The 126,318-nt window shown below is 39.6% G+C and overlaps 19 protein-coding genes across 19 annotated transcripts; 5 read left to right on the forward strand and 14 right to left on the reverse strand.

Annotated features, from left to right (window-relative positions):
* Positions 1-30,539: 30,539 nt before the first annotated feature.
* K441DRAFT_18656 (uncharacterized protein) lies at positions 30,540-31,719 on the reverse strand. Its single transcript, XM_067640405.1, has 3 exons — positions 31,538-31,719; positions 30,812-31,481; positions 30,540-30,757 (listed from the first exon to the last, which is right to left on the reverse strand). Exons 1-3 carry the CDS (start codon positions 31,541-31,543, stop codon positions 30,651-30,653), a joined length of 783 nt encoding a protein of 260 aa, XP_067506846.1. The 5' UTR covers positions 31,544-31,719; the 3' UTR covers positions 30,540-30,650.
* A 3,270-nt stretch (positions 31,720-34,989) lies between these two features.
* K441DRAFT_548331 (uncharacterized protein) lies at positions 34,990-36,471 on the forward strand (the record flags this gene model as incomplete). Its single annotated transcript, XM_067642956.1, has 2 exons — positions 34,990-35,421; positions 35,518-36,471. 2 exons carry the CDS (start codon positions 34,990-34,992, stop codon positions 36,469-36,471), a joined length of 1,386 nt encoding a protein of 461 aa, XP_067506847.1.
* A 2,119-nt stretch (positions 36,472-38,590) lies between these two features.
* On the reverse strand, positions 38,591-39,250 carry K441DRAFT_656117 (ribosome biogenesis protein Nop10). Its single transcript, XM_067647959.1, has 4 exons — positions 39,201-39,250; positions 39,028-39,153; positions 38,911-38,960; positions 38,591-38,858 (listed from the first exon to the last, which is right to left on the reverse strand). The coding sequence occupies exons 2-4, from the start codon at positions 39,150-39,152 to the stop codon at positions 38,833-38,835; spliced, it is 201 nt and encodes a 66-aa protein (XP_067506848.1). The 5' UTR covers position 39,153; positions 39,201-39,250; the 3' UTR covers positions 38,591-38,832.
* Positions 39,251-39,369: 119 nt separating this feature from the next.
* K441DRAFT_656118 (uncharacterized protein) lies at positions 39,370-40,162 on the forward strand. Its single transcript, XM_067647960.1, has 2 exons — positions 39,370-39,640; positions 39,779-40,162. Exons 1-2 carry the CDS (start codon positions 39,469-39,471, stop codon positions 39,967-39,969), a joined length of 363 nt encoding a protein of 120 aa, XP_067506849.1. The 5' UTR covers positions 39,370-39,468; the 3' UTR covers positions 39,970-40,162.
* K441DRAFT_656119 (uncharacterized protein) lies at positions 40,155-42,780 on the reverse strand. Its single transcript, XM_067647961.1, has one exon. The coding sequence runs from the start codon at positions 42,747-42,749 to the stop codon at positions 40,323-40,325; it is 2,427 nt and encodes an 808-aa protein (XP_067506850.1). The 5' UTR covers positions 42,750-42,780; the 3' UTR covers positions 40,155-40,322.
* A 279-nt stretch (positions 42,781-43,059) lies between these two features.
* Positions 43,060-44,395, reverse strand: K441DRAFT_18750 (GroES-like protein). The gene has a single exon (XM_067640411.1). The coding sequence runs from the start codon at positions 44,298-44,300 to the stop codon at positions 43,125-43,127; it is 1,176 nt and encodes a 391-aa protein (XP_067506851.1). The 5' UTR covers positions 44,301-44,395; the 3' UTR covers positions 43,060-43,124.
* Positions 44,396-46,185, reverse strand: K441DRAFT_18749 (glycosyltransferase family 69 protein). Its single transcript, XM_067640410.1, has 2 exons — positions 45,766-46,185; positions 44,396-45,708 (listed from the first exon to the last, which is right to left on the reverse strand). Exons 1-2 carry the CDS (start codon positions 45,941-45,943, stop codon positions 44,492-44,494), a joined length of 1,395 nt encoding a protein of 464 aa, XP_067506852.1. The 5' UTR covers positions 45,944-46,185; the 3' UTR covers positions 44,396-44,491.
* Positions 46,186-46,226: 41 nt separating this feature from the next.
* On the reverse strand, positions 46,227-47,723 carry K441DRAFT_18773 (uncharacterized protein). The gene is made up of 2 exons (XM_067640414.1): positions 47,152-47,723; positions 46,227-47,089 (listed from the first exon to the last, which is right to left on the reverse strand). Exons 1-2 carry the CDS (start codon positions 47,433-47,435, stop codon positions 46,510-46,512), a joined length of 864 nt encoding a protein of 287 aa, XP_067506853.1. The 5' UTR covers positions 47,436-47,723; the 3' UTR covers positions 46,227-46,509.
* Positions 47,724-47,763: 40 nt separating this feature from the next.
* K441DRAFT_656122 (uncharacterized protein) lies at positions 47,764-48,979 on the reverse strand. Its single transcript, XM_067647962.1, has 2 exons — positions 48,719-48,979; positions 47,764-48,635 (listed from the first exon to the last, which is right to left on the reverse strand). The coding sequence occupies exons 1-2, from the start codon at positions 48,729-48,731 to the stop codon at positions 48,013-48,015; spliced, it is 636 nt and encodes a 211-aa protein (XP_067506854.1). The 5' UTR covers positions 48,732-48,979; the 3' UTR covers positions 47,764-48,012.
* A 901-nt stretch (positions 48,980-49,880) lies between these two features.
* Positions 49,881-51,784, forward strand: K441DRAFT_685581 (cellobiose dehydrogenase; the record flags this gene model as incomplete). The annotated part of the gene is made up of 4 exons (XM_067651899.1): positions 49,881-50,831; positions 50,892-51,123; positions 51,180-51,412; positions 51,500-51,784. 4 exons carry the CDS (start codon positions 49,881-49,883, stop codon positions 51,782-51,784), a joined length of 1,701 nt encoding a protein of 566 aa, XP_067506855.1.
* Positions 51,785-52,147: 363 nt separating this feature from the next.
* On the reverse strand, positions 52,148-52,540 carry K441DRAFT_656124 (uncharacterized protein). The gene has a single exon (XM_067647963.1). The coding sequence runs from the start codon at positions 52,447-52,449 to the stop codon at positions 52,252-52,254; it is 198 nt and encodes a 65-aa protein (XP_067506856.1). The 5' UTR covers positions 52,450-52,540; the 3' UTR covers positions 52,148-52,251.
* Positions 52,541-52,606: 66 nt separating this feature from the next.
* On the reverse strand, positions 52,607-53,488 carry K441DRAFT_548051 (uncharacterized protein; the record flags this gene model as incomplete). Its single annotated transcript, XM_067642942.1, has 2 exons — positions 52,607-52,972; positions 53,312-53,488. The coding sequence occupies 2 exons, from the start codon at positions 53,486-53,488 to the stop codon at positions 52,607-52,609; spliced, it is 543 nt and encodes a 180-aa protein (XP_067506857.1).
* Positions 53,489-53,772: 284 nt separating this feature from the next.
* Positions 53,773-56,644, reverse strand: K441DRAFT_675386 (periodic tryptophan protein-like protein 2; the record flags this gene model as incomplete). The annotated part of the gene is made up of 5 exons (XM_067650849.1): positions 53,773-55,549; positions 55,599-55,852; positions 55,909-56,401; positions 56,463-56,575; positions 56,627-56,644. 5 exons carry the CDS (start codon positions 56,642-56,644, stop codon positions 53,773-53,775), a joined length of 2,655 nt encoding a protein of 884 aa, XP_067506858.1.
* A 266-nt stretch (positions 56,645-56,910) lies between these two features.
* Positions 56,911-58,826, forward strand: K441DRAFT_656127 (Septin). Its single transcript, XM_067647964.1, has 7 exons — positions 56,911-56,949; positions 57,002-57,089; positions 57,145-57,158; positions 57,212-57,254; positions 57,316-57,478; positions 57,538-57,848; positions 57,895-58,826. Exons 2-7 carry the CDS (start codon positions 57,054-57,056, stop codon positions 58,474-58,476), a joined length of 1,149 nt encoding a protein of 382 aa, XP_067506859.1. The 5' UTR covers positions 56,911-56,949; positions 57,002-57,053; the 3' UTR covers positions 58,477-58,826.
* Positions 58,827-59,011: 185 nt separating this feature from the next.
* K441DRAFT_547879 (WD40 repeat-like protein) lies at positions 59,012-60,589 on the forward strand (the record flags this gene model as incomplete). Its single annotated transcript, XM_067642932.1, has 6 exons — positions 59,012-59,063; positions 59,123-59,166; positions 59,229-59,554; positions 59,680-59,870; positions 60,035-60,159; positions 60,230-60,589. The coding sequence occupies 6 exons, from the start codon at positions 59,012-59,014 to the stop codon at positions 60,587-60,589; spliced, it is 1,098 nt and encodes a 365-aa protein (XP_067506860.1).
* A 1,206-nt stretch (positions 60,590-61,795) lies between these two features.
* On the reverse strand, positions 61,796-63,797 carry K441DRAFT_18875 (uncharacterized protein). The gene is made up of 3 exons (XM_067640422.1): positions 63,537-63,797; positions 62,968-63,344; positions 61,796-62,894 (listed from the first exon to the last, which is right to left on the reverse strand). Exons 1-3 carry the CDS (start codon positions 63,582-63,584, stop codon positions 62,108-62,110), a joined length of 1,212 nt encoding a protein of 403 aa, XP_067506861.1. The 5' UTR covers positions 63,585-63,797; the 3' UTR covers positions 61,796-62,107.
* Positions 63,798-64,873, reverse strand: K441DRAFT_18874 (uncharacterized protein). Its single transcript, XM_067640421.1, has one exon. The coding sequence runs from the start codon at positions 64,710-64,712 to the stop codon at positions 64,011-64,013; it is 702 nt and encodes a 233-aa protein (XP_067506862.1). The 5' UTR covers positions 64,713-64,873; the 3' UTR covers positions 63,798-64,010.
* Positions 64,874-68,063: 3,190 nt separating this feature from the next.
* On the reverse strand, positions 68,064-70,374 carry K441DRAFT_548767 (uncharacterized protein; the record flags this gene model as incomplete). The annotated part of the gene is made up of 2 exons (XM_067642974.1): positions 68,064-68,333; positions 68,461-70,374. The coding sequence occupies 2 exons, from the start codon at positions 70,372-70,374 to the stop codon at positions 68,064-68,066; spliced, it is 2,184 nt and encodes a 727-aa protein (XP_067506863.1).
* An 802-nt stretch (positions 70,375-71,176) lies between these two features.
* Positions 71,177-73,827, reverse strand: K441DRAFT_656132 (putative AP-1 adaptor complex subunit MU). Its single transcript, XM_067647965.1, has 6 exons — positions 73,529-73,827; positions 73,346-73,474; positions 73,020-73,249; positions 72,457-72,946; positions 72,029-72,400; positions 71,177-71,688 (listed from the first exon to the last, which is right to left on the reverse strand). Exons 1-6 carry the CDS (start codon positions 73,565-73,567, stop codon positions 71,608-71,610), a joined length of 1,341 nt encoding a protein of 446 aa, XP_067506864.1. The 5' UTR covers positions 73,568-73,827; the 3' UTR covers positions 71,177-71,607.
* Between the last annotated feature and the right edge of the window lie 52,491 nt (positions 73,828-126,318).

Below are 126,318 nucleotides of genomic sequence, written 5' to 3' on the forward strand. Positions count from 1 at the left end.
CAAAGATATAAGAAAAAGAGAGAAATGATGAATATCATCATAATCACTGAGTAATTGAATGCTCCGTACCCGATAGTGCAGCGATTTACCTGCGCGTTCGGACATATTAACCTAATAGATATTGGCTCTTATAGTTCGATCCCTTTTCCTTTCCTCTTCTTCTCGTCGCGGCAAATGCGATTACCCGCTATTCTGAAGCGCAGGGTGCATTGGCGTTATACGCCGATATATCGTTTGAACGGCTACGCTTCAATGACGCGATTCCTCCGACATATGTCATGGATGCCGGTAGGATCGATATTCGGATAATTCTCGGCATAATGGCAGAAATTCTCCGATAGCTGAGGAATAATATATAAAAGAAAAATTGATCCATTCGGAATATGATCTTAGATATCAGAGAGATGATATAATTCATCTCATGATCAATTATCCAAATCCCTAGAATATATCAATCAATTGATAATGACTAATCAGCGCAAGTCAATCTATATGAGAGACTACCCGCCTTTGTGAGACGGTTTCGAATAGGCCGACGAAAGCGCGCGTTCTGGGCCCTTTATGCTATCCTCTCATTTGCACTATTCAATTATCGATCAAGTTTCAAGAAGAATTTACGGACCACGGGCTATAGTTGCGGGAGAATATCCGCTGGGTGATGCCCTACTCACATCACCCAATATCATTACTGGAAACAGTATTATATCCCTGATGATATTAGCTTACTAGGCGGAGACCTAATACTATACTAGTAGAGCGCTATAATAGTAATAGAGGATAAAAGGTTACTAATATAGATAGAAATCTACTACACTAATTATAAAATAGGCAGATCTTAAATAGAAGCGATAATAGAAGAAGGTAGTAAAAATATAAGACGCAGCTATAAAGAACACCCTATAGTTAATACTAATAAAGGTAAAATCTATAATCGCCTTTCTACTATAGATAGAGGGTTTAGGCCTAAATATATAACTAATAAACATCTATATTTTGAATACCTTACCTTAATATATATATGGGTGGCCTATTTAGTTAGTACGCTATATATTACTATTCTATAGTTACCGCTTAGTAAGGGACTAGCTACTTACTAGTATAGGTATAAACAATATTACCTAAATACTCTTTAAGTAGAGGCCTATAGGTAGTAATAAGATAGCTTATAGGCTAAGAAGTTCTTTAATAGTTCTAAATAGTATATAAGATTTAATAGAAGGATACTAAAGGGTATGCCCTTTTCTAGCCCCTTAAAGACTAAATACCCCTACCTAGCCGTAGGTAGTACGCTAGCGAATTACTAGATACTTCTACTACCCCCCCTAAATCTTCTAATATACCTAAAAAATATAGTATATAAGGTAGATATAAAGATATAAAGATATATTAGTTTTATATATTCTACCTTTACTAAACTAATATATCTTTATATCTTTAGGTCTACCTTATATACTATACTTTTTAGGTATATTAGAAGATCTAAAGGGGGCAGTAAGAGTATCTGGTAATTTATTAGCGTACTACCTATAGCTAGGCAGCGGTATTTAGTCTCTAAGGGGCTAAAAGGGGTATATCCTTTAGTGTCCTCCTATTAAATCTTATATACTATTTAGAACTACTAAAAAACTCCTTAGCCTATAAGCTATTTTAATACTACTTATAAGCCCCTACTTATAGAGAGTATAAGTAATATTATTTATACCTATACTAGTAAATAGCTAGTACCTTAGTAAGTAGTAGCTATAGAAAAGTAGTATATAGTATACTAACTAAATAGGCTATCTATAAGTGTATTAAGGTATAATATTTAGAATATAGATACTTACTAGCTATATATTTAGGCTTAAAATCTTTATCTATAGTAGGAAAGCGGCTATAGATTTTACCTTTATTAGTCCTTTATATAGGAGGAGTATTAGTATTAACTATAGGGTATTCTATATAGCTACGTCTTATATTTTCACTACCTCCTTCTATTTAAGGTCTACCTATTTTATAATAAGTATAGTAGATCTCTATCTATACTAATAGCCTCTTATCCTCTATTACTATAGTAGTACTCTATTAATACGGCGCTAGGTCTCCGCCTAGTAAGCTAATAGTTTCTATATTTTCTTTTCTCTCTTTACTACTTATAGGTAAAGGGCTTCCTAGCTAGTATACTTAGGCGTATTACCTCTTTAAGGGGCCCTTAATCTTTATATACGTCTTATTCCTTATATACGTTTTAGTATTTAGCGTATATTTTCTTTTACTAGGTAGCCTTATACTATAACTATTCTTTATATAGTAGTTATATTAATATATAAGTCTACTAGTAGAACTACTACTTTATNTTCTAGTATNGCGCGTAGTNTTNTCTTATAAACCCCTATAGTTCTATATAGGTACTAGTTTTATAGCTTAGCTAATAGCGCTAAGGANCTTTTTATTAATACCTTACTACCTAGTCCTNGGCCCTAGATCTAGGAGCCGTATAGTATTATTAGCCTTACTATAAATAAATAAATAAATAAATATCTATATAATTTCCTATATAATTATTTCTATAAATTCTATAATTAATTACTAGTATAAAAATATATATCTATACGCCTATATATTTATATAAAGCTCTATATAAAGCTCTATATAAGGCTCTATATAAAGCTTTATATAAGGCTCTATATAAGGCTCTATATAAAGGTCTATTATGATAGATTCATACGCTCTATCGCTCAAATTACCGCTCTGACTGCTCAAGAGCTCTTTTCTCCTCCTTAAAGCTCTCTACGCGCATAAGGCTCTGCTTGGCTCGCAACCCAGAGCTTCTGCACGAAGCTCTGCACGAAGGCTCTGCACGAAGGCTCTTCGACCACAGCTCTGCACGAAGCTCTGCTCGAAGTTCTGCTCGAAGCTCTGCAGTCGAAGCTCTCGCGGAGCTCTGGTCGGAGGCTCTGCACGAAGCTTGCGCTACGGCAAGGCTCTGCACGAAGCTTTCTCGGACGGCTCTGCACGAGAACGGCTCAAGCTCTGGACATCCGTATGTGTCGGAGGCTGCTCGACGAGCTTCTGCGTACGGGATGCTCTGCGGCACGCGAGCTCTGCGTACGGAGCTCTGCTAGAAGCTCTGCGTGCTGAGCTCTGCTACGAAGTCTGCTCGGCTCGCACGAAGCTCTGAGCGGAAGGCTCTGCCCAATAAAGCTCTGGCACGATGCGGTTGTACGAGGGCAGCTCTGGGCTAGGGAGCGCGCGCTCGAGTGCTGTCTGCAGGAAGCTCTGGGCAACGAAGCTCTGCTCGTACGGAGGCTCTGCATATCCCAAGCTCTGCACAAAGCTCTGCACGAAGCTCTGCAGAGACGAAGGGCTCCTGCACGTAAGCTCTACTGCGGAGCTCTGCGTAGGGCTCTGCGATAAAGCCAATCTACTAAAAGCCACATAAGGCCTATAATATCTCCTGAGCGAGTCTCATACCTAAAAAGCTTAGCCCCTTTCTATAAGGGCATAATTTGTATACACCGAAGCTACTAGTAGTCCTCAGTTAGTTATTTTTAAGGCTGGCTCGTCGGTTCCTCTTTTGGTGTTGAGTTTAGGCTCTGGCTACAGTAGGAAGAGGGCGGCGGGGTGTGGCTCCACGGCAAAGGAAGTCTGGTGGGCTCTAGAGTCGTGGGCTGCTACGACTCGGGGGCGTCGGCGCGACGCACGAGATAACAAATTAGGAATTCGGGCAAATCGGGCAACGTAGTCTTCTTCGCCAGGGTTTGCTTTGGTATTTAGCCATCAGGAATAGCTTTTAGGGAGCTATAAGCCAGTTAAGACAAATTTGGCTTAAAGTAGGTGTTATATAGGGCCGTAACATCTCCTCGCGGCGCTAGGACTAACAAAAATCCGAACCGTGTCACCAGACCTTCTAACGACGCCGTCTTGCCAAAAGCGGCTAGCGGCTTGGCAAAGGTAAGCCTTGCAAGAAGGTTCTGGGAACGAGACAAGGCTTTTATGGTTATGTCGTTACTTGCCATCACATCAGCTAAGTTCTATTACTTTCTTGGGCGCGTTGTTGCAAACGAAAACTCGCGGTCTGCGAAACCTGCGTAAGTCGCAATTTTGGCAATTTGCGCGATTTGCAGCAATTTGGTACGCTAATACACACATTAGGCTACCTATGCACGCGCCTGCCCTATCTATGTGTTTGTAGCAAATTGCTGCAAATTGCCGCAAAATTACCAAAATTGCGACTTACGGCAGGTTTTGCAGACCCCAATTTTCGCTTGCAACAGCGTGCCTAAAAAATTTTCCTGATGCAGAGGCTCTGCACGAGGCTCTACACGAAGCTCTGTACGAAGCTCTGCACGAAGCTCTACACAAAGCTCTACACGAAGCTCTACACGAGGCTCTACACAAAGCTCTGCATATAGAGGCTCTGCACGAGGCTCTGCACGAAGCTCTACACGAAGCTCTACACAAGGCTCTGCCACGAGCTCTACACGAAGCTCTACGTACAGAGGCTCTGCACGAAGCTCTACACGAAGCTCTGCACAAAGCTCTATATGAAGCTCTACACGAAGCTCTGCATAAAGCTCTACGAAGCTCTACACGAAGCTCTACATATAGAGGCTCTGCACGAGGCTCTGCGCGAAGCTCTACACGAGGCTCTGCGCGAAGCTCTGCATACGGAGGCTCTACACGAACTCTACACAAAGCCTTTGTGTGTGCGCGCGACACACTACTATCGGGTCCCCGCTATATTCCGATAGCCTCTACACGTGCCTCTGCCAAGTATACCCCTATATACACCTAGGTAGCCACCTCATTTTTTTACCCTTCCTTACATCCTCCCTACCTAGGAAGACACCAGAACGACAGCCAGCAGACGACCGTCGCCGGAGCCAGATGACCGTCGCCAGAGCTAGACGACCGTCAGAGCCAGACGACGGTCGTCAGAGCCAGACGACTGTCGCCGGAGCCAGATGACCGTCGCCAGAGCTGGACGACCGTCGTCAGAGCTAGACGACCGTCGCCAGAGCTAGACGACCGTCAGAGCAGACGACCGTCGTCAGAGCTAGACGACCGTCGCCGGAGCCAGATGACCGTCGCCAGAGCTGGACGACCGTCGTCAGAGCCAGACGACCGTCGCCGGAGCCAGATGACCGTCGCCAGAGCTAGACGACCGTCGTCATCGCCACACGACCGTCACCAGAGCCACACGACAACCGTTCGAACGACCAGCCAGCGAACACGATAAACGATTCGATTGATCGATCGAATCAAGGTAACATAGACAGGTAGGCACAGACAGGTAGGTATAGACAGACAGACAGACAGGTAGGTAGGTAGGCAAGCAGGCAGGTAGGCAGGCAGGCAGGTAGGCAGGCAGGCAGGCAGGTAAGTAGGCAGATGATTTAGAGCCTCCGCGAGAGGCTTCCCCCTTAACGCCTAAAGTAGATAGCTCTACATTTTATATAGTTATAATATAAATATATTTAAAAGTATACTACAGAAATCTATGGAAATATGTGATAATTTGGTTATTATGTAATATAATTATAATTTATATAGTTACAATTTATATAGTTACAATTTGTACAATTCGTACAATTCATACAGTTTTTACAATTCGTACAATTCGTACAGTTCGTACAGTTTGCGGCAATTTGCCGCAAACCGCAACAACGACCCCAAAAAAAATTTTCCTGATGCACTGATTTCAAGGACGGAAGAAGACAATATATCCTTGCAACAACTTCACTCTGGAATGCTATAACCTTCCTATAAATCTCATGACTAGTAAACTATGACGCCCAGGTCTCATGACGAGGACCACGAACTACTTAAAGAAAACAATACTATCTCGGAATTCTGCCGAGTGGCTTTCGAGGTAAACGTGGAGAATCTTGGTAATAATAGGAACGAACTGAACATCATATACGATATATTGGGATCATGAATTGTATGAAAAATCTCCTGAGATCAAGTAACTTGTACTGTGAGATAGAATATTTTGTATATTCGAAGCAAGGAGATCTAAAATTCTAAACATGGAGGGTAAGTGCGAGAAATTTTGGGACAATCAGGAGATTGCTGTAATGAAAATTAGCGGGTTGGGGCTGGCGTTTAATCTATATCTATTGATCTGACCGCTAGACGTTTTGGCGGTGTGCCAATCTGGTCTCATGAAAGGAATATGGAAATCGCCTCGTGACCGTATGACGGAGCAGTGAGGCCGTGGAGCTCCGAGAGCTCTAAATTTAACATAATAAGGAAACATTTAGTCTCAATGGGGGGGAGGATGCGTGCGTACATCACGTATGATAAGATAAGAACCTTCATTCTCCGTGCTTGTTATTAAGCTTGTTGTTCTTTGCTTAACTATTCTACACTGTTGATTAGGTAATTATACGTTCTAGTTGGACTAGCCTCTTACAAAAATTCCGTATATACTAGGCGCGGGCGTAAGCGTAATACCCGCTGAGGCAGTTTACACGCATTAAGTAAAGGTAGTAGCACCTAAATTAGCTCGTATTGTAACGGAACCTTGTAGCAAGAACTACGATGGGCTCGTTAATGGGCTAGGTGTGTAGGAAATGCAAAGACAGTAGTTAACAATGTAATAATAACTGGTGGAGTAGTTGCCTAATAGATTAACTCTAATTATATTCTAAGAATTACTANAAGGAAGNAACNATCTANGTAGGNANTAANNGTCCTTAAATACANAACCGTACTCCTATAAAATCCTTCTTATACGTAATGTACGTCTTATATATAAGGTACGTAAGTTCCTCTTATTTCTCTTGTTTAATACGTAGTATATTATATAACCTTAGTTACTATTCCTTATTATATAGTTCTACCGGTTTTATTTTAGACCGTACCTAAATTAACTAACTAGCTTCTTCTAACTTCTCTCTTAGTAGTTATAATATTATACTTAAAGCATCCGTAATACTATCTCCCTCCTCTTTATCTTCGTCCTTAAAGATTTAAAATATCTCTAAGTTATTTACTAGAGGTGTAATATCTATCTAATTAATTTAGTTAATATTATTACTTATTATACCTAAAGCAATTTCTTCTTTATACGCCCAACGTTATACCCGCACTATTACTGCGATATTATCTTTTAGTAAGATTATACCATCTCCGTATTCTTATTATGCGAAAGAGGGGTTAGTTTATATTATATTGGCGAGTCCTTTTTTATAATAACCGTCCTCTTACTTAGAGTGCACTAAAGCGAATATTTATTTATCCTATAATATTCGCTTTACCTCTAATACTAAATATACGCGACCTATTACTCTTAATAGTTGTCTAGTTCCCTAATTAATTTATCTTAGGGTCTTATATTTAATCTGCTGCTACGCGGCTAGATAGTAAACTATCTTAAGCCCTTGCTAAGTTAAAATATTCTTATAATATGGAATAGAAGGCCCTAAATGCTCGTATCGCGGCGTCTGCTTAATTACTTTGCCTTAAGAAGGTTTGTAAGAAGGTTTATTCTAAGGAGTAGAAACTTATAGAATAAGGTCTTTAGGAACTAGGTAATAAGAGAACTAACTCTCCTTCTATAGTAAAGGGAATAACTCTAAGTAGTTCGGCAGTCGCTCTTCCTAGGTCCCCCTTAGGTAACTTATTCTTTAATACTCCTTCCTTATTAATGTTACCTAACCTATTTTTTTCTAATACTCCTATACCTTTTCTATAGCATTCTTTAAATTCTCTAATAGCTTCTAGGTAGTCTTAGTATAGCCTATCTACTTAACCTTATACTATATTTTATTATTAATATCCTTATAACTAATAATCCTTAAAACTTGCTATTTGTCTTCTTCCCGTCCTTTATACATGTCTATTTTATAAACTAGCGGCTTAATATTCCTATATACTAGCTCTAGCATTATAATATACTATATAGGGTAGATCTTTATTTTAGCTAGTTATAACAGAGCCTTATAGTGGGAACTACGGTAGACTTATTAATAGGCTAGGTATGTAGGTATTGTAAGTAAGTTAACAACGTAATAACAACTGGTGGAGTGGTTGCCCAATAGATTAACTTTAATTATATTCTAAGAATTACTATAAGGAAGGAACTATCTAGGTAGGGACTAAGGGTCCTTAAATACACAACCATACTCCTAAGAAAGTCGTTGCTCTATTACTCTGTCTGCTCTATTCACTCTATTATAGATTTTGTAGATTATACAGATTACACAGATCACATTATATGACTTTACTTACCATTCCTCGTTATATAGTTCCACGGGTTCTATCCTAAACCGTGCTTATATTAACCAACTAGCTTCCTCTAACTCTTCTCTAAGTAGTTATAATATTATACTTAAAGCGTTCATAATACCATCTCCCTCCTTTTTATCTTTGTCCTTAAAGATACCTAGTATCTCTAAGTCATTTACTAGAGGTGTAATGCCCGTCTAATTAACTTAGTTGACTTTGTTACTTATAATGCCTAAAGTGCCTTCTTCTTCCTTAACTCTTTGTTATACGCGTACAGTCTCTTCTATACTATTGCTTGGTGAAGTAATACCATCTATGTTCTTATTGTGCGAAAGAGGGGTTAGTCTATATTGCGTTGGCGAGTCCCTTATCTTAATAACCCTCTTTTTATACGGAGTGTACTAAAGCAAACGTTTAGTTATCTTGCGATATTCGCTTAATTCCTAACACTAAGTATGCGCGTCCTATGACTTTTAATAGTCTTTAAGTTCCCTAAGTAATTTGTTATAGGGTCTTATATTTAATCTACTACTACGAAGCTTAATAGTGAGCTGTCCGTCGCCTTAGCGGAACTTCGTTATTCGCGTAACGCTAAGAAGGAGGCTACCGATGCTTAACAACGGGCCCTTAATTCTTGTCTTGCTGCGTCTACTCGCTTAATTCGTCTTAAAAAATTTCGTAAGAAGGTTTGTTTAAAGGAGTGGAAACTTATAGAATAAGGCCTATAGGAACTTAATAATAAAAGAACGGATTCTCTTCTAATAGAGAAGGAAATAACTCTAAGTAGTTCGGCAGTCGCTTTTCCTAGGTCCCCCTTAGGTAACTTATTCTTTGGTAATTCCTCTTTATTAATATTGCCTAATCTTTTCTTTCCTAATACTCCTATACCTTTCCTATAGCGTTCTTTAGGTTTTCTAGTAGCTCCTAGGTAGTCTCGTTGTAGCCTATCCACTTTACTTTATACTATATTTTATCGTCTACGTCCTTATAACTAACGATCTTTAAAACTTACTATTTGTCTTCTTCTTATCCTTTATATGTGTCTGCTTTATAAACCGGTAGCTTAATATTCCTATATACTAGCTCTAGTATTGCGATATGCTATATAGGGTAGATCTTTATCCTAGCTGGTAGGTTTAACTTAAATATAACCGGTGAAATTCTCTATATAATTTTAAAGGGTCCTAGTCTAACGTGGTCCAACTTCTTACTTAGTCGTTAACTCTTGAAATTTTTATATAGTAGCCACACTTTATCTCCCTCCTTAAGATCTGGTCCCTTAGATCTCTTAGCATTATAATACTTTTTCATTCTTTGCTATATTACCTTGGCTGTTTCCATAAGGTTTATATAAAGATTTATTAAACTCTTTATCCTTTACTTAGCTGTGCTATTTATCTTTTTTACTTAATATAGCGATAATAAGGTCCTTAGCTTATATCCATAATTCGCCTTAAATAGTAACGTGCCTATTCTTTTCTATGGTGTTGCATTATATGTAAACTATATAACTAATAATAGCGATACCTAATTGTTCTATACGTGATTGACATAGTACCTTAGATACTATTCTAGTGTCTAATTTAATCTTTCTATTTAACCGTCTGTCTGTAGATAATATATAGTAGAAGTTACTACTTAAACTCTTTACTCCGCTAAGAATACTTCCTAAAATGCTGTTATGAATCTTAGATCTCTGTCCGATATAATCTTGCTTAATACTCTATATCTTATAAACACTTCCTTAATATAAATTCTAGCGACATCTTCCGCTGATATTTCTTCTGTATATGCTATAAAGTATCCCCACTTTATAAGCTTGTCTATTATTACTAAGATCGCGTTATAATCTTATCTGGTAATAGGATCTCTTAACTTTAGTAACTTAATAATAAAGTCCTATAATATAACTTCCTATAGTCTTTCTGGTATTTTAATAGGTTATAGCCCTCTATATAGCTTATGCCTTATTAGTTTATTCCTTTAGCAATTTAGATATTCTTTTATAACTTGCCTAGCTAGTCCCTAGATTCCATTAATAATATACTCCTCTTAGAGTCTTAACACTAAGCCTATAGCTCCGTTATGTCCTTAAGTTAGTCCCTTATAAAATAACTTAATAAACTCTTTTATAATAGATCTTGGTACGTATATTACTTCTTAATTTTTATACTGCTCTAAGTCTAGATCCTCTACCTATGCATTTTAGATCTTTTATATCTAATTACTCTCTAGTAAATCATGGATCTGTTCTTCTTATATTACTATAATTTTTAGATAGTTATACCTAATTAATCTATCTATATCTTTTTATAATAAAGCCCCTAATGGCTTTTCGTTGCTTTGTAGTTTAGCTTTTCTACTTAAAGCATCTGCTTGTGCGTTTTCTGTACCCTTAGTATACTAAATCTTAAAATGGTATTCTGCAAGCATCTCCGCCCATTTAACTTGTCTGCAATTAAGTTCTTTTATTATTAGGAACCCTGTTAGGTTCTTATAATCCGTCTTAACTATAAATGGTTTTTCTATACCTTATAAGAATAATCTCTATTCCCTTAATACTATAACTATACCTAATAACTCCTTATTGTAGATATTATAGTTTAGTTCTAGTAGTGTTATCTTTTAACTGTAATATACTACTAGGTGCTATCTATCTTAATATTTCTATAGGAAGCACGCTCCTAGTGCATAGTCTAATATATCCGTTTCAACCACTGTCTCTAGCTATAGTTAATAGATCTTAAGAACTAGCTCCTAGGTAAACAACTGCTTAATTTTCTTAAATAGTTCCTTTTATTCCTCTCCCTATGCCTATAGTTCTTCTTTCTTTATTATTCTTATAAGTAGCTTAATATCCTTTAACTATTAAGCTATAAACCTTCTGCAGTAATTGTAGAACCCTAAAAATAACCTTAACTGCGTTATATTTTCTAGTTCTTACTAATTTACTATGGCCTTAATCTTCTTTAAATCTATACTAAGTTAGCTTAGTTTAATGATAAATCTAACGAAATCGGTCTTCTTAGTGAAGAACTCGCATTTCTTAATTACTACTGGTATTTGTTCTTCCTATAGTCTCTTTAAGACTTATTTAACGTGTTCTCTATATTCTTCCTCGCTTATTAAGTAGATAATAATATTATTAAGATATACCATAATAAATTCATTTAAGTACTCTCTTAATACATTGTTAATTTACTTCTAAAACATTACTAGTGCGTTTATAAGCCTAAATTATATAACTAGTGGTTTGTATAGTCCTTCCTTTAACCTAAAGGCTGCCTTTTATTTGTCGCCTTCCTTAATCCTAATCTAATAGTACGCCTATCTTAAATCTATCTTTATAAAGATTTGCGTATTACCAATCCTATTTTAGATTTCGCTAATTAAGGGTAAAGGATATCTATCCTTCCTGGTGATGCTGTTTAACTATCTATAGTTAATACATAGCCTAAGTTTTCTATTCTTCTTTAGTACGAATAGTACTAGATATCCCGCTAATAATTGCGATAGTCTAATGTATCCCTTTTGAAGATTTTCCTGGATAAACTCTTTTAACGCTCTTCCTTCTTCTTCGGTAAGCTTATAGATTGGAAAAAACCTTAGACTTATTCCTAGTTCTAATTCTATCTTATAGTCCCATACTATATACTCTAACAGTTTTTTACTTTCTAGTGACTATAATTTCTTGCTATACTTATGGTATCTCTTTAGTATATAACTTAATCCCTAATTGGTCTCCTTATATGTTGCTCCAACTTGGTACTATACCAACTTGGTTTATTGTTATATTTTACGGCGTTAAGTATCTCTAATATCGACCTAACTGGTAATCCAATTAATCCTTAGATTATATTCCTGTAACTAAGGTATTCCTAGTATCGCCTCATTATTCCCTAATGGTAATATATTAAAAGACATCTTAATTTATCTCCCTTTAATGGTTAACTAAATGGGTCCTATTTTAAGATTAATAATACCTCCTCTATAGGCTATTAGATTTCCTAAAATTGTAACTAGTGGATATAGGTGCTTCTTCTCTTTATATAGTAGTCCTATTTTTTTTAACTACTGCTAGTAATATATGGTTCCTTATTGCTCCACTATCTACTAATGCTTTAAACTGCTAATCTTACCATTTAATTTTTAAATTTAGATGTTATCCTTAAATTCCTTTAAGGGTCTAAGGCTCTACCACTAGCTCCCTCTGGTCCCGTAGGCCTCTACTTTTCCTAACTATTAGCTGTTTAATCCTATTACACTTAGATTACTCTTTAGCCAATACCTAGTTCGCTTTTTATCTTTAATATGCTATAGACAGGTGTTCTCTAGATATTTCTACTATTGTCGTCCTTCTAAACATTCTTCCATAAGGAACCTTCCTAGTTAAAGTGTTAAACTTCCTTCCTCTTAGGCTTCTGCTGGATGCCAGCCGTGTATATACTTGGCATTTTATACTGTTATTTATCTATTATCTAGTACATTCTTATAGGGTATTTCTAATTCTTTTCCTTTGGATTCTTATATATCTTATATATATTATCTACACATATAATCTATAATAGCGTATAGTATACTAGGTGCTTTAGGTTAACTCTTAGCTCGTCTTTGTCCTTAAGTTTAAACCTTTATCGTGCTAATCTGAATGTTATAACTTTATTCGCAGGTACTAAGATGCGTCTCTCGCTTTTCTAGTCCTCTAATTATTCCTTTAGATCCTTTAATGTCATAATTAAGGCTCCCTTAATATAATTTATTGCCTTTTCCGTAATTAGGTGGTCTTAGATAACTTTTTTGTCTAACTATATGTAGAAATCTTCCTACTTATTACTGTGTTGTTGCTTATACCACTTTTGGTACAGCTACTAGAGTGTATACGGCCTGTTCGTAAGGAAGTATCTTTTTATTACTGCGTCATAATAGCCTTTTATGTGTCGTTCTTTAAACCTAGTAGAAATCCCTAGATCCTCTCCGTTTTCTAGTTTAGTAAGCCACTTAGCTCTTAGTGTACCTATCTTAGGTCTATTAGTAATTCTTTATACGGGTGCTCTATCCCTTCTATGTCCTAATATGCTAGATCTCTTGTCTAGTTTCTGTTCTTGCCATAAGGTAATTCTTGCCCTAAATTTCTCCATGGTTTGTTTCTTTTTGCGCCTTATAAGTAGATCCTTAAAGTTCTCTTGCTTCTTAATCGCTGTATTAACTTTTCAATCTTTAGGTTAAATACTATATTTATCTAGTAAGTCTTCTGGGTCTATATATCTGTCTCCTAGTTTAATTGCTATTTATATTGTAGATTCTCTAATCTGTAGCGAAGCCACTTACTTCCTACTTATAGGTGTCCTTATTTATACTCCAAACTCTTAACCCCTTAAATTCTTTAATCCTGAGCTTGCTTCTAACTTAAGCTTAGCTCTAGCCTTAGTCTAACTAGGCTTTACTAGTATCCTTATCTCGTCTTAAGAGTCCTAGATCTTACTTATCTCGTCTTAAGAGTCTTATGCCGTTGGGAACACTTATCCTAAGCTTATTTGTATATTATTAAACTAAGCTACTNCTCTACTCCATTGGTTTACCTCTGTTATGGGTCCTTAAGCATACCTTATCTCTNCTTAAGAATCTTAGTTGTCTCTTATCTCGTCTTAAGAATCTTAAGCCTTTAGCTTTTTGCCTTTATTAAGTGGTAAGCTAGCACTAGCAGTTGTCTGCTTACTTAATCGTCTCTAAATATTACTCCTTCCGTCTTATAAAGCGATAGATGCCGTATCTAATGGTGTTATAATACCCGTTACTAAACCTTACTCTATAGCGGTCTTAGTCTCTACTTCTATTACATTATTAAGGTTTGGATACCCCTAGTTGGTTCCTTTACTATCCTTATCGCTATTAATTAATAAATACTCCGACTCCATTATTATTATTATTAATTATTATCCGCACGTTGCTATAATATCTTAATCTAGCTTATAGAGTCGATCTTGTTCCTTATCTAACTCTTTAGTTCCTTTAAGTCCTCTTAACTTTAGCTCTTATGGCCAATAGCTTATACCGTACTTAGCGTCTTTATAAATTTAGTATGCGTTATTATAACAAAACGCAAAACTTCTAATTAAACATTCTTTTGTTCCTCGTAGTGTACTATCATCCCTCTATACATATATATCACCTACTATTAGTCTAGTTCCCTTTACTATATAATAACTCTAACTACCTCTATAGTCTCTGGCGAAATAACCCTATTTTCCGCAATTTATATAAGCTCTATTTTTAAACCATTACTTTTACTATAGAGTCCGCTTAAACGTCTTCTGCTATTAAGATCCTTGGTTTAGCCTATGCTCCTTAGTCCTATAATTACTTAATCCTTAACCTCTAGGTTTCTATAGTTTTTTACTCTATCTCTTATAGGTTTCTTTAGTACCACTTAGGTCTATTAGCTCTGCGCTATACTATAGTTTCTAACTTAGCTTTAGTTGTTGCGTGCTCTGCGTCTTATATAACTATAGAACTCTATTCTAGCTTCTCTTAGCCTGTTCCCTTTAGAAGATCTTATTATTAATCTTAATCGCTTAATCTATTAATTCCCTTAGGGTATCCGCATCTTCTATTAGAATAATTACGTCCTAGACCTTAGCCTTAAGTCCCTGTTTATACTATACTATAAGCGCCTTATTGTTCTATTTAACCTATATAGCAAGTGTTTAAAACTATATTGTATACTTAATTACTAAAGTTCGCTACGTTAGGTCCTAAAGCTTTCTCTTTACTATAGTTGTTGCTTTTGGGTCCCCAAATATCTATATTAATCGTTCTACGAATCCTGCCTAGCTAGAAAACATAAATCGTACCTCTTAATTAGTAGTAGTCATTCCGTTAGTCTATATTTCCGTTAAGTAGGGTTTAAACCATTCCAGTGCCTAACCTGTTAGGAATAGTCCTACGTAGGCTATCTAATCCATTGTTGTGGCTAACTTAGCCCCTTCTTACATAACTTTAAAATGCATTTACGTTAGGAATCCCTTAAGCTTTAATCTCTCCCCTAAGAATCGTTTAATTAAAGGTAGCTTAACCTTTACTACTCCGATCCTATTAAGTCTTTCTTTAAGTATTTAGTTGTTCTTATTTAACCTATTAACGATTTCCTGTAACTGCCCAACTGTAACTGTTTGTGAGTTAGTATCTTGCATACTTATATCTCCACTTAACCTTAAAATGGTTACTACCGTTAACGGCATCGTGGTGGCTGCTTTTAGTGGCATGTTATTTAACTTATTAAAACTATAACTGTGGTAGTAATTGTATAACGGAGCCTTATAGTGGGAACTACGGTGGACTTATTAATAGGCTAGGTATATAGGTATTGCAAGTAAGTCAACAACGTAATAATAACTGGTAGAGTGGTTGCCCAATAGATTAACTCTAATTATATTCTGAGAATTACTACAAGGAAGGAACTATCTAGGTAGGGACTAAGGATCCTTAAATACACAACCGTACTCCTAAGAAAGTCGTTACTCTGTTACTCTATCTGCTCTATTCACTCTGTCATAGATCTTATAGATCATACAGATCACACAGATTACATCACGTGACTCTGCTTACCATTCCTCGTCATATGGTTCCACGGGTTCCATTCTGGACCGTGCTTATATTAACCAACTAGCTTCCTTTAACTCTTCTCTAAGTAGTCGTAATATTGTACTTAAAGCGTTTGTAACACTAGTAAGTTTAACTTAAATATAACTAGTGAAATCCTCTATATGATTTTAAAAGGTCCTAGTCTAATATAGTCTAACTTCTTACTTAGTTATTAACTCTTAAAATTTTTATATAGTAGCTATACTTTATCTCCCTCCTTAAGATCTAGTCCCTTAGATCTCCTAGCATTATAGTATTTTTTTATTCTTTACTATACTACCTTAGCTATTTCTATAAGGTTCGTATAAAGATTTATTAAAGTCTCTATTCTTTACTTAGCTCTGCTATTTATTTTCTTTACTTAATATAGCGATAATAATGTTCTTAGTTTATACCTATAATTTACCTTAAATAGTAACATACCTATTCCTTCTTATAGTATTGCGTTATATATAAACTATATAACTAGTAATAGCGATACCCAATTATTCTATACGTAATTAACGTAATACCTTAGATACTACTCTAGTGTCTAGTTTAATCTTTTCGTTTAGCCGTCTGTCTGCGGATAATATGCGGTAGAAGTTGCTGCTTAAACTCCTTACTCCGCTAAGAATACCTCCTAAAATGCTACTATAAATCTTAGATCTCTATCCAATATAATTTTACTTAGTGCTCTATATCTTATAAATACTTCTTTAATATAGATTTTAGCAATATCTTCTGCTAAGATTTCTTCTGTATATGCTATAAAGTATCCCCACTTTATAAGCTTATCTACTATTACTAAGATTATATTATAATCTTGTCTAGTAATAGGATTTTTTAACTTTGGTAACTTAATAATAAAGTCCCATAATATAACCTCCTATAGTCTCTCTGGTATTTTAATAGGTTATAGCCCTCTATATAGCTTATACCTTATTAGTTTATTTCTTTAGTAATTTAAACACTCCTTAGTGACCTTTCTAGCTATCCTCTAGATTCCGTTAATAATATACTCCTCCTAAAGTCTTAACACTAAGCCTATAGCTCCGTTGTGTCCTTAAGTTAGTCCCTTATAGAAGTCCTCTATAAACTACTCTGCTATGCTTCTTAGGATATACTTTACTTTTTAGTTTTTATATATATCTAACTATAGATCTTCTAGCTATACTTCTAGAATTCTTTATACCTAAAAGCTTTCTAATATCTTATAAACCTTTTCTAACTTATTTTCTTAAGTTGCTATAATCTTAGGATAATTATACCTAATTAATTTATCTATATCTTTTTGTAGTAAAGCCCCTAATAGCTTATTATTATTTTATAGTTTAGTCTTTCTACTTAGAGCATCTACTTATGTATTCTCTGTACCCTTAGTATACTAAATCTTAAAATAGTATTCTATAAGCATCTCTACCTATCTAACCTACCTTTAGTTAAGTTCCTTTATTATTAGAAATCCTATTAGGTTCTTATAATCTATTTTAACTATAAATAGTTTCTCTATACCTTATAAGAATACTCTCTATTCCTTTAGTACTGTAACTATACCTAATAACTCCTTATTATAGATATTATAGTTTAACTCTAGTAGTATTATCTTCCGACTATAATATGCCACTAAATACTATTTATCTAGATGCCTTTATATAAAATATGCTCCTAGTATAAAGTCTAATATATCTATTTCCATAACCGTCTCTAGTCCTAGTTAATAGATCTTAAGAACTAGCTCTTAGGTAAATAACTCTTTAATTTTCTTAAAGAGTTTCTGCTATTCCTCTCCCTATGCCTATAGTTTTTTTTTCTTTATTAATCGCGTAAGTAGTTTAATATCTTTTAACCACTACGCTATAAACCTCCTGTAGTAATTGTAAAACTCTAGGAATAATTTTAACTGCGTAATGTTCTTTAGTTCTTGCCAATTTACTATAGCCTTAATCTTCTTTAGATTTATACTAAGTTGGCCTAGTTTAATAATAAATCTAATAAAATTGGTCTTCCTTATAAAGAACTTGCATTTTTTAATTACTACTAGCATCTGTTCTTCCTATAGTCTCTTTAAAACCCATTTAACGTGTTCCCCGTATTCTTCCTTAGTTATTAAGTAGATAATAATATTATTAAGATATACCATAATAAATTCATCTAAGTATTCTCTTAATATATTGTTAATACGCTTTTAGAACGTTACTAATACGTTTATAAGCCTAAATTGCATAACTAATAGTTTATATAGTCCTTCCTTTAATCTAAAGGCTACCTTTTATTTGTTGCCTTCCTTAATTCTAATCTAATAGTACGCTTATCTTAGATCTATCTTTATAAAGATTTGCGTATTACTTATTCTATCTTAAATCTTACTAATTAAGGGTAAAGGATACCTATCCTTCCTAGTAATGCTGTTTAACTGCCTGTATTTAATATATAGCCTTAGTTTACTATTCTTTTTTAGTATAAATAGTACTAAAATAACCCGCTAATGACTGTAATAGTCTAATATATCCCTTTTATAAGTTTTCTTATATAAACTCTTTTAATGCTCCACCCTCTTCTTTAGTAAGCTTATAGATTAGAAAGAACCTTAAACTTATTTCTAGTTCTAATTTTATTTTATAGTCCTATACTATATACTCTAATAGCTTTTTACTCTTAGGTAACTATAGTTTTTTTACTATACTTATAGTATCTCTTTGGTATATGGCTTAGTCCTTTTTCCGTTTCTTTATAGGTCGCTTCTACTTAGTACTATACCAACTTGGCTTATTATTATATTTTGCGGTATTAAGTATCCCTAATATTAACCTAACCTATAATCCAATTAATCTTTGGATTGTATTTCTATAACTAAGGCATTCCTAATACTGCCTTATTATTCCCTAATGGTAATATATTAAAAGATATCTTAATTTATCTCCCTTTAATGGTTAGCTAAATAGGTCCTATTTTAAGATTAATGATGCCTCCTCCATAGGCTATTAGATCTCCTAAAATTGTTATTAATAGGTAAGGACGTTCCTTCTGCCTATATAGTAACCCTATTCTTTTAACTACTATAGGCGAAATATAGTTCCTTATTGCTCTACTATTTATTAGTGCCTTAAACTATTAATCTTACTATTTAACTTATAAATTTAGGTGTTATCCTTAAATTCCTTTAAGGGTCTAAGGCTCTACTACTAGCTTCCTCTAGTCCCGTAGGCCTCTACTTTTCCTAACTATTAGCTACTAGATCCTATTTATACTTAGTCTAACTTAGGCTAATACTTAGTTTATTTTTTATTTTTAATATACTATAGATAGGTATTCTCTAGATATTCCTACCATTATTATCCATCTAGGTATTCTTCCGTAAGGAATCTTCCTAGTTAAAGTATTAAGTCCCCTTATTCTTAAACTTCTACTAGGTACCAACTATGTATATATTTAGCATTTTAATACTTCGCCTTATTTGTTATTTAATATATCCTTATTAAATACTTCTAATTTTTATCTTTTAGTGCTCTATATATATTGCATATATTATCTACGTATACTATCTATAATAGTGTGTAATATGCTTAATATCTTGGGTTAACTCTCGGCTTATCTTTATCCTTAAGTTTAAACCTTTCTTATATTAATCTAAGCGTTATAACTTTATTTATAGGTACTAAGATACGCTTCTCGCTTCTCTAGTTCTTTAATTACTCCTTTAGATCCTTTAATATTATAATTAAAGCTCCCTTAATATAAGTTATAGCCTTCTCTATAATTGGGTGGTCTTAGATAACTTTTTCGTCTAACTATATATAGAAATCTTCCTATTTATTATTATATTGTTGCCTATACTACTTTTGGTATAGCTGCTTAAGTATATACAGCTTATCCGTAAGAAAATATTTTTTTATTGCTGCGTTATAACAGCCTTTAGTATATTGTTTTTTAAACCTAGTAGGAATTCCTAGATCCTTTTCTTGTTCTAGTTTAGTAAGCTACTTAACTCTTAGTATGCCTACTCTAAGCCTATTAGTAATCCTTTATACTAGCGCTCTGTCCCTTATACGTCCTAATATATTAGATCTTTTATCTAGTTTCTATTCTTACTATAAGGTAATTCTTGCTCTAAATTCCTCTATAGTTTCTTTTACGTCGCGTCTTATAAATAAATCCTTAAAGTCTCTTTACTTCTTAATCTTAGTATTAACTTTTTAATCTTTAGGCTAAATACTATATTCCTCTAATAAGTCTTCTAGGTCTATATATCTGTCTCCTAGCCTAATCGCTATTTGCGCTATAGATTCTCTAATCTATAAAGAAGCTCCTTACCTCTTATTTATAGGTGTCCTAATTCACGCTCCGAATTCTTAGTCCCTTAGATTCTTTAATCCTGAGCTTGCTTCTATCTTAAGCTTAACTCTAGCCTTAGTCTAACTAGGCTTGCTTAGTATTCTTATCTCGTCTTAAAAGTCTTAAATCTTACTTATCTTGTCTTAAAAATCTTATACTATTAAGAATTTTTATCCTAAGCTTATTTGTATGTCTTTAAACTAAGCTACTACCCTACTCTATCGGTTTTTATCTATTATAGGTCCTTAGGTATACCTTATCTCGTCTTAAGAATCTTAGTTATCTCTTATCTCATCTTAAGAATCTTAAGCCTTTAGCCTTTTACCTTTATTAAGTGCCAAAGTGGTTTACTGTTCTACTTCTCTTACGTCTTATAAAGTGATAGACATTATATCTAATAGGGTCTCAATCCCTACTAATGTTCCCTATTCTATAGTGGAATCATCCTCTACCTCTAGTATAATATCTCTAAAGTCTGCATACTCCCAATAAGCTACTTTCGTTGCCTTATTATTATAAAATGTTTCACCTACGTTGAATTTATCGTCCTTAATATCCGGTCTGTGAACTAGTTTATTAGTTCCTCTACACCCTATAGGTACTAGCTCCTATAGCTAATAGCTTACGCCATACTTAGCATCTTTATAAATTTAGCATGCGTTATTATAATAAAATGCAAAACTTCTAATTAAACACTCTTTTATTCCTTGTAGTATACTATTATCCCTTTATATATATATGTTTTCTACTATTAGTCTAGTTCCCTTTATTATATAGTAACTCTAACTATTTTTATAATCCCTCGCAAAGTAACCCTATTTTCCGTAATTTATATAAGCTCTATTTCTAAACTATTAACTTTACTATAGAGTCCGCCTAAACGTCTTCTACTGCTAAGATCCCTAGTTTAGCCTCTGCTCCTTAGTTCTATAATTACTAGATTCTTAACCTTTAGGTTTTTATAGTTTCTTACTCTATCTCTTATAAGCTTCTTTAGTACTACTTAGGTCTATTAGCTCTACGCTATACCATAGTTTCTAACTTGGCTTTGGTTATTGCGTGCTCTACGTCTTATATAACTATAAAACTCTATCCTAACCTCTCTTAGTCTGTTCCCTTTAGTAAATCCTATTGTTGATCTTTATCGCTTAATTTATTAGTTCCCTTAGGGTGTTCGCATCTTCTATTAGAATAATTATGTCCTAGACTTTAGCCTTAAGTCCCTACTTATACTATACCATAAGCGCCCTATTATTCCACTTAACTTATATTGCCAATGTTTAAAACTACGTTATGTACTTAATTACTAAGGTTCGCTGTATAATATTTTAGAGTTTTCTTTCTGCCGTAGTTACTGCCTCTAGGTCTCTAAATATTTATATAAGTTATTCCATAAATCCGTTCTAGCTTAAAAATATAAACTATACTTCTTAGTTTATAGTTATTATTCCATTTACTTATATCTCTATAAGGTAAGGCTTAAACTATTTAAGTGCTCTTCCTATTAAGAATAACCCTATATATGCTATTTAATCCATAGGTGTCGCTAGCTTTGCTCCCTCTTATATAACTTTAAAATATATTTATATAAGGAATCTGTCTGTACGAGTAGAGGTTACGTGGTCATGTCTCTAATTAGTCATCCTTACGGTGACTCATTAGCCCCCTATTTAGGCACCGCGATCCTTATAATCCTCTGCAGAAAGACACAAATGAATTAAAGAACCAGTTACCTCATATTGCAATTGCAGTACCCCCCCAGGTGATACTAACACTAATCAGTGATATTACAGATTAGCTAGGTGTTATTACGAAGAGAAATAATACGCGATCGCTCCTACCAAGGCCTATTAATCGTGTCGCGTTTGCTAAGGAGAACCCTTCTGGTATAGGCTCTGGGAACTTAAAGAACCGACTCCTACTAAGGCTTTGTTTAGTTCGCGTCCACTACGCAAAACAACCACTCGAGAGACAACACGCAATCGCTCCTACCAAGGCCCGTCGATCACGTCGCGTTTACTAAGAAGAACCGACTCCTACTAAGGCTTCGTTCGGTTCGCGTCCACCACATAAAATCAACACCCAGTACGACCTCTTTACTAAGCGCTAGTACACCTAGCAGCGTTAGCAGCACCCCTACCTACACTACGACCTACACCACGATCTACGCCAGTTAATTATGTCTAATACAGGAACCTAACGTCCAAACTAGGGCAACAGAATTACCTTAACTAATGAGACCACCGCAGAAGATATTACCAGCTATATTAAGTTTAAAATTAATAAGTATACTAAGTATAACTTTAAGGATAAAAGCCTATAGAAATTATACCAAGAGGACTTTAATAATTTTAAGGTATAGACATTTAAAGACGCTAATAGGCTTATACTTAAGGGACTTAAACAACTACTCCAACGTAATAAGGTATAGGTCTTTAACAAGAAAAGTAAGTTAGTACCATAAGTACTATATAACGTCGCTTATAAGGACAACTGTACGGAATAGTTAAATGCAGAAATTTAACTATATATTAACAACAAAGGATCCTTTAATTTGTATGTTATTAACCATCGTCTTAAATTACGTTTATTAACCCCCTTAACGTTATCTGCCCTAACCCCAGCTGTCTTAAATAACCTCCCTACGGCCAAGCCTCTCTCGCCTACGGACGTTATAGCTCCCCCTACAAACGTCACAGCTCCCTCTACAAACGTTATAACTCCCCCTATAAACGTCATAACTCCTATAAAAGTCATAACCGCCGTTAACTACGGCAGAGACTTAGCAACCCTAGTAAAGATATATACGGAGGAAAGCAAATATAGCGGAGAGGATGACAACTTTAACCGTAAGCTTACGATCTTTAACGACCTTTATAATAGAGTTGGTATACCGCAAAAGGCAAAGATTAAAGGCTTTCCGACGATGCTATATAGTATTACTCTTAACTTCTACTACAAGAATAAAGCAACCTATACCACCTTTAACAGCATCTGTAATACCATATATAACCATTTTAAAGGACCGGAATATAAGCGTGGAATTCTAATAAAGTAGAATGCTATTACTCTTAAGATAGTAATAATAAAAAATAAAAGCAAGTCTATAGGGGACTGTCTACAGCTACTGCTTAACGACCTCCGTTATCTACAGTATAGTCTTAACGCTAACCTCTATAACGACGATTTCCTACATAATAAGCTTATCGTCGCTTATTAAGATGTCACTGCTTACCAGGCAGCTTGCTTAAACCCACCTACTACACTTACTGGCCTTATAAACAGCCTATAATCGTCAATTATTACTTATAAGAAGATTAATAGTACTATAGGATAACCCGCTAATGCGTACTTACAGCCTACGGACATATTCTTTACTAACCGTTGCTATTACTAACCGACGTCTCAACTAAGTTTATTAAATAATCGTTATAGCAATAACGCCAGGACGTGCTTTGTGTGTAAAAAAGGAGACTATTAGTTAACTAGGCATACTAAAGAAAAATATAACAAAGTAAGAGAAGGATTTAAGAGACGCGTTTACTAGTACCTCGCGGATAATAATATCGATAACGACTTTAACAAGGACATAGTTCCGACTACCACTAGCGGCAATTTCTTCTACGACGACTATAGTATTAAGCACTTTATGACTTTAAACGGACCAATACTAATTAAAACCGCTAAGAATATAGTTACATCTATAAACAACGATGCCTTTACCTATAGCCTTACCGGTAGCATAGAGCCTAGTACGGAGCCTAGTATAGCAAGGCGCGATAACATTAGTAATAAGAGTAGCAACAATAAGGGTAAGAGCGCCACTTACCTTTATAACGATAAGGACCCTCCTAACCTTACTATTAATATCAACTTCCTTAACTATTATTTTAATGACGATAGATAGGACTACAAATGCTTAGTTAATACCCCGGTAACACCTTATACGCGCCTACCTGTTTCCACCGCAATATCCGCAATATCTATAGCGATATCCGCAATATCCGTAACGATATCCGCAACGTCTACAATATTCGCAATACCTAAAACATCCGCGATTACTACCCTAAGCACCTGTCGACCTATATACTACTCCTTTATACTTTCTTACCTTCTTTCCTTTTTATAAATGTTGCCAGTGTCTATATAAGTAGAGGTTACGTGGTCATATCTCTAATTAGTCATCCTTACGGTGACTTATCAGCCCCCTATTTAGGCACCGCGATCCTTATAATCCTCTACAAAAAGACACAAATAAATTAAAGAACCAGTTACCTCATATTGCAATTGCAGTACCCCCCCGGGTGATACCAACAGAATCCTTTAAGCTTTAATCTCTCTCCTAAGAATCTTTTAATTGATAGTAACTTAACCTTTACTACGCCTATCCCGTTAATCCTTTATTTAAGTATTATATTATTCTCTATTAACTAGTTAACTATTTCTTATAATTATCTTACCGTTATAGGTTATTGCGAGTTAGTGTCCGCTATACTGGTGTTACCCCCTAACCTTAACGTAGTTGCCGCCGTTAATGGCGTTGTGGTGGCTGCTTTTAGTGGCATATTATTTAACTTCTATGTTTAATACTGTAACTAGGTAGTAATTATATAATAGAACCTTCATCGGCAAAATATAGTACCCTACCAATGGCCTCAATGGTTGGTGGTTGACGCAATTGGCGCGCAGTTGAGGGCATTTGGCAACTCGACCGACTAGCCTATGTCGTGTTTTTTTGACACGCAGCCTGCGCGCAGCCTGCGCGTAACCTGCGCGCAGCCTGCGCGTAACCTGCGCGCAACCTGCCAGCAATCTGCGCATTTGGCAACCACAATTATATTTACCTCTTTTATACTAATAGCATATTTTAAATAAATAAAAGCTACTTTAAAGCTATTTATAAGGCTAGTAAAATAAATATTATTTTAGATAATTTAATATAATATAGCGATGGTTCTCTTCTACCTATCTACCTATTGACTTACCTACCTGCCTGCATCGCCTACCTGTCTGCATTGCCNACCTATCTGCATTGCCTGCCTGTCTGCATTGCCNACCTGTCTGCATTGACTACCTGTCTGCATTGCCTACCTGTCTGCATCGCCTACCTGTTTGCATCTGCCTACCTGTCTATATCTGCCTACCCGTCAGCATCTGCCTACCTGTCTACATCTGCTTGCCTGTCTGCATCTGCTTACCTGTCTGTATCTGCCTACCTGTCTGCATCTGCCTACCTGTCGCATCTGCCTACCCGTCAGCATCTCCCTGTTTGTGCCTACCTATCTGTGCTATCTTGATTCGATCGATCGATCGAATCGTTTATAGTGTTCGCTGGCTAGTCGTTGTCGTCTGGCTCTGGCGACGGTCGTCTGGTTCTGGCAACGGTCGTCTGGTTCTGGCGACGGTCGTCTGGTTCTGGTAACGGTGGTCTAGTTCTGGCGACGGTCGTCCGGTTCTGGCGACGGTCCTCTCCTACCTGCCTGCCTACCTACCTACCTACCTACCTACCTACCTGCCTGCCTGTGTCAGTGTATGATTCAATTTGGGGGAGGGGTCGGCCCGATTGAAGGCCCTGATTACATTCAAACGGTGGTCGTCTAGAGTGCCTCCCTAGGAGGCCTTGATTTGATTCGGTGACAGGCCAATATTAAAGCTCTAGTTCAATTCGATCGATCGATTGATTGAATCATTCGTGGTGTTTGCTGGCTGGTCATTCAAACGGTCGTCGTCTGGTTCTGGCAACGGTCGTCTAGTTCTGGCGACAGTCGTCTAGTCCTGGTTCTGGCGATGGTCCTCTACTGGCTGCTGTTCTGGTGCCTCCCTAGGTAGGGAGAATGTAAGGAAGGAAGGGTAAAAAATAAGGTGGCTACAGGGTAGAGGCACGTGTAGAGGCTATCGGTAATATAGCGGGGACCCGAGGCAGAGCTTCGGGTAGAGCCTCTATACGCAGAGCTTCGCGCAGAGCCTCGTGCAGAGCCTCTACATAGAGCTTCGTATAGAGCCTCGTGCAGAGCCTCTGTACGTAGAGCTTCGTGTAGAGCTTCGTGCAGAGCCTCTGTACGCAGAGATTCGTGTAGAGCCTCGTGCAGAGCCTCGTGCAGAGCCTCGTGCAGAGCCTCGTGCAGAGCTTCGTGCAGAGCTTCGTGCAGAGCCTCGTGCAGAGCTTCGTGCAGAGCTTCGTGCAGAGCTTCGTGTAGAGCTTCGTGCAGAGCCTCTACGTAGAGCTTCGTATAGAGCCTCGTGCAGAGCCTCTGTACGTAGAGCTTCGTGTAGAGCTTTGTGTAGAGCCTCTAAGTAATAAGACAATATAAGATTGTATAAGATTATATATATTTGCGTAATTGGTATATAACTTTACCTTAATTGCATGTCAAGAAATATATAGTTACTTTTTAAAGTTGCCAAGTAGGTTAACTGCGTGTTAAGAAATATACAGTTAGCTTTTAAAGTTGTTAAGTAGGTTAACTGCGTATTAAGTTGGCTAAATTGCATGTTAAGTAGGTCAACTGCGTGTCGAGTTGGTTAAATTGCATGTCAAGTTGGTCAATTGCGTGTTAAGTTAGTCAATTGCGTGTTGAGTTGGTCAAATTGCATGTCAATTACGCGAAACGCGAAAACCAAAGTCTACTTGAATCTCATCCTGCGAATATTTTCCCGATGTTATAGTAAGAACTACGATAGGCTTGTTAATGGGCTAGGTATATAGGAAATATAAAGACAGTAGTTAACAACGTAATAATAACTAGTGGAGTAGTTGCCTAATAGATTAACTTTAATTATATTCTAAGAATTACTATAAGAAAGGAACCATCTAGGTAGGAACTAAGGGTCCTTAAATATACAACTATACTCCTATAAAATCCTTCTTATATATAATATACGTCTTATATATAAGGTACGTAAATTCCTCTCATTCCTCTTATTTAATACGTAGCATATTATATGACCTTAGTTACTATTCCTCGTTACATAGTTCTACTGGTTCTATCCTGGACCGTGCCTAAATTAACCAACTAGCTTCTTCCGACTCCTCTCTTAGTAGTCGTAACATTGTACTTAAAGCGTCCGTAACACGTATAGTGTATTTTATATCTCTATACAATCTAAATAATTAACTTAGAAGTATATAGGTAATACTATATGTAGTAAGAATAGTAACGTTTTAAACCAATTGGGAATAATTTAAGCCTATTTAGATAGAGGATATATCCGTATTATTTAAGGGATATATTATAACATATTCCACCATCACCTCGTTTAACCCATCACCTCGTTCAAAAATGCTTGGCAGCACCAACTTTCTTATTAACGCAACATGTCTTAACAACAAAACGCGTCAGCTTCTAACAGAGAAGGTAGAATTAAGCTTGCCCTTTCTGCCTATCGTACTGGCCAATTCAAAAGGCTCCGACGCGCTGCCGCCGCGTTTAACGTACCATTTTTAACGTTAATTAATTAATACAACGGAATTGCGTATCTCCTAGATAGACGCAACGGCCGCCACAAGCTTACCTCGACCGAAGAGCAGACGATCGTCCGATACATCCTTAACCTTAATTCGCGAGGGTTTCCTCCCCAGCTGTATGAGGTGGCAGATATGGCGGATAAACTGTTGACTGCGCGGGGTGAAGAGCTAGTAGGCAAGAACTAGGTAGATAGATTTGTGACGCGTTTAGATAAACTTAAGATAGCTTTTAATCGAGCAAAGGACCGTTAGAGGATACAGCAGGAAGATCCTAAGGTTATTAGCGCGTGGTTTACGTTAGTTAAGAAGACTAAAGTAAAGTACGGTGTCTACGATAAGGATATACATAACTTTAACAAGACTGGGTTCCAGATAGGTATTATTAGCTCTATAAAAGTCGTCATAGGCTCTAAGAGACGTACTTAACCTAATCTTATTTAGCCAGGCAATTAGGAGTGGGTTACCGTTATCTAAAGCATCTGCGCTATAGGGTACGCAATCCCGCCCTTTATTATCTATAAAGGGCGCGTTTATATCTTAGCGTAGTATAAGGAGACAAATATCCCACGTAACTGGAAACTCTCTATCTTTAAGAACGGCTGGACAAATAATAAGCTTAGAGTTGTGTGGTTAAAGTACTTTAACGCGCATATAAAGGCGCGTTAGGTAGGGGGTTACTAGCTACTTATCTTAGAAGGTTACAAGAGCCACCAGTCCTAGGACTTTAAGGATTATTATCTTAAACATAAGATCCTTACGCTTTACATGCCCGCCTATTTGTTATATATCCTCTAGCCACTAGATATAGTCTATTTCTTACCGTTAAAGCTAAAGTACTCCTAGCGCGTTAGAGACTTAGCACGCCGGCACGTCTTCCATATTAATAAAGAAGGCTTCCTATCTACCTTTAGAGACGCGTTTTTTAAGGTGTTTATAATAAAGAACTATTAAAAGGCCTTTAAGGCGTCAGGCTTAGTCCCTATAGACGCTTAGGTAGTACTTAATCATCTTAAAGTACGGTTACGTACCCCACTAGAACCCCCGCGACTAGGGACACCGTAGTAATTAAAGACTTTAAGTAATACGCATGAATTTAGATCGCAATCTAAGTTTGTACGTAAGTCGTTTGGTTAATTACCTGCAATAGCTAGGACTGGCTTCTCACAGCTTATTAAAGGCGCTGAACTAATACTGCACTAAAACGCCCTTTAAGCGTCCCGCATTACTAAGCTTAAAGAGCAATTAGCAGTAATAACTAAGCGAAAAGGGTATAAAAGAAAGCGTATCTAGCAAGGTAGCACTATGGAGTATAGGGAGGTAGCTAATCAGGCAGCTCCTAGGCCGTCTGTAGCGGCCTAGCAGTCTAAGAAGGCTCGTAGTGGAGGTGCCTCAGATAGGGCGCAACCAACTTAACGTCGCTGTGGGAAGTGTGGAGGGACTGGGCATAACGCGCAAACATGTTAAGTAGCTAAGGAGGAGTCTTCTGAGTCAGACGCGAGTACTTAGTATATTTTTTCAGATAGTTCTAGTAGCGATAATGGCGATACAGTAACATAAGTTGGTGCTGCCAAGCATTTTTGAACGAGGTGATGGGTTGAACGAGGTGATGGTGGAATACGTTAATATAATAAATATAATATCTTAGACTAACTTAAAGTTTTAAGCTAGTTGAATATTTTAAAGAGTATGGTTATGGCCTAATATAGCTGTAGAATTGGGCAACTATAGACGTTCTTGTGGTTTAAGGTATTTTGTAGTGCCAGTTTGTCAACCGCGTGCTCTTCGTGTACGTAAACACTGGCCGATATTGGCACGTGCGCAACCCCCAAAATAGTTTCATATTCCCTCTATTCTAACTATCTAATAACAGCTGTGTCTTTCCAGTTCTCTGAATGTGGTCGTTTTGGTAGCTCGTCGTTAATAAACTCCTTCCGATTGTCGGCTTGCGCCTTAGTTAACTCCTTCTCTTCTTCTGCGATCGCATCTATGATTCCCTCGTCCTCCTTATAGTGTCGCTAAATCGTTCGTCCCTCGAGTGTTCGAAAGCCAGGAGGCTTAAAATGCCACGTCTATTAAAGCTTAATACCTGCGTCCTCTGCGATATCTGCCCATAGCTTTCCTTTATCGTTAATATCTACTTCATCGTCGCTAAGATAAAGTGCAATAGCGGCTGTATTACTACGTAAAATCGCTAGCTTTTAACCGCGCGGATTAGGGCCCGAATTAGAGATATTATGTATTATTCGAACCTACTTTGAAGCTAGAATTCGACTCTAGTCACGCTCAGCTACTCCTGTTACTGCACGTATTGTAGCAGATAAGATACACTAGCCAGTAGCTTGTGAGAATAGCCGTGCATAAAGCACCCTATAACGCGACGGCGTTTTAATATCTGTATGTGGCGTATGGATCAGATCAGGAGGAGGCGTATAGTAACGTGCGCGCGAAGGTCGCGATCGAATTGGAGGCATATTGGTTGAGTTATTCAAGGATTAGTTGTGTTGTTTACGAATAAATAAAGCTATTTTGGGGGGTTGCGCACGTGCTAATATCGGCCAGTGCGGCCTACATATAAGGCTACGTAATTATAACATGTAATTTTGAAAAGTTACGCGGATAACCCAAAGTGGAAAGACGAACGCCTTGTTATATACACATGGACGTTATGAATATAATTGCAAGTAACTATGCTAAAATAATAAATTACTAAGTAATAGCACCCGCAAAGGAATGACACAGTAAGCACAAAACAACAATAACTTGGCGTTAGAGGATAAAAGACTGCATGCATGACTAGTCAAAGTTCAAAAGAGTGGGTCGTATGCTATAGTATTGTGAGTGTGATATGTGAGCGGATTCTAGGAAATTTATCGGATGAATGGATGAAAGAGGCTATTCGCGATTATAATAAGAGTGAAGCTTCGTGACGTATTTTTGCTGGCAATGAGTAGCCATGGTCTAGGTTCATCGTAACGTATGTAAGGTTTTGGCACACTTCATGCGAATTTTGGTGTTAATTGAAATATTTCCCCAAATCGCCATTTTCATAACTCTCCAATTCGGCAGCATCGCTTCCGGGGGAGCAATAGACCCTTACGACCATTCCACGTCCGTCTTGCCCTTCGTAAAGCATCGCGTGAGTAAATCATAGGATATTGGACGTGGAATACTTACGAACGTGATCGACGTTATGAGCCCTCCAACTCCGTGTTTGGAAGCAGGTGTGAAGGGCCCAGCTAACATAGTCTGCGTCGACGGAGAATGCAATAAGGGCCAGGAAGAGAGGCAGTTCACCCGTTAACCCGCCGTACTGATGATATTCGTTACTCGTACGAGATGATTCTGGGGCATGATAGTGGTTAGGGAGGAGCATCCTAGGCCAAGTTTGATTGGGCCTTTGAGTTCTTAGTCGGTTATGCTCTCCAGCATTTGTTACGTAGGAAGAATAAGTTTGCCGTTCACTATCCTCGTCCTCATAGTCAAACGATAGAAGGTGCCAACCTTCGTCTTCGCCTTCCGGAGCATCTTCTGAGTCCTGATCTCCTTTATCTTCATCTCTCTCCCCAACCTGTACCGCGGTAGCGTCACATTTAGACGCCCAGAAAATACCTTTATGATGATACACGGAAAATGTCTTAAAGTGCGGACAGTTATCGGGTAGGGCGTTGTAGGCTACCTGAGAGATGGAATGTCCATCGCAATACCAATATAGGCCGGAAACACCACCTCCAATCATTTGGTTCATGCCTAGGGATTCTGGTGGATACCATGTCCCCACAGCATCCACAAAGGGCTTGTGGCTCGGGTGTTCTCGCATGTAATCAATGCGGAAATAATATGAAGGCTGGTGTAGTGGCACCGATTAGAACCCGACTTCAAACCATTCAATGGCATACTAACCGACATGGCAAAGGAAGATTTCTGGCCACTTTTGGTGACGTAGCCGCTCTCAAGACACGGAAATCGAAGATGGAGCTTGCCGGGTGTACCTTCCGGAGAAGAGGAGGGGAACACTCTGCTGCCCGGGCGGGTGGCCCTCCAACTCCAACTTGGTCGCCCTCGCTTTATCCACGAGCCTAGCTTATTGCGGCTCTTGTACTTGTTGCCAACGAAGACTGGATGCGCATCGAGGGTGTCAGACGACCACCTTTAGCTCCAAAGTTGAGGAATTAAATGCGATTGTGATGGCACGCCGCGATAAACCTGCGGGATCCCATAGGGAGGATGGGCCTTGAGGCAAGGATGTGGCCGGCTTGGTGATGGGCTGCATCCATAAAGGCCCCCAATTCCTACCCCGCGGGGTGGCAAGCTGGCAGAGAAAAGCCTCATTATGGATGGAGCGTCTCATCCTACTCTTAACCCCCTGGCTTCTGAAACGGAAAAATGTCTTTGGTAAAGACGGAATTCGATGGAGAATAGCCTATGGTGCTTCCAGCATTGTCGCTCGGGTTCCAATGTTCCATTATGAAGGAGAAGCCGGCGTATCAGGTATGCTGTGAGTTGGCAAGCCCAACGATTCGCAAGAGCTATCGGAGGGTCAGCTGCCTGGCCGACATGTTGGTCTTGTGTGTAGCCCGATCCCCATGCATAATGCCGTCTTCGCGTTAGTCTAGTGGTTGGTTGTGCCGCCTGCAGGCCTAGACAATTCCACTAGGTGGGTTGGGTGGCCAGACTAGAAAACTGCGAGCTTGCAGCGGGCATTCTCGTGTCGAGCCAGCCAGCAGCCAGCAGCCAGCAGGCCAGCCATCGAGGGAAGCGGTGGGATGATCGTCCAGCGCAGGAATAGTTTGACACGTTGCTGCCAAGAGAGGTGAGTGTGTTGGATGGAAGTCAACACTGTCAGTTTCTTCGAGATAGAAATGGATGTATGGAGTTTGGTCGCACGTGCTTGAATAGAGGGATGGAGCCATTGGGATGAGGCTCAAGTCGTCGCTGAGCCGCCGCCGAGTTATAAAGAGGCGAAGAGTCTGACTGGAAGCGCCTGGTCGGTCGGGGGAGAGTGCTTTGCTTTTTATGGGTCGATACGGACTCCTTCTTACTTCGGCGGCTCGTCGTGCGAGATGGTCGAATAAGGACGAGTAGACCCTTCTGAATTGTCAGCCATCAAAAGAGTGATTCACTGAGTGCCTGCTTCACTTTAGAATCGTGGGACCCGAGGGTGATTAAGTACCTGAAGCTTGCAGCAAACGCGCGAGGGCCATCTGCTGACTCGTCAGAAAACAGAAACGCTAAAACGGGGCAAACTGTACACATACTCCCACTGCGGCTTTCCTGGTTGCCTTCTTAGAGTCCTCCCTTCCATTCGAACCTTGAGCATGTCTCCTCCGGCGAGACGCCGGCTAGGCCGACAACGGGGCTCTTCTAATGCTCAATTGGATCCTCAGAGTCCAGAACGTACGCTCTTCCCTGAACCCTTCAGCGCCTTTCTGGTGGTACCGTCGACAAAGGAGACCCGTGCGAGACCGGATTGGGCGGCGTCTTCGCCACATTCAGTGACGAGAATTCAAGTCAGATTGATGATCGACTGCAAATGGCGGAATCGGCCCACCAAGAGCCAGAAGGTTTGGCGGAACACGCTGCGTGAAATGATGTTCACCGGTCACCGACTAGAGTTCTGACGCACGATACAGAGCTCGCAACCCACGCAGCACGGGTAATTTGCATCTATTGGCCAAATTAGCTAGTCCTGCTTATCCCCACGATGGCGTCGTTTGCAATGAAAGCTTCTTCCAACCGCGGCAGGCAACGGGAACCTTGGGCCTGTCACTCTGAAAAGCAGGATCGAATTGGGACTCTTCCCACTCTCAACCATGCCCGATCACCTGCAATTCCTAGGAGATAAGGCCTGATCTCCTGCTCTCGCTTTCTAGGCACGCGCAAGCAGGCTCGGATAACCACGTGAACATATCATTGCACCGTCACCAATGATAAACTGATAGACTCCGAGACGAATGCAACGTGGCACACCCGGTCTATGCTTAGGATAAGATGTAGTCTGTACAGGGTCCTGACGTTCCGCAAGCCTCGACCAGGGGTACGCGGGAATGCTACGCCTCTATCAGAACGCCACTACCACCTCTTCAACTCACTTGCTTTCTTCTTACTTTGTCGTTTTGAACTTGTAACGTCTATTTATAGCATACTGAGACAGAAACAATAAAGTTTGTTTACATGTTTGTTTTTTCTAAGCCAAGAGCTATTTCGATCGGGAAAGGGATAAACTGCAGTCAACTAGACGATACGAAAGACTGAACTACTGCATCACCTACAGACACGAGAACAGTACGAAGCGACTTCTAAACACATCGATGATGCCAATTTGTGAGCTATGCCTGCAACGTACTGTCGGCCGCATCTCACCATCCTGCGCAAGTTATGGCTGTAAAGCTATGATGTGCCTGGGCCCGCGAGACTAGGTATATAACCGAAATCACTGGGATGATTGAGAAAGTTACCTGCCTGAGTAGTTGCAGTCTCCGAAAGATCCAGAAAGTGGGAAGAGATGAATCATGGGGGGGGGGATTGGATTCCCGAATATGTGGATAGGCTCGCGGGAGTGACCATCCGGACATGGGGGGGGGGATTGGATTCCCGAATATGTGGATAGGCTCGCGGGAGTGACCATCCGGACATGGGGGGGGGGATTGGATTCCCGAATATGTGGATAGGCTCGCGGGAGTGACCATCCGGACGGACTGTTCGCGTCCAAAAGGTGAGGTTCTGAGCAAGCTAGCTCACACCCGGCTAAGGATGCACAAAAAGCCCTTCCAGTCACAGTGGTCATTTTCTATCTTGTCTCTCCTCCTCAGCTTCTGAGTCTCTTCGATCCATTGTTGCTTTTTCGTGGCTATGGGGCTGCCTTAGCTGCTGATGGCGGTTCTTAAAGCAGTGTAACCTTGTGCGCAAGCTCGGCTGGCATGTAAGATGCTCGGGAGGGCCAAAGCCCCGTCCCGCATCTCACGTAGGAGGGACCTGATCGGTGAGAGGAAGGATGTTCGGGAGAGTAACCGTTCCGGTAGTTGCTCGAAACCTGGAAATGAAATTGAGAGACTTGGCAGCATTGAAGTGTGGAGACTAGATACAGAGTCAGAGTAGTACAAGGGAAAGGGCCGTCAGCGTCGATGGTCATGTTAAAGGAAGGGAAGACGTCTATGAGGAAAGGATAGGGGGATTGCGCTGAGCCCTCAGAATGATAGGGAAAGAGCCGGGGGCTGAATAAGCCGCATTTTAAACCGAGCTAGTATAATTAAAAAATTTGACTGACTCGCCCACAAACTTCACAACCGCAGCAAAAGTCGAGATATTGTCCTTTAACGGTCTAACAAGGTGTTCCAAAGCCCGTATTAGCGAAAATGTCTACTGAAAAACCTGTTCACACACTTGTTCTGGACGCAGGACCTATCATAAAAAATGAGCCTTCCATTTCCAGTCTCCTAGGGCAATCAGAGTGTCTGGTCACGACTCCAGCCGTCATATCAGAAATCAAGGATGCTACTACTAGGTCTCGTCTAGAGACCACGCTATTGCCCCTGCTAACCTTGAGGAAACCTAAGCCTGCAAACTATGAGATTGTTGCACAGTTCGCAAAGAAGACTGGAGATTTTGCAGTCTTAAGTAGACCCGATCTGGAGATTCTAGCACTTGCCTATGAACTAGAATGCGAGCGAAATGGTGGAAATTGGAGACTACGAAGCGTTCCTGGACAGAAAGGAACAAACGGGTCTCCTCCAAGCAAACAGAATGATCCAAAACCGCAATGCGAGGAGCAAGATTTAGATGCACGTGTTGGAGAAGAAGCGCGAGGCAGCGAAAAATCTAGGTCAGCAGAAATAGCTGAGAGTTCAAACTTGGAGCCCCAGCATGTAGAAGAAGCGCAAAAGGAGGCAGAAGCCAGCCATGACGCACAAGCAACTCATGAGTCAGATACAGTTGATGAAGTCGACCCAAATAAACATGCAGGGGCGTATCAGCAGGAAACAGTCAGTTCCCAGAAACAACAGACCGCTGCCTTAGGGCAAGAATCTCTTGGGACCGCCGATTCTACTCTTTCCCCAGACAGTGTTGGCCAAGACTTGGCAGACCTTCAGCTCACTGCAACCTCTGATTTGACGGTCGGCCCTACATATTCTGCACCAGAATCACAAAATGCAGTACCAGAAGTTCAGGAGGGCCCCGTGTCAGAAGACTCTTCGTCAGAGGACTCAGATTCAGGTGGTTGGATTACGCCATCTAACATTAAGAAGCATCAGGAGAAAGATAGTAGAAGCTCTGTAAAACAAACTTCTGAGCCACAGACTATGCAAGTTGCTACAGTTTCCACCGATTTCGCTCTTCAAAATGTTCTCCTCCAAATGAATCTTAATCTGCTTTCTACAAACCTGCACCGGGTTAAGCATCTCAACACGTACATCCATCGATGTTATGCCTGCTTCTTCACCACTAAGCAGATGGAAAAGCAATTCTGCCCTCGCTGCGGTAAACCAGCCCTCACTCGAGTAGCGTGCTCGACAAATCAGAACGGCGAGTTCAAATTGCATCTGAAGAAGAATTTCCAATGGAACAACAGAGGAGATCGCTACAGCATCCCTAAACCTGTACCAGGGTCGGCAAATGGCCGCATTAAAGGAGGTGGCAAGGACGGATGGGGCCAGGACCTGATCTTAGCAGAAGACCAGAAAGAGTACGTACGGGCAATCGCGAGCCAGAAACGCCAGAAGCAAAAGGACCTTATGGATGAGGACTACCTTCCGGGGATTTTGACTGGAGAGCGGGGACAGGCCGGGGGAAGACCTAAGGTGGGAGCAGGCAGAAATGTCAACTCCAGGAAGAGGTGAAGAGTCTAACCTGACAAGTTTACGGAAATGCATTGCACTGGCGTATAGACTGGAAGGAAGTAAGGGAACATTGTGTGGCCAGAGCATTTACGAATACCCACGAAGTTTTTATTTGAAGTTCTGTTCTTTTGACCACGAAATGTAATTATAGATCTCTTGTCTTAATACAATCCATATTAACAAAGCCAGGGCCATCGAAATCAGACTCTACACTAGCACGAGGTGACTTGGCCTACGAACCTGCTAATCTTTGGATTCAGCAGAGCCAACGCAGAGACGTCGCACAGCGTGCGGGTAGGACCTAGTGGTTGTTGAAACGTCGTGGGCGGTAGTGAAAATTTTTCACATGGGATGGTGAGATCTCGAAAACCACTACTGTTGGCACCCCTTCATCAAAACAGTTACTATACTCCTATTCCAAGCACCTGTGTAATTCACATGGATGCGAGACGAATTCCCAGCGCCCCCAATTGAAAGCATCGATGACCTCTCGCATCGACGAACGAGCGCACGAACGAACGAACAAATACCCCCCCTAGGGCGATCGTCCATGGAGCATGCGATCACTCGCCGTCTAATCGCACGAAACTGCCTGGCAGCCTGGATAAAAACTACACGGTTTTCCTTGTCTCCTCTCTACGGACTGGTCCCCCCTAGGGAGGGCCTGGTAACTGGGACCCAGGCACAAAAGGTACCCAGAACACATACACATCCCGCTCGCCTTTCGGTATCACAGTAGTTAGAACGGATGAATCCCCCTTACGCCTTCGAGGCTCTAGGGGGGAAGTAGGCGTATATGGCAATGGTCTATAAGAGATAGCATACAGGGGACGATCAAGATATGGAGAACTACTAGCATATGGCAATTAACAGCTAGGCCTAGCTGGGACGTAGTGAACCCCAGCTCCGCACAGGCTAAGAAGAAGGATGCAGCGGTTACCAAGGAGATCTGAGATTCATGGAAATCAATCAGGACGCAGCTACGAGCAGCCGCAGGGGCCGTAGCTACGTGGGGAGATGGCAAATCGGGGTTTTTCATCCTACTGAGGTAGCTCATAGGGTTTTTCTTCCCCCAACATATCAGGGGTTTTTTTCTATTTCCCTATGTACGGAGTAGTCTGCGTGGGCCACTAGTTAGGACCCGTATTAGACGTTAATCAAAGAATAATATATATATATATATATTAAGGGCTCCATGAAATCGGCCCCTGCACCTCCACGCGGTAGAGCCCGGGAACCTAGCAGTTACTATTGGTGTTCCATCAGGATCGTGCCAATAGACTACTAGAGCAAACGCAGAGACGTGTACGGCGGCGCAGCGCGGGCGTAGCGCGTGGTGGTATCGTGAAAATTATTTACTGGGAGGGTGAGTCCCAACGGAAACTTAACACAGCTATCACGTCTTTATGTACGCATTCCAATTAATTATTCGAATCACGGCATCTACCTCCGGCGCCCCCCGCCCCCCCCCGCCCCCCCCCTTCCTCCCGTATGGTATACCTTATGTTGTACTACACGGCACCTATATATGGCATGGCAACCAAACCGAACCGTATACGCCCCGGGAAGTCTGTAATAAGCCTCTCATTCCCTATTCTACCCGATAGCCTGGACTTACCCGTACGGTATTTCGTCTTCCTCTATATCTTTGGCTAGGGATGTGCATAGGGGACCTAGGTTGGGGCCCTAGGATAAGACACCTAGTTCTTATATATTCGTCTCGCTGTTCCTTTAGGGTGGAAATCATGTTATAAGCAGGAGGTATCCCTTAACCTGCTGATTCGGGTCCTACGTTATCGATAAGAATCTGGCCAATAGGAAGCTCTTGTTCGAGCCTCCGTGATGAGAATTGCAGTGACCTGAGGTTCTTCGTACAGCTCGGTACGGTGTTCGTGCACGGTGCAGCTTGGCATTGCACCCCAGCGGGTTAAGGGATATACACACACATAGGGCATTTAAATGGGAGCAAGGGCAGGATAATATTAATTTTACGGCAATTTTAATTTAAGTAGAAGTATAGTATAAATGGCAGACAGGGCAAGATAGGTAATTAGGACGCTCCCTTACAGGAGCCTTAGAGCAGCGACCTAATGGTATTTTTCTTCCCGTTGACGTAGTACGGGCGTGCTACCTGGAGGGGTACATACTGTATTACCTCTCACGTCTCCCTTGGAGGTTTTTTGTAGCTAACTTAACGGTATTCGTCTGCATGGACCTTAATTGGGACTGCATCAGACGTTAATCAAGAATGAATAATATATATATATTAACAGAGCCATGGCTTGGTATCCTCGCCTAAACTCCTTGAAACGCCGGTCACCTCCTCAAGTGCAGTGAACGTTCAAACCATGCAATTCCCACCTACTGTCCGAGCACTTGTTTGTCCTCTGAATGAGATTAGTGTCGCTTCGCGCAGTTCTTATTCTAAGCTTTACTTACTCTGCTGTGTTAGAAGCAATCCATATCGCTTTTTCAACGTTACACGATGTCTGAAAATTCTCGTTAGTAATTGTTCCCGGACGATTACCCAGCCCTTCTACTGTGTATGTGACGTACCTCGAGTACTTATCATCAGGCGAAAACCTTGCAGGATGCGCCGACTTCGAGACTTCTCCATTGACAACCTTTTTGAGGGTATAGACGCGTTTGCCGTCCGGCCCGACAGTGTACATAAGATGCATTCTACTTGATAATTAGCGAAAAGCCAGCATGAGTTTGGAGTGCACTACTTTTCCGCGAGTGTGTGTTATGTAGAGATATCGTGTGTGGACTGTGAAGCTGTAATTGAGCTTGTGCGGACATTTGAACTTTTTCTCCGCAAAGCGTCAGGGTGTTCTGGGCAAATTTGACCTCTTTGCATCCTCTTGGCGCCCAAAAGGCCACTCCATCAAGCTGCAACGAACAGCCCTGGATCGAACACAATTCCATTCCGCCTCTGCAGCGGTACTCAGCGCGCCAGCACGATACTAGGGCAGAAAACTCTACCAAATATTCAGAATGACTTTCCTCGACCTCCTCGTGCTGATCTTCAGCCTCCTCGCTGTCCCCAGCGTCGCCCAATTCGGCTTCTTCGACCAAATGTTCGGTGGCCAGCAGCACCAGCAACAACACCAGCAGCCGCAGAATGTGCGGAGTGATGCAAGTTGGTACCGGCAGCAATATGAAGGGGGTATAGTCTTCTCTCGTTTTATACTCTAAGGCCTGCACAATTTTTTCCCCCATTGCTCTTTCCCGGAGCGCGTACAGCACTCTTTTCGTTATCTCTGCTCCGTAGAAGCGCTTAACTGACTATTATGGTGCTCAATAGCTCACTGCACAAACTATCTCTGTCCCGGTACTCTCTCGTGCGTGCACTTCCCGCACCACTGCCCATGCGCCTGGGAAGTAGAAGACAAGGTTGAGCTTGGAGATGGTATTGCAGTATGCGCAAGCAAGGGCGGGTATAAAGCCGGAGAAGCGGCAAGGAAAATTGAGTTAGCTAGGAAAGGCCTGCTATAAACGCAAGGTTGAGCGAGATAAATGGAGTTGGGCTAGCATTGGATTGGAATGAAGTTTGGGATATTAGTATCCAAGTATGGTTGCTGTACGAATTCGATATGAGGTGTCAGCATAGCATTGTATCAAGACAAGAGAGCCTGTAAATTAGGAGTAGAACGTTTTGCAAAATGTACTCATTTGATCCTGTGCGTTGCTTGCACTGCTCAACGTCGTATTGATACAATTCTCTAGTCATACAGCATATCATAACGTCCAGCTAACGCTCAAGTCCCCAAAAAGAAGCCATAATAACCTAAAATTCCTTTCCCAAGCCCTTTAAAGAACTAGAAGCAAGAGTTTGGCAATCCTCATCGTCACCTTTTAACATATAAGTACCGATAGGCTTGATTCTCATCAGGCGCTACGGCACCACACTCTTGTTTCCCCCACTCTCTCATAAGTACCTTACCCATGAGCTCTCTCTCGCCTTGTAACCGCTCCATGTTCTTGACCCACTGTTCATCCCTAAGTTCTATAGCTGTCTTAGCCCGCTCTTTCGTAATCGACCTAAGCAGGAGAGCCAACCGCTCGTCCATCTCCTTGTTAACGGCCTCGAAATCCTCCTTTTGTGTCTCCATCTCTGTACGCAGAGATTCAAGTTCTTTACGTGTAGCTTGCACTTCCATCTTTGCAGCCTTTGTGGCCTGGATTTGTTTTCTGAGTAACTCACGCAGAGTCTGCACCTCTTCTACATCCTCATCCTTATCTTCGGACTCTTCACTTCTCTTTTCTAGTTCTGCTGTCAGCCGACTTATCTCCTCTTTCAGCTTTTTGATATCTTTTTCAACGTTCTTCTTCTCCGCCCTCTCGAGGTCTAGCATGGAACCCACTTTCTTTACCGCATCTTCAGCTTTATTTCTCAGTTCTAGAGTCTTCGTCCTATGAGCTTCAAGAAACGCTTCGCGTTCATTCTCTAGCTCCATGACTCTACCCTCCGCGTTTGCTTTCGCGTCTTTTAGCCTCTTAAGCCTGTCTTCTAACTCGTTGATGTGCACATCGGCCTCCGCCCGTGCCTCCCTAAGACCTACTCTGACGACACGTGCCCCCTCTTGCGCATTTTCAATCTCCGCGCGGGCTTCAGACGTTTCCATTCTGGCTTGCTCCAGCTGTTGGCGGAGCATAGAGATACTTGCTTCAAGTTCCGAGATGCGTTTCTGAGAAGCAATGAACCGCTGGTCAAGCTGCTCTTGCTCTTCGATACTACGCAAAATTTCTTGATCTTTGGCTGTGATATCGGCTCTGGAAGCGTCTAGTTGTGTCTGTAGCGTGTGGAGCCGAGTCTCGAAGTCCATAAATTGCGCAGAGGTATTTTCAGGCGCCTTTTGCTGGCTAACAAGCCGAGTAGCCTCTGATCTTGCCGCCTTCGCTTCTGCTGTAGCTTGCTCAAGTTGTCCTAGCAAGTCGTTGACGCGCGATTCTAGAGCAATAATATTCTTGTTCAGTTCTGTCTTCTCTTGCCCAAACTCCCACTCACGATTCCTTAATGCCGTATTCAGACTCCCTAAAATGTCTTCTTTTGATTTCTGGTATTCTTTCCTTAATTCTTCGATCTGTTGCTCTCTTGCCATAACCTCTTTGCCAGCTGAGTCATTCGCCTTGTTAATCTCCTGCTCCTTTTCAGTCTTGATGGTTTCAATCTGCTTCTCTAATAAATCCTTTTGCTTCTGCAACTTCACTTCATTTTCCATGCGAAGGCTCTCTTCAAGTTTTTGCATCTGCCTCTCAAACGCATCTTTCTGATCCTGTAGCTTGAGGAAGTTGTCTGCGCTGGCAGCTTCCATACTCTCTCCCCATTTCTTATTTGATTCTGTTACTTTCGCAATTTCTTCGCTCTGTTTGTAAATCCTAGTGCGTGATGTCTCGAGCTCCGAGCGCGTGAACGATAGAATGGTTTCGAGTTCCGTGATTCGAGCATTAGAAGCGGCTTGTTGCTCATGAAGACGAGCTTCGAGGGCCACGAGCTGAGCTTGGAGAGATGATCTCGGCGAGTCAGGTTCTTGTGGCATAGTATGAATAACAGTATCCTGGCTTATCTTCCTCGGCGTATCCACGTACTCCTCTACCGTCGGTTGCAGCCCGCGCGTCCTCTGTAATACTTGAGAGGGCGGATGGGATGGGGGAGGATGGAGCCGAATTGACATATGAGGTTTTAGAGGAGTGGAAACATGAGCATCTGCAACATCAGTGTCGGGCAGTGCGTCCAAGTATGACATCACCTTCTCCTCATTTTCGATTGACGCGTTTGAGACATCTCTTCTGCGTTCATCATCTCCTGGAGGTGTGGTTGAAGGACGCATCGTCGGCGATCCAGAGTCGAAGCCCTCGTCCTCGTCGTGCTCTTCCCTTGAAACTGAAATTGGCCTGTTACTCTCCTCTGTTGTTTCCTCCGTGACTTCGTCTGTGACCCCAACTTCATCCTCCTTACTATCTTCCTTACTCTCCTCCACTTTAGCATTGGCCTCCTCTTGTTCTTGTGTCGGTAAAAGGGGCGTGCGCATCCAGAACTCCATGTTCATGGTAAAATCCTCTGGCCCTTCAATTTCATCGCTTCTCACTACATCTACTCTTTTATCTTCCTCATCCTCTTCCAGCCCTGTCGAAGACAAGACAGAATCATTTGCGCCGCCTAGCGCGTCGAGGTCGATTTCGTAGCGGGATTCTGAGAGGGCGCGGGAGGGTGGGTGAGTATGGCGAGTAGGACTGCGAGTTGGACTGCGAGAGGAGATGCGGGAGCGCGCCATTCGATTGGGATTGCGCTGAAAAATGACTTACGGGTGGCTATGGTAAGAATGCTTTAGTGCTAGTGGTGTTTATTGTTGTACGAAGCCAGGCGAGCGCTAGCGGGCCGAAGCGCGAAAAGTGGAGCACGAACTCACGTGCGCAAAACTATATCCCGAAACGACGGTGACTTCGGGCTACTATAAGAGAGAAAGGCGGAGTCTAGGCTTTCAGAATTTCGCCCCTAATCATTATGTGCTAAACCTAAGTGACTTCAAGGCTTTTAATAGTTTGCTCGCACTTTTCCATACACTTCCGTCAATTTTCCAGTGTAGGTAGTTGAATGACGATTTTATGATTAATTCATTTTAGTTTACAATGCCTCTTGTACTCGTGAGTTAATTACTCTTTTCATCTGCTTTCAACAAGTACACGAGCTTTTCTCCGCTCACTGGCTTCATCCATTCCTCAGTCCTATTACCATCGCGCTGCTCCATAGTACCAGGTCCCAACAAAGCAAAGCCATCAAGTACAATTCGATTCAGGCCTCCAGGCATAAGACGGATTGGATTCGGTTGGATCGGCATTTCATCAGATGAGGAAAGGAAACGATAAAACGACACAGCAAACTGACGCGCGCGAGACGACGCTGGTAAAGTCATATTTTGGTATTCCGTTTCTTCTCCTAAACCCTCCCAAACAGCCCCATACAGCGGTTCCGATGGAAGCGTGCCCTCCTCTACCTCCCAGGCTTTACCTTCTCGTGACCGTACAACAGCCATCTCTCCATGAGGAGCTAAAACGGACGCGACTTGGGCCACAGAGGAGCCCTCAGAGATGCAGTCGAGTGCGAAATCAACTCCTTGGCCACTAGTCAAGCTGTGTATCTGAGCCGGCCAGTCAGGGTCCCTGTAGTTGACAAGCGCAGCGAATTCATACGGGGGACTAGACAACATAGGGTGATTGGAAGGACTAGCCGCGCCAAACATGCGAATAGGCGTGTTGGATACCTTAGATGAGAGCCGGACAAGTTGCGCCGCATAAAGGCCAACAGAAGTGGAAGCACTATAGATGAAAACGGTCAAGTGATGTTGACACGAAGTATTTGCCTTACGGCTCCATTCATGCGAGAATGGTGCGGGGAGACCTAAGCGATAGTAAAGGCACTGTGCCGCTGTGAGAGCGCATAAGGATATCGCCGCTGCATCGCCAAGGGACATATTGTCTCGGACCTGCCACACAAGGTCGTGAGGGATACGAAGGTATTCAGCAAACGCGCCAGGCTTGTCGTTGACAGAGCTGGCACCCTGTAGGAAGCCCGCGACCCGCTGGCCGGCTCTCATATGAGGATTCAAAAATGGTACATGGGGACCAAGTGACTCTACTGTGCCGGCGAAGTCGCTGCCTATGACGCGACCGGTCTTGCCAAGTGGGTTGAATACATATAATGCATCCACTGGATTGAGTGCGACTGCATCCACCCGTATGATAATCTCGTTGGACGACGGAGAAGGTATGGGGATTCTTTCGACCGTCGCGGTTTTGAGAGCTGCATCGAGAATTAGAGCCTCCATGGTGGAGTCGGTTAGATATCCTTTATCCTTCGCTTTGAAATTTTTTTAGGTGGGCCTAAAGCGACTGGCTGTCAACACGGCTTTGAAGATAGTTTGACTGTGACACTGCTGACAAATGCTGAGTAACTGTAGTTTGTCACGATACTTAGGGGATAGATTAATAAAAAGGCTTATCGGCAAGAGAGTTGTCGTCATGAATCAGATTCATGCTCTTCCAGTTGCTCATCCCAAGGTACCCAATACTGGTTTGCATAGTCTACTATGCATCTAGTTTGAGCTGGTGGTGATTGTTCCCATTTGACTTTCAATGACATGCCATTCCGTCTTTCGGCTGCCACCCATCTGGATGTGTAGCCCTTCAGTGACTTTATCTTCTGTGCGGCTTCATCGCCGTATTCGATATTGATACTGGGCACAACAGCGATCTTGCCGTAGCCAGTGTGCCACATATCTTTGCAAAATAGCTGCGGTTCGCCTGAGTAGCACTCGCCCTCGTAAGAGCTACGGAACTTGATCTTTCGCTCAAATATGGGCTTCGCGGTAAATGCTGTCGCCCCATTCCAGCAAGCAAATACTTGAAATGGCCTACCCGCGTTCAGCCGCGCGCGCGCTCCGGGGTTGTTCCAGAATAGGTTCCAAGCACTGTCCCAGTTACCGTCTTCAGGAATGTCGAAGAATGTGTCTCCATTCATGTCTCGAGCAATCCATACATCATAGAATGTTGGATCAGCTCCTACATAAGTCCAGTCCATGGCGCAAGTCATATCGGCTTCTTGGTATACACGTTGGTGTATGAGTTCAAGAATATCCTCAAAGCATAAGGCTACGTCGTTGAGGAATACCACCGTCGTTTCTGGCGAGTATTGACTTGAATAATCTACCAACGGCTGGAGTGCCTGGTTGCGGAGTTCTGCAAGAGCCTCTACACGGTTGACATCTTGACCCCACGGATGGACCTCGTTGGTAGTCAAAAAGTACTTGGCTCCCATTTGCTCTACCTCTTCCCTTAGAAGTTTCAGAATCTCAAATGTTCCATCGACCGAGCGGCCTTCTACCACCGAAAGAGCGCAATTCTGTGGACCTAGAAAACGTATGGTCTCAACAACCGAGCCGAGAAGTCGAGGGAGAACATGCACACAGTCGTGAAGATCGAGGGCAAAATAATATTTCGGCAAACTAACTTCGTTGGTGGAGTTAAGTCGGAGATAGTCGTAACGGTGCAAATTTGGCCTTGGGCATTTTAGCCTTGGGCATTTTAGCCTTGGGAAGTAGTCATCTTCCGGAGTCAAAATTGCTTTGATATAGGGTGGTGCAATCTGGAATAGGGTAGTATTGCCCTCTTTAGCCCCAGGAGTTGTGGAGGGAGTTGCAGGAGAGTCTTCCTTTGGTGATGGGCTAGTCTTGCTCTCTGCGTTTCATTCCATGTTAGGGTTTAGGGTTACAACATGCCAAGATATTGGCTTACCTGTGGCATTTGCGGGGGCATTATTCGAAGAAAACGGCCACTTATGGGCAAAGGATGCAGCTCTAGTTGCATTGCCAGAAGAATTGTTTCCAAAATAAGTAAAACCAACGATTAAAGAGGAAGCCGCGAGAAGTAGGCATCCAGCCTGTAGAAGGACGGTAACCTTGCGCCTGAACATCTGCAAGGATTTTTGGCAGTTTCAAATGTGAATCTTGCTTGAGAAAGGGGAGAATCTGAATCTCTTAAATCCGAGTTCCCCTTAACCACCCTCCGTGCCGCTGCGGCTATCATAATCTCGCACAGGCCTCATGCCGCTCTAAAAGTTTAGGCTTAGCAAGATTTACGCCTCGATATTTACGCCTCAATAGTACTCTGTGAAACTGGCGTCTAACGTGTATGATAGTGTTCTATGCACAGCTTGTACGGCCCCCCTGTAACACAGCAATTTCGGTAATCACTAGTCAAGCGCACCATCCAGCTCGAGGACGTATATTTGATTCTGGTAGTCAAGGGTTCTGCTCTATATCCAGACTTTAGATTACAAACTAGGAATTCGGGAATTTTGTCAGCGGCAAATTCAAGTGGAACCGAAATAGGGCTGTTTTTGTAGAATTAGAAAGTATAAACCTTTTAAGCAATTGGCTTACGCAGTGCCTGACGCATGGGTGCTGTACAGCTAGGTCCCTCAAAGCAGGCTGATGTTCAAAAAAACGTCCATCATACGGCAACTATCTTGCCTATAATTCATTCCGTTCGTCGCCATTTTGTATCTTCAACATCTCCCCCAACATTCTCAATACTATTGCTCCCATTCGTAGTATCATGATCATCTTCTCGTAATCTGACTGTCCCAGCACCAGCACCTAGTCTGCCGCCTCCAATGAAGTTCCCATCCTCATCAAAGTATTCCCCCATATTCTCAGATGTGATCCAGCCACCAGCACCAGGCATATCCCCTTCCTCGTCGTCGACATCTGATGAAGGTGACGCAGGATCCGGGTGTAAATCTGCACACGCGCTGATCGCTTCAAACAATTCGCGTATGTACGGTGTTGTAGTTGTGGCTGTAGAATCAGACGATCTAGCGGTTGTTGGAGAATCGTAATTTGGCGGAAGTACAGTGATTTCAAGTATCTCAATATCATCATCGGAGTTAACCAACTCCGAGTCATTCAGGCTAAGTTGCATGTACAAGGCTTCAGTGCCTTCTTCTGAAGCGGCAAGTTGGGGGCCTTTCCATCGTTGAATGGCGTGAAGGGCAATCGTAGGGTAGGGTATAGCAATGCCATTGCTGGATGGCTGTTGCTGGAATATAATAAGGTGCCTACGTAGAAGAATTAATACTACTTAAACAAATAGCTTAGGAGAAGTGGGATGTTTACGTACTCCGAAGTAACCCAAACGTCCACGTTCGAGATGATAGCTGGATCCGATGACTGAACAGGACCATCAATAACTCCGATGCCCTGACCTGAAGATCTAATGCTAAATTTCGCTATAGCAGGATGCGCTTCAAGCTGGTCCTTAGCGATACTAAGCGTGAGGCTACCATGCTTGCAATACAAAACTGGCTTGCCACCAAAGAACGTTCCTGGTGTTTGGCTTTGATGCTCTTCGAGAGGTGTGAAGGATTCTAATCCTGGAGGGGTGGAGAGTATTTCAAGGGCCATAATCTGAGAGACTCCCCGTTAAAGCTATGCTCTCATCTGTTGTGTTCAGTGTAAGAAATATTCTCAAATCTAAAGCATTCTGTTCCCTTCTTACAGGCAGATGCCTACGGATAAACGCGGTGGTTAAACAGGGTTTGAATATAGAGCAGTCGTGTCAAATAGTACAGGTTCTTTTACGGTTGAAAGAGAAAGTCGGCTGCGTCGTTCTCTAATTCCACGACTATTAGGGTTGGTGTTCTTCTTTCGAGGAAGTCTCGAGATTTCTTTCAAGGGATTTTGGTATTTTGCTTGGCGGCGAGACCAGATAATTTCACGACTATTGTAATAGCTAGCTACCACATAGTGTAGATCCGGATTTTTCACCTTAAATATTAGACGAGTAACAATTTAATTTGCAGTTGGGCACCGCAACCAACGCAAAATATTGCGCCTTTTCCACCCTTTAAACTCCACAATTACACCCAGAGTCAACATCCTCTGGCCTAAAGGCCATAAACCCACCTTCTAAGCACCTGAACGCCTATCAAGCCAGTATATGCATGATAAAAGTAGGTCATAAATCCATAACACCGTAATCCTACCGTATCCCCAACCCTCCAAACGCCCTATCCAGCTCTTCGCCCGCTCTATCTCCTCCGCTTTGACCCGCCCTTTCGATCCCTTCCATCTTCTCCTCATGTCCAAATCCATTCATTCCACCATTGCCTCCAGGACCAATCTGGCTCGCACCAAAACCGCCAATTCTCGCTCCAGGCCCTCCCTCTTGTCCCACAGCCCCTGCCTTCCGCTCCGGCACTAGCAGCCTAACATTCTCATCCAACCATCCGGGCGCAACCCTCCGCTTCTCCGCCAATTCCGCCTCCCGCCTCCGCTCCTCCCATTCTTCCACCTTCCTCTTGGCCTCTTGCTCCATACCCAGCAGATGTGCCTGTAGCGCGCGACATGACGCTATAATATCATCTGGATGTGCGGCATGGCCGGACGAAGAGATGACGTAGGCGGATTTCGCCTGCGTTGCTTGAGGCTGGCTTTGAGGCTGGGAGGGATCGGCGGTGTTGGTGTTAGCGGGGGCAGGGTCCACGGCGGAAGGCGGGAGGGTCGACGGGAGCTGTTTATACGTATAAGGGAGGGTGGTGGCGGTTGGGAGGGAAAGGAAAGGTGAGACGGTCAGCGGGAGTTGGGCGAGGAGGTGGTGCGGGTCTGAGCACTGTCAGTATTTGGTTGGTTCGAGGCGAGTCATGGGCGTGGCGGAAGAGGGTGTGGGGGAAATTGGGGGCGCATACGTTCATCGTGCATTCTTGCTGAACTTTAATGTTTTTGTAGGAGTTGGGATATATTTTTTGTTGGAGGGTTCTTAGTGTTGGAGCTTTAACGACCTGCTTGTGTGATGGTGTTCACCGAAATCGGCAAGCCTGGCTTTCCACACAGGCAGATCTCCAATGCATCCGTGTACTCAAGTGCGATAGTTTTACACGGGGAATTCCCTTTCTAATCGGACGGCACTGCGTTGAGAGTCTTACCCCTTATAGTTAGGACAAAATTCGATTTTTAAAACATTTAGTTTGCAATAAAACAACACCCATAAGCTCTCTGACCCTCGGTAGAGAATTCGTTAGTAATAAGATAAGCCAAAAGCCCTAACCACAGCAACCTTATGGGTGACCCTATAGGGGAAAACCACTAATCCCAAAAAGGAAGGAGAAATCTCCGTACGCTTTCCAACCGATTACTCGTGATAGTGTAACGTTCGGGCGGACTTTGAGGGGCCGATATACATGGTGTAATCTTAATTCTATTAAGTAGGCCTCTCACTTTATAAAGTAAAGCTAAAATATTTATATATATTTAATCACTTGATAAAATGACGCGTCAATATTTAAAGTTGGACGGATCTTGATAGAGCAGGAGACTTGACGACTGGAGGGGAACACGATGTTTCCATAAATCAATCTATATTAATCAATGTGCCTTGCCTATATTTCCCCTAGAAATTAATTCATTCGTCCCTGACTTACCAATGCTCACCACTCCTCGTGCTCAGTTAGAAACTAAATCCTAGGATCACGATCCGGCGTCAAATGTGTTCCTGGATCAGGGTCCCCAGGGTTCGGACATCCGTCATGCTGTCTACTAGGCTCTCGGGATCCATCTCCACACTTTCCCATCTCAGAGGATAAACAGGAATATCTATATAATGCCGTCTTCGTGGACAATGCGGTCCTTTTTTTTGAGCGTCCCTCTGTGCCAATTGCTCTGCCAATTCCATAGCGCTGGGCTTTCCCTGGCCTCACTGCAGGTCGCTGTTCTTGGAAATGAGGATTTCTGAAATCCTCAAGGCGGGTTCGCTGCTGTCCTCTCTCTGTAATTGCACCGTTTTTTCTCTCCGACACATGCTAGAACAGAACACTGACTGGAAGAGTTACTACTGCAGTTTGGTCTCAAGCAATGGCAACGGCAACTGTTGCTATAACTTGCTCTGGAACTCCGGCTCCGACAGGGACCTGGGATTACATTGTGGTTGGTGCAGGAGCTGCAGGTATACCTCTTGCTGACAAGCTCTCTGAGTCTGGCCAGTCTGTACTTCTAATTGAGAAAGGACCTCCATCGTCAGGCAGGTGGGGCGGGACTATGAAGCCGGACTGGCTCCAAGGCACGAACCTTACTCGCTTTGATGTTCCCGGTCTTTGCAATCAGATTTGGCTCGATTCAGCTGGAATCGCCTGCACAGACATTGACCAAATGGCTGGATGCATTCTTGGTGGCGGTACGGCTGTGAATGCGGGCCTTTGGTGGAAGCCGAACCCAATTGACTGGGATTACAACTTCCCCGCTGGATGGAAGTCCACGGACATGGCTGCTGCGACATCGCGAGTCTTCTCTCGTATTACTGGGACCGACCACCCATCGATGGATGGCAAACTATACTATCAACAAGGCTACAATGTTCTCTCGTCGGCCCTAGTAGCTGGTGGTTGGGAAAATGTTGCTGCTAACAGCGTCCCCGACCAGAAGAACATGACTTTCTCTCATACTTCTTACATGTTCTCTAATGGCGAAAGGGGAGGTCCTCTAGCTACCTATCTTGTCACTGCCAGTGCCAGAAAGAATTTTGCACTTTGGATGAATACAGCCGTCAGGCGAGTTGTTCGGACTGGTGGTCACGTTACCGGTGTTGAGTTGGAAAGTGGATATTGCGGCATAGTCAATGTCACAGCAGGCACCGGAAGAGTTATTCTTTCTGCTGGTACATTTGGCTCCACAAAGATACTTTTCCGCAGCGGCATCGGGCCAACGGATCAGCTCTCCATTGTTAATAGCAGTGTCCAGGATGGGCCAACGATGATTAAGAGTTCGCAGTGGATTGATCTGCCCGTCGGACAGAATTTGAACGACCATGTAAATGCACGGGTTTCCCCACCCCTCGATCGAAAATTTCTCCAGCTAATAATATTGCAGACCGATACTGTGATAAGGCATCCTAATGTCACGTTCTATGACTTCTATGCAGCATACACGGACCCAATCACCGCTGACAAAGATGCCTATCTAAACAATCGAACTGGTATTCTTACTCAATCAGCACCTAATATTGGTCCTATATTTTGGCAGGATATTACATGCTCCGATGGAATCACTCGTCAGCTTCAATGGACTGCCAGAGTTCAATCTTCACTACCAGCTACGAACAGTGAGTTTATAGAATTTTGGCCATAGCTCTTGAAAAGTGGAGCTAACATATATAAGGTTCTATGACAATGAGCCAGAACCTAGGCAGAGGCTCAACGTCCCGTGGCGTTCTCTCAATCGCGGGAGATCTGAACATGTATGTCTCAACTCTTCCATACCTCCGCACTGCAGGGGACCTCGAAGCTGTCGTCAAGGGTCTCGAAAACCTGCAAGCAGCCATTGCCACGGTCCCTTCAATTATCTGGGAAGTTCCTGCGCCAGGGGTTAATGCTTCTGATTTTGTCAACAGCGTAAGTCAGCTCTACTTTTACACTCTAAACTTCACATATAATACCGGCAATGGGTTTAGACTAACCAACTGGTGTTTTTAAATATAGGTTCCGATCACAGCGAATGCGCGTCGCTCGAACCACTGGATCGGCACAGCTAAGATGGGAACAGATAGTGGCCTGACTGGCGGTACTTCAGTCGTCGATACCAACACGCGCGTCTACGGCACTGGCAACCTTTTCGTCGTTGACGCGTCAATCTTCCCCGGCCAAGTCTCCACAAACCCTTCGGCATATATTGTCATCGCAGGCGAGCAGGCTGCTGCGAAGATCCTAGCATTGCCAGCGCCTGCAGCAGTACCAGTGGTAAACATTACCTTCTATTACGTGTAACGTTTGCTAAGATTCGCATTACAAGTGTACTCCACGACACCAAAACCAAAAAAAATTTCCTGTGTAGCTTAGAAGCCAGAACACTAGCTAACTCTAATCTTACCCGCAGTAAGCGCAATGCGGCGGCACGGCTAGACAGGCTCTCGCTACTGCTCTTCAGGGAGCAGTTGCTACACATGGAACACGTATTACTCGCAAGGTAAGTCAATATCCTCGTTCCCTGCCACGAGATACGCATGCGGCTGCTTCGAGGATTCTCTGACTAGTGATCAACAGTGCATTCCGGGATAAGTTGTGACGCCTCTAACTTGTACATGTATCTCTCTATTCCAGAGGAAGGGGGCAAGTATTGTCGATAGTGTGTAAAAGGCAAGCATGCCGTACCGCCGTTCCATTCCTGTAGCATATGCATACTGTTTAGTGATCTGTACTGTTTTGCTATCTCTAATGCAACGAGCCTCCCGCCGTTATCTGTGATTCGGTACGCACTGCACCTGTTTTGCCGCAAATGCAGCGTTAACCGTCAACAATAAACCCGCAGAGCTTACGAGAAATTCCTGGGATCGTACTTTGCCGTCTAGATAAAAACACAAGCACGCAGCAGCCCAGCATAAAGCCAGAGCAACAAACACCCAAACCCTCATCCACAGGACGCCGGAATGCATCAAATATCCCAACAGAAACAAGCCCACAAGCCCGAACCAAACGCATCCAACCCCACCCCTCACCTCGCAAGCAGCGGCCTCTCCTCCCCACTCCCTCCCTCTCCGCCCTCCTCCACTTCCACCACCACGCCCTCGTCCCCTTCCCCACCCTCCCCCTCTACAACCTCCTCCATCGCCTTCCCCTAACCCTCCGCCACCACACCCAACCCCCCTCCCCTCGCACCCACACCTCCCCTCTCCCATCCGCATACTGCACCCACCCGCCCTTCCGCGCCTTCCACACACCCCCCACCCACACGCCCAGCCGCACCGCCGCCCAGCCGAGCAGGATTGCCGCGAGGGTGCAGAAGATCGTCACGACGCACGTCAGGAAGGTGAGCGTCGAGACGGCGCAGCCCAGACCGCCGGTGCGCAGCTCGAAGCGCTCGGAGGAGAAGGCGCAGATGGTGGGGTGGGCGAGGGGGGAGAGGAGGGGGAGGGCGCGCGCGGCGGGGGTGAGGGGGAGGGGGAGGCAGGTGTTTGACTGGGGGGTTGTTAGCGTGGTTGGTGTGGGTTAGGGAGAGGGTGGGTGAGGGGATGGAATGGGTATGAAGAGGAGGACTTGGAAGGCTGGAAATGTGGTGGGATTTAGGGGGGTGGGAACGGGGGATATTGAGAGGAGGGAATCTTTCTTTGTGAGAGTATTTGTAGGTTTAATGAGAGGCTGGCATAATTTAGAGAAACGTCATGTTCTTGGAGATATCTTAGATAGCTTAGGGGACGAAAAACATTTGACAATATAAGAAGCTCGGATAAATCTCTTAATTATTTCAAACGATTGGCGTGACCTCAGCCTCGCGAAATCAAATTATAAAGGACTTACCAAAGGGCACCATCCACAATGCCACTGACTCTTCAAACAGTCGCCACAGTCTAGAACACCCCAACACTGCCTCAAACGCTCACGATCGCGCTCATTACTGGTGAGGTAGACTGGGAGGTTGGAGAGATTAAACGTGGGCCGGGGACCTGAGGAGCCGGCTAAAGAGGGGCAGCGCATAAGCAGACGGGTATGAAAGTAAGCCTAGTAATACAGGTAGGATGTTATACTAGCAGTTAAAATTGGCTCTGTGTACTTTAAGGTGAGATATATAAGAAGTTCGCGGAGATGGCAAAGGCCACCACAATTGCTGCCGGTGGTTGGAGAGGACGCGAAGCTTGCAGGGGTGGCCGGCCTTGAGGTCTGGGCGTGCGATTATCGAATGAGGCTGAACGGCACCCCCTTTAATACAAGATGATCTCCAAGCCCTGTATTTCATACGCCCTTACATGCTGTAACCAACCCTAATCTAATCCTAGCCACTCTTCCTCCTCGCTGTNCATGTCCTCGTCCGTATCATTAGCGTTCTCATCGTCCTCCCCGAAATCTAACCCTTGAGACTCCACCTGCTCCTCAACCACTGGCTGCGCGAGAAGATAATCAATTGCATAGACATTATCATCCGCTAGCCTTGCCAGCTCTGCCTGGATCCTCCCAACAGCTTTCTGTACGCTCCTAAGCTCTGCGGCAAAAACGCCTGCATTATCCTTCAAATAACGTCCGTGCTTACTTAGCAGCGCCTCGATCCATAGTAAATTGAACTCAAGGTGTGGAGATTCATCCGCCTGCACCGCCACGAATCGTAATAAGCGCGCAAGATAGACTGTTGGCATGTCTTTAACTACAAGCGCGATATCGGCTGTGGGAATTGCTTCGTAGACGCGCCGGATTAGAGTCCTTTCATTTAATCGAAAAGCCATTACAATCGCCTTTAGGAAATCGCGCTGCGAGAGCGTTTCGAGGGTGCTGGACGGCGTCACGGTTACGTCCAGATCGAATGGATCAAACTGCAGGAGCGAATCGAGCGAGTAAATCAGTAAGCCCTCTGTGCTAGCCGCGCAAAACGCTCTTCCAGTGGGTGAAAATGCGACCGCCGGCACGCGAACTTCAGGCCTTGTCCTTCTTACTGAAGCATCACCTCGTGTGGCACCGGGAAGAGTGTGATCGATGCGGTCCTCGAGATCAGATGCCTCGCCTTGAGTATCTATCAGGCCCTGAGGCCCGGCTTCCGTGAGAAGTTTGCTGTTAAGAAATTCCTGCGTTCCATCAAGAGACAAATTAACAGATACCGTGAACTTTTTTAGCAGAACGCCTGACTGCACATCATACAGACATATATACTTGCTATTCCCGCCTGCAAGCACGCAACTGCCGTCCGCACTGTATGTTACGGTGGTGAAGCTTTTAGTGCCGGCGACGTTGGCAGCGGTTCGACGGTCAGAGATTTTGCGCCCGCCTGAGACGTCTCGCCGCGCATCAAGGCCTCCGGTTTGTGTGGCTTCTGAGACAGACCAGAAGGTCAATTGACCATCGAGTGTTGTAACAGCAATTTGTTTAGAATCTGGGCGGAATGCAACGCACAGGACGTCGGCCATGAGTTGAAGTGGCTCGCTGGTTTGCGTTCGCGCGAAAATATTCCATACGCGAACAGTGTGATCCCAACTACCACTGACTAAGGCGCCACCGCTGGGCGCGAAGGAGAGAGATGATACGGGTCCTTCATGGCCAGAGAGCTGGTCTAGAAGTTGGCCAGTTTGTACGGACCAAATGTGAATATCGAATGAATCGATGGATCCTGCGCAGACTACTTCTCCACTTGGATCGACTGCCAGTGAGGAGAAGGATAACCTCGTTGGCGCTGTGAATGTTCTAAAGTTTCGATATCGAATCAAGTCCCAAGCTCTTACTGAACCGTCTAAACTCGCAGTGAACAAAACATTTCCTCTTTTGGCAAATTCGCAGGCCGTTACGCCGCTGGTATGCTCTGTAAAAGTTACTATGCAAAACCCTGAATTCACATCCCAGACTTTGATCTTCCCGTCGTCTGCTGTCGTGATGATGCGTTGACCGTCTGGTGAGTACACTATTGAGTTCATCGAGTCAAAATGGCCTTGCTGTTTCAGGATGTAGGACTCTGATTGCCATTCCCAAACGAGCAGTTGACCAAGCTTCGAGGCTCCAAAAGCAAGCCATTCGCCTGTCTTGTTGATAGCGACAAAATCGATATCATTTTGGGAGATGCTTCAGAAATTAGCCACACGGATATTCTGAACTTTAACCGGACACATACCTGAGATTTTGTATCGTATTAAAATCAGGTAGCTCGTAAATTCCAAATATGCCATTAGAGAACCCTGCCACTAGTATATTCGACGCGGCGTGAAATGCTGCACATGTGACATGCGCGTTGTTCTGCATGAAGTAGTGTCTCTCTGCGATTCTCCACTGCATATTATCATCATCCATTTCTTCGCTCTCTGGTACTCCTGGCCGCAACATGTATTTCCACTGGAATAAAGCTCCATCCTTGCTAGCTGTGTATATCTGCGGGGTGTCAGTGAAACCACATTATGAGAAAGCAGAGCGCCAGCCATACCCACCGTCTCCTGATCTTTAGAAAACCATGCTCCTACTACGCCTTGCCTGTGTCCACCCAGCGTCGTTGGTATAAATCCTTCCTCTGGGTCTAAACTCCATATCTTTGCGGTTAGATCTTTTGAGGCGGTTAAGAAAAACCTTGAATCGCCAGACCATTCTATGCTCCGAACTGAGTCAAAGTGCCCAGTATATACCCTATGCCGCACGAACGGTGCAAACTCGAGGTCACCATCTGCTACATCTGGTGTTGAAGGAGTATGCCATACTTCTATCTGCCTTCCTATGCCCACGGCGAAATGTCGTCCGGATGGTGAAAAGGCGAGGGCGGAAACTTCCCCTTTGAAGGAAAAGTGGTATAGGACTACTCTACGGGGAATATTTGTGAGGACTGCACGGCCATCTTCATCGACTGAGAGCAGGAGGTTTCCTCGAGGATTTAAGGCCAGTCGGGCAATATTTCTTCGATGTGCAAATGGAAGGGTATACGATTTATTACTAGTCGTCACTGTTAGCAACAATGTCTGATGGTTGGGACAACATAGCGGAAAGCACACACTTGACAAGGTCAAACACAGTGACTCTGTTTCCTACAGGTGAAATTAGGCAGGTTCCATCTGGCGCAAATAGTAGATTGCCTCTGCTATACACTGTTCCCAGCAGGTTGGAGAACTGAGGTGCAAGTTAGCATAATTTATACCATATTTTGGTCGGGGTAGTTACTTTAAACTCGGTCTTCATACTGGGCTCCTCTCAGCAAATTGTTGAAGGCATTGCGGGCAAACGTCACGTCCTGACATCTATCTCGAAACTTTTCTTTGGTGTCGCATAACGCTTGGGCCAACTGAGTCCTTAACTTTTAGTGCGCTTTCCCCATCCAAAGGGTCAGTGCTTGCCGAAGGGGTGCAGAGAAAGGGGACACCAACAATTATCCTGTGCCTGCCACCAAGTTCTCAAACCATAACAACAACACCAGCCATCTGAATACACCTTGCGCCTTTGTATTCCTGTCACCGCATCTCCCTTCTTGTGTATATCTGACTTGAGTGAGTTTTCCCGGTCGACGAGCTGCATTACCCTAATGGATCGACGCCGCAGAGCTCAACCTCAACCAACGCACACAACTGTCGACGCAGAGCCAGACTACACCATGGCCGAGTCAGCATCCCCAATTGGCATTGCCAATGTGAGTATAATCTGTTCTATTTCTGGGAAGCCATAGGCTGACTCCTGCCTTCCAGCTACCCAACCAGCGGTATGTCCCCCTCGAGCATGCATGTGCGGATCCTTAACCTGACCACATCACAGCCACAAGATTGTTGCGAAGCGCGGTGCGGCTTTCACAATAATGGTACGGATGAGAACTTAAACTTGTTCTTTGTTATATCTACGGCGAAGCTCATGTGAACTAGGTGGCCGGCGAGTCTGGACTGGGAAAGACAACCTTCATCAACACCCTCTTCTCAACAACAATCAAGAACTACGCCGACCACAAGCGCCGACACAACAAGCAAATCGACAAGACTGTTGAGATTGAAATCACAAAAGCCGAGTTGGAGGAGAAATTCTTCAAGGGTGAGCATTGTCCCTGCGATGAGACCCCTACGGCAGTCCAGCCACTGACTCTGTTCTAGTCCGCCTTACCGTCATTGATACTCCTGGATTCGGCGACTATGTCAACAACCGCGATTCCTGGCAACCAATAATTGAGTTTTTGGATGACCAGCATGAGTCTTATATGTTGCAGGAACAACAGCCTCGCCGCAGTGACAAGATCGATCTCCGAGTTCATGCCTGCCTCTACTTCATCAGACCCACTGGCCACACGCTAAAGCCGCTGGATATTGAAGTTATGAAGCGTCTCTGCACCCGTGTCAACCTGATCCCTGTTGTTGCAAAGGCAGACACTCTGAGCCCGGCAGATCTGGCTACATTCAAGCAACGAGTACGTACTCTACATCTAGAGCTCGAGTATATCTAACATAAGCTAGGTACGCGCTGTGATTGAAGCCCAAGGCATTAAGATTTACCAACCGCCGCTTGAAGAGGATGACGAAGCTGGTCTCCAGCATGCCCGCAGCTTGATTGCTGCCATGCCATTCTCCGTGATTGGTTCTGAGAAGGACGTGCAGACGAATGATGGGCGCACCGTCAAGGGCCGTCAGTATGCGTGGGGTGTTGCAGAGGTTGAGAACGAGGAGCACTGCGACTTCAAGAAACTGCGCGCCATCCTCATCCGAACTCACATGCTGGACCTGATCCACACCACCGAGGAGAACCACTACGAGGCGTACAGGGCGCAGCAAATGGAGACGCGCAAGTTCGGCGAAGCCCGCCCACGGAAGTTGGACAATCCCAAGTTCAAAGAGGAGGAAGAGGCTCTGCGGAAGCGCTTCACGGAGCAGGTCAAGGTCGAGGAGCAGCGCTTCAGGTCGTGGGAGCAGAAGCTCATCTCGGAGCGCGACCGCCTCAACAAGGACTTGGAACAGAGTCACGCCATCATCAAGGCCCTTGAACAGGATGTCGACAGTCTTCAGGGCAGCAGCGTCAATCGCTCCCACGGTCGTCGCTAGACTTGATTTCCCGGCGTATAGCAAGTGGCTGTGTGTGGCTTCTCAGTACTACTGTTTCTGCTTCAAGATACCTCTCCTTTTGACTTGATAGGTTTGTAATGGCGCATAGCGACTGGAGGCTTGTCCGCCTCGAGGCTGCGATTTTGCTCCCGTTGTTAAGTGATGGAGAGGATTAGAGTGTAGGGGAAGTTTCCGTATTTCGAGCGGCGGTGGTTGGTAGATTGTAGGAAAAGTTGGGGCGCCATAGCAAGGCGTCTTTTCTCGTCCTGTGGCTTAATCGTAGTTTGCACCGGCTGGTCCACATAAAGTCTGTTTTCAGATGAATGCGGTGAATCTATTTTAATTTTGCTCTTACTACGGCCCCGGTATACTTGCTCATGTGAAATGTTAAAGTCATATAGCGCTGCGGAATGTTCCCGTCGCTTGGCTTGAGCTTCAATACATCAGCGCTCGAACTCGTCACAAAACTTCACCTTTCCACCAACATCCTGCATACAGCTTCGCTGGACTCGGCTCAAGTAAAGCAGAGCATGTAATGAGCTCGCAATTCCCCACCCGCCAAATCGCCAGACTCGGCGGCCACAATGGTACCTGCAGCGCTCCAGTACTCTATATAACCATCCTCAGCCAGACTAATTATTCCCAGGACCCGTCCACGCCCTGACCTACAGTGCAGGCCTCAACCAATACGTACGCCTCCCTCTCCTCCCCCACCTACCCGCCCACGTCCCAAACTAAATTGACATCCTTAGATCCTCACCGGCGGCACCGACCGCCTAATCCGCCTCTTCAACCCATCCCGGGCCCCGATCCCCTCCTCCCTCAGCACCCCTTCCACCACCTCATCATCAACCCCGGTCCCGGGCTTGGTGCAGACGTACGACGCGCACGGCTACGAGGTCCTGGACATTGCCGTCTCGGACGACAACGCGCGCTTCGTCAGCGTCGGGGGGGATAAGACGGTGTTTCTGTGGGATGTGGCGAGTGCGCGGACGCTGAGGCGGTGGAGCGGGCATGTGGGGCGGGTGAATGCTTGTGCATTTGGGGGGGTGGGAGGGGATGTTGTTGTTTCTGGTGAGTTTGCGGCGGGTTCTCGTTGGTCTGGGTTTTGGGTTCGGTGGTTTGAGGGAGGACTGGGAAGAGGGGGAGAGGGTTGGGATGGTGAAGATTAATCTGGGCTGACTTGCGACTGGCTGTAGGGAGCTACGACGGTACGGTTAGGCTGTGGGACGCGAAGTCGCAGGCGCATAAACCGCTTATGGCGCTTTCGGAGGCGAAGGATAGTATTTCGTCGGTGTGTGTGGTGGAGCATGAGATTATGAGCGGGAGTATCGATGGGCGGGTGCGGGTGTATGACTTGCGGATGGGAATGGTTTATATTGACGTTATAGGACGTGAGTGTGCTCTCCACCAATATCCCTCTCCTCCACCCTGTACCTCCTCCATTAGACGCCCTTCCACCCTCCCACTCACCCTACGCATTTGAGGATGTTGAGACTGGGGACTGTAGTCCCACTGTTGCACATCTGGGTTGAAGCACGCTAACAAAACACCACAGACCCAGTAACCTCCCTAACACCAACCAAGCAATCCGACTCTCTCCTCGTCAGCTCTCTAGACTCAGCCCTACGCCTAATGGACAAACCAGACGGGAAGCTGCTGAAAGCCTACAAAGCACCAGAAGTACATCTCCCCTTCATCCCACCCTCCCCCCTTTTCACACCTCAGACACGGTTAACCCACCCACCCACAGTACCAAAACACGACCTACCGCATCCGCAGCACCCTCGGCCTGAACGACAGCACCGTGCTCAGCGGCAGCGAGGACGGCCACATCTTCGTCTGGGACCTGCTCGACGGCACGGTGCTGCACCGACTGCGCCACACGCAGCCCTCCGACACCGCGCAACCCAACCCGCTGCAGAGCGCGAGCAGCGCAGCGAAGAAGGAGGTGGTGAGTGCGGTGGCGTTTTGTGGAGTGCGGAAGGAGTGGGCGAGTGCGGGGGGGGATGGTGAGTCTCCTCTTCTTTTTGTTGTTTCTGTTCTTGAGGGGAGGGAGAGGGGGAGGGTGGTTCAGGAGGGAAGAGAAGGGCAGGGAACGACTTGGGTATGAGACGAAGCGCCGCTGACTCGTCGCCAGGAAACGTGATCGTCTGGGGGATGCCCTGAGCAGCGGCATCTCTCCCTAACAACCCGACCTAGGAGCTTCCTCGCACCGGACTAGGCCGCCGCTCCATCCATTCATCGAGAACACGCCGTATCAGCGCCAGACCGGGGTTCTCTGGGGGTGCTAACAACCTCGCGGTCTGGGCTATGCGACTGTTGGCGGAAAGCACAGCGTGGAATCGGCATGGCGCTGCGCTGGGCAGACTGGCTTCCTGCCTCATCACTAGCACGTTCGTAGTCGGCTGGACGAAGAAAGGGGGGAGGCGTTCACATGTTTCACGGTAGGGCTATCAGGATGGGTGCAGCTGTGGATAGGATATCACGCCTATGTAACCAGCTCTCGCAACTAGCTAGGACAAACAACCGAACCGAAATGCAAGGACAAAAGAAATCAAACTTTTAGTATCCGAGTCTCCCAATGCTGCGTGAGGTGGTAGCAGTCCGCGAACCTGCTAGGTTCGCGGTTGTCAAAAAGGGGAAAATGGAAAATATGGCGATGGGGTGGTGGAACAGATATGTATGTGGTTTTGAGTGCCCTCCTTTCCAATGCAAATTCGCAATGTTGCCGCCCCACGCTCCCTGTTTTGCACTCCTTGAAATGGCCTGCGAGAAAAAGAGATCCGGGGGAAATAAGAGCAGAGAGATGGAATTAGCACGACAAGACGAGACGAGACGAGATGAGATGAGATGAGATGAGACGCGAGCGAGGAAAGACAACAACGACGACGACAACGCTGAACCCAATGCGATGACCAGAGGCACGAAGCGTGCGCAAACCAGCGAGCCCAGTCGTCCACCAAAGACCGCAAAAGCCCTCCAGCCCGTTTCCCACAAGAAGCCATTGGATCCGGAACTCAACGCCGATGCATGCGAAAAAATAAGGTGAGTAGTCGCCAATAATAAACTCTCCCCCCTACAATTAAAAAAAGGATAGCCGTTGTTGCCGCCGAACCTGCAACCGGTGAAGCCAGGCCTGGAAAAGTGATGTGTCAAACGAAAAACCTCAATAACCCTGACTCGGCGCGACCGTCTCTTTGCAGTCGCGAATCTCGAATCTCGCTCTCTCGCCCGAGCCCCTGGCCGGTAACAACCGTATGTATTCTTTAGCCGGATAGCGCAGCTAGTCCCCGAATGGCCCAGCAACCCGCCTCAGCTGACGACCGCCTCAGCTCGAGTCGACGTTCAGCAATCAAATAGGCTAAAGCCAAGCAATTGTTTTTTTCCCCTTGTGTTCCCCTCCTGCTTGGCTGACCCCCCCGGCTCCCATGCCCCGCCTCGTGCCCCCTCTGATCGGTGAATGCGAGTTCGTAAGCGCAGCGCGGCCAATAGCCACCGCGGCCGCGCTCACCTGACCACCTCTTCATGCGGCCACCCCATTTGCCCCACAACCCCTGCGTCACCGCCTCCTCATCCTCTCCTCGCCCGCTGTCAGGCAATGCGCGACAGAGGGAGGGCGCACCCAGCGCTAGTAGCCAGGCACGACGACGCCGTTCTCGGCGCCGCGCAGGGCGGCCAGCGCGCGGGCCAGCTCGTCCTCGGCCACCATGACGGTGCCGGCGCGCGCGGTGCTGAGGTAGCTCATCTCGACGGGGCTCTCAAGCAGGCCCGCGGTGCCGCCGACCAGGCGCCCCGCGACGCCGCAGACGATGCCCGTGCTCTCGAGCGGCAGCTCGCGCAGGTCCAGCGTGATGGGGATCAGGAAGTCGTCCTTGGAGCCCAGCAGCACGTCCGGGGCGGCGAAGTTGGGGAGGAGCGCGTGGTCGAGGAGGAGGGAGGCGGGCTCCGTGTCGGTGAGGGTGAGGGAGAGGAAGCGCGGGTAAGGGGGTGTGATTAGGCATTTTACGAGGCCGAGGTGCAGCGCGTCGTCGGCGGCGCTCGTCATCGATTTGCGTTTGCCGTTCGAGGAGCCGCCGCCGCCGCTGCTGCTGCCGCTGCGCGATGGGTCCTTGCCGGCACATTGGATGAGGCGGATGCGAGGGTTGACGGTGGGGATGATGTTGCGGCGTCTGAGCGTCGCGAAGGTGCGGATTTGCAGCTCAGAGATGTTGGATGGGGGAGGCGTGCCAGGGAGCGGGGCCTCAAAGGACGACGTGGAAGAGTGGTTGCGGCCGTGGTGCGACGGGTTGATGTACGTCGATGTGTTCTGCTCGAATGCAAAGCCGCGCTCTTCGAGGGCGTGCGTGACCTGGCCTCGACAGCGGAGCGGCACGAGGATGTAGTCGGAGAAATACGTTGTTATGAAGAAGATGGAGCTTTTATTTGATCAGTGAGAAACGGGGTTCGAGGAGCAGTGCGGTCGGATCAAGCGGAAATGAATGGACTTACATCCCGGCCAATGCGAGAGGACTGGTGAGCTCGAGAACTCGCTGTCCGGCGTCCAGGCCTTCGCCGTCGACCTGCATCACTATGTAGTCCTCATTGGTGATGGAGACTTGGTTTCTCGACGCTGAGTCTAAGCTATTCCGCGCTGGGACAAATAGCTCTCGGGCGAGAGTTCGCGAGCATGCTATCGAACACTCAATGGGCGTGATGGATATGTTGCAAAAAGGGTGCTCGTAAGGCCACAACCTTACGGGCCTAACCGCGCCTTTGGTTGCAGCACCATTACTGCGACCTTCGTTCGGTAGTAGCAACTGGAGGATCGGCTGCAGGAAACTCGAGTAGAGATGCAGCGGAATGTGTATCAGAGCCAACTGCGTATCCTTGACGTGAAGCATGGTGGTTAGTGAGATGGAAATGGAGAGGCGAAAAGCATTTGTGGGGAGGCGAGATATAAAACAGCCCTACGGGACGCCACGCATGGCGGCCTTATAGAATAGTCTAATTGAGCAAGACATGACTCTAATAAGCTGGGCGTGGAGATTGGGGGCGACGGGAAGTGAACAAAGACATACAAGAAACTGGATGTGTGCACTCGAAAGGGNCATGGACGTGGACGCCATTACGTGCAGGCCTATATTCGATAAGAATAAACTTTCCGATGATGAGCACAACAGGACGAGCCAGCAAACCAGCCAGAAGTGCCTGCAAGGCCGAAGGTAAATTCTGGGTGAGGGTCCGACAAGGCTTACGGCCAATGCCAGGGCAGAGGCCAGAAGGCGGGTCTTCCGCAAACCGCCGTATAAGCAAGCGTATCGATTTTCGATCTCGTTCGTCAAAAGAAGAAAATATACACGGGGTAAGCTGGGGAAGGCTGGAAAGGCTGGAAAGGCTGGGGGAGCGGGGGAGGGCTGTGGCGAGCCTGTCTCAGCGGTTGACGTGCTCTTGTCCGACGGGCCAGTGAGAAGTGTTCTTGAAGTTCATCCCAAAAGCTTCAAGGCTGGCTGAGACGTCAGGACTGAAGGGGGAAGCCCACCAACTCTGGGTATTTAACAATGATAACGACCACGACTACGACCACGACCACAACCACGACCGCAATGGCTTGGCCTTCTAACCAAACTCTGCCGGCCCAAAGCGTGGAGGGAGTTGCAGCAAAGATGCAGGAAAGATGCGTGTAAGTGGTAGTGGCAGAGGTAGTGGTGTATGGAGATTAGGTGGAAAGAAGTCGACTTCGTAGAGTGGTTACGATGATAGGTCGACAGCAGCTCAAGATTCACAACGAGTGTGTGCTCTATTATGGGCAACTCTTCGAGGGGCAGCGTCGTGACGAGCGAGTCTGGGGTAGACGTGCAGCGTGGGGAAAGCGTCAAGGCACCGCAATTGGTCCCCTGCTTTGCCGGACGTCTGAAGGGAGAGGGTCCCTGCGCTTCAGGGCGCGCAAAGGTGCAGCGTGGGGTGGATACGTGGGAGCAGGCGTCCTGTTGGCTTGCTGGGCTCCAGTCGGCGCAGGAGGCCAGCCCACAGCAAATGGGGTGGGAAAAAGACACAAGAAACAAGAAGGACCTGGGGAAAAGCTTAAGGAGAGCCTGAGGAGAGCCGGAGGAGAGCCTGAGGGGACAAGAGAGGAGAAGAAGAGAAGTTCGTTCTTCAATAGTCAATGTATGTGTCAAGTGGAGCCAAGTCTCGTGCAGTGGGTGACTCGAAAGAGGCACTCCGATAATCGCGCCGATTTCAGCCCGTAGAAGCATTGAAGCGCTGAAGCATTGAGCTGGGGGAAAACGACGCCCACCCCCCTTTCAAAATGGACCGCCCATCCTCGCCGTTAGCTTCGAGCCCTATAGCTAGGCTAGGCGGTCTTCGATGGCATTCAATCGTCAAAGCCTAGCTGGAGCCACGAAGTGTCGTCGTCATTTGAGGGTTTGACGTACAGCAACCAGCCTGTACCTGAATGTCCCTAAGCGTAGTAATAGCATTAGGAAAGCCGAAGAGAGCAATCTCCCGCTTACCATCAGCGTCATCACCACCAGCACCAGTATCAGCACTATCCAAAAAAAATGCAAATGTAGCTGCAAAAGATAGCTGAAGGATCCCCGGCTCCACCCCCCGCTTCCCTCCAAAAGCTCTACGCCCAACAATGCCGGCTGGACTTCGGAGTCTTCTCTTTCTTGCCTTCTCGCCTTCTCGTTGTGATGCCCGCAGCCAGACAGCTTGTACGCGCCATATCTAAACCTGAAGCAGAAGGTTTACGGTCCTCTCCCGAAGCTAATTGCGTGCATGATCCGCACTCCAGTGCCCCGGTTAGGAAATGCCGAGATCAATTAGCTGAGCCGTTCCCACCAACCACATCGATCAGAGGCTGGATGGCAGACCTTGTTCGGGCAATTTCACGCTTCTGGCTGCCTGCATTGTCTTCCAGGACCACGGCTACAGCTGCTGAGGGCGATGGTAATGATGATGATGCCGCTGCTGCTGTGGCTGCGGCCAGGGACAAGGGCGATCTTAACCAAAACTCCGCAGGGAGATATCACGATGCTCTCTTGCTTTCTCAGATTTATCACATAATTCCTCGAGCAACGGTCTTGAGCAATCCACAGTTACACCAAACCCCGCAACACAACCCAATTTAGTCCCTTCCAAGAACTCACCGGCGTAGAGATCATCAGGACCATTGCAGTGCAGATTTCGGAGTACGGTCCGCGCCCACTGGTGGTTCTTTCGCTCGTCGCTCCCACGTTGGCGAAGTAGTTGGTTGTCCCCACATTCTAAGCGTGATTCGTCCATCACTCGATGCCCGCTGCTGCAACAGTAGCTGCAACTCGATGCTGCAAGCTGCACGCTGTAAGATGTCATGCTTCCAGCGCTCCCCACACAGGCAGCAATGACCCTGGCGGCGCATCGAACCTCTCTCCAGGGCCAAGAAAAGGCTCGGGCGGCGGCCCCACTCATCGGCTTTTTTCCAGGCGCGTCTGTCGCGCGAGTTTATTTAATTTGCGTTGCCATGCTTTGCTTTCACAATAGAAGGAGCGTGGGGGTTCACTGCGGACCAGGCATCGTCGTCACATCGCTAAACATCAACAGGCAAACTCTTTATTACGATAACGGGTATATAACGATGTATTTTGATCAAGACTTTTTGGTGTAATTAACGATTATCTGGCTTTTGACGATATCGTTAAGCTCTACCACCAATATCAGTATAACTAGCTGTATGGGAAGGAGTATATCCGGCCCATAAGGAGGAAAATCTATAGCCTTTAGGCTTTAAGATCCACTTTTTGAGTTTTTACTGCTTATTCACCCTACACGTGACTCTCAATACAACAATACCATTGGTATTACGATACATTTGGCGCCAAAACCCATATCGTACTAAGGAGTTTTGCCTGTAGCACTTACAGAAGCGCTGGTCCCGCTAGCCAGGTAATCGCGATCCGACATATTAAAGACTAGGAGTGAATACCCTGGGAGCCCTCGGAAGCCGCACGGACCCATTGACAGGTTGCATTTCCAAAAGTGTTGGGGGTCTGACTAACTGGGTAGGGCCAAGGCCATGGCCACAGAGAGGAAGGGAGTACAAGTCTAACCCAGTCTGACCCAGTATGACCAACGGCTGATCACGATTGCTGCATCATATCACGACATTATGACGCATTAAACGAGCACGAGTTCGGGGTCGTCGAGAAGAGCAACTGTTACACGGAGACTGTTACACGGCGTCCACTCGATTGCTTGTTTGTGTTGCTAGATTGCTTGCCCGGTTTGAGGCTGCTCCCACGACATATATAAGGCCCGCCGTCTTCAACCAAGATGGATTCTTTTTCAGCTTTGTTCTCAACCATGGTTACGGAGACAAAGGTGAGGCCTGTTTTAGTTTTGCTTTGCCGCAGGCATGTTTCTTTGGTCGTGTTTTTCCTTAGTGAGAGTGCATATTACCCTCAACGAGGGTACACATGCAGGGACTCATGAGACAGCAGAGGGGGGATGAGGCCGAGGACACCATTAGGGCTAGGAAGGGTATTAATAGAGATAACTTGAAACGTTCACGAAGCGGGGTAGGTCAGCATCTATGTTGAAGGTGAGTGAGCGCTAGGGATTGACGGCAGGGGATTCTGCTAGAAATATGGAGAAGAGTAGGCGGAAAATACGAGGGGGCAAGTTTGCAAAGCATAATCTCTCCGGCCTAAAAGGAATTATACGTGAGCCTAAGCGTCGAGATGCTCAAGTCGAGTTGGAAGGTTGAAGCGGGTTGGGCATGTCAACTATTGTCGTTTCACCACCTTGCGCACGGTCCCATCTTTCGCACGATTAAATGCCCAATCACAGCACGTCATTTGATTGTATCTTTCCAGGCAGTGCTTCCCAACGCTTGCGTCAGGGATTGGTGAAACTCATCTGAAAAATGGCGCAAGCGCCCTAGGCTGAGTTGCGGCTGAACCTAGTGTGCTATATATCTTTCAAGACTTGGCATTCTTCAGAAAGTTCGCTGGGGCGAAGTGAATATATGATGATTTGATTGTGCTTTCCTACTAATTCCATGGAAGATCTATAAATGTAACTAGACTGGTTTCTAAATGATACAAGCCGATGGGATTGATAAGCCCAGGGCTCCGAGTGCCTCATTTTCACCGGCAGAATGGAACTTAACAAAAGATTCGGAAAGTGAAGTTGTCAGCAAGGGTTACTATCCGGATCCTGGCGGATGTATTCCTCCTCCTTGAGACTATGTTCCGGAGATCTTGGAAGAACCATCAAGCGTACCATGCCTTAAGGGGAACGGATTCTCGGAAGCAAGTTCGTTTATTGAAGAGGCTAGTGGGGTTTGGGGAAATTCGTCACTTTTCAAAGATGACGAACTCGAGATAGTGACCTGAGAGTCTGCATAAGCCCTTACTCGTCTGTGCTCGCTCTTTTCTGAGTCAGAGTCGAAGTTGGTTGGATCAACCCCTTCGGGTTCGTTCTGTGGCGCTATTCTCCGGGTGCTTGGAGGTTGATCAAGATCTCGCTTCAATGCACCAGCCTCCGCTGAAAGCTCCACTGCAAGATAGTTACATAGCTATTAGCATCACCAAGCAACACCCTTAACAAATGAATCTCCCCGGTTACTTACAAGGGAGATGGAAATTGTGGGGTTGTGAGCCAGCGGTGTCGAAGCTCTTACAGATCCGTAGGCCCTCTTCTAACCCTTCCAGGTCAGATTGATATTGTGTTCTGTTGAGTTGAACGTATGCAGGCTCTGCAGCTAATTGGCTGGCTTCTCTCCAATGTAGGTTGTTGACAGTTTGATTAGTAAAAATGCTTTCGAGAGGCTGTATAAGACAATTCTCGATTGCTAGAATCACGACATTGTCTATGAATGTTGTGCTCGCGATCTGCCACCAAACATCAGCTTATCAGAACTAAGAAATTCCGCCTTTAGGAAGTCTACTATAAGGTCCACATAGGAATCAAAAAGAACGAAGCCGAGATATAACAGGGAGAAGGAAAAGACTAGCTTACATTATAATACACTTCCATGAGGTAAATAATATCGGCAGCGGCGAATCGATCACTTCCCGGCCTCGCTGCCGAAAACGCCGCTCGGAGCTCCTCGATAGTGAGTCTCTTTTTTGAATTAGATTCAAATGCGTCAGGATGCTTTTCTAAGAGCGTCTTTTCGAGCAACGCCATCTGGCTCTCTTCTTGAACCTTTTGGATTGATGTGAGAAAGCTCTCATCCAACGGCAATGGGTGTCTCTTTTTATTGTACGAAACTAATTCTTCAAGCTTTTTCAGAAGACTCTGTTTCATATCCTCTAATGCTGGATCCAGGATATTTCGCAGGAGGAGTTGACTGGTGTGTTCATTTGTAAGATGTTGAAGGAGTGACTTAACGAAATTTTTGACAGCATTCCAAACCGTCATTAAATGGTCCTGTGCGAGCTTCTCCCATGGTTTAGATTGGTCCCGAAATAATTGGCCTACAAGAAATGGGTTGGAACTGCCTGGCAGCTCGATCCCACGGAAGTCGGGAGCTAGCTTAGTAATCTCCTTTTCTAGCTCACTTCTGGTGATGCATTCCTGCTCTAAGCTAGGCTGTCTTTGCATTGCGATACCTGTTGAATTAGTAGGTCTCTCAGTGGTCGTTTGTTCCTTGCTACTATCGTTGATGATGAGACGCCGGCGACCATGGAGACTCATGTTGACTACGAATTCTTCATTCAAACCTCGAACAACAGCCCGAAGTCTCCTGTTGCCTGGAGAAGGCAAAGTTGAATAGAAACCGCCGAAGAAACTGCCCGAGTACATGCCATTGATGGCGTCCCCAGTGATTCTCTCGAACCCAGTGCTTATGTTGAGAAGGTAGCCTCTCTGTTGTTGTGGATTAGATCGCTCAGTCCCAAGCTTTTTGAGTCTTTGTTCATAGTCTTTAATTTTCTTGTCAATTTCCTCGATGAGCTTAGGTAGACTTCCACGGATATGGCTTAACAAGACGCTGCTCAACCGCGGTCTAAGAGTTTCAACGCCAACAAACTCCCGCGGTACGGTAGCCCATCTCCCTCTGGAAAAGAATTCACGTTCCATATCATCCCGGGCATCATTGGAGCTGTCTTTGTTTTCGGATCCCCTGTTTCTGAGTATATGCCATCCGAGCTCCAACTTGATCTCCTCATTATTTGCGAGCTTGATGTAAAAATCTTCTTCCGAAGAATTTGGACTAAGACTATCTGGCTTCGTGATGATTCCAAGAGTTCTCTCATATCTGCTATCATGTTCTCGCGCAAGGTTTAGGATTGGTTGAAGAACGTAGTTGCTTCTGGCTGAGATGACGGCGAGAATAATGCTTTTGGTGTTTTTCATGTACGCTTCTATAAGGCTGCGGACCACGAGAATCCCTTCAGCGCCCTGACCTTCTCTCGTGGCGTGGTACAAGCCCGGGAGATCCACTAACGTCAATTCTGGTTTGTCAGGCCCGGATATTTCGACCTTAAGCACATCGTCGCTGAAACCTGCGTTGGAGCCACCCGTGGGAGATATCCCCATCCATTGTGTTGCCGCATTTATCAACTCGGGGAGATCAGCCGTTGTAGAGAACGGGGCTGAAAAGTCGCGGAGACGTTTTATTTCCTCTACATTGGCCCGAGATTGGCCCGGCTCGATCGTAACCTTCACGCTCTCGAGAGGGTTCCTTCGGAGAATAAGTTCGGTTGCGAATCGTGTACAGAGGCCGTCTTTGGCTGGAAAGCGCACCCGGGATATGGCTTCCAGGACCGAGCTTTTGCCGCTAGACTGATCGCCGCATACAATCAGTTGTGGTAACTCGACAAGTCGGCCAATACCTTGGGTTCTCAGCTGGTCGATAACATCTAGGAGTTCAGATTGTTCAGACTGTAGCTCTCGAAAAGCATGTTCTTCCGAAGACTGGGCCGCCATATTAACCTTTACAACCGAACCAGCGATGTGACGGCAAGGGGAATGTTCTGAAAGCCGAGAAGTGTTGAAAAACGGGAAAATGCTGCAGGTATAATTCCAAAATCGGCGGAAAGAACCCGATTGCAATATTAGGTTGAGGTGCTTCACATACTAAAATCAGTGTCAGAGAGGTGGAGATGCCTGTTATTTAATAGGTGAGCTTAGCTCTGCTGCCATGGAGAGACGTAGCTCTTTGCTGGGGAAAGGTCTGGTCTGAAACGCTGTGCCGCGCAACCGCAGGTCCCGCCAACGGAAAGGGAAGGTGGTTGTATCGAGGAGCTGATGGTTTATTAGATAAGTCCGTCTGTCAGAAATGGGGTCCTTAGCAAGCTTCATACTAGCATGACCTTTCCTTGTCATGCTTATCTCGCGTTTTGCGTTGAAAGTTAGGCGTTTGTTCTGCCTCATACTGGCACACAACTTGTTCTAGATTATCTCTGTCTTATTCCGGAGCGAAACGTCCTAATTAAGGAGTAAATCGTGTATCGCTTTAATCGGGTTAATTCCGGATTATTTGCCTTATTCTGGAATATTAGGGGTTTTTTTTTTATATCTCTTTAGGTTATCTCATGAATCAGACGCTCTATAGTAGAATTTTAGCCGAACTCAGTTAGATTAGCTCGTGCTTAGTTAGAGGGCAGGCACGCTAGAAATTGCTCATATTGTGAGGGGACTTTGCAGGCAGGGGGCTAGAGTGCAATTTTAGGAACAAGATAGATTATAAAGGAGACGAATCCTTAAGGAGAGGCCTCTGGGATCGAGGGGACTATATTCTATGAGCATGTGCCTCCAGCACGTGACCAACGTGTGGCACCAAGCCTTGGTTGATTTAGGGGCTCGGCTCTGTTAAATTTTGCAGTGCTAAGAATATACTATATACAATTGGGAAATCACGTGAAAAGAACTATATCCTCCTCTAAGCCTGGCTTTCCCCTGAAAGCCGATTGTAAGGAGTTGGTAATGCTTAGTACAATGTTATAGAATATCTCCGAACTTCCTTCCATTACTCGGCTTATAGTAACTCCTTGGCGGCATAAAACTCATTTCGTTTTACTATCGATCATAAGCTCCAAGCTCTGCACCCACTACGCCAGTAATGCAATCCACAAGTCATAAGACTACAGCCCTTCGCAGGGTTACCAGAAAACCCGCTTAATACAACCGTTATTCTTGATCTCGTTCTACGACGATCAATTACTGCACATCCGGCAACCGCACTGCGATATCTCCAGACTGCGTAATGTATCGTACCCAAGGCAATGATGGGTATTGAAGCTGTTGGAGAGAAAAATTAGCATGAGCTGTAAGGATAAGTGGAAAAAATCAAACTAGACAATGAAGACAGGAATTATGGATATGCTAAAAAGGACGAAGAGGAATAGGACAGTGGCTAACGTTAACAACGACTTTGGGACCGGCGATGACGATGAATTTAAAACCGGCTGTATGCCTCCTGCACTTGGAACAGAATATCCTGGAGCAACGGGCATACAAAATTCCTCGTCGACCTCCTTACATGGTAGAATTGTACATGTGCTTTCTCCCAAACTAGAATCACATTGTCGCAAACGAGATTTTCAAAGAGATTAGCGCTGCCTATTTTAGCATTACTCACCTTCGGTTCGATGATTTTCAAGTATCGCACTTGAATGCCACTAGTCGTGAAGTATGGAATCTCAAATTTGACGTTGATGGGTCTCTTTCCTTTACCACCTCCTACTCCTCCCATACTACCGCCGAAACCTCCCATCATGCCTCCGCCTTTCTCATCGTCGCCTCGTACGGAGGGTAAGCCGAGCTCGGCACGCATGAGAAACTCTTTGCCACCACCGAACTGCTTGATCTTCCATACGATTGATGAAGTCTCAGGAGCGTAATGCACTGTGCCGATGTTCGTCCGAAATTTTGGCGTATCGGCATCGTCTGGGACGGGGATTGATATCTGGACATTATTTGCGGTACTCCGGCGTTTAAATTGCGCCTTTGCCTGTAATGTATTATGAGATTCTCCTCCACCGATTGTGTAGAACATAAGGGACAAACCTTGAGCATATACTCGATCCGACTGCCAGAATGGCTCTCCACGATACATTCAACCCAAATCAACGGCTTCACTTGTGTGTTTAGCCGATAACTCATAAGCTCAAATTCGCCGTCTGGAGGGATAAAGCTGATTGTTCTATCATTCTCGAACCTTGATAGTCGTACACACTGGTGAAATTTGACGTCTTCCATCTCTACTGCCTTGCCTCTCGTTGCTCGTCCAGTTGTTTCGAACATTACTTTGTCGTTCAAGCCTAGCCGTAACTCGGGCATACCGGAGAGGTAACATTTCATTTTGATGGCGCCAAGGATTTCAGAGCGTAGCACGTTGCCATTTGCGGAAACAAGAAGGTTAAGAGATTCGACGACATCTAGGAAGACCTCGTTTTTGCGATACCGGATGCCTTCGCTTCGCCAACTTACGGCGTTTGTAACGGCGATGGGAGGGCGTGCTTGAATTTCGAGTTTGTGGGATTCTTGGGTGATGTACCTGCCGGGAAGAGGAATCAGCACCGTACACCCTACCGAGGTAGATCGATGTAGGGGTGATAAAAACGCCATACTCCTGTAATATCTTGCTCTCGGTTGTCTGCGGATATCCAAAGTCCATCATCTCATCCAGCAATTCATAGATAATGACAAAGTTATCCCGTATACTCTCTTCTTCCAGCTCTTTGAAGTACTCAGTGAAGACTTCGACAATCTTATGGAGGAAAAGGAGAATTTCGGCGGCATTTGTATTACGTTTCGTAAGGGCGAGGAGATAGAGGTTGTTGTGTCGGATATAGAGGTACTACGACAGAAATCTGGTCAGAACGAAACATCCTACTGCTACTCAACCCTGCCAAGGATTTATATCATAGGATATAGGAAGGGAGGTATTTCGTACGTTGATGCCTTCGTTCGAGAAGCAAGGTGGGACAGCAGAGCTCTCTTCTTCGGCCTCGCTGAGAAGTATAGGGAACTTCTCCACTGCGGACATAGGGATATCTCCCCTGTAGTTCCGCGCCAGGAGGGTCTACCGGGCTTCATTAGTTTGAACATTGGGGGTTTGAGTGCACTCGCAGCTCACCTTGCCCTTCAGGTCGAGAAAGAACACCGCAGAAGCCATGACGAAATGAACTATGGCCCAGAAGAAGTGATTGTAGTTATGTAGAGGTGGCGAAATTATTGGAAAGGCATTATGCCCAAGACTGCATTCGTGGTTGTAGTATGTCAGGTTGCTGCAACAGGCATCGCAATATTGGCACCTCTTGTTCGTCCTTGCGGGCGTTGGTGTTGATCTGGCCCGCGCATTTTGATGCTAACCGTGTTAGGTTTAGTATAAAATCCAACTTAAAATTAAAGCACCAAGCAGTGCATACAGGCCGGCCGGACCACGCTAAAAGGTCGGCCCAATAAGCAAAACCTCCGCCCACCACGCCAAATCTCACCTCTCCTCTCTAACTATGACCTCACCTTCTGTCAGGCTACTGAGTAGGCTGGTGGAAATGATAAATATGATGCTCTATGAGGAAGGATCTAAGGGGCTCGGTGGCAAGAGCTCCCAGACGTGTTACGGCGCTGGTGGAAACTGGTGGAACTGGTGGAAACTGGCGGAAACTGGTGGATTGTGGCTGATAGATATCGGTGGATTATAGCAGACAGTCGCAGACAGTTTCACACAGTTTTAGACAATCGCCGTCACGTGACTAGAGGATTGTATATAACGTTGAGCGGCGCCGCCCTCCATCTCCTTTCCTTTCTCTAGCTTTAGATCCTTGTTTATAGACAATCCAATTATATAGGCTTATATGCGTCCATTATGCCGTGCTTATGCCTTAATTAACTAAGTCGCTAATATTATCCAAAGCTTAAACTACTCTTTCTTCTTAAGAAGGAACTTAAATATATTTATAGGACTATAAATAAGAATAAAATATAGAAGTAAACCTAAAGACTATTACCAGAACTTAAAGAATAAAAAAGAATAATAAGACCTATAGAATAAGCACAGATTAGAACCCCTATAAAATTCTACTAAAAGTTACCCTAATAACTATACTACTATGCCAAGAAATATAGTATCCGGTAAAGCAACCACAGGACCCTTATAAGGGATATTATTGCGGACACCTCGGGTTGCCCTTAGGACAACCCCCAGACGCCCCTTGGATAGTCGCCGGGCACGTGCCAGAGGCACGTGCCCGTAGTATATAGTCTCCACGATCCCAGAGGCCTTACCTCCTTAAGGATTCGTCTCTTTTACCAATCTATCCTGTTCCACAATCGTGTCCTTATAGCCCCCTATCTACAAAATCCCCTTACATTTAAATCCTTCCTACTCTTTTTTAGAAGGGTAGTCAGCTTTAAGGACCAGATTATTTATTTATATCTTTTATTTATAACTACTATCCTCCCTTAAAAATCTTATAATAACCTAAATGGAAACTCCACGGGCACCTTATAGAAAGCCGTCGCGTAAAGGCAGGAAGGTCCCTCTAATAGCGAGAGATTGCGATAATATAACCCTCTAGGTAAGATGTAACGGAACCTTATAGCAGGAACTACAATGGGTTCTATTAATAGGCTAGGTATATAGGAAATGCAAAGATAGTAGTTAATAACGTAATAATAACTAGTGGAGTAGTTACCTAATAGATTAACTCTAATTGTATTTTAAGAATTACTATAAGGAAGGAACTATCTAGGTAGGGACTAAGGGTTCTTAAATACATAACCGTACTCCTATAAAATCCTCCTTATACGTAATATATATGTTATATATATTATATATAGGTATATACCGCGTACACTATGTATACTGCGTATAACGTTATATAACTTACTTACTATTCTTTATTATATAGTTCTACGGGTTCTATTTTAGACTGTACTTATATTAACTAACTAGCTTCTTTTAACTCCTTTCTAAGTAGTTGTAATATTATACTTAAAGCATCTATAATACTATCTCCCTCCTTTTTATCTTTATCCTTAAAGATACCTAGTATCTTTAAGTTATTTACTAGAGGTATAATATCTATCTAATTAATTTAGTTAATATCGTTACTTATAATACCTAAAGCCTCTTCTTCTTTATAAGCGCAACGTTATGCCCGCACTATTGCTATAATATTATTGCTTAGTAAAATAATACTATCTTTATATTCTTATTGTGCGAAAAAGGGGTTAGTCTATATTATATTAGCGAGTCCTTTATTTTAGCAACCCTCTTCTTATTTAGAGTGCACTAAAGTAAACATTTAATTGTCTTACGATATTTGCTTTACTTCTAACGCTAAGTATACGCGTCCTATAACTTTTAATAGTCTCTAAGTTTCCTAAGTAATTTATTATAGGGTCTTATATTTAATCTGCCGCTATAAAGCTTAATAATAAACTATCTATTACCTTAGTAGAGTTTTATTGTTTATATAACGCTAAAAAGGAGGCTACTAATGCTTAATAACGGGCTCTTAATTCTCGTCTTGCTACATCCACTTAGTTAATTTGTCTTAAGAAAGTTTATAAAAAGGTTCGTTTTAAGAAGTAGAAACTTATAAAGTAAGGTCTATAGGAACTTAGTAATAAAAGAATGGATTCTCCTCTAATAGAGAAGAAAACAACTCTAAGTAGTTTGGCAGTCGCTTTTCCTAGGTCCCCCTTAGGTAACTTATTCTTCGGCGATTCTTCTTTATTAATATTACCTAACCTTTTCTCTTTTAATACTCCTATACCTTTCCTATAGCGTTCTTTAGGTTCTCTAATAGCTCCTAGGTAGTCTCGTTATAGCCTATCTACTTTACTTTATACTATATTTTATTATCTATATCCTTATAACTAACGATCTTTAAAACTTGCCATTTATCTTCCTTTTATCCTCTATATATATCTGCTTTATAGACTAGTAGCTTAATATTCCTATATACTAGCTATCACGGCACTAACCTAACGCATACTGTTTCATACTGTCTTATACTATTCCCTACTATTAGCTGGCCCACCACTAGCGACTTAGCGGCCGGCCCTACTATTTATATACAATACCCCCTTTTCACCTTCTTCCCCTCTTTATACCACAACGTAGTTATTTAGTCTACTTCATTACAGCACTATAACAGTTTATAGTATCTTCAATTTACGCCCCATCGCGATCACTAATTCCCCATACCCTAGCCAATTAACCTCTACCCCAGAGCAATCGCGACCTACACGCGCCTCTACTAAAACTAACACGTCCCTAGCACAGTCCTAGAATAATCCTTAGTTTTTACCTAGCGCCTAGATAGGCGACACTAATGATGCCAAAATGGCCGAAACCTAGAACCCCCGCGACGTTTTCGTAGACCTATTTACAGAGATATACCCTAATATCGCGTAGACAATCTGCCGCTCCCCACCGTACCCTAAGACCTTTAAGCCTAGTAAAGCTTACCTTACCCTTATTAACTATACTAATGAGTTCCTTAACAATATTAAAGTAGGACTATAGTATATATATAATATAAACACTGCTAATAAGAAAGTTAACGAAAACCTTAGTACCCTTATCGCTTCCTAGATAGGAACTATTAACTCCTAGGTAAAGACTATTACCGTTCTAAAACAATTAACCCCTACAACAATAGTAGTAACCTAGCAGAAAAAATAGAGATCTAAAGACCCGCCAATATTTAGTGGAAAAGGTACCCCGCTAGAATAATAAGCTAATTTTAAGACCTGGCATATTAAGATTAAGGGAGTCTTTAACTAGAACTAGAACTACTTTAATACAGTTTAGTCCTAAATCCTTTATATCTCGGATATGCTAGAGAATAAGGCCTATAAGTTTATTAAGTAGGGCCTAGAGCTTATATATAAGAACCTAAATAATATATCTGCGTGGAAATGGCCTACTAAGGAAGATATACTTAAAGACCTTACTACCTACTATAAGGTCCTTAATATAACCTAGGTTATAAAGAATAAGCTTAACCATTTCCCCTAAGGCGAGCGTAATTACTAGTCTTAAAAGGGAGAGCTTAATAAGCTAATAGTCCGCGCCAAGAAGACAGATAAATAGAAGGTGGACCTACTCCAAAAGTTTATCTCTCTAAAGATAGAAGAGCTAGTACTTAGACTAGCCTATAAAATTAACAATAGCGACTATATAGGTTAGAGTAAGTAGATAGATATATTCGCTAAGAACCTTACAAACTATATACACTAAGCCAACCTTAAGAAGAACGCTAATCACCGCCTACCTGCCTAAGCCCCTGCCCCTATATTAACCCTAACCCTAATAGTAACTAGAGAACCTATAAACCTTAATAGAATCTTAGATATAGAGCGTAAGCGCTATATTAATAATAGATTGTGCCTTACCTATAGCCTACCTAGCCACTGGAAGGATACCTATAACCCTATTAAGACAGCAAACCTAGTCCTAATACCACCCCGTCAAACGACGCAAATAAATAACCGTAGATGCGGTAACTGTAGAGTCTATTATAAACGCGGCAACCGCGGAGCCTATTATAGCCGCAGTAGACAACCCCCCCCCTTTAACCCTATAGCTTAGTTACTCCAAACCATACCCTATATAGGAGCCTAACCCATTAATAATACCTAATATTAGCGACTTCGCGCTAGCGAATATAAACACGGCCACGTTATTAGCGAGGTATTATCTTCCTATACCCCAACTAAAATAGAGATAGACACCGCTAGCTAGACAGACACTGGACCGCCCCGCTAAGACAGCCCTATACCCTAGTTATTAAAAGGCAAACCCTTAGACTAAGTTGCGCCTAAGGGTCTAAACTATATAAGGAGGAAGACGAGAAGATTAGGTCCCTATTACTAGATTAATTAGTCCTTTCTATTAGTAAACTACCACTTAATTTTAGATCAGTAAATAATAACAAGAAATTAATCCTTATTTAAACCCAACTCTCCTTATTACGTAACCTATACCCCTAAGTTTATATTAATATAGTAAGCCTAGTAGACTCTGGTAGTACTATAATAGCATTTACTAACGTAAAGTCTATTATAAGAAAGTATAATATTATAACTAAGAAGCTGCTAGCACCTAGGCCACTGCGCCTTATAAATAGTATCCTAACTTCACTTATTACGGACTACTTTACCGCCTAAATATTAATTAGCCTCCATACTAAAGCCATGCTCTTTTTTATTACTAAACTCTTGCCCACTACCCTAATTATCCTAGGTATGCCCTAGCTTTAAAAATATAAGCCCTATCCCAGCTTTAGGAAACTTAAGATCCGCTTTAACTTAGACTACTACTCTAGGCACTACCTCCCGTAGGGGATAGCCGACGTTAGTAGGGACGCCCTATATAGACACTTAGCACTACTAAGCCTAGTGCCTAGGACTATATATAAAGCCCTAATAGTAAAAGACGTTCCTAATAAAGGGGAGCCCGTATAGCTATAAAGAAATAAGATAGTAGAAGACTGGACTAACCTAGCACTTAAGACTAAAATAATAGGCTAGCTAGCCCTGCCGAGACTAAGGAAGAAGGTCTGCTTTACGCCGCCACTATTAAGAAACTAACCTTAACCTAGGCACCATTTAAACCCTAGCCGCCTAGCCCAACACCTAGAACTAAACTATATACTATATACGCATACTATAGCTCGCATTACAGTAAGGACTAGCTATAGAACTACCGAGACCTAGATAATAAAAACCGTGCCACCATAACGCCTAACCTTACACCTATCTCCCGCGCGTACTATATAAGGCCGCCGCCTTGTTTCCGCCCCCTTAGGCTAACTAAGCTATACTAGCCTAGCTATAGTACCAAAGAGCCAGATACGCCCTAACCTGGATAATATTAAATACACCTATACTATTAATTTTACCCAATTCTATAAATAAAAAGACGTAAAGGTAATAAGGATCTATATGGCGGAGCTAGTAGAACTAGTTAAATAAAATAAGCACTAATAGCTACTTAAAGAGCTGCCTATAGGCCTAATAGAAGTACCGAACCTATTAGAAAGGTCTTTCTACTAGCTAGTAGAAGGCGACTATATAATAAAGAAAGCCTGTAAAGTGCTCCCCCCCTATTTCTATAACTTCCTTAAGACAAATCTAAAAACTAAACCCGAGCTTTTATATTGGAAGATAGTTAACACTAATATTAAAAAATTCCTAAAAGGCAAACTAGGATTAACCCGTAAAGACATTCTATAACGCTTACTAAAGGAGTTTAGTAAATATATTAAGCACTTCTTCCCTAAGAACGTAGATAAGCTGCCCCCTTACCAACTATGGGACTATAAAATTGAGATCACCCCTAGAAACCAGGCCCCATACTATAAAAATAGACTACTCTTACCTGCTAAACTTAGGTATGTAAAGAAGTGGATTAATAAGATACTAGATAAGGGTTTTATCTGCGAATTAACCTTACTAGCTACTATACCACTCCTTCTCATTATTAAGCCTAACGGCGGTGTATAAATCTGCCACAACTACTAAGGCCTAAACACAGTCACTATTAAGAATTAATACCCACTGCTACTAATCCGTAAGATACTTGACGCACTTTATAGCGCTAAGTACTTTACTAAACTTAATATAATTGCTGCGTTTAACCGGATCCGGATTGTAAAGGGCTATAAGTAGCTTATAGCATTTATTACCCGGTTCAGACTCTATAAAATACTAGTTATACTATTTAGCCTCTATAACACACCCGCTATATTCTAAAACTATATTAACTATATTCTATATAACGCCCTTAATAACTACTACACTGCCTACCTTAATAACGTCCTTGTTTTTTTTAAAATATGCGCTAAGCATACTAAGTATATAAATAAAGTTATTTAAAGACTTGGCAATACTAGACTTCAGATTAATATTAATAAGTCTAAGTTCTACTCTACTAAAACAAAATACCTCAGCTTAATTATCTTAACTAATGGTATAACTATAGACCCTAAGAAGATATAGGCCTTACAGAAATAGAAGGACCCAATATTAATTAAAGAACTATAATAATTTCTTAGCTTCGCGAACTTCTACTAATAATTTATCTAAGGCTACTTTACTATCGCTATACCTATAATAAAACTTCTAAAGAAGGATATTAGATAGCTATAGGGACTAGAACAAGCCAAATCGTTTAAGGCCCTTAAGAGAGCCTTTACTTTAGCACTAGTACTAGCATACTATAACTATATAAAGAAAATAGTGGTAGAGACAAACGCATCGAATTAGGCTTCTAGCGGAGTCCTTTTCCAGTATAATAATAATGGAAAATTAAGACTAGTCGCATTCTTCTCTATAAAGCACTCCGTGCCGGAATATAACTATAAAATCTACAACAAAGAACTCCTAGCTATTATTAAGGCTTTAAAGGAATAGCGTTCTAAGCTACAAGGGACTAAGGAGCCGTTTAAAATTATTACCAACCATAAAAACCTATAGACGTTTATAACTACTAAGTAGCTAAACTAGCGCTAAGTCTAGTAGGTAGAGTTCCTTTTATAGTTTAACTTTGTAATTATATATAGACCTAGTAGTAAAGCTATGCTCCCTAATACCCTAAGCCGGCTATTAGGAATAAGGCCTAAGGACGCTAATAATAAACGCCTCTGCTACTAAGCCCAAGTTATTATACCGCCCCAGAAAGTTAACCCTATAATCTTAGAAGAATTACTATACAAGTCCCGTAACTCTAACGACGCGGAGTTTATAGCCGCTCTAGACCCTAAAATAGCCGAAAAGTCACTAGACAAGTTAATCTAGCTAGGATACTAGGAGAACAAACTCATAAGAGATATAGTGGCAGCCTTATATAATTAGAAAGCTCGCCGTTAGCTAAAGAAAATTAGGAAATTACTCTATTGCGATAAGTTAGAATGCAGTATTATTGACAGATAAATCTACTTCCGCTAATATCTCTTCGTCCCTAACGCCTTAGACCTCTGCCTAGAAGTTACCTATCACTCTTATAGTAGCGGCCCTACTAGTTACCCCGGCCGGGTTAAAACTCTTAACCTTTTAAACTAAATATACTAGTAGCTAGGAATCTCCTAGTTTACGGCTACCTTTATTAAAGACTATACCCTATACTTTTATACTAAGACTCCCTATTTTACCCCGCCTGGTTTTTTAAAGCTACTAAAATTACCCACCCGCCCGTAGACCGATATCTCAATTGACTATATTATAACGCTACTAGTATACTAACGCCACGGTAAGGTATATAAACATATCCTTATTATTATAGACCACCTAACTAAAATGCGATACCTTATTCTAGTAACAGGACTCTTAATAAAGGAGTTAGTTAATAGCTTTATTAACAACATATATAAGCTCCACGGTGCACTAAGCACAATTATCTCCAATTACGGCATATAATTTATTAGCGACTTCTAGCAATAACTAAGTAAACGCCTTAAGACAACCTTACAACTAAGCTTAGCCTAGTACCTAGAAATAGACGGCTAAACCAAAATTATTAACGCCGCTATAAATAAATACCTTTATGCTTTTGTTAGCTTTATATAGGACAACTAGGTTAACTACCTACCGCTCGCCAAGTTTACTATAAATAACTAAGTTAACAAGAGTATAGGTATCTCCCCATTTTTTATAAACTATGGCTTTAACCCTCGCCTTAGAATTAAGCCTACTAGCCCCTACCTACTAACACTATTAGCATAAGTAAAGAAGAAGTTCTTCTACGTAGACTCTATAGCCAACCGCTTTAAGCGGATATTAATATAGCTTAAGGCCCTAGCCCGGATTTTATAGTAACGCTATAAAGATAATGCTAATACCCATAGGGATAAGAGCGCGTTATTCTACAAAGGTAATATAGTTATAGTTAGCTTAGAAAATATAAAGATAAACAGACCTAAGAAGAAATGGGATAATAAATGGGACGGCCTATACCCCATACTCGCAGTATACTAAGGGGCAGTCGTAATAGACCTCCTAGACCATATCTAAGTAAATAAATCCTTTTATACATCTAAGGTCCGCCTCTAGGCTGCTAAAGAGATCTCTAGCTAAGTAAATATTAATACTATAAAGCGCCGTAATATATAAGGACAAGTAGTAGAGAGAGATAATAACAGCAACATAGAAGATAAATGGGAGTTTAAGAAAATCCTTAATATACACGACGAAGACCCCTAGGGCCTAACTTATAAGATTAAATGGAAATATTATAAGGATACAACCTAGCAGCTAGAGGAAGACCTAAAGGGTTGTAAATAAGCTGTATAGCGCTTTTATAAGCAACACCCTAAGAAGCTAGAACCCCTAGACTAGATACAAGATAAGGAAAAGTCACGCTAAGGTTGCGGCCGACCACCGCATTAAAATTTATAGTAGTTAAGATATTATAGAACTTTAACCAGCAGTTAAAGTTGTCTAATTGGCCAAATTCTTGCCAAAAAACGCCATATAAATCAATTTAGGTGGCGGTATAGAGTTCTGCCGACCTTACTTACTAAACTAACCAATTAGGATTTTCCATGCCCGGCATAGAAAATCGCTATTAGCTTAGTTAAGGGCGGTAAGCGGAACTAATATCTTTACGGTAGAAAATAGGCAACCCTATATACTGCCTATTTTTAAGTTATCTATTTAGTTTAAGAACTAAACCGTTTAGGGAAGAGAAGTACTGTTACGGCACTAACCTAACGCATACTATTTCATACTGTCTCGTACTATTCCCTACTATTAGCTAGCCCACTACTAGCGACTTAGCGGCCGGCCCTACTATTTGTATACAATACCCCCTTTCTACCTTCTTCCCCTCTTTATACTATAACGTAGTTATTTAGTCTACTTTATTACAGCACTGTAACACTAGCTCTAGTATCGCGATATACTATATAGGGTAGATCTTTATCCTAGCTAGTAGGTTTAACTTAAATATAACTAATAAAAATTTCTATATAATTTTAAAAGGTCTTAGTCTAACATAGTCTAATTTCTTACTTAGTTATTAACTTTTGAAATTTTTATATAGTAGCTATACTTTATCTTCCTCCTTAAGATCTAGTCCCTTAGATCTCTTAGCATTATAGTACTTTTTTATTCTTTGCTATACTACCTTAGCTATTTCCGTAAAGTCTATATAAAGATTTATTAAACTCTTTATTCTTTACTTAGCTATACTACTTATCTTCTTTACTTAATGTGGCGATAATAAGGTCCTTAGCTTATATCCGTAATTCGCCTTAAATAGTAATATACCTATTCCTTTTTAAGGTGTTGTATTATATATAAACTATATAACTAGTAATAGCGATACCTAATTGTTCTATATATAATTAATATAATGCCTTAGATACTATTCTAGTGTCTAATTTAATCTTTCTATTTAACCGTCTGTCTGTAGATAATATACGGTAAAAGTTACTACTTAAACCCCTTACTCTACTAAGAATACTTCCTAGAATACTACTACGAATCTTAGATCTCTATCTAATATAAATTTATTTAGTGCTCTATATCTTATAAATACTTCTTTAATATAAATTTTAGCGATATCTTCCGCTAATATTTCTTCTAAATATACTATAAAGTATCCCTACTTTATAAGCTTATCTACTATTACTAAAATCGTGTTATAGTCTTATCCGGTAATAGGGTCTCTTAACTTTAGTAACTTAATAATAAAGTCCTATAATATAACCTCCTATAGTCTCTTTAGTATTTTAATAGGTTATAGCTCCCTATATGGCTTATACCTTATCAGTTTATTCCTTTAGTAATCTAGATATTCTTTTATAACTTACCTAGCTAGTCCCTAGATTTTATTAATAATATACTCCTCTTAAAGTCTTAATACTAAGCCTATAGCTCTATTATATCCTTAAGTTAGTCCTTTATAAAATAACTTAACAAACTCCTTTGTAATAGATCTTAGTATATATATTACTTCTTAATTTTTATACTACTTTAAGTCTAGATCCTCTATTTATACGTCTAGGATTTTTTATATCTAATTACTTTCTGGTAATTTATAGGTCTTCTCTTCTCGTATTACTGCAATCTTTAGATAATTATACCTAATTAATCTATCTATATCCTTTTACAGTAAAGCCCCTAATAGCTTTTTATTATTTTATAGTTTAGCCTTTCTACTTAGAGCGTCTGCTTATATATTCTCTGTACCCTTAGTATACTAAATCTTAAAATAGTATTTTATAAGCATCTCTGCCTATCTAACCTATCTGCAATTAAGTTCTTTTATTATTAGGAACCCTATTAAGTTCTTATAATCCGTTTTAACTATAAATAGTTTCTTTATACCTTATAAGAATAATCTCTATTTCTTTAATACTATAACTATACCTAATAACTCCTTATTATAGATGTTATAGTTTAACTCTAGTAGTGTTATTTTCCAACTATAATATACTACTAGGTGCCATCTATCTTTATATTTCTATAGAAAGCACGCTTCTAGTATATAGTTTAATATATCTATCTTAACTACTGTCTCTAGCTATAGTTAATAGATCTTAAGAATTAGCTCCTAGGTAAATAACTATTTAATTTTCTTAAATAGTTCCTTTTATTTCTCTCCCTATATCTATAGTTCTTCTTTCTTTATTAATCTTATAAGTGGCTTAATATCCTTTAACTATTAAGCTATAAACCTTCTATAGTAATTGCAGAACCCTAAAAATAACCTTAATTACGTTATATTTTCTAGTTCTTACTAATTCACTATAGCCTTAATCTTTTTTAGATTTATACTAAGTTAGCCTAGTTTAATAATAAATCTAATAAAATCTGTCTTCCTAGTAAAGAATTTATATTTCTTAATTACTACTAGCATCTATTCTTCTTATAGTCTCTTTAAGACCTATTTAACGTGTTCTCTATATTCTTCCTTACTTATTAAGTAGATAATAATAATATTAAGGTATACCATAATAAATTTATCTAAGTGTTTTCCTAATATATTGTTAATACGCTTCTAGAACGTTGCTAGTGCGTTTATAAGCCTAAATTATATAACTAGTAGTTTATATAGTCCTTCCTTTAACCTAAAGGCTACCTTTTATTTGTTACCTTCCTTAATTCTAATCTAATAGTACACCTATCTTAGATCTATCTTTATAAAGATTTATGCATTATTAATCCTATCTTAGATTTTGCTAATTAAGGGTAAAGAATATTTATCCTTCCTAGTAATACTATTTAACTATTTATAGTTAATATATAGCCTAAGTTTTCTATTCTTCTTTAGTATGAATAGTACTGGATATCCCGCTAATAACTGTAATAGTCTAATAGATCCTTTTTAAAGATTTTCCTAAACAAACTTCTTAAGTGCCTATAACTCTTTTTCCGTTAACTTATAAGTTAGGTAGAACTTTAAACTTATTTCTAGTTCTAACTCTATCTTATAATCCTATACTATATAATTTAATAGCTTTTTACTTTCTGGTAACTATAGCTTCTTACTATACTTATAGTATCTCTTTAATATATGGCTTAATCCCTAATTAGTTTCCTTATATATCGCTCTAACTTAGTACTATACTAACTTAGTTTATTATTATATTTTATGTTATTATATATCCCTAATATTAACCTAACCTATAACCTAATTAATCTTTAGATTGTATTTCTATAACTAAGGTATTCCTAATACTGCCTTATTATTCCCTAATAGTAATATATCGAAAAATATCTTAACTTATCTTCCCTTAATGGTTATCTAAATAGGTCCTATTTTAAGATTAATAATGCCTCCTCTGTAGGCTATTAGATCTCCTAAAATCGTTACTAATAGATAAGAGTGTTCTTTTTACCTATATAATAGCCCCATCCTTTTAACTGTTATTAGTAAGATATAGTTTTATATTACTTTACTATTTACTAATGCTTTAAACTATTAATCTTACCAATTAACTCTTAGGTTTAGGTATTGTCCTTAAATTTCTTTAAGGGTCTAAGGCTCTACCACTAGCTCCCTTTAGTCCTATAGGCCTCTACTTTTCCTAACTATTAACTGCTTAATCCTGTTATACTTAGCTTACTCTTTAGCTAATACCTAGTTCGCTTTTTATCTTTAATATACTATAGATAGGTGTTCTCTAAATATTCCTACTATTATTATCTATCTAAGTATTCTTCTATAAGGAATCTTCCTAGTTAAAGTATTAAATCTCCTTCCTTTTAGACTTCTGCTGGATGCTATCCGTATATATACTTAGCATTCCTATACTATTATTTATCTATTATCCAGTATATCCTTATAGGGTATTTCCGGTTTTTCTCTTTTGGATTCTTATATATCTCATATATATTATCTACGTATATAATCTATAATAGCGTATAGTATGCTAGGTGCTTTAGGTTAACTCTTAACTTATTTTTATTCTTAAGTTTAAACCTTTATTATGCTAATCTAAACGTTATAACTTTATTTATAGGTACTAAGACGCGTCTCTTACTTCTTTAGTTTTCTAATTATTCCTCTAGATCCTTTAATATTATAATTAAGGCTCCCTTAATATAATTTATCGCTTTTTCCGTAATTAGGTGGTCTTAAATAACTTTTTCGTCTAACTATATATAGAAATCTTCCTACTTATTATTGTATCGTTGCCTATACTACTTTTAGTATAGCTGCTAGAGTATATACGGTTTATCCGTAAAGAAGTATCTTCTTATTACTATATTATAATAGCCTTTTATATATTGTTTTTCGAACCTAGTAGAAATCCCTAGATTCTCTTTGTTTTCCAGTTTAGTAAGCCACTTAGCTTTTAGTGTGCCTATTCTCGGCCTATTAGTAATTCTTTATATAGGTGCTCTGTCCTTTATATAACCTAGTATACTAGATCTTATATCTAGTTTCTTTTCTTACTATATAATAATTCTTGCTCTAAATTCTTCTATAGTTTCTTATTATTTATATCTTATAATTAAATCCTCGAAGTTTTCTTACTTCTTAATTGCTATATCGACTTTTTAATCTTTAGTAAACACTATATTCGCTTAGTAAGTTTTCTAGGTCTATATATCTATCTCTTAGTCTAATTACTATTTATACTATAGATTCTCTAACCTATAAAGAAGCTCCTTGCCTCTTACTTATAGGTATCTTAATTTATACTCTAAATTCTTAATCCTTTAGATTCTTTAATCCCGAGCTTGCTTCTAACTTAAGCTTAGCTCTAGCCTTAGTCTAACTAGGCTTTACTAGTGTCCTTATCTTATCTTAAAAGTCCTAAATCTTACTTATCTTATCTTAAGAGTCTTATACCTTTAGAAAACTTTATCCTAAGTATAACGGAGCCTTATAGCAAGAACTACGGTAGACTCGTTAATAGGCTAGGTATATAGGTATTGCCAGAAGTTAACAATATAATAATAACTAGTGGAGTGGTTGCCTAATAGATTAACTCTAATTATATTCTAAGAATTACTATAAGGAAGGAACTATCTAGGTAGGGACTAAGGGTCCTTAAATATACAACCGTACTCTTATAAAATCCTCCTTATACGTAATATACGTATTATACGTGTTATATATATTATACACCACGTATACTATGTATACTGCGTATAACATTATATAACTTACTTACCATTCTTCGTTATATAGTTCCACGGGTTCTGTTCTAGACTATGCCTATATTAACTAACTAGCTTTTTTTAACTCTTCTCTAAGTAGTTGTAATATTGTACTTAAAGCGTCCGTAACACTATCTCCCTCCTCTTTATCTTTATCCTTAAAGATACCTAGTATCTCTAAGTCGTTTACTAAAGGTATAATATCCGTTTAATTAACTTGGTTAATATTATTACTTATAATACCTAAAGCCTCTTCTTCTTTATAAGCGTAACGTCGTGCCCGCACTATTGCTGTAATATTATTGCTTAGTAAAATAATGCTATCTCTATATTCTTATTATATAAAAAAGGGGTTAGTTTATATTACGTTGGCAAATCCTTTATCTTAATAACCCTCTTCTTATTTAGAGTGCACTAAAGCAAATATTTAATTATCTTATAATATTTATTCTACTTCTAATACTAAGTATACGCGTCCTATAACTCCTAATAGTCTTTAAGTTCCTTAAGTAATTTATTATAGGGTCTTATATTTAATTTACCGCTACGAAGCTTAATAGTAAGCTATTTATCGCCCTAGCGGAACTTTATTATTCACGCGACGCTAAAAAGAAGGCCGCTAATGCTTAACAACGGGCTCTTAATTCTTATCTTGCTGCATCCACTCGGTTAATTTATCTTAAGAAAGTTCGCGAAAAGGTTCGTTCTAAGGAGTAGAAACTTATAGAATAAGGTCTATAGAAACTTAATAATAAAAAAACAAATTCTCTTCTAATAAAGAAGGAAATAACTTTAAGTAGTTTAGTAGTCGCTCTTCCTAGGTCCCCCTTAGGTAACTTATTCTTTAGCAATTCCTTTTTATTAATATTACCTAACCTTTTCTCTTCTAATACTCCTATACTTTTTCTATAGCGTTTTTTAGGTTCTTTAGTAGCTCCTAGGTAGTCTCGTTATAGCCTATCTACTTTACTTTATACTATATTTTATTATCTACGTCCTTATAACTAATAATCTTTAAAACTTACTATTCGTCTTTCTCTTGTCCTCTATACGTATCTGCTTTATAGACTAGTAGCTTAATATTCCTATATATTAGCTCTAGCATTATAATATACTATATAGGGTAGATCTTTATCCTGGCTAGTAGGTTTAACTTAAATATAACTAATGAAATTTTCTATATAATTTTAAAAGGTCTTAGTCTAACGTGGTCTAATTTCTTACTTAGTCGTTAACTCTTAAAATTTTTATATAGTAGTTATACTTTATCTTCCTCCTTAAGATCTGGTCCCTTAGATCTCTTAATATTATAGTACTTTTTTATTCTTTACTATACCACCTTAGCTGTTTCCGTAAGGTCTATATAAAGATTTATTAAACTCTTTATTCTTTACTTAGCTATGCTACTTATCTTCTTTACTTAATATAGCGATAATAAGGTCCTTAGCTTATATCCGTAATTCGCCTTAAATAGTAACGTACCTATTTCTTCTTATAGTGTTGTATTATATATAAACTATATAACTAGTAATAGCGATACCTAATTATTTTATATATAATTAATGTAATGCCTTAGATACTGTTCTAGTGTCTAATTTAGTCTTTTTGTTTAACGGTCTGTTTATGGATAATATGCAGTAAAAGTTGCTACTTAAACTCCTTACTCTGCTAAGAATACTTCCTAAAATACTACTATAAATCTTAGATCTCTATCTAATATAATCTTACTTAGTGCTTTATATCTTATAAACACTTCTTTAATATAGATTCTAGTAATATCTTCTGCTAATATTTCTTTTAAATATGCTATAAAGTATCCCCACTTTATAAGCTTATCTACTATTACTAAGATTATATTATAATCTTATCCGGTAATAAGATCTCTTAACTTTAGTAACTTAATAATAAAGTCCTATAATATAACCTCCTATAGTCTCTCTAGTATTTTAATAGGTTGTAGCTTTCTATATAGCTTATACCTTATTAGTTTATTTCTTTAGCAATTTAGATATTCTTTTATAACTTACCTAGCTAATCCTTAAATTCTATTAATAATATACTCCTCTTAAAGTCTTAATACTAAGCCTATAGCTCCGTTGTGTCCTTAAGTTAGTCCTTTATAAAATAACTTAACAAACTCCTTTACAATAGGTCTTAGTATATATATTACTTCTTAATTCTTATACTGCTCTAAGCCTAGATCCTCTACCTATATATCTTAGATTTTTTATATTTAATTACTCTCTAGTAAATTATAGATCTGTTCTTCTTATATTACTGTAATTTTTAGATAATTATATCTAATTAATCTATCTATGTCTTTTCGCAATAAAGCCCCTAATGGCTTTTTATTATTTTATAGTTTAGCTTTTTTACTTAGAGTATCTACTCGTGCATTTTCTATACCCTTAGTATACTAAATCTTAAAATGGTATTCTATAAGCATCTCCGCCTATCTAACCTATCTTTAATTAAGTTCTTTCGTTATTAGGAACCCTATTAGGTTCTTATAATCTATCTTAACTATAAATAGTTTTTTAAATGCCTTATAAGAATAATCTCTATTCCTTTAATACTATAACTATACCTAATAACTCCTTATTATAGATGTTATAGTTTAGTTCTAGTAGTATTATCTTTTAACTATAATATACTACTAGGTGCTATTTATCTTAATATTTTTATAGGAAGCACGCTCCTAGTGTATAGTCTAATATATCTATTTCGACTATTGTCTCTAACTATAGTTAATAGATTTTAAGAACTAGCTCCTAGGTAAATAACTATTTAATTTTCTTAAATAGTTTCTTTTATTCCTCTCCCTATACCTATAGTTCTTCCTTTTTTATTAATCTTATAAGTAGCTTAATATCCTTTAACTATTAAGCTATAAACCTTCTGCAGTAGTTGCAGAACCCTAGAAATAACCTTAACTATATTATATTTTCTAGTTCTTGCCAATTCACTATAGCTTCGATCTTCTTTAGATCTATACTAAGCTGGCCTAGTTTAATAATAAATTTAATAAAATCTGTCTTCCTTATAAAGAACTCGCATTTTTTAATTACTACTAGCATCTATTCTTCTTATAGTCTCTTTAAGACCCATTTAATGTATTCTCTATATTCTTCCTTACTTATTAAGTAGATAATAATAATATTAAGGTATACTATAATAAATTTATCTAAGTATTCTCTTAATATATTATTAATGCGCTTCTAAAATGTTGCTAGTGTATTTATAACCCCAAATTATATAACTAGTGGTTTATACAGTCCTTTCTTTAACCTAAAGGCTGCCTTTTATTTATTGCCTTCCTTAATTCTAATCTAATAGTACGCCTATCTTAGATCTATCTTTATAAAGATTTACGCATTACTAATCCTATTTTAGATTTCGCTAATTAAGGGTAAAGGATACCTATCCTTCCTAGTAATGCTATTTAACTATCTATAGTTAATATACTAGTAGCCTAAGTTTTCTATTCTTCTTTAGTATAAATAGTACTAGATATCCCGCTAATAACTATAATAGTCTAATATATCCTTTTTAAAGATTTTCCTAAACAAACTCCTTAAGTACCTATAACTCTTTTTCTATTAACTTATAAGTTGGGTAGAACCTTAAACTTATTCCTAGTTCTAACTCTATCTTATAGTCCTATACTATATACTTTAATAGCTTTTTACTTTCTAGTAACTATAGCTTCTTGCTATACTTATAGTATCTCTTTAGTATATAACTTAATCCTTAATTAGTTTCCTTATATATCGCTCCAACTTAGTACTATACTAACTTAGTTTATTATTGCATCTTATATTATTATATATCTCTAATATTAACCTAACCTATAACCTAATTAATCTTTAGATTATATTCTTATAACTAAGGCATTCCTAATACTACCTTATTATTCCTTAATGGTAATATATTAAAAGACATCTTAATTTATCTCCCTTTAATAGTTATCTAAATTAGTCCTGTTTTAAGATTAATAATGCCTCCTTTATAGGCTATTAGATCTCCTAAAATTATTACTAATAAATAAGGGTGCTCCTTTTGCCTATATAGTAGCCCTATCCTTTTAACTACTGCTAGTAAGATATAGTTTTATATCGCTCCACTATTTACTAATACTTTAAACTATTAATCTTACTAATTAACTCTTAGGTTTAGGTGTTATCCTTAAATTCCGTTAAGGGTCTAAGGCTCTATTACTAGCTCCCTCTAGTTCTATAGGCCTCTACTTTTCCTAACTATTAGCTACTTAATCCTATTATACTTAGCTTATTCTTTAGCTAATACCTAGTTTGCTTTTTATCTTTAATATACTATAAATAGGTATTCTCTAGACATTCCTACTATTATTATCTATCTAAGCATTCTTCTATAAGGAATCTTCCTAGTTAAAGTATTAAACTTCCTTTTTCTTAGACTTCTACTAGATGCCAGCTATATATATACTTAGTATTTCTATACTATTATTCTTTTATTATCTAGTATATCCTTATAAAGTATTTCTAGTTCTTTTCCTTTGGATTCTTATATATTTTATATATATTATCTATATATATAATCTATAATAGCGTATAGTATACTAGGTACTTTAGGTTAACTCTTAGCTTATCTTTATCCTTAAGTTTAAACCTTTATTATACTAATCTAAACATTATAACTTTATTTATAGGTACTAAGACGCGTCTTTTACTTCTCTAGTCCTCTAATTATTCCTCTAGATCCTTTAATATTATAATTAAGGCTCCCTTAATATAATTTATTACTTTTTCCATAATTAGGTAGTCTTAGATAACTTTTTCGTCCAACTATATATAGAAATCTTCCCACTTATTATTATGTCGTTGCCTATACCACTTTTAATATAGCTGCTAGAGTATATATAGTCTGTCCGTAAGGAAGTATCTTTTTATTACTACGTTATAACAGCCTTTTATATATTATTCTTTAAACCTAGTAGGAATCCCTAAATCCTCTTCTTATTCCAGTTTAGTAAGCTACTTAGCTTTTAGTATGCCTATCTTAGGTCTATTAGTAATTCTTTATACAGGTGCTCTATCCCTTATACGTCCTAATATACTAGATCTCTTATCTAGTTTCTATTCTTGCTATAAGGTAATTCTTACTCTAAATTTCTCTATGGTTTCTTTCTTTTTATATCTTATAAGTAAATTCTTAAAGTCTTCTTACTTCTTAATCTTAGTATTAAACTCTTAATTTTTAGTCTAAATATCTTATTTAACTAATAAGTCCTTTAGGTCTATATATCTATTTTCTAATCTAACTACTATTTATATTATAGATTCTCTAATCTATAGCAAAGCCTTTTACTTCTTTCTTATAGGTGTCCTAATTCGTTCTCTAAACTCTTAACCCCTTAAATTCTTTAATCCTAAGCTTGCTTNTAACTTAAGCTTNNCTNTAGCCTTAGTCTAACTAGGCTTTACTAGTATTCTTATCTCGTCTTAAAAGTCTTAAATTTTACTTATCTTATCTTAAGAATCTTATACTATTAGGAACACTTATCCCAAGCTTATTTATATATTTTAAAACTAAGCTACTACCCTATTCCATTAGTTTACATCCATTATAGGTCCTTAAGCATACCTTATCTTATCTTAAGAATTTTAGTCGTCTCTTATCTTGTCTTAAAAATCTTAAGCCTTTAGCCTTTTGCCTTTATTAAGTAGTAAGCTAGCACTAGCAGTTATCTACTTGCTTAATCGTCTCTAAATATTACTCTTTCCATCTTATAAAGTAATAGATGCCGTATCTAACGGTGTTATAATGCCCATTATTAAACCTTACTTTATAGCGGTCTTAGTCTCTACTTCTATTACGTTATTAAGATTTAAATACCCCCAGTTAGTTCCTTTACTATCCTCGTCGCTATTAATTAATAAGTACTCTAACTCTATTATTATTATTACTAATTATTATCTATATATTGCTATAATATCTTAATCTAGCTTATAGAGTTAATCTTATTCTTTATCTAACTTTTTAGCTTCTTTAAGTCCTCTTAACTCTAGCTCTTATAGCCAATAGCTTACACTATACTTAGCGTTTTTATAAATTTAGTATACGTTATTATAATAAAACGCAAAACTTCTAATTAAATATTCTTTTGTTCCTCGTAGTATACTATTATCCCTCTATACGTATATATTATATACTATTAATTTAGTTCCCTTTACTGCGTAATAACTCTAACTACTTCTATAGTCTCTAATAAAATAACCCTATATTCCGCAATTTATATAAGCTCCGTTTTTAAACCATTGCTTTTACTATAGAGTCCGCTTAAACGTCTTCTACTATTAAGATCCTTAGTTTAGCCTATACTCTTTAGTCCTATAATTACTTAATCCTTAACTTCTAGGTTTCTATAGTTGCTTTCCCTATCTCTTATAGGTTTTTTTAGTATTACTTAGGTCTATTAGCTCTGCGCTATACTATAGTTTTTAACTTAGCTTTAGTTATTATATGCTTTACGTCTTATATAACTATAAAACTTTATCCTAGCCTTTCTTAGCCTATTCCCTTTAGAAGATCCTATTATTAATCTTAATTGCTTAATCTATTAATTCCCTTAGGGTATCTATATCTTCTATCAGAATAATTATATCCTAGACTTTAGCCTTAAGTCCCTATTTATACTATACTATAAGTGCCTTATTATTCCATTTAACCTATATAGTAAGTATTTAAAACTATATTATATACTTAATTACTAAAGTTTGCTATATTAGGTCTTAAAGCTTTTTCTTTACTATAGTTATTACTTCCGGGTCCCTAAATATCTATATTAATCGTTCTGTAAATCCTACCTAGCTAAAAAATATAAATCGTACCTCTTAATTAGTAGTAGCTATTCCGTTAGTCTATATTTTTATTAANTAGGGTTTAAACTATTTAAGTGCCTAACCTGTTAGGAATAGTCCTATATAGGCTATCTAATCCATTATTATAGCTAACTTAGCCCCTTCTTGCATAACTTTAAAATATATTTATATTAGGAATCCTTTAAGCTTTAATCTTTCTCCTAAAAATCGTTTAATTAATAGTAACTTAACCTTTACTACTCCTATTCTATTAAGTCTTTCTTTAAGTCTTTAGTTATTCTTATTTAACCTATTAATAATTTCCTATAACTGCCCAACCGTAACTGGTTATAAGTTAGTATCTTATATACTTGTATCTCTACTTAATCTTAAAGTAGTTGCTGCCGTTAACGGCGTCATAGTGGCTGCTTTTAGTGGCATATTATTTAACTTCTTAAAACCGTAACTATGGTAGTAATTATATAACGGAGCCTTATAGCAAGAACTACGGTAGACTTATTAATAGGCTAGGTATATAGGTATTACTAGAAGTTAATAACGTAATAATAACTAGTAGAGTAGTTGCCTAATAAATTAACTCTAATTATATTCTAAGAATTACTATAAGAAAGGAACTATCTAGGTAGGGATTAAGGGTCCTTAAATACACAACCGTACTCCTATAAAATCCTCCTTGTATATAATATACGTAATATATATATTATACGTATTATACACCACATATACCACGTACACTGCGTATAATATTATATAACTCGCTTACTATTCTTCGTTATATAGTTTTACGGGTTCCATCCTAAACCGTACCTATATTAACTAACTAGCTTCTTCTAACTCTTCTTTAAGTAGTCGTAATATCGTACTTAAAGCGTCCGTAACACTAAGCTTATTCGTATATTACTAAACTAAGCTATTACTCTATTCTATCGGTTTTTATCCGTTATAGGTCCTTAAGCATACCTTATCTCTTCTTAAGAATCTTAATCGTCTCTTATCTCGTCTTAAGAATCTTAAGCCTTTAGCCTTTTACCTTTATTAAGTAGTAAGCTAGCACTAGCAGTTATCTGCTTGCTTAATCGTCTCTAAATATTACTCTTTCTATCTTATAAAGCGATAGATACCATATCTAACGGTATTATAATACCCGTTACTAAAAGTTACTCTATAGCGGTCTTAGTCTCTACTTTTATTATATTATTAAGGTTTAAATACCCCTAGTTAGTTTCTTTACTATCCTTATTGCTATTAATTAATAAGTACTCTAACTTTATTATTATTATTACTAATCTTTATCTATATGTTACTATAATATTTTAATCTAGCTTATAGAGTTAATCTTATTCTTTATCTAACTCTTTAGTTCCTTTAAGTCCTTTTAACTTTAGCTCTTATAGCTAATAGCTTATACTATACTTAGCGTCTTTATAAATTTAGTATATATTATTATAATAAAACGTAAAACTTCTAATTGAACATTCTTTTATTCCTTATAGTGCACTATTATCCCTCTATACGTGTATATTATATACTATTAATCTAGTTCCCTTTACTATATAATAACTCTAACTACTTCTATAGTCTTTAGCAAAATAACTCTATTTTCCGTAATTTATATAAGCTCTATCTTTAAACCATTACTTTTGCTATAGAGTCCGCTTAAACGTCTTCTACTATTAAGATCCTTAGTTTAGCCTATACTCCTTAGTCCTATAATTACTTAATCCTTAACCTTTAGGTTTCTATAGTTTCTTACTCTATCTCTTATAGGTTTCTTTAGTATTACTTAGGTCTATTAGTTCTATACTATACTATAGTTTTTAACTTAGCTTAGGTTATTGCGTACTTTGCGTCTTATATAACTATAGAACTCTATTTTAACCTCTCTTAGTCTGTTCCCTTTAGTAGATCCTATTATTAATCTTTATTACTTAATCTATTAATTCCCTTAGGGTATCCGCATCTTCTATTAGGATAATCGCGTCCTAGACTTTAGCCTTAAGTCCCTATTTATACTATACTATAAGCGCCTTATTATTCTACTTAACTTATATTACTAATATTTAAAACTATATTATATACTTAATTACTAAGGTTCGCTATATAATATCTTAAAGTTTTCTTTCTACCGTAGTTATTACCTTTAGGTCTCTAAATATTTATATAAGTCGTTCTATAAATCTATCCTAGCTTAAAAACATAAACCGTACTTCTTAGTTTGTAGTTATTATTCCGTTTACCTATATCTCTATAAGGTAAGGCTTAAACTATTTAAGTACTCTTCCTGTTAAGAACAGTCCTGCATACACTATTTAATCCATAGGTATTGCTAGCTTTACTCCTTCCTATATTATCTTAAAGTGCATTTATATAAGGAATCCTTTAAGCTTTAATCTCTCTCCTAAGAATCTTTTAATTAATAGTAACTTAACCTTTACTACGCCTATCCCATTAATCTTATTTTTAAGTACTATATTATTTTCTATTAACTAGTTAACTATTTCCTATAATTATTCTACCGTTATAGATTATTGCGAGTTAGTGTCCGCCATACTAGTGTCACCCCCTAACCTTAAAGTAGTTGCCGCCGTTAATGGCGTTATAGTAGCTGCTTTTAGTAGCATGTTATTTAACTCCCTATATTTAATACTATAACCATAGTAGTAGAAACTACAATAGGTTCTATTAATAGGCTAGGTGTATAGGAAATGTAAAGACAGTAGTTAACAACGTAATAATAACTAGTAGAGTGGTTGCCTAATAGATTAACTCTAATTATATTCTAAGAATTACTATAAGGAAGGAACTATCTAGGTAGGGATTAAGGGTCCTTAAATACATAACCGTACTCCTATAAAATCCTCCTTATACGTAATATACGTATTATACGTGTTATACATAGGCGTATACCGCGTACACTATATATACTACATATAACGTTATATAACTCGCTTACTATTCTTTATTACATAGTTCCACGGGTTCCATCCTAGACCGTACTTATATTAACCAACTAGCTTCTTCTAACTCCTCTCTAAGTAGTCGTAACATTATACTTAAAGCGTCCGTAATATAAGATAGCTAAATAAGCCCTAATACCTAGATACTCTAAGAGCTCAAAGACTCTTATATACCTATGGTTACTACTAAGAAAAATATAGATACTATTTATAACGGTTATAACGCTGCTAGAGGGTAGCTAGAACCCCTCTAGCTCTACCTAGGCTAATTAAAAGATTAAGCACTAGAGGTAACTTTAAAATCTTCCCCTAAGCTAAAAATGCTAAAGGAATATACTAATATATCTAACTAGGGAATTAACTAAAACCCTCCTAAAAGACCATTAGCCTATAATTAGTATAGTGGCGGTATATAAACTGCTTATAAGCTAAGCGGGCTTACCCCTTTAGGTAATTTAAACTAACTACTAACTTAAGACTTAAGCCTTATAGGGAAATCTATACTAGCTATTAGTACTAATACTACCTCTATAGCTAGAGCTTTCTTAAGGCTGTTACGGCTCCGTAACGGATCTAGTCAGGGGGCTCGCTTAAGCCTTGGCATATATATAGACGTGTCCTTTTCTACCTTCTGCTCCTTATCTTAATATCCGGGTCTATAGACATTCTAATTGTATAGGCTTGCATACGTTCTTTACGGCGCTCGTGCCTCAATTAATTAAGTCGCTATGATATTGCTAAGGTTAGAAAGTTAAAAGCCCTAAACTAATGTTCTTTAAGATGGATATTAGGAAGCTGCTATAAGGCTCTTAGAAGTTATATAGAAAGGAGCCACTAATAAATATATTAAAAACCTTTAGGGGTAGGTCCAGATCTAGTAGAGCTTAATTTAGGCTAGATAAAATCTTTTATAACCTAGTTAAGGCTAAGGGCTTCCTAGAAGCTACCTAGTACCTACTTAAAGCGTAAAAGACTTAAAGAGTTATTTACGCTATAAACGGAAAAAGGATATAGACTAACTAGCTAAGGCCTTTAGTAGTTAGACAATTAGGTTTATAAGGTAAATAACCTTTTTAAGATACTAATAATACGAGATAATACTAAAGAGCGTATATACTAGATTATTAGTAAGATTAAAGACTAATCGCTAAACTAAATTATACTTAATTAGCTTAATAAAGAGTAAATTATTATATGGCTATAGCTGCAAACCTTTTTAAAGAAATGGACTTAAGATCTGTATATTATATAATATAATAATATAGAGCTATTCTAGAATAGGATATAGCTTAACCGCTATAACTTCCGCTAGTTTATAAACTTTATAGAAACTTATACTTAATAAATAGATTTAAAGCTCTTTAAGAATAAGGACGGTAGTATTTATAAAAAGGAGAAGATTGGGTTTATCTAGGCTAGAATTAAGCTAGTAATTTATAACGAAATAAAACGCGTAAGAGCCCTATTGCGGATTACTATATATATGGATTTTAAATAAGCGGTCCTAAACGCTAAAGATACAGTAAGGAACTAGACCTCTTTTAGTAGGAAGCTAAGGGGTTACTAAAAGCATAGGCACTTTAATAGTAATATAGGGTAGACTTAACCTTTAAAGAAGCCGTTTTTAAAGAAAACTTTAAAAGGGTTAAAGTTAGGGGCCTTAAATAACGGGAAAGACTCATAGGGCTAATCTAATACCTATTTAGCACCTTTATAGGAACACTTTAAGAAGTTAAAAGAAAACTCCGGAGGTAGATCTTATTAGAAAAATAAGTAGGGCGATAACTATACTAATAATCTAAAAAAAAAGCCCTAGTCGCGGACCTCTTTTAGCTGCAATTAGGGTAAGATATAAAAGAAGAGACTCTCTATATTGCTATTAAGCTAGAAATAATACTCCTGTTACGGACCTTATATTGGCAGTAGTGTAACTACTAAGGATAGATATAAACGGGTTAGTTAAGATAGTACGGGAGGCGCTAAAACCGATCGAGCTATAGGATAAGGGGTAGCCAAGTTATATAGCTAGTCACGTTATAAGTTTAAAACGTAGGAACGTAGAAATATAGGAATGTAACGTACTAATATACTAATGTACTAACGTACTAAACCCTTTACTATGGGGAGGAGTTATATATTTAAGGACGTACGGTCTCTATAAATAGTTTCTCTTCTTTATAGTGAATCTTAGAATATAATTAGAGTTAATCTATTAGGCAACCACTCTACCAGTTATTATTACGTTATTAACTTCGTTATTATCTATATACCTAGCCCATTAATAAGTCTACCGTAGTTCCTGCTATAAGGCTTCATTATATATTTACTACTAAGGTTATAGTATTAATAAGTTAAATAATATACCACTAAAAGCAGCAGCTATAACGGCGTCTACAGCGGCAACTACCTTAGGATTAGGTAATAACACTAGTATAGTAAATACTAACTCGTAACTAGTTACTATTAAATAGCTATAGAAAATAGTTAATTAATTAATAGACAATAATAGGATACTTAAAGAAAGGATTAATGGGATCGGAGCAGTAAAGGTTAAGTTACCCTTAATTAAGCGATTCTTAGGGGAGAAGTTAAAACTTAAGGGATTCCTTATATAAATGCACTTTAAGGTTACGTAGGAAGGAGTTAAACTAGGAACACCTATAGATTAAGTTACTTACGTAGGATTATTCTTAACGGGAAGGGTACTTAAGTAGTTTAAGCCTTACCTTATAGAGGTATAAGAGTATAGTATAACAACTACTAACTAGAAGGTGCGGTATATATTCTTAAGTTAAAACGGGTTCGTAAAACGCTTAATATAAATGTTTAGAGACCTAAAGGTAACTACTATAGCGAAACGAAAACTTTAAAACCTAGTATAAAAGACTTTAGTAATTAAGTATACGATATAGTTTTAAATATTAGCAATATAGGTTAAATGGAATAATAAGGCGCTTATGGCATAGTATAAGCAAGGACTTAAAGTAAAAGTCTAAGATATAATTATCCTAATAGAAGATGCGGATACTCTTAGGGATTTAATTAACTAAGCAATTAAGATTAATAATAGGATTTACTAAAGAGAGCAAACTAAGAAGGGTTAGGATAGAGTTCTATAGTTATATAAGGCGTAGGGCACGCAATAATAAAGTTAAAGTTAGAAACTATAGTATAGCGCAGAGCCAATAAACCTAAGTAGTACTAAAGAAAACTAAAAATAGAATAAATAACTATAGAAACTTAAAGGATAAGGATTAAGTAATTAAAGGTTTAAGGAGTAGAGACTAAACTAGGGATCTTAGCAGTAGAAGACGTTTAGGCGGACTTTATAATAAGAAAAATAGTTTAAAAAAAGAGCTTATATAAATTGCGAAAAATAGGGTTATTATATTAAAGACTATAAGAGTAGTTAGAGTTACTATATAGTAAAAGGAACGAGACTAGTAGAAGATATATATATATTGAGGGATAATAGTATACTGTAAGGAATAAAAGAATATTTAATTAATAGCTTTGCGTTTTGCTATAATAACGTATACTAAATTTATAAGGATACTAAGTATAGTATAAGCTATTAGCTATAGGAGCTAAAATTATTAGAGTTTAAAGGAACTAATAAATTAGTTTATAGATTAGATATTAAAGGTAATAAGTTTAATATAGGCGAAATATTTAGTGATAATAAGGTAATAAAGGTAGCTTACTAGGAGTATATAGACCTTAGAGATGTTATATAAGAGGTAGAGGATAATTCCACTATAGAATAGGGAATATTAGTAAGGATTAAGACTCTACTAGATATAATATCTATCGCTTTGCAAAACGTAAGAGAAGTAGGATAGTGAACTACTTTAGCACTTAATAAAGGCAAAATACTAAAAACTTAAGATTTTTAGGAACAAATGCGAGACGTTTAAGATTTCTAAGATGGGATAAGATAAGCTTAAGGACCTATAAGGAATAATAACTATAAGCTTTTACAGTGTGTGGGAATTGAACAAGCAACTTAATTGTAAATCTATGGGTATCAAGAGGTATATATACATAAAATGGTAGCTGAAATGGAAACAGTAATCTGCAAGCAATATTGATCTGCGATCAATATGTTGGGTGGCGTTGAGGCTGTCTCGGCAGCACCGTAGTCGGTTACAATAACCGATAGAGTAGAGTAATGGCTTAGTTTAGTAATATATAAATAAGCTTAGGACAAAGTTTCCTAAAGGCATAAGATTCTTAAGATAAGATAAGTAAGATTTAAGACTCTTAAGATAAGATAAGAACACTAAAAAAGCCTAATTAAACTAAGGCTGGAGCTAAGCTTAAGATAGAAGTAAGCTTAGAATTAAAGATCCTATAGGATTAAGATTTCTAAACACGAATAAGGACTATTAAATAAACTAAGATTAAAAAGTAAGAAGACTTTAAGGATTTATTAATAAGATATAAACTAAAAGAAACTATAGAGGAATTTAGGTAAAGAATTATTGTATAGTAAGAATAGAAACTAAATAAGAGATTTAGTATACTAGGCTATATAAGGGACAGAGTACCTATATAAAGAATTACTAATAGGTTAAGGGTAGATACGCTAAAAGTTAAGTAGCTTATTAAACTAAAAAGCAAAGAGGATCTAGGGATCCCTACTAGGTTTAAAGAACGATATATAAAGGGCTATTATAATATAGTAATAAAAAAATATTTCCTTACGGATAAGCTGTATATACTCTAGCAGCTATACTAAAAGTGGTATAGGCAGCGATATAATAATAAGTAGGAAGATTTCTATATATAGTTAGATAAATAAGTTATTTAAAACCACCTAATTACAAAGAAGGTTATAACTCACATTAAAGGAGCCTTAATTATAACGTTAAAAGATCTAAAGGAACAATTAGAGGACTAAAAAAGCGAGAAATACATCTTAGTACCCGCGAATAAAGTTATAACGTTTAGATTAACACGGTAAAGGTTTAAACTTAAAGATAAAAATAAGTTAAGAGTTAACCTAAAGCACCTAGCGTATTATATATTATTATGGATTGCATATATAGATAATATATATAAAATGCATAAAAACCTAAAAGAAAAGAATCGGAAATACCTTATAAGGATATATTAGGCGCTAGATAAGTAATAATATAGGAATACTAAGTATATATATAGCTGGCATTTAGTAGAAGTTTAGGAGTTAGGAGACTTAATACTTTAACTAAAAAGATTCCTTATAGAAGAATGCTTAGATAAATAATAGTAGTAGGAATACTTAGAGAATATGTGTTTATAGTATATAGAGGATAAAAAGCGAACTAAGTATTAGCTAAAAAGTAAGCTAAGTATATAAGGATCTAATAGCTAATAGTTAGGAAAAGTAGAGGCCTACGGGACCAGAGGGAGCTAGTAGTAGAGCTTTAGACCCTTAAAGGAATTTAAGAGTTAAATAGTAAGATTAGCAGTTTAAAGCACTAATAGATAGTAGAGTAACGCGAAACTATATCTTATTAGTAGCAGTTAAAAGAATAGGATTATTTTATAGATAGAAGGAACAATTTTACCTATTAGTTATAATTTTAGGAGATCTAATAGCCTATAGAGGAGGCATTATTAATCTTAAAATAGGACCTATTTAAATAACTATTAAAAGAAGATAAGTTAAAATGTCTTTTAATATCCTACTATTAGGATAGGATAAAGCAGTATTAGGAATGCCTTAGTTATAGAAATATAATCTAAAAATCGATTAGATTATAGGATAGGTTAATATTAAAGATACTTAACGCCGTAAGATGCGATAATAGACTAAGTTAGTATAGTACTAAGTTAGAGCGATATATAAAGAGACTAAGCGAGGCTTAAGTTATATACTAAAAAGATACTATAAGTATAGTAAAAAACTATAAAGTCTAAAAAGTAAAAAGCTAGTAGATTATATAGTATAGGACTATAAGATAGAGTTAGAACTAGGAATAAGTTTAAGATTCTTTCTAACCTATAAGCTTATAGAAGAGGAGTTAAGAGCACTTAAGAAGTTTGTTTAGGAAAACTTATAAAAGGGATATATTAGACTATTATAGTTATTAGCAAAATATCCAATATTATTTATACTAAAGAAGAACGGAAAACTTAGGCTATATATTAACTATAAATAGTTAAATAGCATTACTTAGAAGGATAAGTATCCTTTACCCTTAATTAGCGAAATTTAGAATTAAATAGGTAACGCGTAAATCTTTATAAAGATAGATCTAAGATAGGCGTACTATTAAATTAAAATTAAGGAAGATAATAAATAGAAAGCAGCCTTTAGGTTAAGAGAAGGACTATATAAACTATTAGTAATGTAATTCGGATTAATAAATATGTTGGGAATATAGGCAAGTTGCCGTCACGTGTCGCCGCGGCACTAGCGTGGCGAGGAGCCTTAAGCTCCTTGCCCTCCCTTAAGCAAAAAAGAAGAACAATTATCATACTATCTACGAACCGTAGCTATGTGATATTACCTTGTATAACTAACACTAATTAGTAGTTAACTTTACTGTTATACTATAGAGCAGCTAGGTATTCCACCAAGAAGAGATAAGCTACTATACTAGTGCTACTCGCGCTAAAGGGAGCTGTCTTTAAAGGTCAGAACTGGTTTTAAACCTTAAATAGAACTCTTCTACAAATATAAGGATCTAAAGGCCAGAACTAGTCCTAAGCCTTTCTAAGATTATGGATTCTTGCGTCTATTACGCAAAATAATACGCTTTATAAGTCTTTGCGATTTAAGGCTAGAACTGGTCCTAAGCCCTATAATTGCAAATATACGTTATAAACGCGTACTAAACGACAAATATACATTACAAACGCGTACTAAATGACAATCCCTATACTAATAATACTTCCCTCCCTCTAAAAATATGGCTACGCCTACTTTAAACAACTAGGAAGACTTTTTACTATTAGGGGTAGCTGCGTATACGAAATTTATTAATAAAAATTAGGATGAATTTACTATTAATATAACAACTTATACCGCAAAATAAGTTAATAGCTTTCTTCTACACTATATCCTATTTTACCGAAGTAGATATTATACTAATTTATAACTGTGGGAATATTTTAGGGAGGATTTCGTAGGATGGACCGCCGACACTTAGACACTTAATAATGTTAATATTGTTCGGAATTTCCGAGACTTCCTTTATAGGAATGGGGTATACGTTACTAAGAATAGTAACCCAATTGCTAGTAATATTTAGGCCATTATTATTAGTATAGAAGAACTAGTATAGATGGAAGCTAAGATTATATATTAACTACGGAAACCTAAAACCAATCTATATTCTTTAAAAGGCAACTTTAATTTATATTAAAACCCCTAGAACGCTAATCCCCTACTTAGAGGTACTCTTCTACTAGGAGGTGCTCTCCTACCTAGAGGTGCTCTTCTACTACCCCCTCCGCTACCTCTACCCCCTCTATTCTAGCTAACTAGTAAGCCTTTACTATAAGAAGTTATAAATCTAATAAAGGTATATTTAGACGAAGAGAAGAAGTTTAGAGGAGAATTATATAATATACTTAGAGCAAAACTATAGGTCTTCTATAACTGTTATAATAAGGTTAGAATTTAATACTACTAGTACTACTACGCTTTCTCCATTATGTTAAAGGGATAAGCAGTAATATTCTATTACGACTATATTATAGGTAAAAACTATAGCTTTAATATAATGCTTTAGCTTATTAGAGCCTACTTTAAAACTAATAAGAATTGCTAACTTTATATATCCGAATGGCAAGAGACTATATTTTAGAAAGTTATTACTTCTAACCTAATAAAGACTTATTTAGAGTGCCTTTAACTACTCTTTAATAAACTTTAGAAAATCTAATATAGCCTTACCGAAACTTACTAAAATGAGAACAGCCTAAGGGACTAGGTTATCTTAGTATACTATAGCGTTCTTAAGTGCAACTTAGCGCTATATAAACCTATAAATACATTTAAAGGAGTATATACTAAGCTATGCTTTGCTATAGGTACTATAATATAAATATAAGAATCTTAATAGTTCTATACCGAAAACCCTACCTAACTAAGTATTTCTAACTAATATAATTATAACTAGACTAACCAAATATATAGCGGCCGTGGTAGGGAATATAGTAAAGGGTATAATTAACGTTAACTATAAGGTAATTATAAAGGTCCTTATAGAGGTTTATTTTAAAGTAATTGCTAAAAGAAGTGCTATGTTTATAAGAAGCTAAATTACTAGTTAACTAGACACTCCCTTAATAAGCGAAAGGAGGTATATAATAAGTTCTGTTAGAGTATAAAAAACATTAGAAATTATAAGGTTATTACGGCCTACTTCTAAAGCTTTCTAGTTTAATATAAAGGCGTTATTACGGGACACCCCTATAACACCTTATACACGTCCACCTGTTTCCACCGACTTAGCAACTAAAGACTGACCACGAGACGGCAATTTGTGGTAATCTGACGGCAATCTGCCATATTCTGCTATATTCCGCTAAGTTCCACTAAATCCTACTAAGTTCTGCCAGGACTACCACCTAAATCCTATTCTGCTCCGTGTATATATTGACTAAGCAACCAAGCTAACGATATATACCCTTTCTTCCCATTTCCCTACCTTTTCTCCTTACGTAACGTCTTGACCTTATTATACAGTTTATATATATAGCTTAATAGTATCTACTTTGCTATATATTATTACCGCTTATACTTACTCTGTAACACTACGTTGCGTTAACTACCTATACTACTGTTAAAATGCAGACCGAACCCGAAGCCCCTATAATAACCACCGGTATTATATCCGCACTCTAAAAATAATTGGCAGAAATACAGAAGTTTTTTATAAACGCCCTCGCATAGAACTAAGCCACTTTAAATTAATAATAAGCTGAATAAGAAGCACGATACTAATAATTAATTAAGGACCTCTAAGAAGAAGTCCGCACCCTTAAGATGCCTATACTAGGACCTTAAGACTAAACGCCGTCTCTGGAAATGAATACGCGAAACGCGAGCCCCAAACCTATAGTAGTTACTTACCCCGAACTAACTACTGCACCATAATGATCTGAACGACTACTAGACCCTCCAATATTTACTAGCAAACGACGAGAACTCTAATTATTTCTAAGCTAGCTTAAAAATAAGCTAACTAGTAATGCTAACCGCTACCTAACCAAAGCCAACCGACTCTGCTACGCCTTAAGTTAACTAGGAGGAGACGTAGCTAACCTTATTAAACCCCTTTAACCGAACTTAGTACTAAGTCTAGTTATACTTCTTAAAGCTATATATAGTAACCCGAACCGCTAAGCTACTGCTTAAAAAAAGATAAACTATATAACTTAAGGAATGAAAAGCTTTCTAGTATACTTCTCTAAATTTAACCGTTACGCAAAGGAAATAGGCTAAAACGACTCCGCACTAATTAATAGCCTTATTAAATCCTTAAGCTCTGAACTAAAAACCTTCCTAATAGGCGTAGACCTACTAGGAGCCCTTAATACCTACGTAAACGTTATTAATAAACGATATAATAATATACTACGCCTAATACCGAAGCCTGCCCCCTAATATAATATGATAACCCTATAAACGTTTATTAAGTTATCGTCTCAGCCTAAGCACCCTAACGCTATAGATATTGACACTGGAATCCTGGATTACGCCCTACTAGGGTCCTCTAAATAAGAATAACGCCTTAAGCTAGGCCTCTACTTTAAATGCGGAAGGAAGGATTATATTTTAAAATACTGCCTTATCCCCCTACCTACGCACTAAAACGATCTACAAACGGCTAATACTAACAGCCGTTTACCGTATTGATCTTCTAGTTACCGTCCCCGATCTTCATTTAGTTCTAGCCCCATATCTAGTAAGTACCATTTATGAGGATAAAGCTCCAACCGACGCTCTATAAGAACCCCGCCCTAATCGCCTCTAAAAGGAAGGTTTTAGAGCTAAGTTGCTCTCTGAGACGGCTCTGCCTTAGGATCTCATTAAACGTATTTAACGTTACGAACTCCGACTCTTAGGACCGTAGCATAACTATTAACTGCCGTCTTTGGCAGAATGGTTAATAGGCTAACGCTTGAATTTTAATTAATATAGGAGCTAGCGGTATAGGATTTATTAATAAGATCTTTGCGTAAGATAATGGTTTTACCCTAACCCCCCTTAACCGGCATATTAATGTATTTGGATTTAACGGCAAACGCACCATCTTAGGCTGTATTACCTACGTGGCAGCCCTAAAACTCTAATACCTAAACTACAAAGAACTGATTAAGCTTTTTATTACCACCTTGGGTTACCCGGTAATTCTTAGATAACCTTAAATAAAGCTATATAAGGTGACTATTAACTAGAATAACCTTAAGCTTCTATTTACCGCCTCCCGTTGCAAGTAGAAGTGCCTTATAACTTGCTGCCCTAACCCTAAACTAAAACCTAGGAAATCCACTAAGATCTACTAGCCTAAGATTTCTACTGATGTCCACCCTACGCCTAAGGAATCTACCAGATTCTACTAACCTAAGAATTCCACCAAATTCCACTAATATAAGATTTCCACCGATATCCACTAAAGATCTGAAAATCCTACTGAACCCTATAAACTAACCCTAACTACTATACCACCCCAAACTAAGCAGAAGCTTAAGCTTAGTATACGGGAGTACCAGAAGAACTGGTACCCTATAATAAAAAGAATACTTAAAGAACCTAAACCTAAATCTGATACTGACTCTATACCTGATACTAAACTTAAACCTAAATAAGAAACTATGTAAGAGACTATAGACGATCCGAGAGAGCTCGACACCCTAGATATCTGCATAATTGGAGCTACTCCGCTAGCTTAGCTTGCTAAGAAGCCTAAATATACGATTTTTGCTATCACGATGGCTGATATTAAGAAAGCCTTGGCACTAAAGAAGTATACTGACTCTATTACGAAGGTACTAGTAAAGTACTATTACCGCTTAGACGTATTCTTATAAAAGGAAGCCGATAAGCTACTAGAATACCGACTATACGACTATAAGATTGTACTCGAAGAAGGAAAGCAGCCTGGATTTGGACTTCTGTACGGAATGTCTTAAAACGAACTCTAAGTACTATAAAAGTATCTAGACAAGAACTTAAGTAAAGGATTTATTAGAGCAAGCTCTTTACCTATAGCCGTACTAGTAATCTTTATTAAGAAACCTAGCGGCGGTCTGCGCTTCTGCGTAGATTACTAAGCCCTTAATGCCGTTACTATTAAGAACTAATATCCGATCCCGTTAATACAAGAGATGCTAAACTAACTAAGTAAGGCTCGCTACTATACGAAGCTTGATATTATCTCTGTATTTAACCGCCTCCGTATAGTAAAGGGAGATAAATAGCTTACCGCATTTTGTACTTAGTATAGATTATTTAAATACTTAGTGACGCTATTTGGCCTTATAAATGCTCCAAGCTCGTTTTAACATTACGTAAATAATACCCTGCGCCCCTACCTGGATATCTTCTGTACTGCTTATATTAACGACATCTTAATATATAGTAATAACCTAATTAAATATTGGAAATACGTTAACCTTGTCCTATAAGCCCTGTACGGAGCTAGTCTATAATTGGATATAGATAAATGCGAGTTTTATAAGACGGAAGTTTTATACCTTGGGCTTCTTATTTCTATAGACGGTATATAAATAGACCCGAAGAAAATTGAAGCAATTATAAACTGGCAAGAACCCGAGAATGTTAAGGACGTAAGAGCCTTTATAGGATTTGCCAATTTCTACCGACGGTTTATTAACAACTTCTCCGCCCTAGTTTTACCCTTTATAGCTCTAACCTAAAAGGATAAAGCCTTTATCTTTAATAAGGAATATAAGAAGGCCTTTACTTATCTAAAGGTTATATTTACTACCGCGCCTGTGCTTTAACACTTTGACCTAAACTAAATAAGTATTATAGAAGCTGACTTATCTAACTACGTCACTGAAGGCATCCTATCTTAATATAATAAAGAGGGAGTATTATACCCTATGGTATACTACTTAAAATAACTAAGCCTAGCTAAATGTAACTATAAGATCTATAATAAGGAACTGCTGGCTATTATTAGATACTTTAAGCAATGGTGACCCGAACTAAAAGGCGCTAGATTCCTAATTAAGGTCCTTAGTAATTATAAGAACCTATAGTACTTCACGACTATGAAACAGCTAAGCCACCATTAGGCCCGCTAGTTAGAATACCTATCTTGTTTCTAATTCTTAATCACGTACTATCTAGGCGTTTAAGGCTAGAAGCCTAATACCCTAACCCGACGCTTATAAGACGCGCTAGTACTAAAAGAGGCACGTTTTTACTAAAATTAGACCCTACTTCACCCTAAACTATTCAACCCTCCTACTAAAGATCTTACGGTATAAGTCCTTAAAATAACTAATTAATCGATTAAATAGATTATAACTAATAAATACCCGAATAATGAGTTTATCTAAGAGACGCTTAAGCTAATTTAAGATAGCGTTAGACGCTCTAAGAAGATCTCTCTAAGTAAATATAAAGCTTATGGAAACTGCTTATATTACCAGAACTGTCTAGTTATCCCTAATTACAATAAACTTAAGCTTAAGCTCCTTAAACACGTATATAACCTACTAGTAGCTAGCCACCCAGGCTAAGAAAAAACCCTGGAGCTACTCTAACGGGAGTACTACTGGCCGAATATGTATAATATAACATAAAGGTATATCTCTAGCTGTTATATCTGCTAACGAGCTAAAGCTTTATATAAAACATATAACGGCCTTCTAAAGCCACTGCCTGTTCCGGACCGAAGATAGAAGGATATCTTAATTGACTTTATTATTAACCTCCCTATAAGTAAGGGCTGCACGAATATTATAGTAGTTATAGACTGACTATCTAAGATAAGACACTTAATCGCCTGCCCTAATATATTAATACCTACCGTCACCTAATTATTCCTGGACTATATATAGAAACTCCACGGACTCCCTAAAACGATTATCTCCAATAAAGGCAGCTAGTTTGTCTCTACATTTTAGAAAAAACTAACTACCCAACTCCGTATTAAAGCACTGTTGTTTATAGCATACTACCTAAAAACGGATGGTTAAACGGAACGTGTAAACGCTATAATGGAATAGTATATTCGGATATACACGTTATACTTATAAGATGACTAGATTAACTGGCTTACATTCGCCGAGTTTACCATAAATAATTCCGTTTTGGAAACTATAAAGGTCTCCCTATTTCTGGCTAACTACGGCTAGCATCCATAAATAGGTTTTGAACTTTTTAGTAATATTCCTTGCCCTGCTCGTTACGCCTTATAAGTTACAGAAGTAAATAAATTTGTAGAGAAGATAGAGGAACTATAACAGTTTCTTGCTAATGAAATAATATGGGCTTAATCTGTCTATAAAGCCGCAGCGAATAAGAAACGAACCCTAGCACCGGCCTATTAAATTAGTAACTTCGTCTGGCTAGACATAAGAAATCTAAACACAAAATGACCTGCTAAGAAGCTTAATTGGAAGAACACTGGCCCTTATAAGGTTGAGAAGGTTATTTCCTCCTATGCCTACTAACTAAAGCTCCCTAATACGGTTAAAATCTACCCCGTATTCCATATGTTAGTCCTTTACCCCACTACTCTTACATTAGACGCCCTGCCCGGATAGATATAAGACCCTCCCCTACTAGTTAAAGTGAATAGTAAGAATAAATACTTTGTTAAAAGAATTAATAACATTAAGTATAATAAACGGAAACGTTAATATATATATCTTACGAAATAGAGAGGCTTTATTAAGCCCTTATAGGAACCTGTTAACTCTATAGGACTTATATAAGCTACAGAAGACTTTTATAAACTCTATTTAGAACTACTACAGCCCTATCTCGCAGAAGCTCAAGTTTAAAGGGGGGGTACTATTATAAGACATCCCCGTGACACCTTATACACGTCTACCTATTTCTACCGACTTAGCAACTAGAGACTAACCACGAGATGGCAATTTGCGGCAATCTGACGGCAATCTGCCATATTCTGCTATATTCCGCTAAGTTCTACTAAATCCTGCCAAGTTCTGCTAGGACCACTACCTAAATCCTATTCTGCTCCGTGTATATATTAACTAAGTAACCAAGCTAATAATATATACCCTTTCTTCCCGTTTCCCTGCCTTCTCTCCTTACGTAACGTCTTGACCTTATTACACAGTTTATGTATATAGCTTAATAGTATCTACTTTGCTACATATTATTACCGCTTATACTTACTCCGTAACAGGCGTAGAATATCTTAAGGGTAAGGTTAATAAGACCGAATAGCTCCTTATAAATATAGAAATTAAGAACTACTCTCTTAACTAATACTTCACTAAGTATAGTGAGGTAGATGGTATATAAACTGTTACTATTCTTAATAACCAATCTACGCTCTATTCTATTATAAAGTTAGATATCTTTAATAAGCTAAAGGAGGGCTCCGCGTTCTCCTTTAATAATAGATACTTAGTAAACGTCTTCTATAGTATTATACCAGATACTAGAGCCGTAAAAGTATCTATAGTAGGAGAACCTTAAGTTAAAGCCCTTTAATAGCTTAATAGCTCTATTTAGATTAACTATTTAATAGTAGGCTAATACACGATTCGTTTTAGCAAGGGTACTATAATCTCTCTTAGCATAATTAGGGTTAAAACCCCCTTAGGGTATATTACCTTATTGGGAAAATATTCGCAGGATGAGATTTAAGTAGACTTTAGTTTTCGCGTTTTACGTAATTGACATGCAATTTAACCAACTCGACACGCAATTGACTAACTTAACACGTAGTTGACCTACTTAATATACAATTTAACTAACTTAATACGCAGTTAACCTACTTAATATATAATTTAACTAACTTAATACGCAGTTAACCTACTTAATATACAATTTAACTAACTTAATACGTAGTTGACCTACTTAATATGCAATTTAACTAACTTAATACGTAGTTAACCTACTTAACATATAATTTAACTAACTTAATATATAGTTAACCTAAACCTTTACCACACATGCAACCTTACCAAAAGGTAGCGCCACACTCCAAAACTTACGCATACCCATCTTACCATCAAAAACAATTGATTTTCTAACTTTCAAGACCTAATTCCTACTGCCTAGCGAGCTAGAGGTGGATTTATTTGTCGTTTTACCTCCTTTTCCCAACAGAAAATTTTCTCTAAGGGTGGCCCTAGCTTATAAGCGAGGCACGGACAGGAACACTAAACCTACTACCACTACCACTAATACCAAAACTATAAAATAGGGGCTAGTTTCTCTACTACCTCTTAGCCTAGTCTCCCCAGAAATCTTCTAGTAGGATTAGTAAGGAGAAAGGGTATAAGGATAGTAAAAACTAGGAAACCCCCCTATAAAATGCCGAAGCCTAGTAGGCTAAAAAATAAACCTCCTTTAGAAATAAGTGATTATCAGTCTAATATATTTACTTTTTCTCTCCCCTCTTCTTCTTCTTCTGGCCTATTTAGGGTAGGAGAAAAAAGAGAACATCCTTAGTCTTCTCCTGAAAATAAAAACCAAAATAAAAAACCTACAAAAAAGATAACAAAACTAACAACTACTACGGATAGTATACCTAGCATACCTTTCCCTCCTCTTTCTCCAAAACAACACCTATAAAAAGCTTTAGAAAGCCTAACTCAGGCCTATAAAAGGCTAGAAGAAGAAGAAAAAGAAGAAAAAGAACAAGTTAAATAGCTAGAGGAACTACATACGGAGTATTCTAGCAGGAAAAACCCCCTTATACAAGGAAAAGAAAAGGCAAAAGAATGTCCTAAGAGGACTAGGTAGAAGAAGTAAGAGCTCTCCGTAAGGAGGTAGGCTCCTACTAAGGAAACTTACGCAGAGAGGCTAAAGAAGAGACCGTCCCTTCTTCATCCTCCCTACCCTCCTTATTATTAATCACCACCACTACCTTCTACCCTTTTCTTTTAGTAGGAGTTCTACTTCTACTCAGAAGTAAGAAAAAGTAGCTATAAGAAAAAGGAAGCTAGTCCTAATTAAGTAGAACCGAAAAGGAACAAACCGCTAGATACCTTCTCTATATAAAAACAAAGTCAATTAACTATTTGCATTAAAAACTGTAAGTAGAAAAAGCCAGTACTAGCGTCTATAGCTAGAACTAAAGGAAAATAAAAATATTCTCCTTATAAACTATAAGAAGAGTATAATGCGGATTTCCTAGTCAAATATAAAAGGATATCTGGCGTAACTGCTTTACCTTTTTAAAGAGAACAAAACTACAAGAACCCTGGGTTCAAATCATAGCCTATAGGGTTCCCACCCTAAACCTTTTTTAGGAGAGGGGAGGCTCTAAGACTTCTAAAAGAAGAAATTGAGACCTTTAATCCTATAAAGATACAAGGACTGTACCTAGATAGATCTTAATCTTAGTGTAAAAAGACACAATCCGCAGACTTAGATTTGGCTCTATAGTTTTTAACTAATAGAGAATAAGGAAAAAAGACAAGAAATCCTTAACCAAAAAGAGATCTCAATTGCAGGTACAGCTACTAAGGTAGTAAAATACCTCGAAGTCTCTCCTACTACGCAGTGCACTAGCTGCCAAAAATTTTGGCCATATAGGAGAACAGATGCTCTAACCTAAGACCTGTAAGATTCTGTGCAGGGCGCCTACAACAATTTAATCAAAGACCAACTGCTGTCCTACCTGTTTAATATCAGGTAGGCCTTGTTAAGCACTACTACCCCTTCTTTATAGTTGATATATAAGGAAGAAACACTTTGGCCAATAGTAAAGAACTAGCAAGAATCATTAAAGTAGCTAAACTAGTACATGAATAAAACAAGATAGGAATTCTAGAAGGGGGTAACTCATACTAGGCTCTTGGAAAAGATAATAAAGAGCAAAAGAAAAGAAATAAAAATTTGCAAAAAGGACAGGGATAGATGTTAGGATTCCTAGTGGTTTTTTTCCAAAACAGTCTTTCTATATAACCTAGGTAGTTAAAAAATAGCAACTTAAGTATCTTTAACTAAAGGAGCTATAAACCCTTAGGGGTTTAATAAACTATTAGGAAAATAGGCTACTTAGTACATGTTAAACTGCCTAGAAAAGGATTCATGTATATAGAAACTATAGCGCCATAGCCCAGAGGCTGCATGCGGCAGTATTGTACGTACGTAGTATAAACAACGGATAAAAAAAAAAAAAAAAAAAAAAAAAGGTTAACCTACTTAATAACTTTTAAAAGCTAACTGGCATATCCTTTAACACGTTAGTTAACCTACTTAATAACTTTAAAAGCTAACTGTATATTTCTTAATTGTGCGATTAAGGTAAAGTTATATATTATATATTTAAACTATTAATATAATCTTATATAATCTTATATATCTCACTTCACTCATACCAATCTTATAGTTTTATTACTTGGGAGGCTCTGCACGAGGCTCTCTATACGTAAGCTTCCACGTATAGATAGGCTCTGCACAAAGCTCTACGCATAGAGGCTCTACACGAAGTTCTATACCGAAGCTCTGCGTAGCAGAGGCTCTGCACGAAGCTCTGCGCAATAGAGGCCTTTACACGAAGCTCTATAACAAAGCATCTGCGTACAAAGGCTCTGCATAAAAGCTCTGCGCCATAGAGGCCCTGCACAAAGCTCTGCATGAAGCTACCGCATAAGGCTCGACATCGAGGTCTACACGAAAGCTTTGCGTAACAGAGCTCTGCACGAAGCCTCTGCACGAACCTCTGCACGGAGGCTCCTGAGCGAAGCCTCTGCACGAAGCTCTGCACGAGGGTCTGCGCGAGGGTCTGCGCGAGGGTCTGCGCGAAGCTCTGCGTATAGAAGGCTCTGCACGAGGCCTCTGGCGAGAAGCTCTGCGTACAGAGGCCTCTGCACGAGGCTCTGGCGCGAAGCTCTGCGTACAGAGGCGCTATCACGAAGCTCTGCATCGGGTCCCCGCTATATTCCCGATAGCCTCTATACGTGCCTCTACCACTATATAAGCCACCTTAATTTTTTAACCTTCCTTCCTTCTTTATATCCTCCCCCTACCTAGGGAGGCACACAGAACGGCAGCCAGTTAGAGGACCGTTGCCTAGAACTAGAACGACCGTCGCCAGAACTAGATGAACGTTTACCAGAACCAGAACAGAACCATCGCTAGCTAGACGACCGTCGCTAGAACTAGATAACCGTTGCCTAGAGCCAGACGATTAATCGCCAGAACATAGACACAACGTCCCAGCCAGACGACCGTTACCAGAACTAACGACTGTCGCTAGCTAGACGACTATTACTAAGACACCAACGACTGTACCCAAATAGATAACTGTTACTAGCTAGACGACCGTTACTAGAACCAAGACATGCGCTAGAATAGAGCGACTCTTGCTAGCCAGACAAGACGTTAACTAGAACTAGACGAACTGTTGCCAGAGCTAGACGACCAGTCGCTAGAACTAGACGACTATTAACCAGAACCAGACGAACACGTGCCCAGAACTAGACGACCGTCGCCAGAACTAGACGACCGTTACCGAACACACCGTTGCCAGAGCCAGACGACCGTCGCTAGAACTAGACGACCGTTGCTAGAGCTAGACGCACCGTCGCCAGAACCAGACAACCGTCGCTAGCTAGATGACCGTTACCAGAATAGACGACCGTTGCTAGAGCTAGACGATTGTCGCCAGAACCAGCAACCGTCCGCCAGCCAGACGACCGTTACTAGAACCAGACGACCGTTGCAGAGCTAGACGATTTGTCGCAGAACCAGACGACCGTCGCCAGCTAGACGACCGTTACCAGAACCAGACGAAGTTGCCAGAGCCAGACGACGTCGCCAGAATAGACGACCGTCGCAGCCAGACGACCGTTACCAGAACCAGACGACTGTCGCCCAGAACAGACGACTGTCGCACAGAACCAGACGACTGTCCGCCAGAACCAGACGACCGCGCAGCTAGACGACGTTACAAGAACCCAGACGACCCGTTGCTAGAGCCAGACCGATCGTCGCCAGAACTAGACGACCGTCGCCAGCTTAGACGACCGTTACTAGAACCAGACGACCGTTGCCAGAGCCAGACGATTGTCGCCAGAACTAGACGACCGTCGCCAGCCACAGAACGACCGTTAACTAGAACGCAGACGACCGTTGCCAGCTAGACGATCGTCGCTAGAACTAGACGACCGTCGCCAGCCAGACCGACCGTTACTAGAACCAGACGACCCGTCGCCAGAACTAGACGACAGTCGCCAGAACCAGACGACCGTTGCTAGCTAGACGACGTTACCAAGAACTAGACAACCGTCGCCAGAACCAGACGACCGTTACTAGAACAGACCGACCGTTGCTAGAGCTAGACGACCGTTGCTAGAACTAGACACCGTCGCTAGAACTAGACCAACCGCGCCAGAGCTAGGACCGACAACGACTAGCCAGCCAACACTATAAACGATTTAATCGATTATCGAATTAAGGTAGTATAGACAGGTAGGTATAAACAGTAGATACTAACGGGTAGGTAGAATAAGATAGGTAGGTAGATGCAGACAGGTAGTAGATTAATAAGGAGGTAAATATAGATAGGTAAGTAAATATTAGATAAGGCAAGCAGATATAGGATAGTAGGTAGATGCTAATAGGTAGGTAAATATAGATAGGTAGGCAAAATATAGATAAGTAGATGTAAATAGGTAGGTAGATATAGATAGGTAAGCAAATATAAATAGGTAGATAAATACTAACGGGTAGGTAATATAGATAGGTAGGTAGATATAGATAGGTAGGCAAATATAAATAGGTAAATATAGATAGGTAGGTAATGTAAATAGGTAGGCGATATAGGCAGGTAGGTAAGTTAATAAGGTAGATAGGTAGAAGAGAACCATTGCTATATTATATTAAATTATCTAAAATAATAATATATATTTTGCTAGCCTTATAAATAGCTTTAAAATAGCTTTTATTTATTTAAAATATATTATTAGTATAAAAGAGGTAAATATAATTATGGTTGCCAAATATATAGATTACTGGTAGGTTACGCGCAGGTTACGCGTAGGCTGCGTGTTAAAAAAACATAATATAGGCTAGTCGGTCGAGTTGCCAAATGCCCTTAACTGCGCGCCAATTGCGTTAACCACTAACCATTGAGGCCATTTAAAGGGTACTATATTTTGCCGATGCTTCTATATTGTTCCTATAAACACTCCATTTCTATTTTACATTAAAGATATAAATAAATTAGGCGTTAGGCTTAATAACCTTAAGAATATACTTATTTAGGGAAATAATTGGATGCCCGTTATACGCAAGTAGGGTTACCCCTAGTTGCTCCTTTATTAACTAGAAAAGAGTATTACTTAAAGCCACTTAACTAAGTTAGAATTACGCTAACTATACCGTCGTTTTGGCTACCTATCCGTTTATTAATTACTTAGGGTTCTTTAGCAAGTAGGCTATAAAGTTAAAGTTAAGGTAATTAAGCATCTTATAAAGTACTACTATTACTACTAAATAAACCAGAAGTCCCCTAGCCGATTTAAGTTTACCCTTAAGGATAACTACAACTTTAACTTCTATATTATTATTAACGTTATATATCTTAGCGGTAAGCCAGTACTTTAAGTTATTAACTTTTTAACCTCCTTCTAAGCCGCGCGTTTCTTAAAAGATATATTAGCTAAAAACGCATAGGATNCCCTTTAGTTATACTGGATTAATATCTATTTAGGACCCCCTAATTAAATCGTCTATAACGTAGGAAAGAACTTCTTATCTATAGAGTTCCGATAATAGATAAAGGCAATGGCAATTAAGGTTAAGGAAGTCCCCGTTAAGGCATATAATAGCATTAAAAAAGTAGAGTAATATTATACGCTATTACGCCGCGTATATAAGATTATCTCTTTAGAACTAAAGGATGTTAGTAAAAAACTTACCTTATAAATAGCTGTTAAAGCTATTAATAATTCCGCTAGCCCGGATAGACTTATACCTATATTACTAGTCTTTAGTACCTACCCTTAAATAACTAATAATTCTCTACTAGGGGCCCTAATATAAAGGCCCTATTAGAGAGAAAGGAGCTCTTGCTATACCTGGCCTAAAAAGACTAAAACCAACTAAAAGAACCCTGAAAAACACCTAGAGAATCCCCCTAAGATACATGCATCGTAGGGAAGGCACACGCTAAATGACAGTGGTTTGTACTCGCGCGCGTCCACCAGAACCACGCCTAGTAATAGCCCTCTATAATAAGAATGGGCGAATACTACACTATAAAGCGGGAAGACCTCTATTAAGAAGGCATCTAATAAAATATAAAGCTTATTAAACGTGTTTAGTATCCGTAATTATAGGGGAGTAACTATTAGCTATAACAAACTAATATAGCTAGTAGAATGGCTCCGCTAGTTTAGTAAACCTTAGGCGCCCCTCTAGTAAACCCTTAATTAAATCCTCTAACAGCTAAGTAAAATTAAAAATAAATAAAACCCCTCTTTACCGACGAACCGCACCTAGGCCGCCGTAGCTATATATCTATAGCATAGGGAACCTACCCCCTTAAAGATAATATCTGGGTATATAATTATAATATAACTAAATATAAAAAAAGTAAAGGGGCTTAGGGGATAATTAGAAATAGAAGTCCTTACGGAGATTCGCAAAGAGGTTTATAACGCTGTTATAGTCTAATACCTTAGGAGTAGAGATATTAGAGTTACCCTAAGGGACTAATAGGTAAAGGAACAAGCCGTTAGGGTAGGGGATAGGCTAGGAGAACGTATTGGCATAAAAGTGCTCTATAAAGATTACCTAGTTAAAGTCCTAGTGGTTCCCCTAAGCCTTAGGGTAAAAAAGGGACGTTAGGCAGATAATATAGCAACTATATATAAGATAGTAAAATAAACGGAACGCCTTATACTAGGACTTAAGATTACCTAAATCTAATAGCTTTAATAGGAAAATGCAAACTAAGTATATAATAAGAATAATAAAAGAATATAAGGGTCGCTAGAGACTTGCTAGGGAAACGCCAGTTAAACGTATAGCTCCCTTATTGTTAGTATATATATACTAGGAATGCAAAAACTCCTTATTTAAAAAGGTATTATTATAAATGGCCTTATATACAACATAAGGCTCTATAACTACAGACTCCGCCTAGAATAATATTATCGCTATATATAATAGGGGCACACCTAATTTATATGCGCAGTATAGGTATGCTATAGCTACTATACAGGCCTCTATAATATAAGACAATGCTTAAATTAAGACTAAATAAAATGTATAAACTGCCACTAAAGTATATATAAGGCGTGGGAGAGAGAAGACTGCATTAAATATAGGAGACGAAAGGTAAGGGCTTAATAGCTGCGGAAATAACTATATGCTAGGTTATATAAATGGAAATAATAAGCAATAAGCTAGGGGGGCGTAGGTGCCTTTCTAGCGTTTCCTACCTTTAATACTAGGGGGCTAGGCTAGCTATCCCAAGCCTTAATAGGCTAGAAGCGACGCTGTGTAATATTATTAGACTGTATAGGGATATAAGGGTCACAGGGGATATAAGGAAGAGGACGCCCTATAGGAAGACCCTTATAGATAGCTATAGCAAGTTTAAGACCGGGATAATTAAGAATTAGACTTAATGCGGTAAATATAACATTTATAGCTAACTCTTAAAGGGTATATAGCTAACTAGTAAGAATAGGGAAAGAACTAGAGATAATAATAGATTTAGATATAGAAGCGCTAGTAGGTGTAATAAAGCCTTATAGTAGGAACTACGGTAGACTCGTTAATAGGCTAGGTATGTAGGTATCGAATAAAGTCAATAACGTAATAATAACTAGTGGAGTGGTTGCCTAATAGATTAACTCTAATTGTATTCTAAGAATTACTATAAGGAAGGAACTATCTAGGTAGGGACTAAGGGTCCTTAAATACATAACCGTACTCCTATAAAATCCTTTTTATACGTAATATACGTGTTATATATAAGGTACGTAAGTTCCTCTTATTCCTCTTATTTAATATATAGCACGTTATATAACCTTAGCTACTATTCCTCGTTATATAGTTCTACGGGTTTTATCTTAAACTATACTTATATTAACTAACTAGCTTCCTCTAACTCTTCTTTAAGTAGTTATAATATTATACTTAAAGCGTCCNTAANACTATCNCCCTNNTTTTTATNTTTATNCTTAAAGATNCCTANTATCTCTAAGTTGTTTNNTAGAGGTATAATATCCGTCTAATTAATTTAGTTAATATTATTACTTATAATGCCTAAAGCCTCTTCTTCTTTATACGCGTAACGTTGTGCTCGCACTATTACTATAATTTTGTCGCTTAGTAAAATAATACTATCTCTATATTCTTATTATATAAAAGAGGGGTTAGTTTATATTACGTTGGCAAGTCCTTTATCTTAACAGCCCTCTTCCTATTTAGAGTATACTAGAGTAAACGTTTAATTGTTTTATAATATTCGCTCTACTTCTAACGCTAAATATACACGTCTTATAACTCTTAATAGTCTCTAAGTTCCCTAAGTAATTTATTATAGGGTCTTATGTTTAATCTGCTACTATAAAGCTTAATAGTAACCTAGTATAGGCCCTTATAAAGCTTAAGTATTCTTAAGATACGGAACAGAAGGCCCTAGATGCCTATATTACGGCATCTACCTATTTACTTCGTCTTAAGAAAGTTTGTAAGAAGGTTTGTTTTAAGGAATAGAAACTTATAAAATAAGGTTTATAGGAACTTAATAATAAAAAAACGGATTCTCTTCTAATAGAGGAGAAAATAACTCCGAGTAGTTTAGCAGTCGTTCTTCTTAGGTCCCCTTTAGGTAACTTATTCTTTAGCGATTTTTCTTTATTAATATTACTTAACCTTTTCTCTTTTAATACTCCTATATCTTTCCTATAGCATTTTTTAGGTTCTCTAGTAGTTCCTAGGTAGTCTTATTATAGCCTATTTACTTTACTTTATACTATATTTTATTATCTATATCCTTATAACTAATAATCTTTAAAACTTGCTATTTATCTTCCTTTTATCCTCTATACGTGTCTGCTTTATAGGCTAATAGCTTAACATTCCTATATATTAGCTTTAGTATTATAATATACTATATAGGGTAGATCTTTATCCTAGTTAGTAGGTTTAACTTAAATATAACTAATAAAATTTTCTGCGTAATTTTAAAAGGTCCTAGTTTAATATAGTCCAACTTCTTACTTAGTTATTAACTCTTAAAATTTTTATATAGTAGCTATACTTTATTTCCCTCCTTAAAATCTAGTCCCTTAGATCTCTTAGCATTATAGTACTTTTTTATCTTTTACTATACCACCTTAGCTATTTCCGTAAGGTCTATATAAAGATTTATTAAGCTCTTTATTCTTTACTTAGCTATACTACTTATTTTTTTTACTTAATATGGCGATAATAAGGTTTTTAGCTTATATCCGTAATTCGCCTTAAATAGTAACATGCCTATTCCTTCTTATAGTATTATATTATATATAAACTATATAACTAGTAATAGTAATACCTAATTATTCTATATATAATTAATATAATGCCTTAGATACTGTTCTAGTGTTTAATTTAATCTTTCTATTTAACTGTCTGTCTATAAATAATATACGGTAGAAGTTACTGCTTAAACTCCTTACTCTACTAAGAATACTTCTTAGAATACTATTATAAATTTTAGATCCCTATCTAATATAATCTTATTTAGTGCTCTATATCTTATAAATACTTCTTTAATATAGATTCTAGCAATATCTTCTGCTAATATTTCTTCTGTATATACTATAAAGTATCCCTACTTTATAAGCTTGTCTACTATTACTAAGATCGCGTTATGATTTTATCTAGTAATAGGATCTCTTAACTTTAGTAACTTAATAATAAAGTCCTATAATATAACCTCCTATGGTCTCTCTAGTATTTTAATAGGTTATAGCTCTCTATATAGCTTATGCCTTATTAGTTTATTTCTTTAGCAATTTAGATATTCCTTAATAATTTTCCGTGCTAAACCCCAGATTCTATTAATAATATACTCCTCTTAAAGTCTTAACACTAAGCCTATAGCTCCGTTATATCCTTAAATTGGTCCTTTATAAAATAACTTAATAAACTTCTTTGTAATAGATCTTAGTATATACATCGCTTCTTAATTTTTATACTACTTTAAGTTTAGATCCTCTGTTTATACGTTTAGGATCTTTTATATTTAATTACTCTCTAGTAATTTATGGATCTTCTCTTCTTATATTACTACGATTTTTGGATAATTATATCTAATTAATCTATTTATATCCCTTTGCAATAAAGCCCCTAATGGCTTTTTATTATTTTATAGTTTAGTCTTTTTACTTAAAGTATTTGCTCATGCATTTTCTATACCCTTAGTATACTAAATCTTAAAATAGTATTCTATAAGTATCTCCGCCTATTTAACCTGTTTATAATTAAGTTCTTTTATTATTAAGAACCCCGTTAGGTTCTTATAATCTGTTTTAACTATAAATAGTTTTTCTATGCCTTATAAGAATAATCTCTATTTCTTTAGTACTATAACTATACCTAATAACTCCTTATTATAGATATTATAGTTTAGTTCTAGTAGTGTTATCTTTTAACTATATTATACTACTAGGTGCTATTTATCTTTATATTTTTATAGAAAGTACGCTCCTAATATATAGTTTAATATATCCGTTTTAACTACTGTCTCTAACTATAGTTAATAAATTTTAAGAACTGGCTCCTAGGTGAACAACTATTTAATTTTCTTAAATAGTTTCTTTTATTCTTTTCCCTATACCCATAGTTCTTCCTTCTTTATTAGTTTTATAAGTGGCTTAATATCCTTTAACTATTAAGCTATAAACCTTCTACAGTAGTTGCAGAACCCTAGAAATAACCTTAACTATATTATATTTTCTAGTTTTTACTAATTTACTATGGCTTTAATCTTCTTTAGATCTATACTAAGTTGGCCTAGTTTAATAATAAATCTAATAAAATCCGTCTTCCTAGTAAAGAACTTATATTTCTTAATTGCTACTAGCATCTACTCTTNCTATAGTCTCCTTAAGACCTATTTAATATATTCTCTATATTCTTCCTTACTTATTAAGTAGATAATAATATTGTTAAGATATACTATAATAAATTTATCCAAGTGTTTTCTTAATATATTATTAATACGCTTCTAAAACGTCGCTAGTACGTTTATAAGCCCGAATTATATAACTAGTAGTTTATATAGTCCTTCCTTTAACCTAAAGGCTGCCTTCTATTTATTGCCTTCCTTAATTCTAATCTAATAGTACGCCTATCTTAGATCTATCCTTATAAAGATTTATATATTACCAATCCTATCTTAAATTTTACTAATTAAGGGTAAAGAATACCTATCCTTCTTAGTAATGCTATTTAACTATTTATAGTTAATATATAGCCTAAGTTTTTTATTCTTCTTTAGTACGAATAGTACTGGATATCCTGCTAATAACTATAATAGTCTAATATACCCTTTTTAAAGATTTTTCTAGACAAACTCCTTAAGTACCTATAACTCTTTTTCTATTAACTTATAAGTTAGGTAGAACCTTAAACTTATTTTTAGTTTTAACTCTATCTTATAGTCCTATACTATATACTCTAANAGCTTTTTACTTTCTAGTAACTATAACTTTTTGCTATATTTATGGTATCTCTTTAGTATATAACTTAATCCTTAATTAGTCTCCTTATATATCGCTCTAACTTAGTACTATACTAATTTAGTTTATTATTATATCTTATATTATTATATATCTTTAATATTAACCTAACCTATAACCTAATTAATTTTTAGATTATATTTCTGTAACTAAGGTATTCCTAATACTGCCTTATTATTCCCTAATAGTAATATATTAAAAGACATCTTAACTTATCTCCCTTTAATGGTTATCTAAATTAGTCCTATTTTAAGATTAATAATGCCTCCTCTATAGGCTATTAGATCTCCTAAAATTATTACTAATAAATAAGGGTGCTTTTTTTGCCTATATAGTAGCCCTATCCTTTTAACTGCTACTAGTAAGATATAGTTTTATATTACTCTACTATCTACTAATACCTTAAACCGTTAATCTTGCTATTTAATTCTTAGATTTAGGTGTTATTCTTAAATTCCTTTAAGGGTTTAAGGCTTTATTACTAGCTCCCTTTAGTTTTATAGGCCTCTACTTTTCCTAACTATTAGCTACTTAATCTTGTTATATTTAGCTTATTCTTTAGCTAATACCTAGTTTACTTTTTATCTTTAATATACTATAGATAGGTATTCTCTAGATATTCCTACTATTATTATCTATCTAAGCATTCTTCTATAAGGAATCTTCCTGGTTAGAGTATTAAACTTTCTTCCTCTTAGATTTCTGCTAGATGCTATCCGTGTATATACTTAGCATTTTTATATTATTATTAATCTATTATCTAGTATATCCTTATAGGGTATTTCCGGTTTTTTTCCTTTAGATTCTTATGTATCTTATATATGTTATTTACGCATGCAATTTATAATAGCGTATAGTGTACTAAGTGCTTTAGGTTAACTCTTAACTCGTTTTTATCTTTAAGTTTAAACCTTTATTATACTAATTTAAATGTTATAACTTTATTTATAGGTACTAAGATGCGCCTTTTACTTCTTTAGTCCTCTAATTANTCCTCTAGATCTTTTAATATTATAATTAAGGCTCCCTTAATATAATTTATTGCTTTTTCCGTAATTAGGTAGTCTTAGATAACTTTTTTTATCCAACTATATATAAAAGTCTTCCCACTTATCATTATATCGTTGCCTATACCACTTTTAGTATAGCTATTAGAGTATATACGGTCTATCTATAAGGAAGTATCTTCTTATTACTGTATTATAATAGCCTTTTATATATTGTTCTTCGAACCTAGTAGGAATCCCTAAATCCTCTTCTTATTCTAGTTTAGTAAGCCACTTAGCTCTTAGTATGCCTATCTTAGGTCTATTAGTAATTCTTTATACTAGTACTCTGTCCTTTATACGTCCTAATATGCTAAATCTCTTATCTAGTTTCTGTTCTTGCTATAAGGTAATTCTTACTCTAAATTTCTCTATAGTTTCTTTCTTTTCGCGTCTTATAAGTAGATCCTTAAAGTCTTTTTACTTTTTAATCTTAGTATTAAACTCTTAATCTTTAGTCTAAACATCTTATTTAACTAGTAAGTCCTTTAGGTCTATATATCTATCTCCTAATCTAACTACTATTTATATTATAGATTCTCTAATCTATAG

Source organism: Cenococcum geophilum (assembly GCF_001692895.1).
Source record: "Cenococcum geophilum 1.58 unplaced genomic scaffold K441scaffold_10, whole genome shotgun sequence".
NCBI classification, from domain to species: Eukaryota; Fungi; Ascomycota; class Dothideomycetes; order Gloniales; family Gloniaceae; genus Cenococcum; species Cenococcum geophilum.

Bases quoted from the DNA above. Each gene is read 5' to 3' on its own strand.
- K441DRAFT_18656 (XM_067640405.1), bottom strand. The intron at 30,758-30,811 runs GTAAGTATTCCA...TGCTTTACGAAG, and splicing joins TCATAACGTCGATCACGTTC to GGCAAGACGGACGTGGAATG.
- K441DRAFT_656117 (XM_067647959.1), bottom strand. From the start codon at position 39,152: ATGCATCTTATGTACACTGTCGGGCCGGACGGCAAACGCGTCTATACC. The intron at 38,961-39,027 runs GTACGTCACATA...GAGAATTTTCAG, and splicing joins CCTGATGATAAGTACTCGAG to ACATCGTGTAACGTTGAAAA. The intron at 38,859-38,910 runs GTAAGTAAAGCT...AATCTCATTCAG, and splicing joins ATTGCTTCTAACACAGCAGA to AGGACAAACAAGTGCTCGGA.
- K441DRAFT_656118 (XM_067647960.1), top strand. From the start codon at position 39,469: ATGACTTTCCTCGACCTCCTCGTGCTGATCTTCAGCCTCCTCGCTGTC. The intron at 39,641-39,778 runs GTATAGTCTTCT...GGTGCTCAATAG, and splicing joins CCGGCAGCAATATGAAGGGG to CTCACTGCACAAACTATCTC.
- K441DRAFT_656119 (XM_067647961.1), bottom strand. From the start codon at position 42,749: ATGGCGCGCTCCCGCATCTCCTCTCGCAGTCCAACTCGCAGTCCTACT.
- K441DRAFT_18750 (XM_067640411.1), bottom strand. From the start codon at position 44,300: ATGGAGGCTCTAATTCTCGATGCAGCTCTCAAAACCGCGACGGTCGAA.
- K441DRAFT_18749 (XM_067640410.1), bottom strand. From the start codon at position 45,943: ATGTTCAGGCGCAAGGTTACCGTCCTTCTACAGGCTGGATGCCTACTT. The intron at 45,709-45,765 runs GTAAGCCAATAT...AATGAAACGCAG, and splicing joins TGCCCCCGCAAATGCCACAG to AGAGCAAGACTAGCCCATCA.
- K441DRAFT_18773 (XM_067640414.1), bottom strand. From the start codon at position 47,435: ATGGCCCTTGAAATACTCTCCACCCCTCCAGGATTAGAATCCTTCACA. The intron at 47,090-47,151 runs GTACGTAAACAT...TCTTCTACGTAG, and splicing joins GACGTTTGGGTTACTTCGGA to GCACCTTATTATATTCCAGC.
- K441DRAFT_656124 (XM_067647963.1), bottom strand. From the start codon at position 52,449: ATGCATTCCGGCGTCCTGTGGATGAGGGTTTGGGTGTTTGTTGCTCTG.
- K441DRAFT_656127 (XM_067647964.1), top strand. From the start codon at position 57,054: ATGGCCGAGTCAGCATCCCCAATTGGCATTGCCAAT. The intron at 57,479-57,537 runs GTGAGCATTGTC...ACTCTGTTCTAG, and splicing joins GGAGGAGAAATTCTTCAAGG to TCCGCCTTACCGTCATTGAT. The intron at 57,849-57,894 runs GTACGTACTCTA...AACATAAGCTAG, and splicing joins TGGCTACATTCAAGCAACGA to GTACGCGCTGTGATTGAAGC.
- K441DRAFT_18874 (XM_067640421.1), bottom strand. From the start codon at position 64,712: ATGCTTCTACGGGCTGAAATCGGCGCGATTATCGGAGTGCCTCTTTCG.
- K441DRAFT_656132 (XM_067647965.1), bottom strand. From the start codon at position 73,567: ATGGCTTCTGCGGTGTTCTTTCTCGACCTGAAGGGCAAG. The intron at 73,475-73,528 runs GTGAGCTGCGAG...GAAGCCCGGTAG, and splicing joins TTCTCGACCTGAAGGGCAAG to ACCCTCCTGGCGCGGAACTA. The intron at 72,947-73,019 runs GTATGGCGTTTT...TCTTCCCGGCAG, and splicing joins GAGAGCAAGATATTACAGGA to GTACATCACCCAAGAATCCC.